Source organism: Mytilus trossulus, chromosome 12 (assembly GCF_036588685.1).
Source record: "Mytilus trossulus isolate FHL-02 chromosome 12, PNRI_Mtr1.1.1.hap1, whole genome shotgun sequence".
In the NCBI taxonomy this organism is placed as follows: Eukaryota; Metazoa; Mollusca; class Bivalvia; order Mytilida; family Mytilidae; genus Mytilus; species Mytilus trossulus.
In genome coordinates, this window is record NC_086384.1 from 21929710 (window position 1) to 22051605 (window position 121896).

Genomic DNA, 121896 nt, shown 5'->3' on the forward strand with positions numbered 1-121896 from the left:
CAGTAACTGATAACAATACGCTCACGTTAGACGTTTTGATCTGAAAGTAGATCCATAGTAAAGCAAATAAACCCAAATACTATCAGCTTCATGTTCAGTTCGAATGTACAATCACAAAATCAAACTCCAAAAATCGAAAATAAATCTATAACTATTCAAACACCAATTTTACTTACGATCTGAAGAAACAAACAAATCAAAATCGTCAATAATGATATAGATCCTAAAACACTTGCTACCACCCCCCCCCCCTGACAATTTACCTGTAATATTATCAAATATATTCTATTATTTCGCTATTGCCATCATCAACCTTATCCACTACGAAGATATTCATACTCCAAAAGACATTTTCCGTCATGGTTCATCACACTCAAAGTTCGTCTTCCTGTAGGGAAAATGATGCAATCAGTAATTGTTTCTAAGATTATGTTCCCGTCTTTGGTAAAATGGATGAAACTTGGAAACGATGAGATTTCAGCATACATGTAAGCTATTATCTGTTCTGTTTTGGAACTCACTATCTTCAGTTTTATCCTATAGTTGCAATGAGGGCATCGTTTGACACAATTGCAGCTAGTCCAAATATTTCTTAAGTTCAGATTCACTTCAGTGTTGTCCCTAATTTTACTGATACATTATTGTCAATCCATACGATACCATCAGAACACAAAGTAATGGTATGAGCATGTTTTAGATTTGAAGAGTATATATACGTCCTCATTTGATACTTTGAATTCAATGTTGCCTGGTTGTTCTGCGTATGACTTCACGAATTTTCCGGGAATGTATTTTGACATGCTGCTTAAGTTAATGATACAAGTAACTGGCATTGCCTTTACACCTAACGTTTGAATTTTATCAATTTGTTCATAGAAATACCCAAAATCGTTTGTATTAATCAAATTTTAAACGTTACCGATTCTCTTTTGATTTTGTTTTCCTTTTTTTCCAACTTGTAACTTTTAGCATGTTTAGTTCAATAGCATTTTTTTTTTCGGTTTCCATCTATGACTTATTTCTACCAAAAGCCGATAATTTTTTGATTTTTGCATATATTTAACATACAGTGAAAGTACTTTAATTCGTGGGTATCAATTTTCGTGGTTTGAGCAATATTTACGTGTTCGTGGGTTTTTAAATTCGTGGATTTTAGTTTTCTAATAAAAAAATAAATAATTAGAAAATTAAAGACTTTGAAAACGAAGGTTACAAATAGTCTTGATTGAAGGAAATTGCAAACTAAACATTGACCCGTGTAAATCGTAATGATAACACTGATTAACAGATTAAAGACCATCAAAGGTGTTAATTATGCCATAAACATATCACATAAAGAAAAAGAGTTCTTCAAACGTATCTTGAATTGTCAAATAATTATTATCAAAATCAAGCCCAGCATGAAATTATTATTTCCCATATGTACGAAAACTATGAGGATATAAAATGAACACTTTATCATATTGGCATATCAATACCGGAAATGGGACTTTCGTCGATCAAAAATATTTTTTATGAGAGTAAAAAGATCAAAAGTTGTACAGTTTAGGTAATTAAAGATTGAATGGGTACAATCCTGCTTGCGGTTGTACTTCTGTGACTGTTATTGAAGTAATCTCAGATTTGGCGTTATCCAAAAAATTCTCTAGATCATATCAATAGTCAAACCTACCAATCCTCAATAGGGATCTTTTCATGTCTTGATTTGGACAATGGTTGTTTTATTTCGTTGGACACTTAAATTCATGGATAAAGCCTTCTACGAAAACCACGAGAATTAGTACCCCACGAATAAAAGTACTTTCACAGTATTCAGCTGCCTTCACCTTCGCCAAATTTTCTTTTATCAATTACCAGTTAATCTAAAATCACCCCTATTCTCATCTGCTCAGATTTAAAATGTTCTCTTTATTGCATTCTTCTCCAATCAACTGATGATGACCGTTGTAAACTTTGGCCATGCATTTGGGACATATTTATTTTCTGCATGAATTACTAAAAAACAGCATATCTGCCCTTTATGATTACATTTTACTGCACTAAAGGGGAGTACTTCCTCCATTTTTCAGTACAGAATACATGAATACAATTCTTGAAGAAAAAAAATTAAACAGTATTTTCTTTTGTATTCTGAACAGGACTGTTCAGAATACAAAAGAAAATACTGTTTAATTTTTTTAGACTATTAGGTTACATGTTAAGCCGGTGACGATAACCATAAATACGTAGAGGAGTGGAACTTCAAACATTCGACACTTCCATGAGCTGCAAGAGATTCGTTGATTTAGGTAGCATACCACATTTAGGTGTGTGAATTTGCATTTTGGCCCTTGTGGATTTTTCACATTTGAGAGATAGTGTGCAATACAATTATTTTTTGTATAGCTGAAGGTTAAAATAGAATTTGTATTCGTTAATAGGAACATAAAGCTTGTGTGTTGTGTGTATTTTGGGCTATTTTCTGTAAGACAATACGTATTTACATATAAAATTGAGAATGGAATTGGAGAATAAGTTAAAGCAAAGAGACAACAACCCGACCAACGAGCATATAACAGACGAAAGCCACCAATGTGTTTTCAAGGCAGCGATAATTTCCCGCACTCGGAGGCGGTCGTCCTCTGTCCCCTAAATAAAAATGTTCAGTGAAAATAAACGTCATACTCAACTCCAAAACTTATAAATCAAATAAATTAGAAAAACATACAGGATAAACCAAGGTCAGAGACTCCTGACTTCGGAAAGGCGCAAAATGCGGCGAGGTCAAACATGTTTTGTGAGATCTCAATCCTCCCGCTATACATCTAGCCAATGTAGAAAAGAGAAACATACAACAATACGCACAGTAAAACTCACTTTAAAAGAAGTCTGAGTCCGATGTCAGAATAGATAACAAAATAAACTTAGCAAAATGACAATGATACATAAATCAACAAAGGACTGGTTGCAGTTACTGACATGCCAGCTCAAGACCTCAATTAAACTGATTGAAAGATTGTGTCTTCACCATATAAACTAGAGGCTCTAAAGAGCCTGTGTCGCTCACCTTGGTCTATGTGCATATTAAACAAAGGACACAAATGGATTCATGACAAAATTGTATTTTGGTGATGGTGATGTGTTTGAAGTTCTTACTTTACTGAACGATTTTGCTTCTTACAATTATATCTATCATGAACTTTGCCCATTAGTAACAGAGAACTATATTTGGTAAAAATTTACATAAATTTACCAAATTAATGAAAATTGTTAAAAATTGACTATAAAGGGCAATAACTCCTTAAGGGGTCAATTGACCATTTAGGTCATGTTGACTTATTTGTAGATCTTACTTTGCTGAACATTATTGCTGTTTACAGTTTATCGCTATCTATAATAGTATTCAAGATAACCAAAAACGGCAAAATTTCTTTAAAAATTACCAATTGGAGGACAGCAACCCAACAACCAGTTGTCCAATGCATCTGAAAAATTCAGGGCAGATAGATATTGACTTGATTAACAATTTAAATTCTTGTCAGATTTGCTCTAGATGCTTTGGTTTCATAGTTATAAGCAAAAAACTGCATTTTACCCCTATGTTCTATTTTTAGCCGTGGCGGCCATCTTGGTTGAATGGCCAGGTCATCGGACACATTTTTCAAACTAGATACCCCAAAGATGATTGTGGCCTAGTAGTTTCAGTGGAGATTTTGTAAAAGATTACTTAGATTTACGAAAAATGGTTAAAGATTGACTATAAAGGGCAATAACTCCTAAAGGGGTCAACTGACCATTTTGGTCATGTTGACTTATTTGTAGATCTTACTTTGCTGAACATTATTGCTGTTTACAATTTATCTCTATCTATAATAATATTCAAGATAATAACCAAAAACAGCAAAATTTCCTCAAAATTACCAATTCAGGGGCAGCAACCCAACAACCGATTGACCGATTCATCTGAAAATTTCAGGGCAGATAGATCTTGACCTGATAAACATTTTTATCCCATGTCAGATTTCCTCAAAATGCTTTGGTTTTTGAGTTATAAGCCAAAAACTGCATTTTACCCCTATGTTCTATTTTTAGCGGTGGCGGCCATCTTGGTTGGTTGACCAGGTCACGCCACACATTTTTTAAACTAGATACCCCAAAGATGATTGTGGCCAAGTTCGGATTAATTTGGCCAAGTAGTTTCAGAGGAGAAGATTTTTGTAAAAGATTACTTTAATTTACGAAAAATGGTTAAAAATTGACTATAAAGGGCAATAACTCCTAAACGGGTCAACTGACCATTTTGGTCATGTTGACTTATTTGTAGATCTTACTTTGCTGAACATTATTGCTGTTTACAGTTTATCTCTATCTATAATAATATTCAAGATAATAACCAAAAACAGCAAAATTTCCTCAAAATTACCAATTCAGGGGCAGCAACCCAACAACCGATTGACCGATTCATCTGAAAATTTTAGGGCAGATAGATCTTGACCTGATAAACATTTTTATCCCATGTCAGATTTCCTCAAAATGCTTTGGTTTTTGAGTTATAAGCCAAAAACTGCATTTTACCCCTTTGTTCTATTTTTAGCTGTGGCGGCCATCTTGGTTGGTTGACCAGGTCACGCCACACATTTTCTAAACTAGATACCCCAAAGATGATTGTGGCCAAGTTTGGATTAATTTGGCCAAGTAGTTTCAGAGAAGAAGATTTTTGTAAAAGATTACTTTAATTAACGAAAAATGGTTAAAAATTGACTATAAAGGGCAATAACTCCTAAACGGGTCAACTGACCATTTTGGTCATGTTGACTTATTTGTAGATCTTACTTTGCTGAACATTATTGCTGTTTACAGTTTATCTCTAACTATAATAATATTCAAGATAATAACCAAAAACAGCAAAATTTCTTCAAAATTACCAATTCAGGGGCAGCAACCCAACAACCGATTGACCAATTCATCTGAAAATTTCAGGGCAGATAGATCTTGACCTGATATACATTTTTACCCCCTGTCAGATTTGCTCTAAATGCTTTGGTTTTTGAGTTATAAGCCAAAAACTGCATTTTACCCCTATGTTCTATTTTTAGCCGTGGCGGCCATCTTGGTTGGTTGACCGGGTCACGCCACACATTTTTTAAACTAGATACCCAAATGATGATTGTGGCCAAGTTTGGTTTGATTTGGCCCAGTAGTTTCAGAGGAGAAGATTTTTGTAAAAGTTAACGACGACGGACGACGGACGACGGACGACAGACGACGGACGACGGACGCCGGACGCAAAGTGATGGGAAAAGCTCACTTGGCCCTTCGGGCCAGGTGAGCTAAAAATCAAGTACAATCCCTCCAATTAGTGAATTAGCATAATACCATCATAAAATGTTTGAGAAAAACATAACCCGTATAGCAAACACATGGATTTAGAATAATTGTGTTTATTTCCAATGCAAAGAACCCATGAGTGAATCAATATTTATACCAAAATATGCAATCCGTAATGACCTGACAACAGTATCGTAGCTATGTCCCTTCCGAATAAGTTTGTGTAAAGGTTTATATTTGTTATTCTCATCGGATTTTGTCTAATGCTTAGTCCATTTCTGTGTGTGTTACATTTTAATGTTGTGTCGTTGTTCTCCTCTTAGTTAATTTGTTTCAATCAGTTTTAGTTTGTTATCCCGATTTTGTTTTTTGTCCATAGATTTACGAGTTTTGAACAGCGGTACACTACTGTATTTATTACCATAAAAGATTTGATGTGAAATACCTGAACGTATTAGATTTCCAGATGTTGATTTATATTTGCGAATGAGGCCTTGTACCAATGATAAATTTAGTAAATAATATAACCAGTTTGTGATATCGAAAACCCTGATAAAATAATTTGTCAGTAATGCATAAATTTGTCTCTCTAAAATACAATACGTTGTAAATTACACGATCTAATCGATCACGTTGAGATATATAAACACCATAATATGGTGAAAAGGGGACGTCACCATCTAAACATGCTAAATATCCATACCCTAAAAAATATCCCTATCAAATATTAGTCCAGCAATTATTATGATGTTTTGTTTTCCAACATTTTGTCGCACAAGTTTTGTGATTAAATTTTAACAAAAAATGTGGCGAAAGACACTCATTTTTTTATTTGCTCATTTTGTAGAGTAATGCCAACAATTTAAGAAATGGTATCACTCAAATGCATTAAAATTCTGAAATTCAAGTTTCAACCAAATTCTGAAACATTCGTAAAAAATGTACATTTAAAATATATAGGTTAAAGGTTTGATTGTCACTACATGTTAAGAAATGAAATGGTAAAAATATAATAAATGTCATGTAAATATTGGATTTAAAATACCAAAAAAAAAAAGGAAAATATTTTATATACTGAAATCACAGGTTTTTTATGCGAAAATAATGCGTATAGGTGAGTATATAGCAATAATAAGAACTCGCCCTCTGATAACTAAAATACATAGTCACCTGCATTCAATTTGTTTTACGAAATATATTATATATTATATATCTCGCATTCTTGAAAATGAACTAACAGTAATTCATTTACAGGTGACAAATATAGTTATGTAAAAAAATATATGCAAAAATATGCTGAGCTTCACTAGTAAAAAGGCTACTAAATATGCAAATTTTCCTTTCTAAGTAAATAACTATGCTTATAATTCGAATCCCTTGATCGCAATTACTAAAGATTCATTGGATGTCACTCGATAAAGCATGTGACGGCAATGATGGCTGACATTCTGTGCAACCTCGAAATTAACTATCTAATTATGTATGTGGAGTAAAAACTGGTAAAACGAAATTAGATATGTGAAACGTATCATGGGGGTGAAATAGCAGTAAAATAGAAATAAAAACTATTGATAATATTTCATTGACATTCGCCGTATGATAGAAAATGTAACGGCTGAAAATACAGTTCCCTATGATTGTCAAATTTACATCTTTTAAAATTGAATGATGGTTAATTATCTAAATGATAAGAAAGCTAACCTTATTCCTGACTATATTTGTTATTATTATATTCAAAGAGGTTATTTTAAGAGGCAGGTTTAACCCGCAATATTTTTGGAGCAGAAAGTGAAATCCGTTGTCAAGTTTTTTAAGGGTATTTTAAAGGTAAACAACGCATGTAAAATGTTACTTTAAATAAAGAGTCAAAAAGAATTTATCGTTGGAATTCATTAGAACATAATGCACTTTAACTGTCTTTTACAATGAAAATTTACATGAACACTACAAAAAGAAATAAGATTACCTGTAATTTCCGTACAATCTGTACTAATTATGTCATTCTCTACATTGCAATTGTGTTTTTTCTTCATATTTAGTTCGGATACGCGGCATTCTAACTGTTTTTGGTGTGAAAAAATACAAATATATATGAAATTATTGGTAGCATTACAATGAATTTGGAGAATTGATTTAAAGAATAGACGATAAATACTGTATCATTCAAATCTGTTATACCGCTATATAAATCTGAACTATTATAAAAAAAAAACATATATAAAAACAAAAAAATAAGGAGATGTGGTATTATTGCCAATAAGACAACTATCCAATGTTTGAATGGGTTTATGCATTTGAATGGTTTTACACTTAGTCTAGCTTGCTGTTCTATGTGACTGTAGGCTCTGTGTTGAAGACTGTACTTTGACCTTTTTAAATGGTTCACTTTTACAAATTTTGACTGGGATGGAGAGTTGTCTCATTGTCACTCATACAACATCTTCTTATATCTAAGTAAGCATTTATAGGCAACTGTAAGGTCTTCAATATTAATAATAAAAACTATACCGTAAATAAGGTCGGCTATAAAAGAGCCCCCACATGAAAATATGAAACAATTCAGTTGAGAAAATATAGTATGCATGCTCCTATTGTTTTCATGTACAAATTGATGTAAATTTAGACGATAGAAGCAGCTAAAGAGAACTCAACGATCAGTTAAGGATGATTTGGTTCTTTATCTTCTTGAAATTCTTAAGGAACATAGAACAGACCTATCAGAATTCTATTTGTAAGTGTTGTGTGAGTGTTTAGTAACTGCAAGTACTCTCAGGTTTGTACTTTTTGTGTTTTTGTGCTTTGTCCGTCGATCTGATGAGTTACGTCTTTTCAAATGACCTCTTTATTTTTCTCTCATGTTGTACGGTCACACAAACTGGCCAGGAGCCTGCAAACATTTGTAACACGTTCACATGTGTATGTGTCTTTTTCAAGTCAGGAGCATATAATTCCGTAATTAACGTTTGTCATTGTATATTATACGTGTTTTAGTTTACCATTTTATTCATAAATCAGTCAATTAGTTTTCTTGTTTGCAATGTTTTTACAATTTTTGTTACATTGATCTCTGAAGGATAACTCATTTGCTGACAATTATATAACATCATCTTATCAAAGACCTTATAAGAATTAATCGGTACACATCCAAGGGATTTAAATAAATAAACTCATCATAGATACCAGGACTAAATTTAGTATATACGCCAGACGCGCGCTTCGTCTACTAAAGACTCATCAACGACGCTCGAATCGCAAAAATTTTTAAATGCCAAATAAAATACGAAGTTGTAGAGCATTGAGAACCAAAATTTCTTAAAGTTTTGCCCAATACAGCTAAGTTAATCTATGCCTGAGGTAGAAAAGCCTTGGTATTTCAAAAAATTCAAAAAGTGCTGACAGGGAAGTAGTTTGAAAGACGTCATTAAAATTTCCCGAAACGCATAATAGAGTGCAATGCCAAAAACACGTAAACAGTATCGACAGTATGTAGAATCATAACTGTACATATACATACACTCAGTAATGTTTAATTTAAAAAAAAAAGACTCTAGGTTACTACCGACAAAAAAGTGTTGAAGAGATATAATAAGATGTGGTATAAGCGTCAATAGGACAACTCTCAATCTCCGTCACAAAAGAATTTACTTACTACGGTGTAAAATTGAATCATAATAAGTTTATTCAATGAGTTATCATGGATCAATTCTAAATCACAAGCTCTATAAACATCATCACCGGAAAAGTTGAATAGGAGCCTATATTTCCGTGATTATCTTTTGTCACTGTAAATCATATGTGTGTATAGTTTACTGTTTTATTCATAAATCAGGCAATTAATCTTGTTTAAATTGGTTTTACATTTTTTACATTAATCTCTGTAGGAGAGCTAACTTATTTGCTGACAATATTATTAAATATTTTTAATTTATTTTTTATAAAGAAGCTAGTTGATTGATGTTAAGTAATTATACTGTTTGCATAATATAAGTTTTTTCTCCTGTCGATAATCGGTCTCAAGATAGGCGTGCTTTGTACTTATCAATATAAAACGAATTAATTTTAAAAACACGAATACAAAATAGGTAAGAATAGCTCCATTATTCCTTTTTGAATAAGGACAGAGGTTAAAATCAGCCTGTATAAAGCAGACTTGCTTGTGTACTGAGACACCGTTATACGTTAGTGTAACCACAATATACTTATAGCTAGCAAGTGATAGATAATCAATAGCCTGTATGTTAAGACCTTGTCAGAAGTGCACCTTATATTCAAACTTTACGATATATGATAACTGTTTTAGTTACTGATATATGTTATTTTTTGGTAGTCTTATCTTAAGCTTATACCATACTGACACACTTCAATCTCATTCTTTTTGTTTTGTTTGATCAACTTATTTTTACCTGTAATTCTTTGATTCTAGATCTATTCCTTTTTATTTACATGTTAATCCTTAAATTTATCAAACATATGGTAGAGACGTATCATTAAAAGGAATCAAAACAGTTTTTAAAAACAAAAAATTAAAACCTAGGTAGAATTATAAATGATAGCACATAATTTTTAATACTTGTTTTTAAAATTCACAGTTTTACCTGTATATAAATTTTATTTAAAAACTTACGCATCCCACCACACTTGCAATATATGTATAAATATTTTAAACCCATATATACCAAGTGGGGATCCCGATATATAACGGTGGAAATACCTGTACAGGACAGAACATATAGATGCATGTAAAAGTAATGTTAGTTGAATAGTCATTCCAAATATTTGAGGTAAGAACACACATATCAAGAAATACATTATTTTATTTTGCTTTTCATGTTGATTTACTATATTGTCCTGTTTTCGGTACAAAGGTAAGACGTTTTCATTCATTTCGAACAATTGCAACTATATACTTTTATTATGAAATGAATTATAATATATCTTTTCAATTTGTGTACAATTATAAAATAAAAAGTTCATGTCAAATATTACGGTTATCTTTCCTCATGAAGTAATAAGAAAGGGAATGTCAAGTTATGTTTTAAACCTCTTTGCTTCGTTATTGAAATCAGACAATAACATGACCATTCTCTAATGAACAATCATAGGTGGATGTGTTCTTACACAAGAATGTGGCTAATAGCTAGTAAAAAGAAAGATTGATATTGACACTCAACACGTTTTACGGTTACCATCCCGAATGAGTTGACCGATATGAAATGTCTGAGTTTCATCTCACTTGCGATATAATTTTGAGGTCTATTTTTTCTAGATACCAGAATAGTAATTTTACCGATTGTGTCCTATTCTTCATTGTGAAAAATTTGACTTAAGAATTGCTTGGTGGGTAACCGAGCATAACTGGAGGCGCTTATCATGTCGAAGCAATTGGACTTGCTCCTTTTGGGGAACTTGCAAATCCCTCAGTTTTGTTTTTTACGTTGATTTGATTCTTAATCGATTTATACTCATGAGATAAAGAGGCCAGCATCACCATACATTGTAATAGTAAAATATACAAACAGAAGAAATGGACAACTTCAAATTATCTTTACACTTCAAATGGTTTCACCAAATAAGTACCATGTTTTATATTTTCCAACTATTTTAATAAAAGAAATCATTACGCAAAAAGTTAGATGTGTATAAGCTTTTGTGATAACATGATATAAAAGAAATAAAGAGATGGGAAATGATTGTCAATGAAACAGCTATCCACTAGATTTCACATAACGGAGACAATACTAGGTCATTACACGACCTTCAGTAGTGAGAGAGAAAACAGTATAGTCCTCTTGAGAGGGCCCAGACTAGATACATATGAAATAATTCAAGTGAGAAAAACAACGTCCTAATATAGACCGATAAAGTTTACAAAAAAGGAAATATGGTAGACATGAACCATCGACAACCTCTGAATTTCAAGCTCATAACTTGGGACTAGCAAATTAAAGAACGAGACTGGTATGTGGCGCTAAACATTTTCTTACCATTGGAAAGTGATGAAACATCACAGCATTAGAACAAACTAAAAACATCATATGCAAATAACTTAACGCAATGAATCATTATGAATCACAGAAATCAGTTAACACTAAATAAATAAGATACTAAACACAGAAAAGAGTACTCGCAGTTAACTTAGCCAATTACAACCAAAAAATAAACCATTTTATCTAAGACCTAAGTGTCAATCAGTACACATCCAACGGTTTAAGTTTGAAAAACGTCAAGAATAGTCTGCGAAACGCACGACAGAGTGCAACGCCAAAAATAAGTAAACAGTATCGACAGGATGTAGGATCATAACTGTACATATAAAGAATCATACACGAAGTTATGTTTGATTTGTATAACAAAACTCTATGTTACTCCCGACAAAACAGTTTTAAAGGGATATAATAAGATGTGGTATAAGTGTCAATAATGAGGTAACTCTCCATCTCCGTCACAAAAGAATGTTATTACTACGGTGTTAAATTGAAATCATTTAAAAATAAATTTACTCCATGAGTTAACATGGATTGAATCTAAACCACGAGCTCTATAAGCATCATCATGGAAAAGGTTGATTCAAATATTTCGCTTTTGAAAGAAAAAATTCCTTCAGTTTACAAATTTACCGCAGCAACTTAGCAAATGAACAATTGATGTTTATTCGTGAGACTTTAAACATCCTAGAAATCAATTGTTTGGGGACATCTATTTATAAATTGAAAGTTTTAAAACAAATTGTTCCCTTTCAAACTTACCAGAATGAAAACTGGATGGTATTGGGTTCAATTGAATTTTCGTTATGATATAGGGAATATATCTTTATACACTGTGAATTCAGGCTTCAAATTTGAAATATGATTTAGGTTGGTTGGAAAATGTTTTGATATATAGTTCAGTAAATTATCAAAAACTACCTTAGTGTTATTCCAAACATTAGACTTAACAAATATTTAAAAGATATTTAAATGTCACTGCACTAAGAACAAACATGTCTTAAAAATGTATATACATTTAATCGATATTCATAAGAATGTTTAAATAGTAATGTACAATTAGAAAATACAAAATTGAAGTAAATATATAGTTCGATGAAACACAGATACTATCATGGCAAATAGAAATAATTTATATTTGACAAACCTTGCGTTTGAAGGGTGAAATTATCTGGCTGTTTGGCAATCATTCGTTGTATTTTTTTTGTTTTTCGTAAACGACTGAGGTTCAATCGTGTTCAGTGAAGGTCATTAAGTTGTTTTTTCTTGCTTTTAGATTTTTTTAATGTCTTTTTTTTTTTGGATTTATAATATATGCTTGAAACATCTTTTAATGTATCTAAATAAAACCTTTTTATATCATGCATGGTATTTTCTCGGACAACGGTCCTATGTTTTATACGATTAGCCTTATTACGTAGAAAACAATTTTTGTTCGCGGACAGATGTTTTTTGGCACGTGTATTTGTGCCGTTTTCTAAGTCATTACGATACCATTAGATCAAATCATTAACAGGTCCTTGATTATGGTGAAACACCTCCGTTTATTTTCTCTTGTATTAGTTGAAAAAGCAATATGAACTTCTCCCTTTTTAAATTAACATTATAGCTCGATATTAGTGTTAATACTTTTATTTTGATGTTTTTCAATTGAGTGAACAAAGGGATTAAATATCTTAAGTTCCCCTTCAAAAGGAGTAATGATTTGAAAAGCACCCTAAGTCAAAATTATACTTCCAAAAGATCTGTCCTTTACATACTTTATAAACCAACTTATACAGAAATTGCTCCTACATTTGATTCAGTCATTTACAATTGATAGTAATTACTTAACTCAGAACCAGTCACATTGGACTCAACTATTTAATCACAATCCTGTTACTTATGCTATCCTTGTCACGTCACCATTTAACATTAATGTTGCAAAAGAGGAACGAGGAATACCAGAGGGTGAGTCAAATAGTCTAAATCGGTGGGTCACATTCGTGAAAATGGAAAGGGTTTGAATTAAAATAAAATAATTGATGACATATATTCATATTGATATCAAACACGTTATAAACAATGCAATAATCTGGTTAATTATCAACCATTAGTTAATTTTCAGTATTTCGGGTTAACTAATTGTTATAACTAATTAAAAAAAAATTCAGTTGTATAGTTATATCTCTAGATTCTAGAAATACCCAAAGAATATACAACACTCAAGTGCGTATCATAGTTGTTAAAACAGATGACACCAGATAATCGCTGCAGTTAAAATATGCTACAATAATCATACAAAGCCTGCACACAGTTAAGGTTTATATTTTGGTGGGGTCGTTGTTGTTGTTGGACCCCTATTTGTGACCAACCGAATTAGACTATTTACATGCTTTGTAACCACATCATCAAAATAACATGTCCAACATGTAGAGCTGGTTATGCTTTCCTTATTGGAGCACCTGAAACTACCCCTTGTTGTGGTGGGGTCCGTGTTGTTGTTGTTCCCTTATTGTGAAATTGTTTCACGAATGTCATACAAGTGAGAGGTTTAGCGCTATAAAACCAGGTTCATTCAAAAATGTTTAAATTTAAAAATTTCTGTACCAAGTCAGCTATATAAAAAATTTGTCCATTCGTTTGATGTGATTTATTATTTGATTTTGCCATTATATTAGGATTTTTACGTTTTCAACTTTACGCTTTAGTTCAGTATTTTTGTGATTTTACTTTTTCACTGACATTTCCTGTTCATCATTGTTCAGACTCTTTTTATTTAAATCGGTTAAATCAAAGCACAGTCACCTATATATGGCCAGGTGTATTACTTGACATTTTTTTAATCTATGCACTGTAGAATGTGGATCTTATGGCAGATTAAAGATATCACATTGACAGTCATACCACATCTTCTTTTTTGACATGAACTAAAAGTAATATCAATTACCTAAAGTAAATTCTCCTGTGCTGCAATTTATTTTCGCACCATGTCTTCCTTGTTTTGTTGTAGCATCTTTCATTATTGTCAAATTGTCAGAATGTTTAATTGCCTCTTCAAGTTGCTTATTGCATATTGCTTTGGCCTCTCCTGAAATGTTATGAATTGATGCAACTGAGGAGAAAGAGTTTATTTCCTCTACATTAACAATTTGGCATATACTGGCAATCACATCTGAGATTTTTTGCACTGGCACATTTTTCGAAATGCATACCAATACACATTTCCTGATTTTATGGGGGAATGGATTTCCTCTTCTGTTTTCTTTCACCGATGGTATAGGCATGACAGGTTGATCTGGTTCATTCATTTTGATGTTTTCATTTTGCCAGTAAGTAAGTGTCAAATTACACTGGGAGCCCCTGCTGATTTTTGGTAATGTTTTTACTGCATCTGTTTGTATGTACTTTGCTGTAGATTTTGGCCTCTTGTTCAAAACTTTTACAAAATCGATTTCTTTCTTCAAATTTGATATTTTCGTATTTTTTCTTTTCACCTTTTTCTTCTCATTTGACAATTGTATGTATAAAACCGAAAGTTTCTTCTTCAGGAAGATTAGTTTATGCTGAGTGTCAAAATTTGTGCTGGTTGGTTTAATGTAAAATCTCTTGGGAATTTGGAATAAATGTTTTTCATATGCATCAACTTCTTCATATCTTCGTCTGGTTTTAAGTTTTTTAAGATTGACAATCACCGATTTTATTCTTTTGATTAAACTGTTCAAACGAATTCAATTTTCATTTTTATTCAAGACAGAGCATACTCATCTATGCAGGATACGCTTACTTCCTGCTTTGAAATGCGATTTACTTTCATGAAATAATTTGATCACATGTTTATTTGTGAGAGTTTCCATGAGAAATGGATGAGAGTAAATGTGATCCATTGTGTAAGTTTATAACCTTTGTATAAAAAGTGTGCTGTAAGTACGACACATTTTGTCAATTCTAATTGTAAAATAAACATCTCTTATACATGTAACCCATAACACATGTTCTTTTTTTATATGAACTAAAAGTAATATCAAATACATAAAATTTCAATTTCATGAAAGGGACTGTACTCTAAATTAATTTTTGGTAAATGACCTGACAATTTGTAAAAGTAAAGATTCTAGCTAAACATCATTAGTTTTGGAATATCCAGTACCACTAAGCGAAAGTTTTGCTTATTGATTCATTGAATCAATGTCAAACATATTAAATAATTCATATTCCAAATTAGTTTTTAACCTGAAATAGTGGTAAAATGTATTGAAAATATTGTGCAAGAACAAATATCAAAAGCATGTGATTTTTATAAAACGCTTTGGGAATAATTTCTCACCTTACAAATAAATTGTAATTCCTTTATATAAATGATTCTGGTCTATTTAGAAGTCATTTCCATTATTTATAGATTATCGTTGATCATCTCAACGAGATTGATTTTCTCGCTTTAGCTGGTACAGCGAAAGTGAGAAAAGCAATCGAGTTGAGATGACCAATGATAATCTATTTATCGCTATTTTACCTATGACGACGTTGTCAATTTCATCATGTTCATGTCAATTTCGTTAGCAACGCCACGTGGCCTCTTTAGATTCTAGTGATAATTATTCCATCTCAAGCGAGTAGCATGATATGAAAATTATCATAAAAAAAGATCAAACGAAAAATGCACAAAAAAGCGATAATAAACATTATATGCTCATTTGCCATATTAGGTTTTCTTCATTGGTAGCTAAAAGTGTGTAATATATCCAGGAGTTTGCATTTTTAAAATTTACAGAAATAACATCACAGATTTAGAACAAACTGACTGACAAACACATAAAAATATTTATAAATACATGTATTTTAATTGACAAAGTTCTAAAATATTTTCAGAACCATTATTTAAAATAAAGAGCTGATAGTTGAAAAATTGCAAATAGCTATTTCATCATAAAAACCAAAGTACAGTAAAAGAAATCTAAATCCAAATGTATGTGACGTTATCACAATAATAGTTATACTCTAGCGTTTGTTTAGGCATTGATACAAGACAAATAAGATGTAAACAGAAGTCCTGAAACAAACAGAAATTTATTTATTCAATTTGTTCAGACATACATTTACAGAAAAAAATAATTCAAAGTAAAAACCATTGAAAAATGTACTTATAAGTTTGGAATTTAAAACTGATTACATGTCTAATTGCTTGCATTTTGCAAACCATAAGTTTTAAAAATGTAATAAATATAAAATGAACACATAAAATTGCACCACTTTACCTCATTTTCTTGAATTTGATCAGGGAAACAGAATGGGATGAACAATCTGTATTACTATCTTCATCCCGTTCACTTAGCTGTATTTGGCAAACCTTTTAGGAATTTTGGTCCTCAATGCTCTTCAACTTCGTACTGTATTTGGCATTTTAAACTTTTTTGGATTCGAGCGTCACTGATGAGTCTTTTTAGACGAAACTCGCGTCTGGCGTATATACTAAATTTAGTCCTGGTATCTATGATGAGTTTATTTATCAAACTCTGAAAACGAAGTATTCCTCCTTCACAATCAGTTGGCCATTGAGTCTCAGCATCCCTGAAACTTGGTTCATCTGATGCTAAAGGCAATACATATACATAATCAGTTGGTGCCTGAGTTTCAGCATCACTAAAGCTTGTTTCCAATAATTATAGGGATGGTAAGCCATCAACAACAGATGGTAATTGAGTTTCAGTATCACTGAAACTTAAAACACCTGCTGCTGAAGGTAGTTCATCCTTAAAATATATGGAAGGCTGAGTTTCAATATTACTGAAACACGCATCAACTAGTTTTGGATAGGGTGTACCAAAATAATCATTTCAGCAATACTTAAACTTCTGAAAGGGGTTGGTTGAATATGTGTTTGCCATCAGACAAACATTGGCTATCTAAATCATCATTACACTTTGAGATATTTGATGACTTAGTTAACCAATGTTGATCTAAATATAATTCCTCATCAACTGTGAATGACTTGCTTTCAATAATTATTGAAGCAAATGATTCATTGTGTTGGTGAGGAACTTCAATGTCCTTGACATCAGAGGTTATCCAACTTTCACTATCACTAAAATGTGGTGGTGAAGTAGGAACAGCCTGTGATAGCCATGAAAATTAAATTGAATCTGAAAACCTGTTCCTTAATGCAAACAGAGAATCAGATGAATCAATTGTACTAGGTGCCGCTATAGAGCTTGCTCTTATTCTACAATTACAACAGTCACAATCTCTTAGATAGGTACAACTATAAGATAATTCCTCAGAAATATTGCTATCTGGAAGTACATTACAGTATTCTCCAAAAAGAAACCTATACATATAATGGCATCACGAGCATTTGTATAATAAGGAATAAATTCTGTCGAAAATTGACATCTTGCCATTGTCTGTAACAACAGATCAGAGTTACTTCTTGAAAGATAAAACACCTTAATTCATATTTACAAACAGTTGCAACAAGGAATTAAAACTATGTGTTTAAAGAGCTTTTAAGGTCATCTAGCCGGCACCTAACATGAAATTAATTAGCAGCCAAAGATTTTATCAGCAGTTACATGAAATATTTGTTTGTTGATAGAATTAATTTTTAAATAAAGGGCCATAACTCTGTGAACCGATTATGGTGTAAGAAAATGGATTGTTCAATTATGCCTTAAAATAAAATACAGCAGCATTGAATTGCATGCATGTTTCCCTCATCCAACCATAATTCATTATATGATTCTATGATTGGTGGGGTTAGTAAGAAGTTATTTCCCTTTCAAAACATAAAGGGTTGCCTTTATAAAAACAACAAATATCTCACCCCATACTGAATTTACTGACCCAATATATCCTATTAGGTCACTAACACATCATAAAACTAATATTATCAATTATTATTTTTATGAGGCAAATTTAAATTAGGAACAGATATTTGGCCAAATGTAAAGGGGCATAACTCCAGAACGTAAATGTACTCAGAATTACAAACTACAATTATAAACATCCTGTAACGATAGAAAACTATATATGTTAAACAAAATGTTATAAAAAAGATAAGCAAAGGACCTACCAATTTGACTCGAAATAAAGCGGAATAATGACTTTTTAACAAATAGCGTAACATTCTGATTTACATATTTAAGTCTGTATTGTTTTGCATAACATTTATTTTTTTCCAAGAAAAGTCACAAACAAATTTTAACTATTTAAATACTGTTCATTTATTAGATCAGACATTTTATGTAAAAAGAAAACTACTGGGTCTCTCCCGTAATAAAGTTACAATATGTTTTCATAAAACAACATGTTCTCAAATATGATCGTGTGTCACGTGATAGTCGAGAAATGTTCTTATCCCGTGCATAAAAACAATGCCGTATTTGTCAAAACCTTTTCAACTTTTGATCTTCAGTGCTGTACAACTTTGTACCTTTTTCACGTTCGATCTTTTATATCTGGGCGTTATGTATTCGGGTTTAGTTTTCTGTAATTGGTTAATACTTCAGTTTCTTTGTGTATATCTCTTTATTTAATTTCATATTCATTTGATAAAATTTACTGTTTGCAATAGCATGAATTGTTCTATATAATAAGAATGTTCTTATCCCGGGCATAAAAACAATGTCGTATTTGGCGAAACCTTTTCAACTTTTGATCTTCAGTGCTGTACAACTTTGTACTTTTTTCACTTTCGATCTTTTATAACTGGGCGTCACTGGTGAGTCTTGTGTGGACAAGGCGCGTTTTTGGCGTATTGAATTTTAAACCTGATGCTTTTTGTTATCTATTAATCATGTTTTTCTTTGTCTAATATGTTCTCCTATTTATTTGTATTGTAGTCCTGTAATATTATGTTGTCATTTCAATGTTATATTTAACTTTGCCATTAAAGTGCGAGATTTGGCATGTTATAAAACCAGGTTCAACCCACCACTTTTATTCCCCTTTAAAAATGTCCTGTACCAAGTAAGGAAGATGGCCATTGTTATATTATTGTTCGTTTCTGTGTGTGTTGCATTTTAACGTTGAGTCGTTTGTGTTTTCTCTTATTTTTGAGATATTGAGATAAGACGTGACACGGTACTTGTCTATCCCAAATTCATGTATTTGGTTTTCATGTTATATTTGTTATTCTCGTGGTGTTTTGTCTGATGCTTGGTCCGTTTCTGTGTGTGTTGCGTTTCGGTGTTGTGTCGTTGTTCTCCTCTTATATTTAATGCGTTTCCCTCGGTTTTGGTTTGTTACCCCGATTTTGTTTTTTTGTCCATGGATTTATGAGTTTTGAATAGCGGTATACTACTGTTGCCTTTATTTGACACACGACAACATGTGATGTGCTAGTGCTTGTAAAGAATAACTCTTTAAAAATTTGGTGCGTCCGAAATGCTTTTATGGGATAACCTTGACCAGGAACGCCTGATCTTCAAAACTTATTAATTCAAGGAGGGTGGAATTCCGTCAATAGCTTTCGGACCAAAACTGGAACCGAAAGGAGTTGACAAATTTATATACGTCAGACTTGCCTAAGGAAGTTAGAACAATAGTTAATCAATAATTCTGAACAAAGTTCTTTAACAGTTTTATATGATAAATCGTATCGGTACCAATTTAAGTAGTTATCATATAATAAGAAACATAATTCGATGCACATGCTTTGTACCAGATAAGGAATACTTGCATTACTACGCTTATATTTGAATTGCGGAGTTATAACTCCGAATGTCATGGTTGTAGCGAAAAGTCAAATCACAAAAAGATATGAATTCTGAGCATAATTTAAAACGGAAAGTCCCTTAAGCATCGGTTAAATTGACAGGAATGCTTATCTTTGAATGTTGTTTTTATTTGTAAACATATTGATTTGGTTATCAGCAATTTAATCAAAACTAATATTATTGATATATTTAAATATATACACATTCACGGTTCTACAATCTTTCGATTCTCGTATTTTAGCGTTGCACTATTTCATATATTTTTCTCTGACTCTCAAAGACATCTTTACACGTAATTTATTTGATTTGGATGTGTACTGATATAACTCTAAAGATACGTAGGACTCAAATCTATGGCGGGTCCCAAATCTATGGCAGATTCCTAATCTATGGTAAATGAAACGTTACAAGCGCCAAACACACAAATATATGGCAGATCTGGAGGAGAGAGTAACATATAACGTCACAATTTAATAACGCCATTTTACATCTTTGGAGCCGCTAACGATGGCGGAACCCATAGATTTGAACACCGTTCAAGATGAAGGTATTTCCCTTCAACGTCCGGTCTGTGATTTGAATCGATCTGATGAATGAAGCCTTTGACTGATTTTTATTGTATTGTCATATGAAATGGTATTCCATCACCGTCCCATATTAGGAGAGGATTGTGCGCTCGAAAATATGCGACATTCTGTATGGGTCGGTAAAGAGTCAGGAGCCAGTAATTCTGTGGTTTTTGTTTGTTGTTGTATATCATATTCATTTTTTTTTTTACATTTGTACATAAATAAGGCCGTTAGTAACTGACTTTGCTGTATGTTTCTTCCTCTTTTTTAAGGCCCCACGATGACCAATAGTCGTTAAATTGTATGTTATTTAGTATCCGATGCAGAGTGGCCTCCTTGTCGATCATACTAAATGTTCTCATTTTCTTACTTTATATATTTGGTTTTAGAGTACACTGAATGAATTTCGATATCAGTCTTTACTCTCAATGATGACATATTATTAAATATTCAGACAATTATTCAAAATCAATCATTCATTTCCATACAATAAATATCCTGCTTGCGTGGTTTCATTGGTTCTTAGTCATTTACCTCAATGTTTTGTTATTGTTGTGTTGACTGTTGTTATTAAAAAAAAATCGTATTCACTTTTGAAAAGACACGGTGTTGTAGGTCAAATTGTGTTGTACAGGAATCTATACAATACGTGGATATGCTATGAATAGCGAAGAAGCTAAATTCATTCTTCACAGTATAGCAACTAATAACATAACAATTAATTACAAATGTATGTAACAATTTTGTCACAATTAATGTGTCACAATTTGAAAGACTATTCTGTCTTCTTTCGTTTAGTGCCTCATTTATACAATTTAAAGAAAAATGAAATGAATTACATCAGTTTAAAGTTGTCTGATTTGGGGTGAAAAAAATCTTTGTAATGTGCTACCTTAATAAGGTAATTGTGTATTATTACTTTTAAATCTCATTGTACATTTTCTTATAACTGTTCGATATTTTACCGACATTTTTTTTAAAGAAATTAAGTGAGTTATATAGGTGTAATATCATCATATCATAGTACTTCATATCCGGTTCATACAAGAAAGGGTCAAACACATTTTGCCCTTGAATTTGACAGTTGTAGGAAATTACATTTCATTGCAATAAACAATTCTGAGATATATACATATACAATGGGTATTTCAAAGCACCATTTTTTTTAATTTGGTGTTTGTACAGAATACTTTTAAAAAAAATGTAATTTGATAACTAAAGCTTGTACACAGGAAATATAGTGGTGAACATTTGATCAGTTAACTTCCAGTGATGGTTATTCTCTCATATGCAATGAAATGTTAAGTGAATGTTGTCCTTAGTACTTGACAGAATAAATCTTTATTTATACCAAGTATTTCTTTATTTGAAGCAAAGATAAATTCTGCACAATGTTTTCAAAGGTGCAAATTAAACAAATACTTATAAGGAAAAACAAGGATGGTATTACACCTATAACTTTTTGATTTTATGTTTTGGGAAAATTACCTTTCGTATGCAGCATTTCTATGAACGACAGAAGACGGTTTGTTGTAACTGAAAGGACAAATACAACAACGATACGAACAATCGTAACAAATATAAAGTCAACAAGCGGGCGTTAGCACTGAGTCTGAAGTTGTATAAAATATAAAGTAAAATCACAAAAATACTGAACTCCGAACAAAAATTCAATCGTTAAGTCCCAAATCGAATGGCAAAATCAAATGACATAATACATCAAACGAATGGACAACAACTGTTATATTCCGGACTTGGTACGGGCATTTTCAAATGTAGAAAATGATTGATTGATCATGGTTTTATAGTTCTAAACCTCGCAATTATATGACAGTCGCATCAAATTTCATTATAGTTACAACAATGCATGAAAAAAACAGACATAATAAATAAATATTATTCCACGAATATCCAGTCTTTAAGTGTTTTATTATATCGACAAAACAACAGATAACAAATGTTGGGGAGAAATCAATTATCGTAATTTAATAAGCAGAACCATACTGCTTAATGTTTACTGTCCAATATTATTCTAAAATGCTAAGTCTACATCCTGCACTGAGGTCAACCCTAGCACCTCAATAAAATAGGTAAAACGCGACGTCGTTACCAACGCGTTTTATTACTTCAAAAGCTTTCAATCCCGAAGCTGCAATTAAATTCCGCAAAATATAATGACGCTTGCAGTCAAATAGTTTCAGTAAGGTCTAATAGTTGGAAACTATTGACTTGTCCCATAGTTCAATACTTGCAATGTGAAAAAAAGTCAAAATATTGTGTACATAACTATAAAACCATGTATGGTTAGATAACACTTAATTACCACTAAGTAAAACTGCCGGTGATATGTTGATTTCTGAACTATATCACGACTCTACAGATATCCAATTAAACTAAATTAACCTTTGTTATCTACAGTGTCCGTATTCAAACCATTATAAATTGTAAGACCTCAAATATCTATGAGCATGTATTTAGATACTCCAATTGTTCTTTACACAAAAAGATGCATATTATTAATAAGATTGTTTCCTCGTAAATTTATAATGATTGAAGGTTTATTCCTAATGTCACAAAACATTGACACAAACTGTTTATGCGCGTGAAAAAATATACAATTGTGCAAGTGCTCAAGAATCATGAAAACTGGTTTTCTCTTTCTGGGGTATACAGATTTCACTGCTACATGTAGTATAAACAAAAACTGTTTAACACATATATAACGTATTCAAAATCACATGGTTCGTTATCTAAATAATTTAAAATGGTTATTAGATGATATATCACTATTCTTGATTGGTCGATCGATAAATCTGATCTAATCGTTCCCCATTAAAAATACAACTGATGATTTAATTTATTTGATCCTTCAACTTACCATTATCTGGGATATAGTCGATCAATTAGTCAAACAATGTAATAAACAAAGCAAACCGGATTACCATAAAATGCAAAACATATCAATGGAGCAATCAAAGACTTCTAAGTCGAAATTTGCAAGTCAATAAAACATTTACCATATGTATTCGTATTGCAGTCCTGTCATTTAATGTTGTCATCTTAATTATATTTGACATTGCCATATAAGCAGGAGGTTTGGCTAACCTCAAAACCAGGTTCAATCAATCATTTTTTTTCGTTATGGTATAGTTACTTTCTGTTTGTGTTACATTTTAGGGTTCTGTTTCTGTTGTGTCGTAGTTCTCCTCTTATATTTGATGTGGTTTTTTCAGTTTTAATTTGTAACCCGGATTTGGTGTTTTTTATCAAACGATTTATGAATTTCGTACAGCGGTATACTGCTGTTGCCTTTATTTAAGCTTGTTTTTTTAGAAATTGACCTAACTGCATGTTAGATGATATAAAAATCCATATTCATACATTTGCATCGGAACTAAACACATTTATTCAAAAACAGTTGTTGGCATGACACGAGTTATGTTCTTCTCATATTGTTATGATGGTATGATACTAAACCTCTAACGGGAAGGATTGTGCCTGATATTCATATGATGAAATCATAATCTTTCAATCTGTTTGATTGAAGTCAGGAGCTGGCATGTCAGTTAACTGCTATTAGTCTGTTGTTATTTAAGTATAATTGTCATTTTGCTTATTTTCTTTGGTTACATCTTCTGACATCAGACTCGGACTTCTCTTGAATAGAATTTTAAATGTACGTATTGGTATGCGTTTACTTTTCTACATTGGCTAGGGGTAAAGGGGGAGGGTTGAGATCTCATAAACATGTTTAACCCCGCCGCATTTTTGCGCCTGTCCTAAGTCAGGAGCCTCTGGCCTTTGTTAGTCTTGTATTATTTTAATTAAAGTTTCTTGTGTACAATTTGGAAATTAGTATGGCGTTCATTATCACTGAACTAGTATATATTAGTTAAGGGGCCAGCTGAAGAACGCCTCCGGGTGCGGGAATTTCTCGCTACATTGAAGACCTGTTGGTGACCTTCCTATGTTGTTTTTTTATGGCCGGGTTGTTGTCTCTTTGATACATTCCCCATTTCCATTCTCAATTTTATTTGACTTTTTTTGTAGCTAATACCCCTTTACCATCGAAAATGCTAATTAAATCAAAGCCACTGGACAAAGCTAGGGGACAGGAAATCGAAATAACCAAACGGATATGCACTGATAGTAATGCAACTTAATGTCTATACCTAGTAAGGGATATGACATTTGTTTTCCATTCGTTCCGTGGATAACGTTTGATTTTGTCAGTTTAAATGGACTCCCTCTTTTTGTATTTACCTTTATCTTACCTCCTATACATTTCTAGGAATGTGATTGGTTAAAATCGCCCTCTTGGAGACCGTATATATTTCATATTAGGTTAGTAGAGAGGCAAGGCTTATCTCATACACGGTTAGTAGTAGTGTTAAGTCACTTAATATTCCATATAAGTTAGTAGACAGGCAGGGCTTATTTCATACACGGTTAGTAGTGGTGTTACGTCCCTTTATAAAAACAAAACGGTACTGAAATATGGAATTTACTGACCCCATATCTACCGTATTAGGTCACTAGCACACTATGTAACTAACAGTATGTTCAGTATTTTTGTTTTACTTTTTTTATCGAACTGATTTAGGCAGAAATTTTAAATTTAAAAAAATACAATTAATTCAAAGCAATGGACCATGACATAGGGGAAGGTCCTGATCAAATTTTTCGTCAAACTGTTATGTGCAGATAGTAATGCAACTTCAAAGACAACATCACTGATCTACCACAAAAAGTTACAATAAACGAACATAAGCAGAAAACTAAAAAAGTTGACACCAAGGAGACAGCAACTGCAAATAGGCAAATCAAAACAAATGATCAACTTGACTTGACTTCAATCTTTTCAACTTCCCCTCCCCTTCCCACCCCAACAAAAAATAAGTATGAAATTAAGTGCTCAAAATAAAAAACCGTTTAGCTGATTCATCAAATGTAGTGCGTAGTAAAACATATTTTGAACCTTTTTTCTAATAAGTGTTTGTTAATTCTACTCAATTTTCTAAGGTCTGTATCTCGAAATATGATACTATTGTCGCCTATGGAAAATCGATTGTATTTTGCAATAAATAAAGGGTCTAAATTTCTTAATCATAATACCCCAAAAAGTGTCAAAAATAGTTTTTGATTTACAATTTGATGTACAACCGTATATTTTTGTGTCAAATAAATAATTGATCATCAAGCTTTTAAGTTATACAATTGAATTTGTTTCATAAATTCATTTTACATTTTCTTCATAACTGTCGACCTACTGTGGAGAGACTAAGACATTTTTTGAAATTTGTGTCGCGTTGTTTAAAAATAGCATGTACACATCAAGAATTTGGATACAAAAATCGATTCTCAAAGATGACGAAATCTTTTTTTTTTTTTTTTTTGCTTTTGAAATTACCTAAATGCTTTGAAACTCACATTCATGTCACATTCAAAACAAAAAAATCTTCACTTGGATGATATTATATACAAAAAAGAATAGTTATGATATTTTGAATTTATAGTTAAGTTTTCAATGCTAAAATATATATAAATCTTTTGTAGCAATATGCATTTAATAACTGACTATACCGTATCTTTTTTTATATCTATATTCTGTTTCTATAATTTACTTTCATTAGAATTTGATACATTTCAAACTGGTGATCAAAGTTTATCGTAACAGATATAGGAGCAATATGATCAGTATCTGATAAAGAATCATGGGAATAAGTATGCAATATTATCTGGTCCTTTGTTTTTAAAAGTAGTAAGACAATTTTGGAGGCTGAAAAATATGAGGCATCATTGAATAATATGGTCGTGGTAATTTTATGAATTAACCATATCCTGATTGGTGTTTGTCTGCAGCCAGTTTGTTGTACATCGGGTACTCGGGATTTTACCAAAAGCATGTAATAAAGAAATAAACCACTACATGGCGGAAAAAACAGATGAAAGGACAAAACAAATGTCCCTAGAACATCACACAGAAAACTAAAGACTGAGAAGTAAAACACCCATCAAAAACACATCGTGTTAAAATAAGAATCAACGCATTTATGATATAGTTGATGTCTTCTGGTCTTATATTCAATTGATCGATTGTTGGTTGCTTAATGTCCAATGGCAAATATTTCATACATTGACATGATGAAAAAATACATCATTTAACAGTAGTCGAACCAGGTGAATGGCCAAGAGTGACACTATTTATATTCCAGAGTCACTTATGGGCTGGTATTATATTCGAGGTGATGATTTTAATTGCTTTCCCAACTGAACATGGTTTCAATCGGATATAGTTTTCATGGCAATATGGTTTCGTCATATTTCAATTGAAACATCTAATTGTTATTGAGTGTTTTGTTAATAGTCCGTATTAGTAGTTAATTTATTCTAGAATTCTTTTATTGAACTTCCTTTTATACTTAAGGTTTCCATTTTGTTTCATTGCTGAGCAATTTGTCAGTAAGAAAATGCCAAATCATGTTGAAAGACTTCACGTTTCAAATCTAAAATTTATTGTTTACATGGAAGGTGTAAGTAAACAGTTCTGCCATCCATGTCTGCAAATACCTGAAAATGATTGATCCGGTCAAAAATAGAATTCAACACGTTTAATAACTTCTTGCGGCCGAAGCGCTTTTCTGGATTTGCCTTCATCAGGAACGCTCAAAGCCAAACATTTGAATTCGAAGATGTATAAGTAACACAAATTAATAGCAAAATTCATCTAACGCCAGCTTTGCCTGAAGGAGTTGAAACCTTAGTTTCTTAATAATTTCAAAATCTATAAACGAACAATTTTAGTAAAGGTTGTTAAATTATGTCAGTACTGAAGTACTGACTACTGAGATGATGATAACCTCGGGGACTGATAGTCCATCAGCAGAGGTATCGACCAAGTGATGTAAAAATTTGAAAATAACACGTTTTATAATTTCTTGTGTCTTAAGCGCTTTTCTGAGTGTAACTTCATCAGGAACGCTCAAAGCCAAACATTTTAAATCCGAAGATGTATAAGTACCAAAACCGTCGAAGGGCTATACGTCCAAAGTTCAAAACGAAAAAGCCAAATTCATCTAAAGCCAACTTTGCCTGAGGGAATTGAAACCTTAGTTTCTAAATAATCTCAAAATTTATAAACGGTCAATACAAGTAAAGCTTGTTAAATCATGTCAATTCCGAAGTACTGACTACTGAGCTGATGATACCATCGGGGACTGATAGTTAAATGTCTTTCTATGATTTTCACTTCGACTGACTATTTGATGGATTTTTTCACTAAAATCAACAGTTTGTCGAATAAAATAGTGAACATGGGGAAACGTTTAACTCTTCTGCAAGGTTTTTGTCAAACACACAGTAAACATTATCTCATTATTGCTATTGGCATAACCAAGAAGTAGTTCTCAGTTTTTAATTCGTCAATTTTGCAGAAACACGGTATGGAGAATAAAAGAGGAGAACATGGAAAGGGAGAGCGCTTAACTTATATGCAAGGTATGTTTGAAAGCTTTGTTTTAATTTAAGAATATAATGAATTAATGAGAGACTATTTCTAAAAATAGTTTTATTACTCAATTATTCTCGCAAAGATACTGTATTATATACCCAAGATTATGCAGACACAGCAGTTCACAACAGGTGCTTATAAAAGTTGCTCTTTTAATGTCAAAGTAGCTGTTTAATTTTTTTTTATCTAATTCAAGTTTTATCAATTTGTTACACCTCACGTGCATTTGTATAAAAAAACACACATAAATATTTTCAAGGTCAATCACAGACAGAAGGCGAAGAGCGATGAAATTATGATACATACTTTTTAAACAAATATATTCGCTAATTAAAACTAGAGGCTCTAAGGAGCCTGTGTCGTTCACCTAGGTCCAACATTGTAGACGAGAATAGACTTCATCTCATGTACAGTAGTTTTCGTTTGTTTATTATAATGTTATTTATTCGTGTTTCTCGTGTCTTGTTTTTTTTTATATAGATTAGACCGTTGGTTTTTCCCGTTTGAATGGTTTAACACTAGTATTTTGGGGGCTCGTTATAGCTTGTTGTTTAATATGATACAAAGCTCCGTATTGAAGGCCATACCTTGATCTATAACGGTTTACTTTTATAAATTGTTGGATGGAGAGTTGTCTCATTGGCACTAATACCCAATCTTCCTATATCTATTCATGACAAATATCTTTATTTTCATGGTCTTGTATTACTGATCTTGTACTCTGTTTAGTTTTCTCTATCGTCTTTACTTTTTTCTAAAACCACAAAAGAGGGTAAGAAACCCTTCATTTAAGGGCAATCACTCATATGAAATGACAGTCTACCAACTATATCGGCAAAATTTTACTTTTTTATAGGCAAAAAAAGGGTAAAATTTGTCATTTGTGGGCAATAACTCTCTTAGAACTAGTCTAACAGTTTTAACATATATATACAATTGATAGAGCTCATTAATCTGAACATTTTTGCTCATTCCAGATTTTCTCTATTTATAACGGTTAAAAAATAATAGACATATTTGCATTTTACCTTCTTCATACCTATGATCTACTTTAAGCTATGTCTGCCATGTTGGTTGTTTCGCAGGGTCATCGGACAAACTGTAGATATCCTAATGATAATTGTAGCCAAGTTAGGTTAAATTTGTCTCAGTAGTTTCAGAGGAGAAGCTTTTGTAAAAGATTTACCAAAAAATGTTAAAAAAAATATTATAAAGGTAATAACTCCATTAGGGGTCAATAGACCATTTTGGTCATCAACCTTATTAGTAGATTTTACTTTGCTGAACAATTTTGCAGTTTACAGTTTATCTCTATCTATTATAATATTCAAGATAATAACCAAATAAAGTCAGCAGTAGTCTACCGATGTTCGATACTCATAAATCGATTGAGAGAAAAAAAAAACGAATCCGGGCTACAAACATTAAACTGAGGGAAACGCACCAAATATAAGAGGAAAACAACGGCACAACAGAAACACAACATTGAAATGTAACACACACATAAAAAAAACTATAATGTAACAATGGCTATTGTCCTGACTGCAAAAAACTGCAAAATGTTCTTAAAATAACCAGTTCAGTGGCATCGAACCATCAATAAAATGTCTAATGCATCTTTATATGTCAGGGAATATAGATCTGTACCTGATGAACAGTTTTATTTCTCTAAGATTTGCTATAAATACTTTTAATTCAGAGATATAAGCCAAAACATGTATTTTACTCCCATGTGCTATTTTAAGCGATAGCAGTTTTATATCAAGTTAATTGATTCAAATTGTTGTTTTATTTACAGCACTCCTACTGGTTGTGACAAAAATGTTCCCTAGAATAATGAATGTTATATTAAAAGAACACGTTACACCAAAATGGTTACATATTAAATATTCCCGCGGAGATGTACAATTTGTGCTTTCAAAAGATGAAATAGATTTAATGGAAAAACTTCCGAATATGGATGAATTCACAGTTGAACTTTGTTATAAAATATTAAGATATGAAGTGAAAATTGATGAACCAACCTGTAAATGGGGAAATACTCCTCATGATACAGAAGTAAAACTATCTGATGATATCCAGAGGATACTCAATGCAACAAATAAAATTGCATCGTTTCAGGATGATACGATGAATAAAGATTTCATCAAAACATATATAGATAAAATGGAAAAACTTATAATAAGAATGGACACAAATTACCCGCAATCTGCTTTCTTTGCACGTTACAGCTATATTATGAAGTCGGACAGTAATTCACGCGTGTTTTTGCGGGATTTGCCAAGGATCAAAACAATTACTGGTAAAATTACAATGATATTTACAAATTTAATTTTAAATTAGCAAATGACATTAGATAATTATGATATTAAAACAACTACTGTCGTTCTATACTATCACTTCCTTTATTTTGAAAGTAAACAATTTGTCACAACATCATTTAATTGAACTGAATTTATTCGGTCTATTTCTAAAATTTCTAAAATTAAAACTTAGATACTTTTGATTTTTTAACTCTGTATGATAACATTGCCCATGTGAAATTTTAAAATTGTTTGTATAAAAAAAATTGTGACGTATACATATTCTGACGTCAGACACACGAAGCAATGCGTGTGTTTTTAATTTGATAGACGCTTTTGTGTTCTGTTAAATTATTTCTTTTAAAATTGTAACACGATGATGACTGCTATACCCATATTTTGACTATTTTATTTATTATGTCTGTTTAATTCATGCATCATTGAAAATATAACGGAATAGGACGAGACTGTTGTACACAGTGAGATGTTTAGCGCTATAAAATCAGGTTAAATGCACCATTTTCTACATTTTAAAATGCCTGTACCAAGTCAGGAATATAACAGTTCTTGCCCATTCGTTTTTATGTGTTTTGCCGTTGGAGTTTGTCATGTGATTAGGGACTTTCCGATTTGATTTTCCTCTGTGCTTAGTATTTTTGTGATTTTACTTTTAACATTTAAAGGGGGAATAGCTGTCAAATTAATTTTCACAGATTTGACTCAAATTCTCAAATTTGATTTTTAAACAATTTAAAACAGTTATCCAAATTATTGAAAGTCTAAACTAAACAATTTTACAAGTGAATAATTCATTATCAATGTATCTTAGTTTATTTTGCCGAAATTAAACCATACTGGCTGCTTAAAGCGAATTATTATTCCACTATTTCACTTTAATTATTGATGGAATATAAAAAAAATCAGATTTTAGATATTTTTAAGTATCTCGTAGCTAGCGCCCCTTTAACATTTGTTTTCGATTGCCAGTACTCATTCCATATATAAAAAAAATGACCGGGATGAAGAATATAATTTGGTCCTGAACCTATCCTGTTCTGGCATTAAATCCGTAGCTAAACAGTTTCAAGGTCTTTCAAGGACCCCGAACAAAAGACGCAATGTCTTTACTGTGTATGGTTAATGAGCAATATCAACATACAGCTAACTGCAATACAAAAAAGAGGGGAGATAACGTTTTGAATTTTAACATACCCTTCTCCACAAACCAGCATAAGTCATAAATGGCGTAGATCGATTCCCGACTGTACTGACTTTTACTCGACTGGTCTGAACTGTTTTGAAATTTACTTGATATTACATGAATGTAGTATGAACAATACTGAAACATATCTTGTTTATCTAGAAAGTAACAGTAACTTCAACTAATGAAAATTTGTCCATACCTGTGTCTCGGCATTACACAAGGCCATGTGTTTCTCCGACTGCTTAAGACGTCTTTGTACTTAATCCATTGTAATTTCGATGTGTACTGACTGATAACTTAGTCCTAGATGCATGATTTCTTTTTTGAGTTGTTTTTGGCTTTGAACCTCTTTGTCAGTAACTGCGAGTACTCTCAGATCTATACTACGTGTCTTCTTGTTGTATGAATGTAAAAGTACCACGTCCTAACTGGGTTTTTGTTAGAGGTATTTCTATTTGTATCCATCTGATGGGTTAAGCCTTTATTTACTGATTTATTAAGTTCGTTCTTATGTTGTACTGTTAAACCACGGGTTAGGGGTATGTTTAACCTCGCATTATGCATGTATAAGCATGGCCCCAGTCAAGAGCCTGTGATTCAGTGGTTGTCGTTTGTTGCTGTGTTACATATTTTTTTTCGGGTTTTTTTAAACATAAATTAGACCGGTAGCTTTCTCCTTAGAGTTGATTTACATTAGTCATTTCGGGGTCTTTTATAGCTGACCATGCGGTATGAGATTTGCTTGTTGAAAGCCGTATGGTGATCAATCTTTGTTAATGTCTTTGTCATGTTCTCTTGCGAAGAGTTGTATCATTGGCAATCTGAACTTGTACTCGACCTTTACTCGACAGTTTCCTTAACAATCTTATACGTGTCTGAACCATACTGCATTAAAACGTTTAATCCTGCTGCAAATGTTTGCACCTGTCCTAAGTCAGCAATCTGATGTACAGTAGTGGTCGTTTGTTTATGTCATTTATACGTGTTTCTCGTTTCTTGTTTTTTATATAGATTAGACTGTAGTTTCCCCGTTTGAATGGTTTAGCTAGTAGTTTCGGGGTCCTTTAATAGCTTGTTTTTCGGTGTAAGCCAAGGCTCCGTGTTGAAGGCCGTACCTTGATCTACAATGGTTTACTTTTATAAATTGTTATTTGGATGGAGAGTTGTCTGATTGGCATTTATACAACATCTTCCTATATCTATCGACGAAGTCTTAACCATAGTAGACCTAGTCTGAACCATACTTGACAAAGTCTTAATCAACCTAGGCCAATGGCTGTATCTATCAATATATTGCTTTGCATTAATTAACGACCCATTTAAACAACAGCTATTTTCCTTTGCTAAGAATTGAAAAAAAATTGAATCCAAAATGTATTTTATAATATTGCATTGAAACCAATATGTCAGACTAAATATACAGGTTATCGGAATTCCAATGAGGACTAACTGTGCACCACTTATTGCGGACCTGTTTTTGTATTGCTATGAGTTACAATTTATGACAAAAATCAGCAAAGACTCATCGAAACAACATCTCGTTTACAAATTTAATAATACTTTTAGATATTTGGATGATATTTTGGCTCTCAATAATGACGACTTCAGCATGTATACTAAAGAAATTTATCCTGTTGAACTTACTTTAAATAAAGCTAATACTAACAATGACCACTGCCCTTTCCTCTATCTTGATATCTATATCAGTAACGGAAAGCTTAATACTAAAATTTAAGATAAAAAAGATGATTTTTCATTTCCTATTGTTAATTATCCATTTTTAGATGGTGACGTTCCCTTGTCACCATCTTACGGTGTTTATATATCTCAACGATTCGCTCGTGTATATGTAACAATGTTTTAGATTTTAACGAGAGAAATTTATGTATTACTGAAAAATTATTACACCAGGGTTTTCGATATCACAAACAAGTCAAAACATTTACTAAATTTTATTATCGGTATAAGGACATCATTCGTAAATATAGCTCAACATGCAGACTTCTTATACGTTCAGGTATTTCACATTCAATTTTTTTAAGGAAATATTCTTTATAAAGCACAAAAATGTCAGTATTCACCTCAGAAACTAAAACCTTTAAATGGACTTATCAAGAAGGGATATAGTTTCGATACTGTTGTCAGGTCATTAAAGATTGCTTATTTTGGCGTTAATATTGATTCACTTATCATGCTTATAGGGTCTTTGCATCGGACCTAAACACATTTATTCAAAAAACAATTGTTGGCATAACACGGGTTATGTTCTTCTCATATATGTTATGATGGTATGATACTAAATCCCTAACGGGAAGGATTGTTCCTGATATTCATATGATGAAATCATAATCTTTCAATCAGTTTAACTGAAGTCTGGAGCTGGCATGTCAGTTAACTGCTATTAGTCTGTTGTTATGTATGTATTATTGTCATTTTGTTTATTTTCTTTGGTTACATCTTCTGACATCAGACTCGGACTTCTCTTGAATAGAATTTTAAATGTGCGTATTGTTATGCTTTTACTTTTCGACATTGGCTAGAGGTATAGGGAGAGGGTTGAGATCGCATAAACATGTTTAACCCCGCCGCATTTGTGCGCCTGTCCCAAGTCAGGAGCCTCTGGCCTTTGTTAGTCTTGTATTTTTTTAATTTTAGTTCTTGAGTACAATTTGGAAATTAGTATGGCGTTCATTATCACTGAACTAGTAAATATTTGTTTGGGAGGCCGGCTGAAGGACGCCTCCGGGTGCGGTAATTTCTCGCTGCATTGAAGACCTGTTGGTGACTTTCTGCTGTTGTTTTTTATATGGTCGGGTTGTTATCTCTTTGACACATTTCCCATTTCCATTCTCAGTTTTATTATATAGTGATCATCACCATATTAATCAACACTTAAACATATGTATATATACAATTTATTTCGCCTTTAAAATAAAAGTAAAACAAGATACTCAAATAAAGTAATATCTAGTCGGATTTAAAAAAAAAATGAGGTTTACGATTAAATTTATTTTTCTATAGATTATATAGTGTTCACATTTGACAATTGTTAAAAAAAAATTAAATGTTATTCAAGATCTTTGAATGTTTATATATATTTCATGGTTTCAACACAAACTTTAGCCTGGAATATAGTTATGTTGGCAATTGAGTTTATTTAAAACCCAGTGCGCTTTTATTTTTACTGTATATGTAGCAACTGAATACATTTAAAAAATTATGCCTTTGTTTTGTTAAACCGAGAATTTTATGCTATAGAACTTCCATAGCAATCCTTGATAACTTTCGGAACAATTTAAATAATTTGTTGGCTGTTGTTACCTAAGTTAAAAGTTTCATGTAAAAGATTGTTTTTACAAGACTATGTAGATTGGATAAATCTGATAATCATGAAGGGATGTAAATATCTATTTTCATATATATGTTGTCATATCAGTAAAAACGGAAATTATTTTAACAGATTGAATTTAAAAAGTGTAGAAGTTGTTAGGTCGAGTATGGTCAAGTATGGTCGGGTATTGTTCTACTGAAAAACAAATGATCGATTATAGGTCGAGAAAGGGTAAAGATTGTTTCTTACTGGTCAAGTAATATTTCAGACTTATTTTAAAAGATAAGGATCAACTACAAATCAGTACAGCCAAGTAGGGTTAAGATTGGGGTCAATTAATATCGAGTAAAATTTCGATTGATTCAGACAAGTCGAGTATAAGTCAAGACGGTCGAGTACAGACATAGGCCATTTGTACTTATACTGTTTGTTGTGCTTTCAGTCAAAATGTTTGTTTTACGACACGTCATAACTTACCAAAAAAGTCATGTTTTTGTTTTAAAGGTACTATTTGATCATCATATATATATATATATATCTAGTGATCAATTTTATTTGGCAATCGCCAATGGCAGTCAGCAGGGTTAAAGAACATCAGTTGTTCGACCTGTTAGTCAAATGCGTTTTGTTTAAATATACTTTTTCACTCTTTTGGTCTTTTGGAAAATGTTGTTTGTGCTGTTTTTAGACCCTTCTACAACGAAATTTGTTTGACATGCACACGTATAAAAACTGCGGTTTTTATCCAACGCAGTCATAGGTTTGAACGTAGTTTTCAATTTAGACTCGTTTATATTTTTTGTTTGGGCATGTATCATATTTTCCCTCCGGTTTATATGATCCGTTCATCCTATATATTGACTCTTAAAATTCAAGAGTTAATCTAAAAATGAGGGTACTTTCTCGAAAAATGAGGGTACTTTTTATATGGCCTTCCAAATACCGTTTCGATCCCTAACATCACTGAAGAGACATTTATTGTCGAAATCCAGATATGGTGTACTAAAGAAATATTGACACCGAATGTTTGTGGCACAACATCCTGTCCACAAGTTAACAAATTTTTTTTTCTGTGACGTATTAAATTTATATTAGGATCCATTTTGTTACATCTAGTGATCAATTTTATTTGGCAATCGCCAATGGCAGTCAGCAGGGTTAAAGAACATCAGTTGTTCGACCTGTTAGTCAAATGCGTTTTGTTTAAATATACTTTTTCACTCTTTTGGTCTTTTGGAAAATGTTGTTTGTGCTGTTTTTAGACCCTTCTACAACGAAATTTGTTTGACATGCACACGTATAAAAACTGCGGTTTTTATCCAACGCAGTCATAGGTTTGAACGTAGTTTTCAATTTAGACTCGTTTATATTTTTTGTTTGGGCATGTATCATATTTCCCTCCGGTTTATATGATCCGTTCATCCTATATATTGACTCTTAAAATTCAAGCGTTAATCTTAAAATGAGGGTACTTTTTATATGGCCTTCCAAATACCGTTTCGATCCCTAACATCACTGACTGAAGAGACATTTATTGTCGAAATCCGGATATGGTGTACTAAAGAAATATTGACACCGAATGTTTGTGGCACAACATCCTGTCCACAAGTTAACAAATTTATTTTTTTCTGTGACGTATTAAATTTATATTAGGATCCATTTTGTTACATCTAGTGAACAATTTTATTTGGCAATCGCCAATGGCAGTCAGCAGGGTTAAAGAACATCAGTTGTTCGACCTGTTAGTCAAATGCGTTTTGTTTAAATATACTTTTTCACTCTTTTGGTCTTTTGGAAAATGTTGTTTGTGCTGTTTTTAGACCCTTCTACAACGAAGTTTGTTTGACATGCACACGTATAAAAACTGCGGTTTTTATCCAACGCAGTCATAGGTTTGAACGTAGTTTTCAATTTAGACTCGTATATATTTATATATACAACTCGTCTAAACATCAACCCAACAATGTTAGATCTGTAAATTTGCTTTCGCAAATTTTGGGTTCTTCCCTCGCCGGGATTCGAACCCATGCTACTGTGATATCGTGACACCAAATCGCCTGCACTGCAGCCGTCCTGCTAGACCACACGACCACCTGGGCTCTATATATATAAATCTAGTATGGCATCTAGAAAAAAAGAGCTAAACTAAACGATCTCTATATAGCGTATATTTGATTTTGTTTAACATTCAGAACTCTTAAACTCATATTATTATGTAACCATAGTATTTTATTAGTTGAATGATCCCAATGAAATGACTTAATAAAAAACGAAAACAGAAAGAGTTAGAAAAACATATATCATGTAACAATAAACACATTTTAAGCACACAGTAAGAATATCAATTGTTTTCAGCAAGAAAAAAGACACTTTGATATAAATGACGTTTAATTTCAGATCTTACAAACCTTTATTTTTTTCTTTCAAGTGACACCCCCAATACAACAGACGGTAACCGCAAGTGAACAACAAGTATATTATTCTAGAATTTCTGTTGTAATTATTGATATTTTTCCAAAAATTCTCCGGAATATAATAGGAAAAATAATTCCTGCCAACAACTTATACCGGCAATGCATTCCAATCTTGCCTAGTTTCTATCCAGACCAGCAGTGTAGCTTGTTGGACTTACAGACATCAAATACATATGATTCATTAGACATTCCAATAATTTACAGACTATTAAGACATTTTTCCTTGATACAACGACCTACAAAAGGATGGGGACATTTTCCTGACCAAGCGGATGTGACGATTGCTGATGACGTTGAAAGAATACGTATATTAAGAAATGAAATAACCCATCGCCACAATACAAACATTGAAGATAAACTTTTCAAGAAATATTTTGCAGAATTTCGTAATATTTGTCATAGAATTGATAAGTATTTTTATAGCGGCACCGGATATGAACAGAGCATTATTGATTGTAAAACATTTAGTATGGATATACAAATGAAAAACAAGTACGAAAATGCCCTCAAGGAACAGGAAAACTTGAAAAGTAAGATATTTTGTAGTACAAAAGTACAAGCAAGAGAGTTTATTTGTAAAGTAGTAAAATTATCTGGAATACTTGTAAAACGGACAGATGATAATACGATTTATGACTGAAAAACTGTAATTTAAACAAAACAATATTAAACAGATATATCATGTTAAGGATGGGTATTTCCGGAAAATACCAGTCGAGAGAATGTTAATATTCACGAGCCGTAAGGCGAGGGAAATTCATTCTCAAGACTAGTATTTTTCGCAAATATCCCTCAAGAACATTCTATATAGAGGCAACAGTAGTATACCGCTATTCAAAACTCATAAATCCATGGACATAAAAACAAAATCGGGGTGACAAACTGAAACCGAGGGAAACGCATAAAATATAAGAGGAGAACAACGACACAACACCACTGAAATGAAACACACACAGAAACGGACCAAGCATCAGACAAAATCCCACGAGAATAACAAATATAACATCAAAACCAAATACATGAATTTGGGATAGACAAGTACCGTGACACGTTTTATCGCAATGTGAATTTACACTCAAAAATAATATATTTGTTTAATTACACCGAATGTGAATATTTAAAAAAACGCATTGATGACGTTACAAGCGTCCAGTCGGATAGAGTAATGTTTGGCTAATACCACGACAAAGAGGGGGAAAATGTATATCCTTTTTGAAAATACCCCGGCGGCGTTAAAAAATTAACGATATTCATTTGTTAACAGTAAATTGGTGAAAAATACACTGGCTATCAGCTAATCAAAACCCAGGATTCTTACATAAGGTGTAATTATACAAAATATTTTGAAGGTAACAATGTTGCAAATATTTGTTAACATCATACCGACATACCTTTTTAACACGAGGTAGTACCGACGATAAATCTTAAACTAATTCTAGTTGGATGACACATGACTTGAAGTTATTCTTAGCTTATGTATTTAGGTTGAAAACATTCAGAAAATCAACTTTATATTTAACAAAGTGAAGAAAATACATTTAAAGTATTTACATTTTTTTTTCTTGAATTCTACTTTTCCATTGAAGGCACATTTTTTTTCAATCTGCCCCAGTATAATACAATATTTATATGGCTGTACAATGTTGACATTTCTAGTCACAGGAACTGCAACCCATTTTTTCTAGTTCTTATATTCTTCCATAAAGAAGATACGAAAAATCTCTAGTAACCATTATATATCTATAAAAATGTATGATTAATGATTGCACTGTTGTAACCTTTAGTTTTTGGATATGTTGTATATAACATTGGTATGAGAAATAAGTTCCAGGATAAGTTCATCATCTAATGTGTTTGTGTTTTGCAGTGCGTTTCGAAAGCAAACCAATACGGTTTTACTGGGGAGACACATTTGAAACTAGCCTCAAAAGTCTTCGAATAATGCTTAAAGACCAAAAATTACAAGGTATATTTGCTTTATCAAACGATTTATTAGTATGAATTAAATATTTGATTTTGTATAAGAAAACATTTCATTTCATATAGTGATAATCTTTGTGTCATTTCCGAAAATTCATTTAACATAACAGATAGATATTTGGTAAGACTAATTATGTTTTATTGACAGTTGTTTACCGTTTCTCTAATGACGAACGTGAAAGAACCATTGGCGTATTGCTGAGTATAAACCTTATCCAAAATTATACACAATTTCAATCCTGGTATCTATGATGAGTTTATCGACGTATTTCAACAAATCATTGGATAGTTTTTAATAAATATTACTAATAATCCACATAATAATAGAACATTGATTAAGTGTAAAATAAAAAAGTACAACTTCATAAATATGAACGTTTTATTCTCCTTCATAGAATATCACTATTAGTTTTAAATTATGAATATAACTACTTCTCAACCTATAGCCATCTTGGCGGCGTCCCGATGAAAAAAAACGGTGATAACTATAAACAACAAAATGCACAAACAAGCAGGGACTAACGTTGTCGTAATTATGTGCCAAAATCGTTAGTCAATCATACAGTTGCTTTAACTTATAAATGATGAACAACGCATACACATATTATTCCAGGCATAGTTTGGAGCTATTGGCAAGCCTTTCTTTAATCAACTCAATACGGAACCTTCTTTTTTTAATGCCTCATTTTCAAAAGGTTTTGTTTTACTACGTTTATGAAACAAATAGATAACGAGGAATTATAGTTTTAATGATTCTCTGACTGTTTAAAGTCATAACTAACTAGTGATGTTCCGTGTAAACAATTTTCAATATCTGATTAGTTTATGACGCTTTTATATAATATTGACCAAATTCAGTTCTTCCCTAATTTGATCATCAGCATGGTTAACGGAATTATTACTAGAATTATAGTGAGGTGACATGACAGGTATCAGGGTGATTCCCTGTCGGGCTTAAAAACACATCTACGAAATGCAGTTTCGTGCATCGCCTCACTGCAGCGCTGAACAGCAGGAACTATCTAGTGTATTATACATCATGTGTTCATTTTATTTGTCTTCAATTCGACAGTAATAGACGTATCATTACTAAACTCATACGTGTAGTCAATTTTACAACCACTTACTTAGGAATTACATTTTTGGTGTTATAAATGAAATTGTAAAAACCTAAATAAATACACGTGCAGGTATTTCATATCCAATTTTTAATGGTAATATTCTTTACAAAGCACAAAAATGTCAGTATTCATCTGAAAAAAATGCATATTTGGGCTTTAATATTGATTCACTTATAGGGTCTTTGCACCGGAAATAAACACGTGTATTCTAAAACCAGTTGTTTGTATGACACGGTTATGCTCTTTTCATATATTTCATGATGGTATAAAACTAAACCCCTAACAGGAGGGATTGTGCCTGATATTCATATGACGAAGACATAATCTTTCAATCAATTTTCACGACTTTCAAGTATAAACCTCCTGATTGCACTTGAGGTAGTTCCCAATTCACATATAATCCGGCTGGCCACGTTATAACAGGTGACCTCAACATTGTAAATAACACTTCCCTATCAAATGTGCTATCGAAAGGTCCAAAATATCGTGAGGCTCAATCAATCAATTGAAAATTCAACTTTAAAATTTTGAAAGATTCAGTCGAAGATTATTGCCTGGCACGTAGACACTCTTTCCGAATGGATAAAGGCAGTGAGGTCGTTGGTACAAATCAGAATTAAGAACTTGAATGGGTATATTAATACCCATGCTACGTACGTCAATCTTTAAAGACCCAAATGATGCAAAACACTTATAATACCTTGATGACAAATATGTTGTTGTCCCCGCAGATAAAGCCCCAAACAACATCGTTTTTGTGTGTAAAACTCATTACATTAACTGCTTGATAACGAATTAGGTATTGACAATTCACTTGGAAACTTAACATATACCCTCATGACAATTACCAAAGAGGAAATCCTGGATAATCATATGCCTGTTCATAAGATGATGAACTGGATCTTCCATCACTGTATTGGATATCTTTACTGCATACGTGTCCTTACAAAAAACGGTCAATCAAAGACGGGCTTCAAAGTTATTGTGAAACTGCCTATTCTAGAAATGTCGTGATTCAGATGTGGATACTTAACAATTCCAAATATCTTTTAGAGTACATAACATCTAACTATCTTCCATCTTGTTATAGTATAAAAACATTTGACTTTTCTACACTCTACACAAGTATCCACATTCCAAACTAAAAGACAAATTGAAAGAGTTGGTATTGCTTCGTTTCATAAAAAAGTATGGCCAACGTACATACAAGTATCTTTCGGTGATAGCCAAGGCTCCGTGTTGAAGGCCGTAAATTGACCTATAATGGTTTACTTTTTTTAAATTGTTATTTGGATAGAGCGTTGTCTCATTGGCACTCACACCACATCTTCCTATATCTATCTTGTCTTAGGGAGGAACACATCCTGCTTTGTAAAGGATCACCCTGATTCAAACAAAAAATTCTCTGAAACTGACATTATCAAGATGCTTGATTTCTTGATTGATTACATATTTGTTACGTTCGGAGGAACTGTTTTTAAACAGACTGTCGGCATTCCAATGGGAACAAATTGTGCTCCTGTTCTTGCCGACTTGTTTCTTTATTATTATGAGGCTGACTTCATACAGGAACTTCTTAGGAAGAAAGATAAGAAGTTGGCAATGTCATTTAACTCTACTTTCCGCTATAGAGAAGATGTTCTTTCAATAAATAATTCAAAATTTGGTGACCATGTTGAACGCATCTATCCCATCGAACAAGAGATAACGGTTACAAAAGATATAGTTTCGTAGGCATCATATTTTGACATACATCTAGAAATTGACAATGAGGGTCGGTTGAAACCAAAACCTTACGACAAAAGAGATGATTTCAGCTTTCCAATTGTGAACTTTCCATTTCTAAGTAGTAACATCCCAGCAGCACCTGCATACGGTGTGTATATATCCCAATTGATACGATATTCCCGTGCTTGCATTTCCCATCATGATTTTCTTGATACTGGGTTGTTGCTCACAAGAAAGCAATTAAATCAAGAGTTTCAAATGGTGAAGTTGAAATCATTCCTTCGTAAATTTTACGGACGCCATCACGAGTTGGTTGACAGTTATGGAATAACCGTTTTACGGTATAATCGGATATCGGATAATGTTCCTTACGTCGTAACTACAATTCCCTTCCCTTTCATGAATGTGACCTACCGAATAAGACTATTTACTGGATTTGTTACCAGATAAGCAACACGACGGGTGCCAGATGTGTAGTCGGATCTGCTTACCCTTCCGGAGCAGCTGAGATCTCCCCTCGTTTTTGATGGGGTTCGTGTTGTTTATTTTTTATTTTTCTATGTTGTCTTATGTGTTCTATTGTTTGTCTGTTTGTCTTTTTTATTTTTACCCATGGCGTTGTCAGTTTATTTTCGAAGTTGACTGTTCCTATGGTATCTTTCGTACCTCTTTTAATTGAGATTGGGAGCTGGTATATCAGTTAACTGCTAGAGTCTGTTGTTATTTATGTATTATTGTCATTTTGTTTTGTTTCATATTCTGACATTGGCCTCTGACTTCTCTTGAACTGAGCTTTACTCTGCGTATTGTTTTAATACATTGGCTAGAGGTATAGATAGGGGAGGGTTGATATCTCAAAAACATGTTGAACCCCACCGCAATTTCGCGCCTGTTCCAAGTCAGGAGCCTCTGGTCTTTGTTAGTTTGGTATGATTTTGAATTTTAGTTTCTTGTGTATAATTCGGAGTTTAGTATGACGCCCACTATCACTGAACTAGTATATATTTGTTTAAGGGCCAGCTGAAGGATGCCTCCGGGTGCAGGAGTTTCTCACTACATTAAAGATTCATTGGTACCCTTCGGCTGTTGTTTGCTCTATGGTCGGGTTGTTTTCGATTTGACACCTTCCTAATTTCCATTCTCTTCTTTATTTGTGAAACACAAACTAAGCGTGACTACCTTGTAATAAGTAAGGGTTTTTTTTGTTACCTATTTCGAACTTCAATCTCTGTTCTGAATTGCATGTTAAGATGTCACTGGACGATGAAATTCTATTCCATCTTTATCATCTTCGTCAAAAAATGCTGTTGGTGTATTTTAACATGGACGTACGTATCGATCAAGTAAAGTTGCATACATCAATTACAAAAAAATCAAGATATACTTACGACTTATTTGAATAAAAGATGTGGGATATTATTGCCAATGTCAGAGACCATATAAACACAATTAATTTGTGTCTGGACTGTATAATTCTATAACTTTTGAAGCGGTAATTCCGCTGAAGTGCACGACTCATATCTAATTTAATAGGTCAGTGCACGGAAATATCACCTGAAAATAACAACAGTCCTTTTTTGTGCATTATACAGTATTATAGTCTCAAATTATATGCCCGTGAATAAACGTCTTACTACTTTGCATTGATCATTAGCTGATGCTTTATTTCAACTTTAAACTTTATTTCTAAGCAAAAACGCTGATATTTTTCCTGACAGACTTAATTTCGAATAAAATTATCGTACAAGTTAGTAGGCTATGATTTATAATTTGGGTAGGATTTCTCTGACTTGTTGTCATATCCCTCTCTTTCTGTATCTTAATACTACAAAGTGCAGAATCTAATCACGATTATATGCCATCTGGAATGAGAGCTCAATGGTTTGTCCAATTATTAGATGGCAGCCGTAAAACCCTTGATTGTCTTTTTGTTCCACTTTCGAATATCTGTTTTGCAGTCTGTTGAATTGAATGATCTGTTATTTCGGTTTTCCTGTCCTTCTACGATGATTGTGTATTGGAAATCACTAAAGTTGTTTGCCTTTACTATGCGTTTATTTCTGATATCTTGCAGGTAGTATTTTGGTTCTATAGCCGGCACCAATCCCTCAACATCTTTGTAGAACATAGTCGTGTTTTCTCTGTTCCTTAAGTGGTGGAAGTTCCAGCTAAGAAAGCTTATTTGTAATGCATTCTGTTTCTTTAAATTGTAGTCGTGCAGGATGAAACGTGCACCTCTAACTCTTTTGCTTTCTATCTTTTTAATTTCCCTACCGGTGAATGGATCTAAAATGACAGCACATTATTCTACTACCAATCTAACCATGGCTATGTAGGCTAGTTTTTAGCACTCTTTTGGGCACGGGCGTAAGTTTCTTCTAATGAAACTTAGTGTACAACTTGCCTTGCTTGTGATTTTTCTTATGGGGCTGGTCCTTCCAAGGTCATTGGATATACCAAGACCTAGTTATGGATTCTTTTTACTTGCAGTAATATGGGGTTGTCTTGTTTGTAAGAGTGCGGGGATTTTGTTTAAAACTCATTATATAGCACTTTTTGACGTAAAGAGAATTTCAAAACGACATAACAGTGAATGTTAAAGAAAATACGTAAATGAATAGCAAAAAATAAAATCACAAAAATACTGTAGAAAATGGTGGATTGAAACTGGTGTTATAGCTAGCTAAACCTGTCACTTTTATGACAGTCTCGAAAAGTCTATTTTATAGACAACGATGTGTGAACAAAACAACCAGATATAATAAGGCATAAAGACAAAGCACTTTAACAAAAATTAAAGACAACAATTTACCATAGCACAATAACTCAATGACGGAATGTATAAGTACAGAGCTACGTCATATGTATCAAAGAAACACAAAAGGCATATAGACAAAGCACATTAGTAAGCAACCGTATAAAACGATTTATGTGTAAGCATACGGTACAACTATATGTATACACATGATAAAGTAACATAAGATCATTACATATCAAAATTAAAAGATATTTTAACGCCATAAATATCTATCTTTTGATTAATTTGTAATTATTCGTCCATAATGGATAATACTGTATATTTCCACTATGTCTATACATTCATTATGGGAGAGATTAACTAGATATAATTAGTTTTTACACGTCCTGGATTAGATAAAATTACCATAATAGCCGTATTTGGCACAACTTTTTGAAATTTTTGGTCCTCGATGCTTTTTAACTTTGAACTTGTTTGGCTTTATAACTTATTTGATCTGAGCGTCACTGATGAGTCGTATGAAGACGAAACGCGCGTCTGGCGTTCTAAAGTCTAATCCTGGTACCTTTGATAACTGGAACACGGAGTGTCTGTAATCCTATTTCAAAATTTAAAAAAAAAAATTATATACGTAATAAAGAAACTCAGCATTTGTTCACTAAATCACATTTGCACATTAGAAAGCAACCGTATAAAAAGATGTACGTGTAAGCATACGGTACAACTACATGTATAAACATGATATAGTAACATAAGATCATTATATTTCAAAATTAAAAGATCTTCTTACGCCATAAATATTTATTCTGAATAACTTGTAATTATTCGCTATAAAGGATAATACATGATATAGTAACATAAGATCTTTATATATCAAAATTAAAAGATCTTCTTACGCCATAATTATTTATCTTTTGAATAACTTGTAGTTATTCGCTATAAAGGATAATACTGTTTATTCCATATTGATAAAATATAAGTAGGTTTTTCTATTTGAATGGGATTTTGAATAAATAAGCATATTCACCTGCGGAAAAAGGATATTCACCGCGCAAAACGTCGCGTGCTTTTACGTGTATAATTTTGGTAAAAAACGTTTGATGTACAATTGGTTTTGGTAAATATTTTCCATTACATTAATTTCTCCCGGAATATGGAATAAAACATTCACTGTCTTTTGTTTCGGTAAATATGTGGTTTTATTGACTTTTGAAAAACTGATATTCACTTCGGCCCTTTTGAAAAACTGATATTCACTTCGGCCCTTTTGAAAAACTGATATTCACTTCGGCCGTTGGCCTCAATGAATATCAGTTTTTCAAAAGTCAATAAAACCACACATTTACCTTACCAAAAGACAGTAATTGCATAATATTTCCACTATGCCTATACATTCATAACGGGAGAGTTTAGTTAGGCATAATTAGTTTTTATATGTCATAGAACACGGAGTGTCTTTAAAGGGGCACTAGCTGTCAAATTCATTGTAACCGATTTGACTCAAATTCTCATATTTGGTTTATAACAATGTAAAACATTTATCGAAACTATCAAAAGTCTAAAATAAACAGTTTACAGAGCATGGGGTAGATAATATATAGGTTCGTTTCGTGTGTATTTTAGTCCAGACGCCATCTAATTAACTATCGATTTGACCTCAGATGACCATATAAGCGATGTAAACAAAAATAAAGATACGAATAGATTAAACCAACACGTGCAATTGCATTTTTATAGGTCTGTTTGATTTTATTTTATAGATTAAAAATAGATGTTTCTCATTGTTTTTAACCATATAAGAATGATTTTATGTGCATCGAATTAGTAATCAAATGATTTACCGTAGTTTCACTGTCATTGTTGACATTCTTTTTCTTTAAATAACCAGTACACGTACAATGCATGCGTTGTCAATCTCTAGCTAGGGGTTAACTTGAAGTTCACATGAATACCGGTTAGAATGATGATGACGTTTTCACTTGCAAGTGAATCAGTCAAAAATTATGTTTAATCGCTTATTTCAACAAAATTAAAGGAAATTGATTGCTAAAAACAAATTATTATTTCATTATTCCAATTTGATTAATGATTGATCTAAAAAAATCATACTTTATTTTTTATATATATATCGTAGCTAGTGCCCCTTTAATCCTATTTCAAATTTTTAAGATTTGTTTTATATACGCAATTAAGAATCTCAGTATTTGTTCACTTAATCACATTTGTAGAGTCTGTTTAAATGATAACGAAAGATCTTTTCAAAACATGTATTTAATGTTATATTGATATCATATTTAAATTTAAAATTGATAAAAACAACAGTAATTTGCCTTTATCAGGAAAGACGAAAATCCATGTGCAGATAGTTTTCCAGAAGGAATCCGATATTGACAAAAGTGTTGAAATGCTCAACTCACTTAAAGATCAAATAAACGAAGGTTTGACCGGGATAGAGTTTATAGTTGCATCACAAGGAAGTATTGTACTCCATGTTACACTGTATATAGATATAATAGAAACAGATGAACTATTTAAATCGTCGCTAACTTTGTTTTTTGGGAAAATTCTAGAAATCATAGATAACTCATCTGCTGAAATTGTGGATGCTGTTTTGATACTTGATGAAGGTTTGTTAATATTAAATAGAAGATTTGGTAAGATTGCTAATGAAAAAACTCTTCATAAGAGACCATATGACACAGAAAATAATAGCAAACTACAACACAAAATATAATTTTCATCATTGTTTAGGCATTGACTGTCAGTGATTGGTATCTTTATATAACACTGTCCTTGTGTCGTCCTTTTAAGAATACTTTCACAATTTAAAAACTCAATTACAAAAAATCCAAAACTACAAATGACTAAGCCTCAGACGAGTTGATTCCAGCAAACATACAAACGTACGTAAACGCTTGTAGTGCTATTTGGGTTTAAAACAATTCAAGTTGTATATACATTTTCTATGATGAGTTAGTTTGCGGTGTAGACAATATAATTTCTGATGATCGCGTACATGATTTTTGAAGTGTGAAAAAACGCACACATAAATAAAACGAAATCTTGTAAATATGCCTATTAAAGACAAATAAACCAAGCGAGCCTCCACGAAATAAAACCATTCCAATTACAAAACAGTTCATAAAAGCATCAAGAAGAAAAACAACAAACCCTTGTTCCATTATAAAGTTAGTTTTCTCTAACAAAAGTATTTATCTGACATCCAAGATATTTAATAAATCAATAAAAATTATATTGCAACAATTTTTAATTTTAGACTTTGTTATATTATAAATGTACTTAAAATATGTAACTACTAAATAACATAGTGATATATCATGTTTAACGTACAAATTTTTACTTTTCAGCGAAGATCACCGAATTGCAAAGTAAAATGACATACGAAAACAAATTACATTACTCAGCACCAATTTATCTTGACTTCAATATAGAAGCAGAATTATTTGAAACCGATAAACAAATGAAGGAACAGTTTATGAATATTTCGAAAACCATTTTTAAATATTCAAATGGAAGTGGAAAGAAATGTGACATATCTGCATCCATTTTGCCTTTAAGCCTAGGTAAATGTTTGCATACAGTTCTAATATATATGATGTACTTATAATTGAAAAAGGAGTATTGTTAATTCCAAAATTAAGTATCAACCTTTATTGCATCCATTTAAATATTTGTTGGACATGTACATAAAAATCAGTTCAGAAAGGGCACTTTCAAATTGTATAATAAAGGTGTCATACATAACGAGAAGTATAGTCAAACCAATAATACGCATATCGAAAATGCTCAGTAAAGTTCTTAATGATTGATTGATTGACTGTTGTTTGCTTTACGTCTAGTGACAATTTTATATGCATGTTCAGGACGATCACAAATTAAAAATTATTAGAATAGGTAAGGTATAGATGGTAGGGGTCGTGTATGATAAAAGGTCAGACGAAGATCACTGAGAGAAGTATATTCTAGAAGTATGCACACATTACTTAAACTTATACATAGTTACTCAAAAGTTGTATCTATGATGAGTTTTTTCTATACTGCAACAATTTTTTATACATTGGAAGTAGTCATCAATAAAAAAAAATGTTTTTAAATGTATGCATTCATTGGTAAATGAAATTCACGCGAGAGTTTTTCGAAAAAGAACCTCAGAAAGAATAAAAATGAGATGTTATCCAAAGTATCATAATGAAGGGAAACTTAAATACAATCATTCGTTACATTAGTTGTGCATGTAATAGTGGACATATGTATAATTTCATTAGGTTATAATATTTAAAAGATGTGATTTAATTGCCAAATACATCTACCTCTCTTCTTCGAGAATTACTTGGCAATAGTCATCGTCGTAAAATATATACAAATAAGAATGTGTCCATAGTACACGGATGCCCCACTCGCACTATCATTTTCTATGTTCAGTGGACCGTGAAAATTGGGGTCAAAACTTAATTTAGAATCAAAATTAGAAAAATCATATCATAGGGAACTTGTGTACTAAGTTTCAAGTTGATGCAACTTTAACTTCATCAAAAACTACCTTGACCTAAAACTTTAACCTTAACTTCGCACTATCATTTTCTATGTTCAGTGGACCATGAAATTGGGGTCAAAACTGTAATTTGGCATTAAAATTAGAAAGACCATATCATGGGGAACATGTGTACTAAGTTTCAAGTTGATTGGACTTCAACTTCTTCAAAAACTACCTTGACCAAAATCTTTAACCTGAAGCGAACGGACGCACAGACGGATGCACAGACGGACGCACAGACGGACGGGCGAACGAACGAAGAGAGACGCAGACCAGAAAACATAATGCCCCTCTACTATCGTAGGTGGGGCATAAAAATAATTGTATGATGTCTTTATAAAAGAGGTAGCAGATACATTATTGACACTAATCATACGTCGAAGAGAATCATACAATGACAAAAATAGCAAAGCGACTTTCAGTTTGCAACACAACTTAAAACAATAAAGCCTAAACGATACGAACCTAACCACAAATTGGTGGTGATTTTTAGCAATCGTAGTGTTGATAGTAAGTATACATTCGATGATAGTTCTCATTCGTGAATGTCAAACTAAGTGGAAACGACTGTCGAAACAAAACTTTAAATATAGATTCCACAACAGCAACAAGTGTATGACGATTTTTCTCCACTCGAGACAATTAAAGTTTAATATTTAAAGAGCGAGCTTTGCCGAGCTTTTTAAATAATTAACATTAAACTGTTGAGAGGGATGACATATTGTAGTACACGAATTGTAGTGGTGGAATCTGTTTCTTTTTTTTTTACTTTTGATGTGACGTCATCAGACATAGTCGCCTTTTTTCATGACGTCACTTTAAGAAAATTCAGAAGAAAACAAGAAAATTTAACGTCACAATTAAATTTCAACCAATCATTTGCCGAGAACAGATTTTTCACTAGGAATTTTTTTTCTCACACCGGTCAGAAAATGTGAAAATAGTACAAAAATTAGAGAAACATACTTTAGACGCAGTTATATATTTCATAAAGATCAGCTTTATATTGCCGAATTCAACTTCAACTTCTGTATTCATATAGAATCTAGCTGGTTATGTCATAACTGGTGAACTGATCTATGTGAACATCACTTATTTCCAAATGTTTTAATTAAAAAGATCGATATTCCGTGTCTTTGCAATACAATGTATTGTGTGTTTTTTTAATTTGATTGTATCTAATATCGGACCCTGTGGAATGCATTCTCTATTTATAGGTATGACAGCACAGGCATTATAATCTTCAAATATCCCCTTTACACAAAATATGTCAGTTATATAAATTTAAATCCTGATATCTATAATTTGCAAAGATATAAAGGTTTGTCACGATGTTTTAAATAGGTGGAAAAAATACTTTCTTTGATTGATTTATATGTTGGTGCTGAACGGCAATTTCAGCACTGTTGTATATTTCGTTGCGGCCAATTATATAGGAGGAGCCAGCCAGAGTAACCGGATAAAACCAACAACCTTAGGCAGATAACTTGTATTTCTAGTTAATTAAGATATGAGTCCAATTTACCTACCACGTACGGGATAGGAACACCTAAATTTTTACTAGTGATACAGTAGTTGAACTACTTAGACAACTCGGTAATCTAGGCCCCTTAATAAACTTTGACACCACTTTTAATATTCTTAATTCTAAAGTTAAAGAAATATTGAAAGGATAAGTCTATCCTTCTATAAAACTTTATTCCCAATGTAGATAAAATTTCCGTTCCAGAAAAGAATGAGCCATACTTTGAACAAAATAGTTAAAAAAAAATAAACAGGAAAATTTCTATTACTGACATCCAATGCAATTTTTGATTGCAATCATATTTTCTAAAGGGTTTGCTCTCTTAAAAGAAATCGCTATTTCTATAAAAACTGTTGTGAACCTCCACTTGCCGACTTGTTTATTTATTTATGTTATGTTAGCTTCGTGAAAGAGCTTCGCGGGAAGCATGAATTGTCGCTGGCACCATACTTTAACTTATCTTCATGGTATATAGAATAATAAGTTTTATAAAGAATTAAAAGAGGGACGAAAGATACCAGAGGGACAGTCAAATTCATAAATCGAAAATAAACTGACAACGCCATGGCTAAAAATGAAAAGGACAAACAAACAAACAATGGTACACATAAAAACTAAAGAATATACAAAACGAACCCTATCTTAAAAGTAGGTGATTCTCTTTGGAAAGTTTCATGGAAGATATTATGACGGTTGATAAATAATTAGTTGAACAGAGCAGGTTTTCGTGTTGTTCCTGTTGCTCATAATTTAAGTATATATGTAGTATAAAAATTGTTTGTCTTCATATCGTTTTGTCTTTTTCGTTACAGGCACACTAGTTTGAACAGAAACTACATAAGAAATAAAATAATTCGTAACTTAGTTTTGTTTTAGCAACTATTGCTATTACATGTACCTTATAGTTTCTTATGTATTTCAGATCAATTATTATCAACAGACATATCATACGCTCAAGCCCAATCGCACGTTACATACAACGTTCCTATATCTTTCTCGTTGAGAAAGCAGATAGATATTTCACCACGAACGAAAGAATGCCAGTCAATAGAGGATTGTGTTAAAATAGGCAATAAGTTAGTATTTACAGACTCAGAGAATAATCAATTAATCATTTGTTCAGTAGATGGAACTGATTTCCACTGCATTCCTCTGCCTCATACGCCAAGGTATATTACAGAGATTAACACTAAAAGTGTAGCAGTATCATGTTCCGAAAGATGCATATTGATCATAAATATATATTCATACTGTGTATCAGATACAGTTCACATCAATGGACACTGCTGGGAGATATCATACAAGGATGATAACTTGTATGTTGTTATAAGTAGACGACTACAAGTTATAGATGCGAGTGGTAATGTAAAGCAAACTATACCTTTGCCTTCAGACAACATCCTATATATTACAGTACATAGAAATAAGTTAGTTTGCATAGACAGAACATCAATATACTACTGCTATTTAGATGGCACACTTATATGGAAATTTGAAAATGAAAGATATCAAAGTTTACAACGTCTGACAATGGATGACGAGGGTAATGTTTATGTTACAGATTTGGTAAGCAACAGTGTATTAGTGGTATTCGATGATGGTGAACACTGTAAACAAATTCTTTCCGAAACAAATGGACTGTACAGACCCAGTGGAATTCATTACGACATAAAAGAAAACATTTTAGTCGTTAATAATAGGTTAAACGGAAAAGCATTTCTATTGGATGTAATGAAAAAAGATCGAGGAGGAACATGAACGACTACTCTCAATTTTAATTGTCTTTCGATTTTTACGAACAACGTCATTTAAAATGGTAAACAGTTATATTAATTAATCTCTGAACAGATTTAAATTTAAGTGACTGCGAACACTACAGTTAATAGTTTGTCATACTATACTTGTTTATTAAAATTAATACAACCATTTTGAAACATTCCTTTATTACTTCAAGGCAAAGGGAAAGGACCACAAAGGGCTGACATTAGTACTTAAGAATAAGATAGATAAATAGATACTTTATTCTCTAAAAACTAAAGACAAGTTTACAGAGAAACAATACAATATAAAAGTCACAGATAATTTGTATAATCAGTGATTATGTAGAATCCCTGATTTTTCAGGGATAATGTAGAATCACTAAACTTATTAGTGATTTTAAATAATCCCTGAAAATTACCAGTGATTTTACATAATCACTTAACATTTTCACTTCACATTTTACTAATTATTTTATAAATTCCCTAATATGATTTCATGAATTATAAATAATAATCATAAAAATACACTTTTAAGTGAACAGTTTTACCAGCGGTAAATTATTCAACTGTTGAACCACATTATTTCACTAGCAAATAAGTATGACAGAGGAAAAAGCAAAATACAAGATATGGACAAGAAACAAATACAATTGTATTTTTTTTTTATTTTAATGACAAAAGAACCAAGCAAATAAGACGAAACTCTTACTACTTACTGCTGACAAAGTCAATGTTTAAATTTTTTAAAGGCTGCTACTGTCCTTTTTCGTACATATAAAACTTTTGACAGCATTTTTCATTACTATTATATAGGAGAGTGAGTGGTTGTTGGGCATAGAACTAAACAAAATAATCTTAAATATGTGATGAAAACAAATATTTTGTGAAAAGCATAAGCTTCAGGTGTTTAAATTGAAATTTATTTCTCTTAGAAGTGTCATACAATCTGATTATAAGAGCCAAGGATGTATGATCACCGAAACAGTTGGAGTGCTGTTCAATTAGGTCAGTTTTGTTTGATGGAGTTAAAACCTTGGTTTCGTCATAATCATAATGTTTTTAAAGTTTGTGTTTGGAATTCGTTATTTTACGTACATTTTACATACGTCGTATTTGTCAGTGTTTTCGATTTAATTAGTATAAAGTATGACGTATTGTGTTAATCCAAAAAATTATGAGGTTTACTCCGAGGAAAAGTCCAAACGGAAAATGCCTTATCAAATGGCAAAATCTAACGCTCAAACACATCAAACGAATGGATAACAACCATCATATTCCTGATGTGGTACAGGCATTTCATATGTAGAAAATGGTGCATAAAACCGGATTCAGAATAGCCTTTCAAGATCGTCATAATCATTAAAAATGTTCGGACTAGTGTTTTTAAATTTTGGTGAATTTTTAGCTTTCATTCATTTATAAACCGATGAAATTCAATATAATGTACGTAACAACAATATGTCACTGTTTGTGGTGTCATGTGCTGTCGCGAGCAGATTATGTCCGTTGTAAGTCTGCGGTTTTTATGTTGTAATGCTCTATTATATTATTTAGTTATGCGTTTTTTTGTGTTGAGTGTTCATGTCTTAGTTTGTGGCAGTTAATATCAACTAGTCCGTTTCTATGTTTGTTGGTGTTTACTTTTGTTGCTCTTCAGTGCTTCTTTTGTTGCAATTTTGTCCTCCTACAGTTGATTTTATTCTCGCAGATTCAATTTGGAATCCTGATTTCGATTATCTCAATAAATTTATGATTTTTGTTCAGCGGTATACTACTTTTATTTGTTGCCTTATTTCAACAAAAAAAATGTTCAATCGTTATCAGGTTGGTTTTTTTTTTTTTGAATTTTTGATGTGTCCATATCAGAAAAGAGTGAATAAAAATGTTGCATTAGCAAGAAGACAACGTTCGGATTATTGCTTGTCAATTGATATTGGAATTTATATAAGGTCCCTAATGATATTATTGACAACAAATTAATTTGGTTAGCCTGATTATTTAAACTAATTGACAAAATAAAATGATCAATCAAATTTGATTATTAGATTACCTTTTTTCTCGTCAGAGGATAGCAAAATTCAAAATATAAAATCAATTTTAGATTAGGGGCTCAACCTTTACAATCTATAAGATAAGAACCAGAATAATAATATCTATATTTAACGAACATTTTTACAAAAGCCTTCATAGAAAATAGTATACCCTTCAAAACTATGTATCACCAAAACAGTTGTAAGATTAGTCTGTTTAGCTTCAGAACGTGATGAGTATACGAACTACTAAGAGAACAGTAACTGTTAGTATACACCCGAATGTCCTATTATTTGGTCTGAACCGCTGTTTGTTTGGGTTATTTTAATTCGAAAGTTACAATTGAGGTGTTCGATCAATTCATAAAAATCCTGGTATCTATAATGAGTTAAATTCCAAACGAATTAGGAAAATATGTACTATCAGTCTGTTTACATACAAAAAAAAGTATGATACATATGTAAGCATGCAATGCAGAATATCTTATGTTCTACGTATCTAAAAAAAAACATATGTGTGCCACGCTTCAACGTAATACCACATCATGGTAAATGACAGGTATAATACTTACAAAAAGGGCATCTAGAGTGGTTACTAAAAAAAGAGCGGTGTTCATAAAGAAATACGACCAAAAATGATTAACCACGTTAAAAAAAAACTTAAGATATCCAGAATAATTCAGTCACAATATTATGTTGCTCTACGAGGGCTGCATCGCAAGATTGAACAAGGGTAGAGCTAAAAATATTAACATAAGGGGCGAATCCATTTACCAAACCATCTTTGATCTGCCTTTTACAACTCTGTATGTCACTCCGTCACAAATCAAACAAAATGTTTGATAAAATTAAGAATGGAAATGAGAAATGTGTCAAAGAGACAACAACCCTACCAAAGAGCACCAAAAAGCCGAAGGCCGCATAAAGCGAGAAAATCCCGCAACTGAAGGCATGTTTCAGATGGCACCTAAACACAAATGTGTACTAACCTCCCATTTGTCAATTATCTATTTCTTTAAATTAAGACATATCTATTTCATTTCTAAACTTCTAATTTATTTGTTATCAATGTATACAGATAAAAAGAAACTGCAAAATAAAAAAATATCTGAATATTTACACAATATAGAAATCACTGGTAAACGGTTTTACAGACTATGAAATCGCAAATTCATTAAACCTTTTGTTTTAATTTCTTCCTTAAGAGATATTTTGTATAATCAAATGTACGCAAACTAGAAATTAACCATTACTACCAGTTAATCGTGGCCTAATTCAAGACCTTCTATATGTATAGTGGTTAGAGATTCTGAGATGAAATGTTATAGAGAAATAAACATAGCCAGTAAAACTTATAGACGAGATACGAGTAAAATTTTAAAAGAATCTAAAATAACAAAAATATGAAAGAGTTCAAATAAAGAAAGATATGTACTCCAGATTTTTAAAACTCGCATACTTTTTTAAGACACCCCAAAGTAGATAACTTTACAATCATTCTGAAGCCCTTGTTTAGATTGATGATAACATTAATGTTAACAAAACTTTATTTTTGTAATCCAATTCAATGGAGAAAGATCCAGTTCTTAATCGCTTGTTTCAATTCCAAAGGAACATAAGTAAACCTATGATTGTTTAGGATCTCCTCTTTTGATAGTGCCGTTGAAATATGGGTTAGTAAACAATACAATAATAACCCTACCGACCGTGATTTACTATGTATATGGTTATGAAGATTCTGAACATGTTAAGCCTTTCTACATTATGTGTGTGTTGCATCCAAGCCATGATTATTCCTCTGATAATTGTCAATTGCTAGTGTCGGTCATAATCGTTTTTCGTTTTTGATGAAGCATAGATCAAACCGTTAATTTTGTGAGTAACATTTTGTAACCAGAAAAAAACTTTTATTATAGGTATATAGGTATGTACTTATAGATGATAAATACAGTTCATTTTAAATCAATCGATATAAAATGTAAAAAAACGTATTTCTTTTACTTTTTTGTTGATTAATGATGTTTGTGTGTAAAAGAACAATCTCACCAAATATGACGAACTTTGGAATTCTAGAAATTGAATAACTTTGAGGAAAACAGCGGACCAAAAAATTTTCATTCTGACATGCAAGGGGGCACAATCCAAAATAGCAACTTCATAATGTATTTCAATTTAGGTGTCATTTAGTATTTATTTGAAAGAACGATAGCTGACGGTGATATTTTAAAATCAGTATAAAACATTTAATTTGATATGTTGGATTCACATCTCTAACATTTAGTAGTACATTAATAGGTTAGTACCCTTTGCTTCAGGATATACAAGAAGACATATAGACTATAAAACGGATTGAATCACTTATTTCTTTTATTGTTACCAGCCTCATTACAGTGTATATGTTGTTTCTAGAATTGTCTCTTGCAAATATTTAAAATTTCCATGACACGCATTGCGAAAATATAGAAGCATTGATGTGACCTTATCCGCATTCACTTTCCAGACAACCATAACATATAAAAAAGTTTAAATAATATACAATAACTTATTGCAAAACGCTTGAAAAAAATGTGATATGCGCAAGATATTGATTTAAGGTTAAGCTAGCAGCATGTTCCTTACGTAAATCAAGTCAACAATCATGTTTTAGTTTTATAACAACGTTTAGTTTACTCATAAAGCATGCTTGATTTCGTGTATTTTGTTGACATTATACTCAATTACACAACACTGACTTAATATAAAGATTTCACACAAGTTTACATCTTTTTATAATGGTTAGTATCAATGGACCAAAGTGTCAACCATTTCTTTATGTGGTATTTAACCAAGGAACAATATACCCACCCACAACTCGATTTTTTCTTGTTTATTCTATATTATTTATAAACAATCATGTTCACGCTATTTCTCCTAAATGTTCCATAAAACAAACATAATTTAAGAAACATCTATACATTATAATCACCACCTTCTTAGCTCACTACAATATTTAGTTACATATATAAGCAAGGTTACGAACAATTTACATGTGCTCCTTGTGGAATCAGTCAAGCAAGATCACGTTCATCGTGTGATGATGTAAATAAATTTTCAGGAGTATTTACCCTTTCGATCATCATCCTGGTCGGTGACCGTTGGAGTGAAACGTACAGCAATTATTTTAAATAAAGATTATTTCCGAGCTTAAATCGGGATCAAGACATTAACATGGCTTATATATGAAAATGTATCAAATAACTCAAGTGTTACTTAGGAAAACTATGATAATTGCGCTATGTGTGAATGATATTATAAAAATTTTCGTCAATTTCTTTTTTTTAAGCACTTTAACAAAGATGTAAGCTATAAATTCGTGTTTAACATTATCATCAAGCTTTAATAAAGAAAAGAAGGCTTACATTTTGATAACCAACACATATAGTTGTCACCTATTCAAAGTACATTATAAAAAAATTATAATGCGTTGTCAAACTTAACACAAAATTTCTAAGTATCAGTTTCTTAACAGTGTACCACATAAAATTAATACTAGTTCCGCGGAAACCTTTGTTTCTCCTGCTATCTCTGTTGTCTATGTTCCTATTGTTATTATAAGGCGGAATGTACTATTGTACATCATATTTATGAAATATTTTAATTTCAGTTATTGTGAGATAGTTATTCATCTACTAGGAAGAATACGAAAATATGAAAATAAACATTTTGCTCTGGATACTATCTTTTGAATTCACGGTGGCACGGTAGTATTTCCTGGCCCATAAGGGATAGTGATTGTCTTTTTACAATTTTCACCACTTTCTAACACTGCAAACAAAAATCTACATTAATCACAGTTAACTGAAGTACTTTTATTTTACTATTCAGAGTGCTTTTAGGTTTATAATCATGTAGTGAATACAAAATTTCATAAAATTCCCAAAAAATAATTTTCACTTGTATGAATCATTATTTCATAATTTTCTACACCTGATTCATCCCTCAGTTTGGGAAAGTATGTTCAGTATTTTTAGTCCAATCACATTGTTCAGATACATTGACTTAGGTAGGGTACACAAAAGAGCCACCAAAATTTAAGAATGTAATACTACCGAGCCACAAATAAGTAGTTATCAAAGGTACCAAGATTATAATTTAGTACGCCAGACGCGCGTTTCGTCTACATGAGACTCATCAGTGACGCTGATATCAAAATATTTATGAAGCCAAAAAAGTACTTAGTTGAAGAGCATTGAGGATCCGATATTCCAAAAAGTTGTGCCAAATACGGCTAAGGTAATATATGCCTGGGATAAGAAAATCCTTAGGTTTTATTTCAAAAAAATCAAAGTTTTGTAAGCAGGAAATTTATAAAATTGATCACATTTTTGATATTCATGTCAACATTGAAGTGTCACGGTACTTTTTTTTATCCCAAATTCATGTATATAGTTTTGATGTTATATTAAAAAAAATTGTTCTCATCGGATTTTGTCTAATGCTTAGTTTGTTTCTGTGTGTGTTACTTTTAAATGTTGTGTCGTCATTCTCCTCTTATATTTAATGCGCTTTCCTAAGTTTTAGGTTGTGACCCGGATTTGTTTTTTTCTATCGATTTATGAGTTTTGAACATCGGTATACTACTGTAGCCTTTATTGATGAAAAACAGTTACTGTCCATATTTCATAAAATTCATCGTAGGTTTGACAAAGTAAGTGATGAGAGAAAACGTTTGACATTAAACTGTCTCTTAAAGTTCACTGTTCATTAATAGGTTCATTTAGAATCGTCTAGTTAAGTCCGAAATTATGTTTTTTCAAAGTTTGCACTGAATGCTGTCGTTTGGCAATAAAACAGCCTCTGTCCAAATTGCATAGCATTCCATACAGAGTGTTTATTCATTAAAATAAAAACTTTTCCCAGACTAACCCACATGTTGACGGCACCTGCCGCTGACTATGGAAGCTATGATCAGACTAGATAATAATAAAGATAAAAAATCCATTTTCCAGACAACGCTCGGTGACGATAAAAAGATCAAGGCGAATTGAGAAAAAAGCAACAATCTTACAGAAGAGAAATGATAATATTGTTTTTGAATTAGCAAAGTACTGTCTGTGTTTCTTGAAGGCAAAGCAATGTTGGGTAGCAGATAGTTTCCAGCTCAGATAGCTCCTGTTTCCTCATTTAGTGTCTTTTATTACTAATCTTATTATTTATTTTTCATAACCTGCTAATCCCCTATTCCTTAAAAAAACGAAAATAGAGATCTCCAAGGAAAATTCAATTCGGAAAGTCTCATATCAAAAGGCAATATTTAGAGCTAAAACACATCATACGAATGGAAAACAACTGCGACAATTAGAATTCTGACATTTTCTTAGCATTTACTAATGTAGACGTAGTAAGGCCATTTTAATCCTTCCCTTCTATTGTAGTCGCATAAAATTCCATAATATTACCATAGACTTTTAAGACTTTTGTAGAAAAAAGAGGGACGAAAGATACCAAAGGGACCGTCAAACTCATAAATCTAAAACAAACTGACAACGCCATGGCTTAAAATGAAAAAGACAAACAGAAAAACAATAGTACACATGACACAACATAGAAAACTAAAGAATAAACAACACGAACCCCAACAAAAACTAGGGGTGATCGCAGGTGCTCTGGAAGGGTAAGCAGATCCTGTTCCACATGCGGCACCCGTCGTGTTGCTTATGTGATTACAAATCCGGTAAATAGTCTAACTCGGTAGGTCGAATTCATGAAAGGGAAGGGGATTGTAGTTACGAAGTAAGGAACATATCCGATATCATTTGTGAAACGGTTATTCATTCCATAACGGTCAACCAACTCGTGATGGCGTCCGTAAAATTTACGAAGGGATGATTTCAACTTCACCATTTGGAACTCTTGGTTTAATAGCTTCCTTGTGAGCAGTAACCCTCTATCAAGAAAATCATGATAGGAAATGCAAGCACGGGAACATCGTATCAATTGGGAGATATATACCCCGTATGCAGGTGCTGCTGGAATGTTGCTACTAAGAAATGGAAAGTTCACAATTGGAAAGCTGAAATCATCTCTTTTGTCGTAAAGTTTTGTCTTCAACCGACAAAACGCGCGTCTTGCGTATATTCAAAATTTAATCCTGGTATGTATGATGAGTTTATTCAGTATGTTTCTGTAGTATCTGCAAATCATCTAGAATTGAGGATTAACTTCAGACTAAAGCTTGTCAAGCCTTCATAACTATCAAGTTATCTAAAAAAAAAAATCAGACACATGGATTGAAAGATGGAAACAAAAGGTAAGTAACCACAAGAGTGCACACACTGAAATCTCTCGCCTTCTTTACTAATCATTGATATTATGTTAATAGTCCTAAATATAAAGCTTTATCACAACTGTCACATAATCTTAACCAAGAAAACTAAACATTGGCCAATGAAACATGAAAATGAGGTCAAGGTTAGATGAACCATGACAGACAGGCATGTACAGATAACAGATCTTATATACAACAAATGTAGTTGACCTATTGTTTATTGTTAAGAAAAACAGACCAAAACCAAAAAACTAACACTGAGCAATGAACCGTGAAAATGATGTCAAGGTCAAATAAAATCTGCGCAACTGACAAATAGATCAAAATAATTTTCCATACAACAAATATAGTTGACCTATTGCAATAAGTATCAGAAAAAAAAGACCAAAACACAAAAACTATAACCACTGAACCATGAAAAATGAGGTCAAGGTCAAATGACACCTGCCAGTTGGACATGTACACCTTAAAGTCCTTCCATACACCGAATATACTAGACCGATTGCATATAGTATTTGATATATGGACTTAAAAACATAACCTTGTTCACTGATCCATGAATTGAGGTCGAGGTCAGGTGAAAACTTTCGACGGGCATGAGGACCTTGCAAGGTATGCACATACCAAATATAGTATCACCCCTAGTTTTTGGTGGGGTTCGTGTCATGTGTACTATTGTTTTTCTGTTTGTCTTTTTCATTTTTAACCATGGCGTTGTCAGTTTGTTTTGGATTTATGAGTTTGACTGTCCCTTTGGTATCTTTCGTCCCTCTTTTACTTATAATAATAGAGAATTTAACATTGCTAAAAATCTTCAGGCATCCATATACAAAGTATGAAGTATCCAGGTCTTCCACGTTCTTAAATATAACGCTTTTAAGAAGTAGGCAAACGCCGCCACCATAGCCGCCGGATCACTATCCCTATGTCGAGCTTTCTGCAACAAAAGTTGCAGGCTCGACAAAAAAAAAGAAAACGTTTTTCAATTTATATTCAATATACAAACTATATATCTATATTTATATGTGAGTGCTTTGTGGACGAACAAAACTACAACCCTTGAACCAATAAGTAAACCTGATTTCAATAGACATAAATGCACTCCTCCATTCGACATTTGCATTTACATTGCAGCAAGTACGACAGGAAACATTCATTCAAGTACACAAGTTCATGGATCGGCATTTTAATTATATCTTAGACGTTATCAAAATTAATTCAGCATCAAGAACCGATAGTATTTGTCTGTTTTAAATTTCACATCTTGCAAGCCTCTTGGTTTTTTTTTTACTTAATTTTATTGCTACCACTGGGTCGATGCCTCTGCTGGTGGACTATTTGTCCCCGAGGGTATCACCAGCCCAGTAGCCAGTACTTCGGTATTGGCATGAAAATACGGATTGTTTGTGTTATTAAAATTTGCTGTTACAAAATATTAGAAATTATTATAAATCAAGGAATGTATCTACCTCGTGCAAATCTCTGACTCCTTTCACGTATTTGGCTATACTTTTAGGACCTTTTGGTTTATAGCTCTTCATCTTTTACATAAGCTTTGGATTTCAATTATTTTGGCCATGAGCATTACTGAAGAGACATGTATTGTCGAAATGCGCATCTGGTGCAAGAAAATCGGTACCTTTAATTTTATTACACATGTACGAGTATTTCTTCAATATTATTTGGGAACTCAAATTCGTCATTTTCTATTATCAACAGCAGTCTAGTAAATATGTATAAATGAATATAAAAATCTACCGAAGATAGGGCATCAAAGTCATACTTATACACATCGCTTTATGATGTAAAATGAAAACAAATCCAAGAAATAAATGAAAATGTAACAACTTTTATTATTGAACATGAACATATATATACATATCAAATTATACACAAAATGGAATCCTTACAAAATTGTGTAAATATATGTGACTATATACAGAATGCATGGTCTCTCAAACATTCATATCTTTTTTTATATAAAAGAACACATGAAATTCCATTATACCAAATTAAAACTTTCACATGTAGAAAAATACAAAAGCATTAAGTATTCATTGCAAAACATTTAATCTTCGATACAATAAAACAAATAACCAAAACCGAACTGAATTCTTCATATTGTTTCTATGAAAGCATTCATGCGTTTAATACAATTCGTATTTGGTCTTACGTTATGTATGCTATTTACAAAATTATGCATGGCAAAACAAAGCTAGACACATGTGAATATAATAATTTGGTTAGTTAGAAGAATGCCGTTTGATGTTCTCAAGTACCGTAAGACAGTTTCAAATGAAATATTAATGAAACAAAACAACATGATAAAAAAAAACATACGACTGCTACAAGATATAAATCATAAGCGTTTAATGCTTACTGGAAACTTTTTAATTTCGTAGATTCTGTGTAGTGTTTATTATCAGAGGGTGAACACTAGTCATGGGTTTTCCTTGTTTACCTAATTATCAATTCAAAGGCATATAGTCCTACCATTATACATATCAACATTTCAAAATCAAACTGTTTGATACCCCTATTTAAAATTAATTAGAAGTTGTACATTGCATAGACCTGCTAAAATGCTGGCATATTAGATTAATTTTCATTACCTTGTATAATGAGGTATTACAAAAACACAATCTCACTTTTCAATTCATGCGGCTCTTTTTTAAATTTTTATTATCAAAGCATTAAATAAGGAGCTCCAAAAATACATGTATGTATAAGCAGTTCATTGATATGTTAAAAAAATAGAATTATAATCTAAATATTATGCTTTTTGACAAACGCTTAAATTCAAGCATGTATAAAAAAAAATTAACAAAATGTAATCTCACTGTAGAGTTGTTAATATCCAATGCATATACATATATTGCACGAAAACCCCCAAAATTAACTCTGGGAAAATCGAGCAGCCAAAAATTCCTTTAAATGTTACTTTTACATCAAATATATTCACTATTGCACATATGTCTTTGTTGCACAATTTTGGTCAGCTGCAGTCCAATTTTTGTCAAAACCAAAAGGCTTTATATCAGGAAAGATTTGATATCCGGGTATTCGATGATATTAAAACGATTATGATTCAGGAATATGTAAGGCTTGTCAACAGACAATACTTTCTTTTTTGACATTAGATATCGGTTAAAGTATAAGGTGACCAGAAAGATTTTTTTCCCATATGTTTACATTTTTTCTTCAGTCGCTGTAATTGTTATTTATTCTTCAGACAAGGCGAATGAAACTCAATAAGAAGATATTATTTACTTATAAACAGAAATAAATTATAAAACAATGGAGCTTAATGCCAACAACAGAAAAATAATTAGATTAAATATAACCCTTAATCTGAAGTGAAAATAAACCAGGAACAAAGGAACATAACGCAAACCCGGACAAAAATCAGACAAATACATTTATATACATATACAATTATTTTATACAAATAAGCACTATATCATCATGAAAACAAATTGGCAAAATATTTTTCTGAAACAATAAATTTTTGAAAATTTTATAGTTTGCATAGAGTATGTGCTAAATCTTTTTTTAAAAAGATGCTAACATATTTGGTAATAGCTTTTTTACGAGCATCATTATTTTTATGACACATACAATGTTCAGAAAAAATTAGTAAATTGCCCTTTTTTAAATATTTCACATTTCGTTTAAGTATTGTTTAATTCTCTTTTGGTGAGTGTCAGAATATAAAATTATGCTTTTGAGTCATAAATATTATTATCATATCCGCTTGGAGCTTTTGCCAAATCCAAATCGCCATCACAGTTGACAAGGATATCATCCAAGCTTGAAGGTTGTCCATTGACATTGTTCAGATCTTCGTATACTCCTGGTTCTAGTTCTAAACGTAGAGATGTACTGTCGAAAGACTCCGCATTTCCTACTGCATCATCCAAGTCAATATAGTGACTAGGTGCATTCTCTGGTACTTCAACGTTACCACATTCATCATATTGGTTCTTAGACGTTTCCAGCTGCTCATTCATAGCATTGCATTCAGTCTCGTTTTCACATACACTTTCGTACACAGCTTTATTATCTCCGCATACATCAAGGTACTGTGGTGAGTCAGTAACTCCGAGTTTGCTTTTAGCAATATTACATTTTTCATATTCACTATTATCATATTTTGGTAGATAGACATTCAATTTGTCAACCATCTTTTGGTCAGTTATTTCAGCATAATGGCCGGATTCTTTGGGAATTACAGATACATTCGGTAGTTTAGCTTGACACGTGGTACATGCAATTGGATCTGCATATACGTTCTGGCTTCCGGTTGGGACTTGATTGTTCAAGCTTCGTTCATGTCTACTCATTCTAGGTTGAGACGATACCATGCTTCTGACAGTGTAAGTTAAATTATCGAAATGCATTGACAAATCTTCTTTCCCTTTTTGTTTTCTTCTGAAAAGTTAAAAAAAAACAATGTGAGTTTAATATTTCAATTAGTAAATAAATCCCGGGAGTTTTCAAATGCTAGAAGATAAAAGTATTAGTTCAGAAAAAAAAAAGTATATATACTTTAGCAGATATTAATTATTAATGTCTATTATTATCAAATTTACTCAAATCATTACTTTGATTTTAAGTTTAAATTTTGGCTTCAATCATATGGGGAGAGGTGAAACCTACACTTTGAAAATAAGTATAATTCATTTTACTGAACAATCGTTGCATCTTCAACTCTTTGACTGTATAAATAATAGGTGGGAAATCAATTAAACTGCTGCGTGTGTATTTGACTAACCATTTTCTAATAAACATACAGAAACAGCCAGTTTCCATTTAAAAAGTATGTAACTGTTTGTTAACCAAGCACACATAAGATAGCTGACCCACAAACAGAAAAGAGGTTGGTCTTATTCACTTTTATTACAAACTCATCAAAGATAGTATTTCTGCATTTGAATTATATTAGAAATTTTTATAATTATAAAAAAGCCTCAACTTGGAAAGATTGCTTTTTGACAAATCAATATTACTTTTAAAAAAAATGAATAATAAGAAAGTTCAACATCAAAACGGAAATTCTTAATGGAAAGAGCTGTGTAATGTCTCTTATATACCAATAAAAATAAAGATGACATTTTGACAGTAAAGTTTACTTATTAAATTATGTAAATCAATTCAATTAAAAAGATAAAAAAAAAAAGTTATGAAATCACATGCTACAAATGGAAGCGTAAAAATACTGGGTGTGTCGACATATTCCACATTTTTTTTTATTATTCATGATGTTGAAATTAATATCATTAAGACTCTTATATATTCAAATTCAACTAGATACATTTTGGGTTTCGATTAGCTATACGAAACAAACTGTGGGAAATGGAAATTAAACTGTTTAACTATTCAAACATCAATATACTCACGTTCTGAAGAAACAAACACTCAAAAGCATCAATAATGCTATAGCTCCTAAGACACTTGCAACTATCACACCTGACAATTCACCTGTAAATAATAGAATAATATCAGTTTTATTATTTTGCATGACAAACTGAACTATTTAAAACAGCTATCTTTTTTTGAAATCTATACGACCGTCGTAAAATTGAGCAATAAAACCAGGTTTATTCCACAATTATCTACACAAGAACTACTTTTGCCAACTGTTAAGTCAGGAATAGGGCAGATGTTTTCCGTTTATTCGATGAGCTTGAGCTTGTAGTTTTGAAATTTAATAAATGACTTTTCGTTTTAAATTTTCTTTGGGGTTCAAGTCCACAGTCTATTGTCTGATAATTAAAAAAAAGATCACAAAAACAAACAAAGATTCAGTTAGCGAAAGACAGTAAATGTTGAGATTGAAGGCAGTTTAAATGAATTAATGTTGTTTGTATCGTATCCTGCTTCATAAATATCGTAGTATAGGGTTATTGCATGAATATTGGGGAATATTGTCCCGAGTAGAATTTTATATTGCACGAGCTTGCGAGTGCAATATATGTTCTACGAGGGACAATATTCCCCAATATTTATGCAATAACCCTTTTATTGTATCATGTGTATAGCAATATAATATTTGAAAGTAAAATTTGGTTTAAACTAAAATTTTGTCGTTGATGACGTCATGAATTTTGGCGATTTATTGCACTAGTGCAATATTAGAATTTATTGCACGCTAACTTTTGGTTACTTTCTGTGGGAAATATTATATTGCTATACAATAATATATGATATTGGTAGATTTAATTCAATGAATATACAACATTTGATTACCCATTGATTTTAGTCCATTCATATTTTGTATTGTCGAAATGTATTGTCGAAATGCGCATCTAGTGCAAGAAAATTGGTACCGTTAATTTTATTACTACCACTGGGTCGATGCCTCTGCTGGTGAACTATTAGTCCCCGAGGGTATCACCAGCCCAGTAGCCAGTACTTCGGTACTGTGTTATTAAAATTTGCTGTTACAAAAATATTAGAAATTATTATAAATTAAGGAATGTATTTCCCTCATTCAAAGTTCTGATTCCTTTCACGGATTTGGCTATACTTTTTGGACCTTTTGGATTATAGCTCTTCATCTTTTATATAAGCTTTGGATTACAAATATTTTGGCCACGAGCATCACTGAAGAGACATGTATTGTCGAAATGCGCATCTGGTGCAAGAAAATTGGTACCATTAATTTTATTGAAATCTTTTGAAATGATGAAAATGCAATTGCATTGTTATTTTAATTTGTGATTCACACTTATCTTTGTGAATATATCATTAAGATAACCATAAATGAATTACCTTCATTCAGCTTACTTTCCTTTGCAGACAATATTCTCCCAACAACTGAAATTAAGCATAGATCGAAATCATCTCCAAACTCATAAATAAATACAAATATGAATAAAAATACAAGTAATCTTCAAAACGTTTATATCATATGTATGTGCATTTTCAAAAATATGTATATATATAAATACACAGTGTTTAAAAGGCTACATTGTAATTTGGTTTGACTATGGATCAAGAGGCTAACTCAGCTTCAAAAACATATTAAAACAGATTACAATATGAAAAAAGGAAGATGTAGTATGATTGCCAATGAGACAAATCACCAGAAGATACAAAATGACATAGAAGTTATTAACTATAAATCACCGTATGACCTTCATAAATGTGTAAAAAAACCTATATTGTCAGCTTTGAAAGGTACAATGAAATGAATAATGTGACCATGTAATTAACCTTTATTGTTTAATTCTTTTGAATGTGCTTTGTTTCAATTGAGGTTTGTATGTACATGAAAATAATGATTATTTGTATGAACAAACCTGTTTGATTGACTGTGACTTCTCCTCTGACTGGTGTTGTTGTTTTAATCATTGTTTCTGAAATTTTGGTTGTGATTGTTGTAGAAATTAATGTAGTCGTCGAAGGCCTTGTTGTAGTAGGTTTGGTCGTAGTTGGTGTTGTCGTTGGCGTCGTTGTTGGCGTCGTCGTTTGTGTTGTTGTTGGCGTGGTCGTTGGCGTCGTCGTTGGTGTTGTTGTTGGTGTCGTCGTTGGCGTCGTCGTTGGTGTTGTCGTTGGCGTCGTTGTTGGCGCTGGTGTAGTTGTAGAGGTCGTGGTTGTTGCTGGTTTCATGTCTGAAATGTTACAATTAATCACTATTAAAAAAGTAGCTTTCTGGACAAAGTGTAAGTACTATGTGATACGTTTTAAAACTCTACCAGAATCAGAAAATCACGTTCATTTTTTTTATCTTTTGTTTGATACAATAATAACAAACCGCAAAACAATTAAATTGACAATATTGAAAGAACAACCTTTAGTGAGAATTATTGACAAGAAGTCCATTAATTAATTATATATCCAGTAAATAAAGAGTTTGAATAAATTTATGAACAGATTTTAACAGAGATTATGAAAGATCTGTCAATAATATCGATATATTGGCACAAAGCCCTGTGTGTGATCTAAACTGTCAACCATTGACCAATCATTGACGAGCTACCTGACCTTTCGGGTCATTGTTTTGCTCTAGTTTGTAAGTACTGAATCATTAAGTTCGGTGTTATGAAGTGGAATAGAAAATTAAATTCTGTAGTTTCTATTGTTTTACAAAAAAACATTTCATTGAAACTCAAAGATACCACTCTGTGGTTTAAAGGTGGCCTGATTAAAATGGACCCATGTAAACATACCTAAATAAGCATACTGTCCTGGATTTTCAAAAACAGAGGAATATAATATGAGCTACTTACCATATTGGCAAATAAAAGAGTATACATAATTAAACGAACTGCATGCATAGTCATGCCATTTTCCGCCATCATTTCGACGCAAATTCCCACAGTCCTCATAACAAAAAAAGTTGCAGTTTGGCTGACCACTTGCCCAATTATTCCAAGTTATCCTTTCGCCTAAAAAACAATAACGATGTGTTAAGGGGGTACACAATACCTAAGAAAGATAACTCTAGAAACTAGTTTTTTATCGTTTTTAATAATATATATACAAACTGAATCGAGGACAATAACCAAGTGGCTTTGCTTTCCTATGAAATAGAATGTTATGTCAATATACATAGTTATCAAAGGTACCAGGATTATAATTTTATAATACAAGTGTATTCACAAGAGTCGACTAGGGTACAGGCATGCGGTTATTTGACTTCTTCCGCTCTGCAGTAACATCAATATGTTTCTTGGAGCTTAAACGGCTCGTGGTCTTTTTAATAATTTGGTAATATGCACGTTTATCGTCATAGCTTAATCAGAGACATATATATGTTCCAGAAGGTATGAGTATTTGGACCGTACGCGTACGGTGCGGACCGAATACGTTTACTCGTATACTCGTACGGTCGGACCGTTTTAGTATACGCGTATGGTCCAGTACGAGCTGACTATACATGTTATTAGATCATATGGGTTTAATTTAAAACAAATTAACATTAATTACAATCTTTATTTTGAGTTTTACTTATTAATATTATTACAATTACACGGATGAAATTAACAAGTGAACAATTGAAATTAAATATTTGTTTAATTGTAAATCTTGATCCTAATTTTGGTACTCTCAACCAAATGTTTACCAATGTTACACTTGCTATACCACAAGTTAGGTACTGATATTTTTTACATTTACATTTTTGCAGTTCGTGTATGTTCCTTAGTTTTTGCATGTCTCTGGCTTAAGTATAAATGTTAGTTTTGAGGTTAGTTCAAACCAGATTATTTAGGACTCATATAAATATAAGAAGAATTTGTGTTCCATTGAGATAATACAATTCAAACGAGAAAACAAATACACAGCCACAACCGACAACGACTATTAAAATGACAGGCTCCTGACAATGAACAGACACAAACAAACTTTGGCAGGTTTTCCTTGCGCTAAACCCTCGTCGGGACAGTACAACATAAAAACAAACTGTAAATCAGTATAGATTCAAAACTAAATGTATGGCACTACATGTTTCTTAAAAAACACAAAGTTGAACAAAACTGTCAAAATAAATGTAATGTGGATACCCTTACGTTACATTTTCAGTTTATCGGATGGTCTTTTTTTAAGGTGGTATCAGTTTTGTATATTTAGATTGACCTACAGATTTCGTTCTAGTATTATCTATTTACTTAGTTTTCATTCCGCTATCTAATTACTCACCAGTCACCCATCGCCAATCCATTTCATTGTCTCTATCATGAGCTCCTATCCATACACCGTTTTTGTTCCAATGGAGCTCATTTAAAGTAGTCATGACCCAGTCTTGTGTTGCTTGATCCCTAATCTGAATTAGGTCGCCTTCTTCTCCCCTACACCGACTTCTGGCCGTCGTCCAATACAATTCGCCCTTCTCGTAGCGATAACATTTCTCGCCGAATGTTTTAAGATAAATAGATCTCGACAAATGGTCTGGACATCTGTACATGTCATCACTTCCACTAATTTCTGTCAATAGAAAGATTTTTTAATTAAACGAGCTTAAATGTCTTGTTGCTCACTATTATTCTGTCCTCTAATTATTGATAGTTGTTTTATTGGAAGTCATACCACATTATATATGGACAATGTTCAAGCTATATCGCAAACTTCTATCAAAACCTTTTTTGATGAACTCATGAAAGATAGCTGACTATGCGGTATGGGCTTTGCTCATTGTTGAAGGCCGTACTGTGACCTGTTATTTTATGGATTACCATCTCTTACATTTGATAGTTAACCTATAGTTTAGTACCCTTTGCTTACAGATATACAAAGAGACGTATTGGCTATAAAACGGTTTAAATCATCAATTTCTTTTAATGTCATCAGCCTCATAACAATGTGTACGTCTGTATCGAGAATTGTCTCGTGCAAATATTTTAAATTTCATGTCACGAATTGTAAGAATAAAATATATGATTGTGACCTTATCCTCATTCTCTTACCGAGCAGTAACGTTAATGGTTGTAAGGAAGATTTATAAGGAAGTTCATAAAGATAATTTAAGATATGCCATTTCTTATTGAAATATGCTTAAAATAAATGTGTCGAATGGCAAACTATTGATGTCAGGTTTAGTTTGCATCAAATACATTACCTCAAGCATGTCAATAAGTATATATATGTAAAGTAAGTTAGACATAAATTATTTTCATCTTTGTTGTTGGAATAAAACTTATATCACACAACACTGACTATATATAAAACTTAAAACACAATTTAACATGATTTGTTATAATGGGATCAAAACGTCAATCGCTCCTATGCATGATCGATCATTGGAACAATATAAACAAGAACTTTGAACTCACAAAAGGAAGAATACTCGAGCTCCTACCCCACAACTTGGTCATGTCTCATTTATTCTATGTCATATTTATTTCATGTCTGAAAAGTGTAAAAATCTGAATTATTTTAAATAACATAAGTTTATTTAAAAATTCAAATGGTCTAACTCTTTCTCACTGATATTTGTACTCATCATTTTCACGATAGTCCTCTTAAACTTCTTAAATAGAAAAGGATAAGTCTTTAAAAAAGCATCATGACATTACGTTGACAAACTTCTAAGCCCCAAAAAATTGTCGAAACAATATTGAGTTGCACTTATAAGCAAGGTTTCTAACATGTAACATATGTTCCCCACAGATTCTGACAATGAGACGGTCATCGTCATCGTTTTAGGTGTATTTAACCGGCGACAACCATCGCGGTCTGTGACCGATGGAGTGAAACACAAAGCAATTATTCAAAATAAAGTCTATTTCCGATATGCTTAGGTTGAATCAGATTAAGACATTTACATGGCTTATATATGGCAACATTTATTATTAGGTGAAGCAAAATGTTACTTCAGATAATTGGGATAATTGTTTTTTAAAAGTGGATAATTTCTATATATTATACAATGTTTTATCGACCTTATTATAATGCACTTTCACATTTTTGTAAACAAAAAATACGTTTATAAATATTGTAAACAAAAATGATTTTTTTTTTTTTTACTTTTTTCTGATCTAAAAACATACAACGTTTGTAGCTATACTCAAAGTACAATATGAAAATACGCTGTTAAAATACGCAGTTCATTACCACTAACATTAGTAAAACAAAATGACGAAGAAATTAATGAACTGCATCCTCACACAAAAACAGTGAGAGAATGCAAAAAGCGTTAATAATATATATAGCAAATTTACAGATCTAACATTGTTGGGAAACATCAACCCGTCTAACATTGTTGGGTTGATGTTTAGACGAGTTGTATATATATTATATACAACACGTCTAAACATCAACCCGTCTAACATTGTTGGGTTGATGTTTAGACGAGTTGTATATATATATATATATATTTGTGTTGATGTTTAGACGAGTTGTATATATATATATATAGAGAGCCCAGCTGGTCGTGTGGTCTAGCGGGACGGCTGCAGTGCAGGCGATTTGGTGTCACGATATCACAGTAGCATGGGTTCGAATCCCGGCGAGGGAAGAACCAAAAATTTGCGAAAGCAAATTTACAGATCTAACATTGTTGGGTTGATGTTTAGACGAGTTGTATATACATTATGTACACAGCCATGTATCACCATCATTGATGGCGATCCAATGGATACATCTGTTGTAGAGTTGTCACTGACTCAGACGTACTTATATATATATATATATTATAATTATTTTCTGTGACTGTATCTTACATTAATTTGTAGGATCCTTTACTGTAGATAATTTAGCTGATCTGTAACAATAACATCTTCATGCCTTATATATCATGTACTGTAGTACGCCGCTAGATTAAAACTGACGTGGAAAGGTAACATATGGCCACCGAAAGCTCTTTTTTTGAGAGCCCAGGTGGTCGTGTGGTCTAGCGGGACGGCTGCAGTGCAGGCGATTTGGTGTCACGATATCACAGTAGCATGGGTTCGAATCCCGGCGAGGGAAGAACCAAAAATTTGCGAAAGCAAATTTACAGATCTAACATTGTTGGGTTGATGTTTAGACGAGTTGTATATATATATATATATATATACGAGTCTAAATTGAAAACTACGTTCAAACCTATGACTGCGTTGGATAAAAACCGCAATTTTTATACGTGTGCATGTCAAACAAATTCCGTTGTAGAAGGGTCTAAAAACAGCACAAACAACATTTTCCAAAAGACCAAAAGAGTGAAAAAGTATATTTAAACAAAACGCATTTGACTAACAGGTCGAACAACTGATGTTCTTTAACCCTGCTGACTGCCATTGGCGATTGCCAAATAAAATTGATCACAGGTTGTAACAAAATGGATCTTATTATAAATTTAATACGTCACAGAAAAAAAATAAAAAAATTGTTAACTTGTGGACAGGATGTTGTGCCACAAACATTCGGTGTCAATATTTCTTTAGTACACCATATCCGGATTTCGACAATAAATGTCTCTTCAGTGATGTTAGGGATCGAAACGGTATTTGGAAGGCCATATAAAAAGCACCCTCATTTTTAGAGAAAGTACCCTCATTTTTAGATTAACTCTTGAATTTTAAGAGTCAATATATAGGATGAACGGATCATATAAACCGGAGGGAAAATATGATACATGCCCAAACAAAAAATATAAACATATATATATACAACACGTCTAAATATCAACCCAACAATGTTAGATCTGTTAATTTGCTTTCGCAAATTTTTGGTTCTTCCCTCGCCGGGATTCGAACCCATGCTTCTATGATATCGTGACACCAAATCGCCTGCACTCCAGCCGTCCCGCTAGACCACACGACCACCTGGGCTCTCAAAAAAAGAGCTTTCGGTGGCCATATGTTACCTTTCCACGTCAGTTTTAATCTAGCGTCGTACTACAGTACATGATATATAAGGCATGAAGATCCGCAAACCACTACACGGCTTTATGGAGTAAGTGAGAGATATTGTTCACTTGAGTATAATGAACGTGTCCTAATATGAAATATTTTCTTGCAAACTATTGCCTACAGTGGATATCACTTCTAACCTTTCAACAAATCTGTCAAAATCTGTCAGGAGACCTGTTCTAGGACAGTACTAGCACTAGTATGTAGAACTGTCATCCTGGCGTCTTTTAGACAGTTCTAGCTAGAACAGTTCTATAACCTGTAACTGATTTAGACAGTTTTAACTGAATCTGATCCTGACAGTTCTACTAGAACAGTTCTATACGAATAGAACTGGTTTGTCAGTTCTTCGGCTAGAATTGATTTAGTTACTTCTATCCATAGAACAGTTTTAAGAACTACCGGTATTCGCTGTCTCAAAAACATTGAAATTCTGTTAATTTTGACAGGAAACATTTTGCGCGTGGCTTTATCGACGATAATAATACATTTGTAACACTAAATGTAGACCAGTGAGATGACATAACTGCAGTGACGTCATTTAAAACTGTTCTACAATCTTAAACAGGTTTGTTCAATTCTACGGCTAGAACAGCTTAAGACAGTTCTGCTGAAAGTTCTACGGTTAGAAATGATTTGGACAGTTCTACCCTTTAACAGAACCTGATAATTCTACCTAAAACTGATTCTGACAGTTCTACTTAGAACAGTTCTAGGGTAGAACTTATGTGTTAAACTTTATTAAGTCGTTTGGTGGTCTTTGGTCCAAAGCAAGGTTCATATTGATATGACATCAGCATTTGTTAGTTCTGAGATACATGTAACAGTCGCCACTGTACGATGAACACTGATATAATATATCCACCCATCAAACAAACATAATTTCGATTCGTTTAAATTTCACAGATTTATATTTGTCTTTCTATTTCTATAACTACCCCATACTACCCGAAATGGTGACTTTTTGTATAGTTAGCTTTGTATTGTTTGAGGTTTCAACACAATGAGTTTTAAACTTATATTTCAACGTTATGTAAATATCAAATCTAAATTTAAATGTCACGTTTATGAAAACGTTTAAACTAGTCTTTGCACTACTTGTTTTGAAAATTAGTATAACAAATAAGTACATGTACCACAGTCTTATGTACATATATATATAATTAACGCTTTTTAAATTGTTATGCCAATTTTAACTAAAATGTAGGACAAAAAATAAACAAAGGAGCTTTGTTCGTGCAAAAATACACGTTACATGTATATGTCTACACAGATATATTTCTAACGAATCCTAATGTTAAAGGGGCACTACCTACGAGGTATATAAAAAAAAATCAAAGATATATTATTTTTTTTGTTCAAAATCATTAGTGAAAAGCAAATAGCGAAATAATAATTGGCTTTTAGTAGCCAATATTGTTCAATTTTGTCAAAATAAGCTAAAATCATTGATTATGAATTATTCACTTGGAAGTGAATGATTCGACCTCAATGAATCCGTATTCATGTGAACTTTAATTTAACCCCTTACCTTAAGATGGATAATACGTGAATTATTCAAAGGGAAAGTATGTCAACATTAAATGAAACAAAGGTAAATCATTTGATTGACTGATTCGAGGCCGTACATTGACCTATAATGGTTTACCTTTTTTTTAAATTGTTATTTGGATACAGGTAGAAACGATGATAATCATTAATTTCATCTATAATATGAAGTTAAATAGACCAAGAAGAATCTAACAGCACGAGTTTGCATAATCTATTTATATCTATATTTATGTTTACATCGCTTATATGGTCATTTGATGACTTTAGAGGTCAACTCGATAATTAATTATATGGCGTCTGGACTAAAATACACACGAAATGATGCTACGTATTTTCAAGCCCGTGTCCTGTTAGTTCTTTATTTTTAGACTTTTAATAGTTTGGATAACATTGTTATAAATCAAATATGAGAGTTGATTAAAATCAGTGAACATGAATTTGACAGCTAGTGCCCCTTTAACATATTTCTGAAAAAATACAAAAATGTCGATATTCATAAGCATCAGTTATTACTTATATGCATAAGTACTTTAGTATACAATACATATCCCTTGACACCATTGGTGAGTATGGTCACGAAAAACGATGATAATCCGTCGGATGGGGACGATAAATGGATGACCTGTGTTAAGAGAGAGCCATATATCTTGCACGTAAAGACACCCTTGTAGATTTCAAAAAGAGAAGGCTAATGCAGCTAAATGGCAGCACCTGCACCCGAAAAATGGAATTTATATAAGTTGTAATAACTTGTTTCCCAATCTATTATAAATAAATATTTTTGAATTGAATATGAGTGTTGTTAGACACCATCGTAGTAAAAAATATATTAAAGTGTGTCATGAGGTGACACAGGGAATGAATAATTCGCGATCGGTATCGACATTTTTTTCTCTTTGTATAGTTTCTGCAACCCATTTATGATTAGCTACAAGACAAGCTATCAAGGATCTCAAATAATCTCAAGAAAGGACATGAATCGATGGACTTGAACAAAGTTTCTAAACAGTAGAGGAACACTATAATAGATAGATATCTTCTAAACAGAAATAAATCTTAAAAAGAATAGCAACAATACAGAGATTTTAGTCAGAATTTTTATTCTAGTCTACAGTTGGTGCGACTGTGACAGCCCTATGTTCCACAAGGAACGAAGAGGATTAAGTCAAGTCACAATGGTAGGCGATTGTTGAAGAAACATATTTCTCCAGGTGAGCAATTCATGTCCTTAAGAGCTTCTAGTTTCTTCAATTTAAAATAAGTTGTTTATTTATATTGTGTTTCCAACAACAATGGTGTCTTTGAATGAAACCAACTGCTACTTAGAATTTCTTAGAATTTTCTTTAGTTTTCCCAAGGACTTATATACATCCCTGGTTTTCCAAATAAGTTTATATTTCCTCATTATGAGTTCCTTGTAAGTTAACGGGAAGAAGCGTGACTTACTTTTTATTAATCTAGAATATAAAAATAGTTGACATCATTTAGGGAGCTACCATTTGATTTTTATGGGGGCTAGGATGAAATTTGAAAAAAAATAGGCAGGACAGGAGTTTTGAGTAAAAAAAAAAGGCAGGATGAGACACTTGCAAAAATTAAAAGTCAGGATGACAAATTATGTAAAAAAAAAAAGTCAGGATAAACTAAAAAAAAAAAAAGCAGGACCGGAGAGAGTGAAAAATAAACAGGCAGGACAGAGATTACAACTAAAAAAAAAGATTATAAATATATTATTTTGATTTTCAGTCAAGCTCGACAAACTAAAAGAAAACACGTTTTAAACTTGATTTTTCACAAAGGTTTACCACCTACTTAAAAGGTGACTCAGCCTTCTTTCTATTATTGTCAAATACATGTATTAAATCTACATGTAGTATTCTCATTAAACTCTATAGTTAACACAAATTTAAGAAGATATTCGAGAAACTGATAATTTATTAACGACACTTACACATGTGAAAGTTCAGACTTTTTTGGGTGGAAGGGTTTTAAATAACTGTCCACAAATTGTGTTACTTTTTTAAGTTTGACATTTAGTAGTGCATGTTTTAGTACATGTATGCGTCACTATGCTGATGTTCAGTGAGGTGAAAGCAGAACGTGCAATAACAAAAATCATTGCAACTATAAATTAAAACAATACATGTTTAAACACAAACTGTTTCAAAATTACTTTATATCATCGTAAATCCACCCTCAAAAATAAACAGAAACTGAAAATTGAAAATCCCTGTTTTGATAACAAAAAATGAATATAACCTAAAAATAAATACATCGACACAATTTATGTTAGAAATATTTGCAATAAATCATATAAAGGAACAAATAAAAATTACTTGCATTTCTCGAAACTGATTCAAGTCTATAAACTCGATTCTCAGTGTTCATTAAAATTATGCAACAGATAGAGGACTCAAAGTTCAGTATTGATCTTGCTATAAGATTCTGAATAAGTAAAAGGGGTGTATAATGAAAGCCAATAATTATATAAGACAGCAATAATACGAAATATTTGCCAAAAAGATATCTAAAGGCAGGGACATACAATCTGAGAGTACTCTATAAACTATAGTTACTGAACCCAGCCATAGTTTCCGGTACACTCCTCCTCTTTAAAGATCGATAAGTAAGAACATCCAAAAAAACTGATGTCTTTTTATTCTGTTGTTATGAACATACAAAATTGAGAAACGAATCTGTCATAAAAGAGGGGCGAAAGATATAAGAGGGACAGTCAAACTGAGAGATCGAAAATAAACTGACTACGCCATGGATAACAAAGAAAAAGACAAGCAGACAAATAATGGTACAGAAGACACAACATAGAAAACAAAAGACTAAGCAACAACAACCCGACCAAAGAGAAGATAACCGAAGGCTAACAATGGGTCTTCAACGCAGCGAAAAAATCCCACACCCAGAGGTGGGCTCCATCGGACCATTTTAAAAATACAAATGTGCACTAGTTTGAAGTTAAAATGGACGTCATCCTAAACGTCAAAGCTTATAAATGAACTAAAATTAAAAACAAAAACAAGACTAAAAAAGGCCAAATTAAGGCTCCTGACACGGGTCGGGCGCAAAACTATGGCGGGACTAAACATGTGTGTGAGATCTCAACCCTCCCCCTATATATACCTCTAGCCAATATGTCCTATTTGCACAAGACTATATATATATATATATATATATAAAACAAGTGATGCACGACTTGGGATGTAATATTAACGTCTATATACAATTCAATCAATTAATACCACGAGTTACACACAGATGTTGTGGTAAAATGTTAACACAATATATGCCTCGAGATATATTTTAATATTTATAATGATAAGATCACATGTACAAATGTGAACCTTGTTTTCACTTATATACAAGAAATGTGACAATGTACATAGCTCGGGAATACTATATCTGTTTGTCTCCCTAAATGTAAAAGGAGTTGTAAATTTTAAAAAAATATTGTGGACACAAGAACTTCAGTGTTGACATGAATATCTATTATATGATCTTTTTTATATTTTTTTGTTTGCAAAAGTATGAATTATTCGAAATACTAAGAATTTTTGCTTATCCCTGATATAGATAACTTTAGCCGTATTTGGTACCCATGATATTTAATAACACATTTTTCACTAACATAATAGAAAGATCTCAATGTGATCATCATGGCAGATGCCGACGATGCGAGGGCTGTATAGTCGGTCAAAGTCGTTAAAACTCCCATCAACATGGCAGATCGTTAACAGTGTTACGGTTTCTAATAACACTCACTTGTAATCACGGGCATTGTTCAATTTGTTAAAGAAGATGGCTAACTTGGAGAAAATAAATAATATTAAGATTAATTATTACTGAAGATGTAAAACTTGGTTCGGAATTATTTCAAAAGATCCCAAACTTGGCGAACATGATTTCCGATTAAATTATCTCCGATGATTTATAAACATGAGTCCCAGAAGTATATACTTGTCAGTTGGCGGATGCTTAATATCAGATTTGAAACACTGAGGAATCGGAAGAGACGTTAAATTGAGGAGCGAAAGATACCAGAGGGACATTCAAACTCATAGATCGAAAATAAATCAACACGAAGCCACACTATCGTAGTTGGTTTTCATCCAAATCGGGCGACTACATAAATCCGATAAACGGTGGTTAGATTTATCTTATAAGTAGAAATATATAGTTCGGAAACCACAAAATGACATGTCCAATTTATTTTATGTAATTCTCATCTGTCTTATTTAAATGTCTTCATTTGTGGTAAAAATTACCTTCATTTTAGTAAGTGACTACAAGTGTTTGTCTGCCTTGTTTATATTACATTGAGATAGACGTCATTGGTATATGGGAAAATACGGGAAATAGTGAAACCAAAGAAGATAATCACATGCTTACTTTTTTCCTATTGGACAATATCATTGTATTCTTATGTAAAACGATAGAAAGAACTGACATATTACTTATTGTGTACAATTTATTTGTTAATTATTTTTGGGCTACATAAAATCACAACTGTACAAAATTTAACACGCTTTTTGTAGTAATTCATTTGTTCTATATGTATATATGACTTTTACAAATATTTGAATGCATTTTACGTCAGTAAGTTGTTTTTTTATCTTCACGAACAAAGAAAACATAATTATACATATATAATTATGTTTTATCTTCACGAACAAAGAATAATTATGTTTTCTTCGTTCGTGAAGATACAAAAGTATCTATATTGATATAACATGAATAAATATATTTATAAAAGTCATTGTGTTCGTTCCTTTTCTTGTTCAATTTAATACTGAAAATTCGATATCAACCGTTGATGAGTAACGAAATTGTATATTGTTACAGACCCCAACCCCATCAGTGACTGTGTGCAACTATGCACTAACTTTCTCGTGAGTTCCATTCAATTTTATTTTGTATCAGATCGTTTTTTGCTCTCCATGTATAAAGACTACTTTCATCTGCCTATGCTGGTTGGTCGTTTTTTCAATCCCTCGGAGAGTCTGTCAGGTCTGATGTATATGATGTTATACGTACGTAAATTATCGAACCCTCTTTTAAAACAGATTTAAGATGAATATATATAAGATGAATTTGGGCGCTTGGTGATTGATTAATTGTCGAAGTCTTTCAAATGTCTGATACATGGAAACTGTGTCACGCATATATATGACGAGAATTACCATCTTTTATCTATCTACTAAAGATAGATTCCTCAATAAATTGTCGACAGGGACAGGCCATACGAGAGTGAAGACAAGGGGTTCGCAATCATATGTATTGATATCATGATCTCTTCTTTTAAACCTTGTGTAACTGTTTATACATGTGTATATAATGGTACAATCTGTGACTTTCCGCGGTCGTCAGCCCCTTTTACCATTTCGTTTGGGTTTCATATGGTGTGTTATATAAGAGTGGAATCCCAAAGTGTCAAAAGAGAAAAGTTGGTAGACAAAACACAACCGGGAACACTAAGGAAGATGACCGACAAAGAAGTTATGGGAACTTTATTTACCTTATCATACAATTCTGATAGTTTACCCAACCCGGATATTCGCATGTTTTCTTGCTTGAAAAGGTGGCTTATTTCAGTTGCACGTCCTATCACATTGTATATAGGAGTTGCGCTCCCCCGAGCTTTTACAACCCTCCCTCTATTACAATTAATTGCAAATATGAATTTCCTAACTTCATTACTGTTCGTTTCCCTGTATTTACCGTCTACTGTAAAATATAAGAATGCATCGCTGAACAAAACCTTCAATTAGTTGTGTATTACAATGAATGTTTGACCTTTCATACATGTAACACTAAATGGCAGTACACAAATGTAGTTACAAAATATTAGCGTTGATATATGCGCCACTGTGTCAATTAATTAACAGGCAACAGACCTATGGGCCATGATTGTGATTGTATGTTTTATCGACCGGTTGACCACAAGCTCTAGTTCATAACGATTTACTATACAATACGCATTCCAGCGGATTATTTTTTTATAAGGCCTTCTTTAAATCAATAGGAACAAGGGAACTCAACTTGGACATTTAACATGGTTAACGTGTATAAAGCTTATAGACACAAGATATTTTTGGGAAACATATATATATATGTGTACTAATACAGATTGACTGAATAGTTCCGAGATTAGTTAAATGTTGACTGGAAGATTTATATTTAGAAATAAAGCTTAATCTCCATTATTATACCGGTTTTTAATTTGGTTTTCTTTTAATTCATAAATAAGAACTGGAAAGTGATCGGATTACTCAACACTCTAGGCTTGTCTTCCGATTTCACTTCATAGAGTCAAAATTTCACTTCCTATATCTCTTAAAGTATCTTAAAATTGTATATGACTTCCTTTATTTCTGCATTTATGAAATCAAATTTCATTAAAATGCCAATCTAGCAGTGACACTCATTTCGCGAAATATCGTACGAGAAATAATACTCGCAAGTCATTAACATTCCAGCTTAGCTTACGGTTATTTTTTGTCGTACGATTTTTGTTTTAAAACACACAATAAGGATGTCAAAACGAAGTGGTTCGCATTCGGATGAACGAAGATTGTCATAAATATGCATGACATATTTGCCACTGTTCGTGAAGAACCCGTCAATATATCAATTCATCGAAGAGGGGGTCACTTTCTGTTAGGATATACCATTTTATATAGATTTGTTTTGACCATGTCTATTTATTTAGCTATGGTAAGCCCACTTTATATCAAAATATACGCCATAGGCATATTCACACGAATTTAAAAAGACGAGGTTTCAAGGCCAATTCTCGTCTCAATTGTAGTTCATTACCAGGTGTAGTTAAAAAAAAATCAATGAAATATTTTGATGTTAGATCATAGATGTTCGTAAATCGACACACATGATATAAATTATTTATACATACACGACGAAATGGATTTACCATGTTTACAATTTGTATGACCTGCAATCGTATATTATATATAATATGCATGTAAAACTCGACACATATTTTTGGTGACTCTAACATCTCCTTGACAAAGTGTTTGTTATGTTTTTACTGGATTGAACGAATAAAAAAGGATTAGCTACCTTATTTTATTACAATGTACTTTTATTAAATTGTGTAAAAAGTCTTAAAACTTTGTTCTTTTTGTGCTATAAATTGACGGTTGATGAGGCAACAGTAATGTTTTACTCTGGTTAAAATACCCTAGTTAGTTCATGAATATGTGAAGTCAGGGGTGAAGTTCTTTCATTTTCTAAGTTATATATATAATATTTCGAACAAAAATACATATTAGAATATCAGCGTTATTAACAAAAAACAATACTCATTGTACGGGTTTTTTTTTCTTTTAGCAAATTGAACACCTATTTGTGTTCACGCTTTGTTTAAACATTGTTAACGTAAATACGTTCAACTTCGGCTTATTTAATTGAATTTCGTTACTGTAATTTTCTTTTTGTGTGTGAATAGTAATTAACAGCCCATATAACAAAGGAATAATATAAAAGGTATATGTAGGTATATATACAATGTATTACTATGTACATTATTTATGTAATTAAAAACGTGATCACCTGTATTCGTATTCATACTGAGAATTATTAAATAACATAATTATTCAATTCCTACCTTCGATGAAAAATCCAACTAGAACTAATAAATGTAAAAGTATCTTCCATGCCATCTTGTCTTTTTAGTCCAATATTTCTGTTTCAACACAATTTTTACCTAACTTTTCGCACCTTTTCTCAGATGTTGTTTGTTTGGGTTTATTTTGTGTCATGTGACTTCGGAATTTACATAAGGTACCTTTAGGGTAATATTGATGACAAATTAACATAGTTAGCATGATTATTAATACAAATTGACATGACAAAGTTCGATGAGTAGATTAACTATATATTGCCGAAGGATAAATAAAATTAAAACATATAAAAAATATAAGTATTAGATCTAGGACCTTATAATGTCCAAGATTATATCTACAATAGTGGGGAGTCTTTATATTTCAACATACTAGAGGGTTGAACGAAACTAGTATCAGAAATACATTTTAACAAATATTTGTTTTAATATACAATATGAATGACATGTCAGCGAGACTGAAAAGTAAGGGGAACAGCTTTCGAAAATATCAAAACAAAATAATTTTCTACAGTACGTAATGTCTGCTATCATTTTTACGGCCGATGATATAGGAAGCTGTGGTGTGAGTGCGAATGAGACAACTCTCCATCCAAATAACAATTTAAAAAAAAGTAAACCATTATAGGTCAATGTACGGCCTTCAACACGGAGACTGGGCTCACACCGAACAACAAGCTATAAAGGGTCCCAAAATTACTAGTGTAAAACCATTCAAACGGGAAAACCCAACGGTCTAATTCTATATAAAAAAAAATTTTAAAAAATGTTTATGATAATTATTTTTTTAAAGAGTGGGGAGGATAGTTTTGAATCCCACACTTTTGCAACAAGAAATCCCCCTTACCCCCTGGCTCTCACGCCCCGAATCAATGCTTCGCAAACTCGTAGTTGGGAGAAAACTAAATACTCAGAACAGATAATGTTAGTAACTTATATACCATCTCCATAGGATTTCCTATGATTAAATCTGAAGTGCTTTTTATAGGTCGGAAAAGCAGAGACATATAGATGTGTATATATGTCTCTGGGAAAATATCTGTATGAACATTTTTATAATGAAAAAAATCATAAATTTATTATTATCCCTTTAAACTTTGGGGCATTTTCTTATACTGAGGTAAGTTTGGTTATATTCATAGGCAGATCCAAAAAGGGGGGGGGGGCTTTCGTGGGAAACGTTTTGTTGATTATATACTGGGAATCACTGACGCATTACCCCCTTGGGTAAATCAGCGCCCCCCCCCCACCCCCGCCCCCTTATGAATATCTTAAATCTACCAAGGAGGTTATATCATATAACCTCCTTGAATCTACTAAGCCAATATCGCTCCTTATTCACCTTTATTTTAGCAGTCCGGCAAAATTGAACAAGATCTAATGTAACATATCAGTAACTACAATAGCTATAAATATATACGCATAAAGAGGCACTAGCTATGAGTTATAAAATAAAATCCAAAATGAGAATCATTAGTGAAAGTTAAATAATTAATTGCTTTTAGCAGCCAATATGGTTCAATTTTGTCAAAATAAAATAGAAAATTGATGCGACCTCATTGAATTCATATTCATGTGAACTTCAATTTAACCCCTTTGCTATAGATGGAAAACGAATGAATTGTGCGTGTAGTTATTTAAAGGAAAATAATGTCAGTAACTTAAGCGTTTATCGGGCGTTCAAGAAACGTATGGTTGCGTATGCCTGGCGTTTGTCTGACTGGCGTAGATGGAATGCACGCTACGAAGGAAAAAGTTTCTTGAACGTATCTGAGACGTGTCCCAGTCGTATCTTGGACATGGGTTTTCCAAACACATCCGCATACGTTTTAGTTGAAGTCGAACGATCTCGAAGCGTATACAACGTGTATACAACGTGCCCTAAACGTGTCTCAAACTTATCTATACGCCCGTGTATGACTTGCGTGTAGTGTACAGGTGTGCGCTAGACACACGCTTGAGCCAGATAAAAATTATTATGCTGCTTAAAACATCCTCGAGTTGTAGCGTTCACCAAGCGTATACCTTTGTATTTCGACGTACTTCAAACTTATGCAACGCGCGTTTAACGATTTCCTATTAAAGCGTTCCTATGGCATGCAAGTAACGTATACCGACTTTGTCAATTTTCTCTGTACATTCGGTGCACGCATGTCTATACGCCAATGTGTGACGCCGGCATAACATATAGTTTACTCAAATTAAGCAGACATAGAAAAATCCGATTACACGAGTTCGCTTTATCTATTTATAACTATATTTATGTTTATATTCATATCACTTACAACAACAACAACAACAACAACAACAACAACAACAACAACAACAACAACAACAACATTAGAGGTCAACTCGATAGTTCATAATTATAAAGAGAAACCTAATTATACGGTATAACCTTGGGTATAATTTTTAAATGTACTAGAGCACACCCGTGATATCGCGGGTCCGTGACTGAATTAAAGTCTATAACTATGCGCAAGCCTTATTTTAGTATTAGTATTGTCATCTGATAAAGTCATGCCGATTTTAAGATACACAGTTTTCTCTGCTTTCAAATCTTTCTGTTTGAACCCGTCGAACTGGAACTTATCAATTACCCGTGTATATGGCATATTAATCCTGAATACACCGTTTGGTGGTGCGCCTGTCAGATGCGGGGAACGTACAGATAAGGTAATAGGTAACAGGTGAATATACTATTGGTATCGGTATCGGACTCGACCCGGAACTTCTTAATTATTGGCAATATTAATTACGTGGAAAACAAAAGGACCTGGAGTGATGTAATTTTTAATCTACACCTTTGTACTATATTAGTTGTGTATAAAGATGAATTCTTTGATTCGTCGATTTTACGTGATGACGGCTGACAAATTGGACCTCGTCTTTTTAGTATTATAGATATGTGAACTGTACAACTGCGGTCAACGTGGAGATCTACTTTCACATTTTATAAGTTTGATAGATTTACAAATTAATACAATATTCGAATGTGTAAACAGTTGATCAATATAATAGAGATATAGAAGATATTAGGATTTGACAAACAGTACTGTGGTTAAAAGTTCTTTCTTTGTAAGACTAACCAAAGTTTTCTAAGATTTCTAATGTAATGCATGATACAACACCAATGTCGATTAAGTAATAGAGACGGCAGACTTCATTAACAGATGTCAAATGAGAAAAAGATTAAGTGAGTGATTAGTGTCCGCTGTCGTATTTCAAAATTCCAAAATTGTTTTCTAAACCACGGCCGACACTCGGCTAACCGAGAGATGGGTCGGTTAATCTATATTGAGTATGCGGCTATATCGGCGGTGGGTCTGTTAATCGGGTTGGCTAAAGTCTGTTAATCAGGTGTTATCGTGAAAATCAGTGCAAGGTCAGCATGTTTCATTGTATAACTTTTTAATTATATTTATATCATAAAAACTATTCATGTCTGACAAAATGATTTGGAGTACTGAATTCAGTGGTGTAATTATTTTTTTTCTAGCTTCAATAAACGATCTATAAAATGAAAAGGCGAGTTACTCATCTGTAAATTTATACACATTTTACACACACAAAATGTACACAAAAATGACAAGTTGGTTGAGTTTACTTACATGCAATCTTTTGAACATCGAAAAAAGACTGGCATTATGTTTGTTTTACCATATTAACATCAATATGTGAAAAATCTACACGAAAAACTGTATTTTGATGACATAAATCAATTTTTGATAAATATATGGTCTGTTAATGGGTCGGATGTATAAAACTCGGTCTGTTAATTGGTCTGTTAAGAGTAATGAAGGACATTACAAGTATAAATTAATTGCTATATGGGGCGTTAAAGAGATAGGCTCAAGATTAGTGGCTAGAATAAATGGAAACAACACATGAACAATGAAACATAAGTTTCGACAATGGAATCTGAAAATTGAAAGAAATGATTTTAAAAAGTGTAAAATCAAAGTAATATTAATTTCATCAAAGAATGGTCGAATATATCATGTGGATTCTGTTTCATTGATATGAATGGCACCAATTTGTCATTTACATAGTTAACAAGTACATTAATCTATTATCAGAGATATACTTCGTAATGTTTTTTTTTTTTTTTTTTTTTTTTTTTTTTTTATATCAAATGAACTGAAATATGTTTATAATGCAAACAAATATAGACAAACTTTTCAACATCAACCTTTCTCTAAACCACCTTGAAGGTCACTCGATAGAAAAACAAGCACGTTTGCGGACTGCGAGTCGGCTAAATGACTTACGATATCATAGGAAAACATCATTACTCGGAAAATAAAATTAAAATTATGCATTTATTGTGATTTACAGGAATATAAAATTGGCTTGTTGTTACACATTAAATCAGCACCCAACACTAATATAAAAAAACTTACTAATGTCTATTTTTTGTTTAGAACCACGGTTTAGAACTTGGTACAGACATTTCCTTAGGCGGCAGAAAATGAGAATGATGACTCGGTACACACAAAAATACATACCGGAAATAAACTCCTCATAGATACAAGGATTGAAATTTGATATTTACGAAAAACTCATCAGTGACGCTCGAAAAAAATGTTTAAAAGACCAAAAACAAAGTTGAAAAGCATTTCCTGTTCAAGAAAATACAACTAATACCGGCGTCACACATAAGTTTAAGCGTGTATTGGGCGTACTAGAAGCGTACCTAAGGCTAAGCGTTTAAACGGCGTTCAAGAAACGTATGTTGGCGTATGTTGTATGGTTTTTTTTATGCTGCATAAAAATTTCCTCGGGTTGTAGCGTTCATCAAGCGTATAAACTTTCCTTCAGTGGCTAGAGGTATAGGGGGAGGGTTGATATCTCATAAACATGTTTATCCCCTCCGCAATTTTCCGCCTGTCCCAAGTCAGGAGCCCTTTGTTAGTCTTATGTGATTTTTAATTTTAGTTTTTGTGTGTGTATAATTTGGAGTTTATTATGACGTCCATTATCACTGTACTAGTATACAAGCAATGTTTATTTTAAGGGGCCAGCTGAAGGACGCCTACGGGTGCGGGAGTTTCTCTCTACATTGAAGACCCATAAGTGGCCTTTGTCTGTTGCCTGTTCTATGGTCGGGTTGTTGTCGCTTTGACACATTCCCCATTTCCTTTCTCAATTTTACCTTTGTTTTTCGACATACTTCAAACTGATGCAACGCGCTTTGAACGATTGCTAAGCGTTCCTATGGCGTGCAACTAACGTATACCGACTTTGTCAGTTTTCTCTGTACGTTTGGTGCACGTCGGTCTATTCACCAATTTGTGACGCCGGCATAAGGTAATTTATTCCTGAGGTAGAAAAGCCTTAGTATTCCAAAGAAAACGCATGGAATTTAACCAGCTGCATTGCAACACATGTCAGATTCATAGATGTTACAGACTTTGAACAGACAAAAAAATAAGGCTGATTGATAACTTGGCGTAAATAATAAATTCATGCGAATTCGAGCGACCAATCAGTCCATATAACTCTAATTTGAAGTGACACACCTTTTCAATGAAAAAGAATTAAAATAAAAGTGCTCTTCCTATAAGGATACTATTGCACCGTATTGTAATTTTTCGTCACAAGTACATTTCATTTTTTCAATGTGAAAATATAAACTCAAGGTAGTAAGACTATTGTCGTGGCTAAATAACTCTTAACTGACACGATTTAAATTGTCCAACCCATTAACAGACTGTATTCCCCTAATATTCATTAAAATGTGGTATAACTCAACTTATATAACAATTATGAAATATTTGTCAATGACAATTGATATTTTAGCACCAAAGTACTACTTTGTGTCCTTTGAATCATATCTAAAAATGGTTTTTGGCCTTTTATCTAAAATATTGCTATGCGTACAAGCATAAAAAACACATACTTGCGCGATGCCTTTTCGTTTTACTTAAAATTGTGCAGGCTATGCATTTTTTTTAATGGTGGAAAATGTTGTATGATAGATATCATTTTGTCAGACACTTTTCTTTTTATGATGTGATTCTCATAATATGCCAAAAAAACTGTATATGTAACAGATTTTAACATTTAATGGTGAGTTTTACTCTTAACAGACTTTAGCCAACCCGATTAACAGACCCACCGCCGATATAGCCGCATACTCAATATAGATTAACCGACCCATCTCTCGGTTAGCCGAGTGTCGGCCGTGTAAACTGTCAAAAGGTATATTAATTTTAAAAATGAATAGAGTAATTGAAATCAAGTCCTTTGTCCAAGATCATAAGAAAATATCCGTGTAAAAACACTGATGTCTAAATTTACAACAATGTAAACAATTATAAATTAATGTCATATAAACTGATTATTAGAAAATACTAGTAGAGTAAAACAATAGAAATCATAAAATGAATTTCACACGGTCGAATCAGACAATGCTTTATTAACTTGTATTTGCCCACACTACCACCAGAGACGTGTGTATACGTCTCTAGCTGATATATACCATATAAAAGAAAAAATACTTAGTCAAATAAAATTGAGGATGGGAATGGGGAATGTGTTAAAGAGGCATCAACCCGACCATAGATCAGAAAGCAGCCGAGGTCCAACAATGGGTCTTTTAAAATAACAGCGAGTAAATCCCGATGGCGGTTCCGATACTTTCAAATAGAGTGTCTAGAGGACCGGACTCGGCTTACTGAAATCCGAGGTCACACAATCAAAAAAAAAAAAAAAAAAAATATAATACACATCTTTTAAACAATAAGGTATATTACCCGTCAGTCGTTTATATATTCGGCTGCTATACCATGGTTACATCGAAAGAGTGGAAGAGCTCGCTTCTGGGGTGGTCCTGATATATTATCATAAGTTGGCGTGTCTCGTCGCCACCTCACTCTACCACCGACTACATTTAATTTTGACTTTATATTGGTATCGCTGGAAAGGAGATAATTCTAGCTATATATAAACTACAATAGATGTTCTGATATAATAATCTATACTAGATGATGTTGATGATGGATGGCAGAGAAGCATCAAAAATCAATTTTTAAGAGAAAACATAACTTTTGTTTGACGGAACCGGGTCAAACCTGCGACATCTAGCAGCTCCCGCTCACTCGTACATGCTCTACAAAACCAGTCCATCGAGGCGGTCTATTTGTTCTGTGAGATTTGCATAGTTTGAAGAGTATTATCAACTTTTTCTGTGCTAGTCGTTTACATCCAATTTCCTATCGCTCCTATAATCAAGGCTTTGTTTGAATCTTAAGCGGGTTTTAATCATATCAGCAGTAATCTTACCATTATCAAAATAATCCCTGCATCTGATTATAGATTGAAATAAACAATTAATTTCCCCATAGGCGACAATGGTAGCCTTTTTCGAGATACAGACTTTAGAAAGTTGATTTTTTTAACGAAACCTTGCTAGAATCAAAGAAAAGTTATTAGGACAGTATTTTTTGGTCCCAAAAATATAGGTTCGCGTTGCTTTTCTTAGCGTATTTTGTACTTATCTCCCATGCCTATCAATTTTGCCCTTAAAAATACGTGTCTTGTCACGGCCTAGCGTTGAAAAGTAATCTCAGTGCCTTTAGGGCTACGGAATAATTTTTATTTTGCCTTTTGTATAAAGCAGAGTGCACGAAGTCTCTAAAAATAAAAACTTACGGGCGCACATATCGACCAATCAGGATTAGCCATACTCTTAATTCTGAATACCGTGTTATGCTCATAAAATATGGCTGCGCCCATAAAATCTAATGCTGTATTGTAACCTATACATCATAGCCTGTTCAAAAAATGTTAAAGGGGAGACAAAAAGAGGGAATTATTCAAATAACGTTGGATGTAATATAAATATTACAAATATGACCCGTTTTAAAACTTAATACATACTTTTTTTTAATAAACTAATTTCCGTTTCATATGATAAAAATGCTGTTTTGTGAATTATTTCTCATACAAATCTAATTATAAAAGGTTTGGTTCATTTACAACTACCTTTTACATAAAAAGAATAACAAGAACTATACAAAAATACTCCGGGACATTAGAACAGACCACATCAATCACCCACTCCAAACTCATACGAAAAAAACACGAAAGTTGATAAATCAAACGAAGGCAACGGACAATGAACATCACATGGTCTAAATAACTCGTCTTGAAACGGGCACATATAAAGCTTGAGTTAATCCAAACTTTACATACCAGTATACGCACAAACCTTTGGTTTGCCTAGTTACGAATCTGGCAACCAACTGAGTTACCCGTGCGGAGCACCTGAGATCCCGTCAAGGTTTTCGTTGGGGTTAGCTTTTCTCGGTTTAAGTTTCTTTTTAATATTTTGAGTATTGTTTCCTTTTCTTTTAGTATTTTGGTCTTTTTTTTCTTTTTAAGCCATGTTGTTGTCTGTTTAATTTCGATTGATGAGTTTGAATAACACTTTGTTATCTATTGCTACTTTTTTACGAGCACAGATCTTAAGATCGGGACACTTAGTGTAAGTTACTTCTAGACATTGTTTTATGCTTTTTTGACTCAGCACTGCTGTATGCGTCTGCCTCTAGATAGTATATACTGAATATGAAAAATAGTTTGGAAATGTTTTCATATTTGCAAACTCAAAATATATATCCTTCATGCAGGGAATGCAAATTTCAGATTTGAGAATCGATTAGATTTATCTAGATAAACTTTTAGAAAACGAAACGATTTTTTCTTGGCATAAAGATAACAAATGTTTGAAGAATGTTCCATGCAAGGTCTTTGCCGACTTAACACAGCCTACCATTCTACAAGTGATGATGAAGATGAACCGATGAATAGTGTTCATAGTTTATTGTTTATTTTTTGGTGATCGAAGTCTGCAATTGTGTTTCCCTATTAAAGTCTTGTGGATTTTTGTGTCGTTAAATTGCTATTTGATTGATATATAAAAAGTGAAATAAAAAAGTAAAGAACTCCAAGGGAACATTGAATGAACGGAAAACAACTGTTATATTCCTGACTTGGTACAGACATTTCCTAATGTAGAAAATGGTGGACTGAACCTGCTTTTGCAACCAGCTTAATCTGCAAAATGTTCCTTCTATTTAGATCTTTGTTAGTTAGTTTGTTATGTTGTTGGTTTTTTGGGGGGTGGCAAAAGGGGGGGGGGGGTAATGTTCTTTTCTTTTTTGGGTTCAGTTGAATGTGTTTCTTTATGAAACAAGGTAATGTGGTATTATTACCATTGATACAAAAATATCTGATAAAACCAAATGATGTAGATGAAAGTATGGAACGCCATCACTGCCTTATAAGAAGAAACTACTATGACATGATGCAAATGTTGCTTACATGATGTGAATTCTCCTTTATATGATGTGAATTCTTCTTTACATGATGTGAATTTTTCTTTACATGATGTGAATTCTACTTTTCATGCTGTGAATTCTTCTTTACATGATGTGAATTTTTCTTTACATGATGTGAATTCTACTTTTCATGATGTGAATTCTTCATTACATGATGTGAATTCTTCTTTACATGATGTAAAATCTTCTTTACATGATGTGAAAACTTCATTACATGATGTGGTTTCCTCTTTACATGATGTGAAAACTTCATTACGTGATGTGGTTGTTTCATTATCTAATCTGAAAGTTTTATTACATGATACGAAAATTTCTTTACGTTATGTTAAAAAATATTTATGTCGTATTTCTATTACATTATGCCAAAATATATACATCGTAATGTCAAATGTGTATTACGAGGTAAGAAACACATATGACGTTATGTGTACACTTCATTATGTCAAAACATCTTTATAAGAACACGGGACCTCTCGGACGTTATTATTATTATTCAGACTCCTTGGATTTTTTCCAAAGCTATAGGGTAAAATATTTTGCCCCATCATACCAATTTTAATTTTTATAAAAATCTTCAATAGCTAATTTTGAAATCCAATTAATATCAATGCAAATGCAAGGTAAAAGTCCATATTAGCCTTTTGCCGACATTTTTTAAAACTGAAATATCCCAAAAAGGGGCTCCATGACCTATCAATATTTTTTAGCTTATTTTGTTCCTTAGCTGATGCTCTTTCGACTTTTAGCATCAATTTTAGTTTCTGGATTTTTTAAATTTCAACTCAGTACATTCTTAAATGCATTTAAAGGGAGCTGAATATAAAATTTCTGTAAATTATGAGTGATGCTATACATTTAAAGCTTATATACGCATGGCCGTGTCATATCTAAAATATTCTTTTTAAGTATACATGTAAGTCATTTTTTTTTTATATATTTATATAAATTTAGGAACCTAATTCCAAAGAATTTTATATGCAAATAGTAAATAGAAAATATATAGCAATGTTGGCAAACCCCTTCCAAAAAATATTCGAAAATACTTCTCCTATATCATGTATATCCAGAAGCTATACGGTACATGTACAATTGTCTCACTTATACGTTACTTTGTTACATATCTAACTTGCAAATTAATTAATCTATTAACTTAAATTAAAAAAATAAATCCATAAAAAATGGCTAAGAAGTGATACACAAACATAAAAAGTGTGGACAAAGACCAGTATGGATAGTATCCAGCATTCTGAGAGTATAACATGGCAATACAAAGTCCCCTACCAGTTAAAATTCATTATTCTCAAACAGAAAATTTGAATTTGATGTGTAAATTGTAATGCAAAAAGTAGGTACCAAATATCAAATCAATATAACGGTAGTTTGACAAGCATGACTAAAACATGTGCAGAACATTGTGTGATTTTTCTAGGTCTAAGGATCATATGAATTTGCAAAATATCACCAAATCAAAACTAAATTTAAACTTGATCTGTAACTTGTAATGGTAAAACTATAGACCAAATTTCAAATCTTAATCTGTAAGTTAATGACAAAAAAATAGGGGAAAATGTATTTCTTGCATTATTTTTCTAAGTTCGAGGACCATTACTTTGCAAACACAATTGGTTTGTAACATGTCATGGTTTTACTAATAATTTTTATGTCAAATTTTAAGTCAATTTCTATAAAAAAAAACAAAATGTGGAAACCAATTATCTGCGGAGTTAATTTTCTAAGTCCAAGGGCCATAACTCTGCAAAAAATCCTCAAACCGTAACAAAATTAAAACTTGATCTGTAACTTGTCATGGTTATATTATATACCAAATATCACTGGGGTAAAGCTGATGACCGTAACTGCATTCACGGTCATCCCAAGATGTCGGACGAAAAATTAGGTCAGTTTCTGTATTGTCTGTTAAAGTGTTTCTATATCATTTTCTTTACAAATCATACACTGATACGATGTAAATTTATAAAAGAATCACTCGGAAATCACTAATTACTTCCGAGAAATGTGCATGAAACGGGAAATTCGATTTGAAAAAATCGTTAAGATGACCGTAAATCATAATCAAAATATTTTCAAGATGACCGTAACATAAAACAAGGATGACCGTGATTGGTAAAAAGATGACCGTAACTTGTAAAGGATGACCGTAATTTGTAAAGACTGACTGTAGGACGACCGCAACTTTTAAAGGATGACCATCAATTCTAAGAAATATCGGTATTGTATTCAAAGCTTTTTTTGTTGAGTTTGTCGATCTCAATTGGGGCTCGGGTAGCGGATATAAATATGTATCATCAATTTCTTTTTTTTAACTATAATATAATTGGCCATATTTTGGATTTATGACAATGTAATTATAGTTAAGTTATGGTGTTGTCAGTTTGTTTTAGATTTATGAGTTTGACTGCACTTTGGTATCTTTCGTCCCTCTTTTAAATTTGCATATTTCTCGTGAACAATAAAATATTTATTGAAAACGACGTTAAAATTTTAACACAAATTATCAGCGATACCACGAAAATTTGAAGAAATATGAATTTGTCCCTAGTACACGGATGCCTCATCTACACTTTCATTTTCTATGTTTAGTGGACTGTGAAAATGGGATAAAACTGTAATTTGGCATTAGAATTAAAAAGATCATACCATAGGTAAATTGTGTACTAAGTTTCAATTTTATTGAACTCTAAGCTGGACAAACGGACAAACAAACAGACGAACGGACGAACGTACGCACAGACCAGAAAAACTTAATGCCAATAAATGGAGCATTAAAAACATTAATAATACATACGAATATTTGGTAATCGAGCCCATGTGTATGGTTTCAGAGGAAGCAGATTAAAATCTTAATTTGTCTTGATATATGCAGGCGGAGACACTTTTGAAATAGAACAAAAGAATCGAAGCTCTTTGTTTATCGAGAAAGCGATAAATGTTTACTGTAATGTTTGATATAGTAACAAAATTTTAAAAAGTTAATAGAAACAAATAAAGACAATTTTCTTCTCAATTACGAAGTGTTTTATTTTAAAAACACCATTTGCAAAAGTTTTCAATGTATCTATTACATAGTAATGCAAAACAATAAGATATCAAGTAGACGACATGGGTATCTATAAATTGGATGTAGAAAATGCATAATCTGATTTTTTTTTTTTACGGAGAACATATCAATATTTTAGTTCAAAAATGTTCGTGTCTGCCCTTCCATTATGGGAATCATGAAAAAATTCCCCAAAATAGTTACGATTGTATCGGTAAGAGAAAGTCGAGTGCACCTTTTTATGTTAGGGCATGTTTGGTGTATATTTTGTCTTACAAAGCAAGAGTATTTGATATAGCATCTCACTTCAGATTCTCTCATTTTTATATATCAAAGCTACAGGTTGATTTTATAACGTCAAAAAATCACAGTACGAAAAGATGAAATATATGGGTCAAGTGAAATACCTATCTAATGAATCACAAAAACAGAGTAGGTGTGTTCGAATAGCTATTTTTTTTTCTAAAAGTGCTTGACGTCAGTCTTTTAATTTGGATGATGAAAATGGGTATCTTCGAAAAAATATGACTTTCTTGTGTGTGATTACTAGGGTTTATAATCTTCAACCACTAAAAATGTTTAGTCGGCCCTTCCACGGCACTAAATATTTATTTAGAATTTTTTTAAATGCATAAGAATTTTCCAAAATTCCACCTGACATCCGAACAGACAATATTTTTAAGTTCAATCAATGCAGACAAGATCATTAACTGATGCTCATTAGCCTGTAGATACATTGTCTTTTAAGATATAACTGATATATAACGATCGATCGTAATGGTACTATGTGGATAAATTTATCAGTTTTCAAGAGCAACATTGGCAGAGCGTCATCCCTACGATGGCTTCCATTTCTACGATTGTGAGCATGAACTTGCGTAATGGGGAGACAATTTTGAAGAAGTAGAATACTGACTGTATGAATAACATTTCTGTATATATACAAATTGACAACGTTCCGCATTGTGATACGCTATTCGTACAAGACTATTTTAAGGATCTACTTTGCTGGAGCTCACCTTCACTAGTTTAGTCGTATAATATTTTCAAAATGTTTCTGTTATTTTATTTGCAAGACAAAATGGAAGACGAAATAATATCAATGGCTTTACATGCATTGAAATTTTTAAAAATGTGTATTTATTATATGTCATTAAAAGGAATCCCAGAAATAAAAAAAATCTTTTGTCGAGCAGTTGGAGGCTGTGCACCGCATTTTTTTTCATTATACTTGTGAGGTGTCATTTTATCGCGCTTTTGTAGCATGTCATTTTGCAAAGTCATTTTAAAAATTAAACCCACTCCTGTAAAAAAAAATACATATGGTTATCTTTGCATTTGAAACACGACTTATTTTCTTCTACCTATAGGATAATACTCTCATATTAATATGTTTATACCAACACGATTAATCATTTGATTCAAAAAGGTAGTTATATAAATACGGATATTTCTTAGAATTGAGGGTCATCCTTTAAAAGTTACGGTCATCATTTACAAATTACGGTCATCTTAAAAGCAATTACGGTCAACCTTGTTATGAATCGCTGATTCTGTTACGGTCATCTCGATTGGGATTTACGGTCATCTGAGCGATTTTTTCAAATCGAATTTCCCGTTTCATGCACATTTCTCGGAATTACTCAGTGATTTTCGAGTGATTCTTTAATAAATTTACATCGTTTCAATGAATGAATTGTAAAGAAAATGATATAGAAACACTAAAACAGACAATACAGAAACTGACCTATTTTTTTGTCCGACATCTTGGGATGACCGTGAATGCAGTTACGGTCATCAGCTTTACCCCAGTGAAATATCAAATCAATATCTTCAAGCATGGCCAACAACAGTGTCATATCTCTAGCACGTAAAAGACATCATTGTAGATTTCGAAAACGAATTGGCTAATGCCGCTACAAGGCAGCACTCGCATTCGCAAAGTGGAAAGGGACTTATATAAGTTGCAAAACGTGTTCCCGAATCCACTATGAATAGATATGTTTAAAACTAAAAAATGCGGAAAGCTAATTTTCCGGACGGACGTTCTTACAGACGGACAAAGTGCAAGCCTAAAGTCCCCTTCAACTTCATTGGTAATGGACTCATAAACGTTTAGTATATAATACTGAGGTTTCCTAAAATATAAACCTCATAATAGTGTAATAAATGTGCCTAGTTAATTCCCTTTACTTTTGGATAGGATTATTTGTTGATTAAATGTTTATTTAATTTAAAAGTTTTATTTTATTTCAACTCCATAGTGAGATAAAAGTAAGGATTGTTAATTTAGCTGTTTTAATATTTAACTTTTGATGTGTCTGTAATGTTTTATAAATATTAGTTTATTCAATTTGTCTTCAGTACCTTTAATGTAAAAGTTATCCGGTTTAATGACAATATAAGGATTTTAATTGTTTTTCAGTCGGAGTCGGCCTTGTACAGGCCTCCAAATACTCTCCGGACTGTATCTGTCCACTTGAGTTTAGAGTTAGTCACCACTTCGGTGCAGTTCGCTAGAGTAAGTCACCTCTTCTTGGTGCAGTTTTACTACTTAAAACACAACGCGAAGCCAATTTACTTTACTAAAGACTAACTCTGGGAACACTTTATTTTTCATTTTACATTTGAAATTACTCTATTTTTGAACTTCATTCAAGAAAGTTTTTTGACTCTCGTTTGTCCACAATTATTGTACATTTGTGACTAAACATAGTTTCATTTGATTAATTGTATGTTTTTCAGCCATAATCTGACATCAGGTCGAATAGGGACGCAATACTGGCAACTACACGTCCCTGGAGGTGTTTTCACCGACCCTTCCGTTACAATAACACTACCATAACTAGAGGCTCTAAAGAGCCTGTGTCGCTCACCTTGGTCTATGTAAATATTAAACAAAGGACGCAGATGGAGTCATGACAAAATTGTGTTTTGGTGATGGTGATGTGTTTGTACATCTTAATTTACTGAACATTCTTGCTGCTTACAATTATCTCTATCTATAATTAACTTGGCCCAGTAGTTTCAGAGGAGAAGATTGTTGTAACAGATTACTAAGATCTACGAAAAAATGTTTAAAAAAGGACAATAACTCCTAAAGGGGTCAACTGACAATTTCGGTCATGTTGACTTATTTGTAGATCTTACTTTGCCGACATTTATTGGGGTTTTTTTTACAGTTTATCTCTATCTATAATAATATTCAAGATAATAACCAAAAACAGCAAAATTTCCTTAAAATTACCAATTCAGGGACAGCAACTCAACAACGGGTTGTCCGATTCATCTGCAAATTTCAGGGCAGATAGATCTTGACCTGACAAACAAATTTACCCCCATGTTAGATTTGCTCTAAATGCTTTGGTTTTTGTGTTATAAGCCAAAAACTGCATTTTACCCCTATGTTCTATTTTTAGCCATGGCGGCCATCTTGGTTGGTTGACCGGGTCATCGGACACATTTTAAAACTAAGTACCCCAATGATGATTGTGGCAAAGTTTGGTTAAATTCGGCCAAGTAGTTTCAGAGGAGAAGATTTTTGTAAAAGTTAACGACGACGGACGACGGACGACACCGGACGCCGGACGCAAAGTGATGGGAAAAGCTCACTTGGCCTTTGCGGCCAGGTGAACTAAAAATACACCACCAAGAACGTTTCTATAAAGTTTTGAACCCTTGAATGGCCTTAAATCCTATATATCCTTAACAAGCATATGAACTGTGCAACAAAACGTTAATAGTGAATATAGGGCACAGATTTAAGCTAAGGAGTTATGGAGCACAAGAATACCGAAAACGGCCAATTCTTATAATAAAAAAAACACAAAGCACGCTTTTATCTAGTTTTGAACCCTTAAATGGTCTCATTAAACAATTTACATGACGTATAATTATAAGGTGACGTTCACATCAGGTAATGCAGTTCTAGCATCACGTACTGCAATATTCACATCATACACTAAAGTATTCGCATCATGTACAAGCGTTTTTATTTTAACAGCACATAAGGAAAGTTTCGCATCATGTAATGAAACAACCACATCACGTAAAGACGTTTTCACATCATGTAATGAAGTTTTCACATAATGTAATGAAGTTTTCACATAATGTAATGAAGTTTTCACATAATGTAATGAAGTTTTCACATCATGTAATGTAATGAAGTTTTCACATCATGTCAAAAAGCTTTCACATCATGTAATGAAACAACCACATCACGTAAAGACGTTTTCACATCATGTAATGAAGTTTTCACATAATGTAATGAAGTTTTCACATAATGTAATGAAGTTTTCACATCATGTAATGTAATGAAGTTTTCACATCATGTAATAAGCTTTCACATCATGTAATGGAGTTTTCACATCATGTAATGAAGTTTTAACATCATGTAATGAAGAGTTCACATCATGTAATAAAGAATTCACATCATGTAATGAAGAGTTCACATCATGTAAAGAAGAATTCACATCATGTAATGAAGAATTCACATAATGTAATGAAGAATTCACATCATGCAATGAAGAGTTCACATCATGTCAAGAAGAGTTCACATCATGAGTAGAAGAATTCACATCATGTAATGAAGAATTCACATCATATAAAGGAGAATTCATATGATGTAAGCAACATTTGCATCATGTCATAGTAGCTTCTTCTTATAAGGCAGTGATGGCGTTCCATATTAAAGAATTGCAAACTATTTTGACAGTATTTATGTTTTCTCCACATGCATTCTCGTCTTCAATGAAATAATTACATTAGATGTATGTTTCATAATAATACATTATTCTGATTGGCTATTGCACATCATGTGTTAGTCATTGGCAATTGCATCACTCAATGTAACTTTTCATTCTTTTATAAGACGTGGTCCCACAATAAAGGGCACAGGTGAATTAAAGAAACAAGTTATAAAATTCGTGTTTTCATGATTATAGCTAAAAAATGTAATTATAAGTATTGAATGCTTCTTTTTGTAACATTATAGGGTTGTAAAAGCGTTGACCGTGTGCACATTACTTCGGTCAACGCTTTTACACCCTAATGAAGTTACAAAACGAAGCATTCAATTCTTAAATGAAATCAAAATAGTATTTTCATCAAAAACGTTAATGCGATTTAGAAGCACCATATTCCTAGTTTACTCTTGTAACTGCTTTCAAGATTTGTATACATTCTGCCGATTTTGTGCTCTTTGCAAAGGTAAACTTGAAAAAATATAAGCAAGACTGCAAGTTATTTTATTGATAAAAAATAAGGTGTCCATTGCTTTGCATATGGATTATGTATAAGCAGATTAGTGAGACAAGACGAGAGTTTTTTTTTCTCCGTGTTGAAGGTTGAACTGTCATTTTGAGAGGAAGAACAGTAATAAAAGCGCCGTTCTTTTGCTTTGTTGGTGTGGTTTTTTTTCGCTGTGCATGTACTGATTGTGTGCCATGGATGGATACCCTATCTTTTCATTTAACATTGGAAATACAGACAGCTTAAGCGTTATTGAAAATGTAATCAATTGCAAATTTCAAGATTATATCAAATATATATAATTTCTATTGATGTGCTTCAAATGAAGGTCAGTCTATGATTATTTTAGTTGAAAAAGATACAATATATATAGTTTCTTTTGTGAAAAAAAGATATCAAATTCAGAAAGGAAGACAATCGTTTCTGTTCTTATTGAATAAAATACAACTGAATTAAATAGTTAGTTCCTAAATTGAGCTGTTACATCGTTGTCTTAGACCATAGGGAAGGGTTTAACAAGTTGGTGTCTTGAGGTACATATGCATTTCTGCAATCGAGTTATTGATTTATTTATTTTGTGATGTTAGATCAAATTGAAAACTGATCTTTGAAGGCTGTTTTGTTTTCCATTTGAATACTGTTATTTTTTTTCAAAATTGGAATTGATAACACTTTATCAAAGTTTAGCCAGGACTGTCTAAAATTGAAGGGTGCACATTTCGCTTACTTTTCTCCTTCAAGTTTACGAAGAACACGCATACTTCCTGGAAATGATGATTTTAACATTTAAGATGTGCATTTTCGACTTTCTGTAACTTTTTGAAGATATCTTTTCAGATTTACGCCATTACTCAGCAGCCGTGTATCCATTTATTTTTTAATATTTAACGGTGTCACATTATTTCTTTAAAATATTTTTTTCTAATTTCATAGAAATTCCATCATTTCACAAAGACGAAAATTAGCGGCATCGTTACCTATCAGATGGTCTCTTTATTTACAGTGTTGTTACTTTAAACCTATACCAATCTAATTAAAATATAGATCTCCGATTTCGTTATACTACGTTACTACATATACTACGTTACTACATATGAGCTCATATGTAGTAACGTAGTATAACGAAATCGGAGATCTATATTTTAATTAGAATGAATCTATACATAACTAGCCATTAACGGCAAACTGTCTTTGTGAGGTTCATGCAGTTCTCCTCTGTAAAATATCAATGTAATATTGTAGTCTCGCACCAAGGTATAACTGCTCACTGGAAACTTGTTATTTTTGGAAAACCATTATATAAATTTCACGGAAGCTAATACAGTCCACCCCTTTCCATGTATGAGAGTTCTATATTTTTTTCCTTTAATTAAATACAAGATACTTGATTATTCTTAGGAATATGTCAACTTAAAATACTTGGACCTCGGTTTATAAGTTACACTGTTTTCAAACTAGTGACCTAATCCGATATATGGGGCAACGACGGTAAATCATTCTACTGAAATCATGGATGAGACATGTAGAAGCTATATCTATGCTGATATAATCTGGAATTCTTAACGGTATCAGTTGGAGTATTCCTTTTAGCTTACACTATTGCCTTATGGTTCCATATATTGATTTTTTTTTTTGTTGCGTCCAGTGGCCAATATCTAACTTTGCTGACAATCGACATGCATTTGCATGGTTCAACCCATATAACAGGAGAAGCTAGGCTTATCTATATAGCTAAGTTATGAAAAAATACTTTCATATCACGAAATTGCTAGTATCTTTTCCAATCCCTTTTATGTGATTAAGATTTGAATATGAAAAAACGCTGATACAATTTTATTACAAAAATCTTCCCAAAGTATGTCACGGAATTACTTACATGTTGTTTCGGATTAGTTTTAAAATTATAACATTTCCTTTCGGCAAGTCTTGTGTACTATTAAAAAGTCTAGAATGTTGATATGTTCCGAATGCCGACAAGATGAGGATGAAAGTAAAGAAAAAGCTGGTGATCATTTGCGTAATTTGCTTTATCTGCATAATTATTGGAACCAAAACTTTGTGTAAGTAAAAAGTGATGTATTTCTCACATTCGTCTTTTTACCTAAATACTTTCACCATATGCAGAGATCTCCATGGATGAAAATTGAACCATGGAGGAACTTTCACCATCATAAACCGTATCTATGCCGTACAGTGTAGAGCGATGTAATGTATTTCATCCCTCCACTATGGATAGGTGAACATGCTAATTCATTGCTAATTTGAATTATATTTATTTGAATTTTCATTATAAATACTCCCTTTCCCTTAGCAAATGCTTAGTCAGCTGTTAGTCGAGAATAAGAATAACCAATAGCTATCACGAAGGTCCCCTTGTAGTTTTCTTGCTTTTTTTTTGGTAATTCTTATTGGGGATAAAAATCATGTGGAGCTTATTTTTCACGGACACTGTCAAATTAAGAAGTCATGAACGCATTACTGGTATGGCTGGTTTGCAGTAGACAATAGACAATAGACAATAGACAATAGACAATATTTTATTCGCACAAACACATTTACATTAAATGGTTATGGCATACAAAATTAAGACAATAAACTTACAATGGTTAAATTGATTACAATTATATTAGAGTGACAGTGGTATTCACAGCAAAGAAGAAAAAAGGCTATAAATATCAACAGTTAACACATTATTAATGTTCATGAACAATTGAAAAAAGAACACAAACAAAAATTAGGTTGGCATTGCATATTAAAAGAAATACAAGTTATACAGATGTTCTTAATAAAAGACAATCATTAATATACTTTATGGTGATTTTTATAATGACTGGTAGACTGCTATTTAAAAGTACAGTCAAATGCTTAAGTGTTATAGTGGACTGCAATTTAATAAAATTGAAATTAAGATTTTTATTAATATTTTGTATATAGGTATCCCTTAATGATGTATAGCCAGTAACGACAAAACGAGTCGTACAGGTTATTTAAAAGGTTAAAAAGGTTTGTAAAGCAAACGTTGTCTAATGAAAAGTTTTTTAATGACTTTATCTAGAAAATCGATGCTATGCAACATGCATCTTCGAGTCTGAATAGAAACCGGAAGCGCAGATGTATCAATTTGATTGTAAAATACGAAATGAATTTGGAATTACGATACCATATTTCTTTACAGGAAATATTAAAAGGTTTTACTTTTTAACTTTTACAGTAATTCTATATTATCGTTACAATACAGCAGTACTCGAGTTATTTGCGATGAAATAATAATTACTGTTCTACGTCTTATTTTGTACTTCTTAAAAAGGGGGATGCTGATTGCGTAAGTCAAAATAAAGGCATGTGTTTGACTTGTTAAACTTTGTTACTGGATTATTAATTTATTTATTTAATCTGAATTATCATAAGCATTGGCAGAAACTTAGTTAAATAATTCGACAAATAAATCGTTTATCTTCATATAAAATTGTCCTGTCTGGTTTGTTCATTGTTGTTGATGTACCTGTACAAGCTCAGGTACAAGTGATTACCGATCTTAAATGAATCCAGTTATCGCTCAGGCGTTAGAACTGTATTGGATTATACTATAAAAAAAAGCCTGAGGGTTATGCAATTACATGCATTTAATTAAAATTGCTAATGAAATGGCGTCAGGCTATAAAAACAATCACAGTTTTAAAAGATGGCGGGGCGCCATCGTTAAACAGGCCATGGATATCCCTGCATATGTAGGGGCTTCGGAATTTTAATTTAAAAGAAATTGGTCTAATGCCTGTACTCAGTCTCAAGTACTGGAACTCTAGTCTAGGGGTAGCATAATAAATCAGTAAAACAATATTCAATAAATAATATACGAATTACACCATCTCACAACACACTACCAGCTACTAGGGAAACATGGACAGTTCAATTGTTGGACCCTTGCTCAAAGTCACAGGTAATCACAGACACAAGCAAAATGGTTCATAGTACCATATTATATATTTTTGATTGATTGTTGATAGCTTAAAGTCCAATAGCAATTATTTCTTATTGGACATTAAGCTATGTGTTCAACAGGTAAAAGTAGTCATGTACTATGTTATTTTAAAAAATTCTCTCACAACATGCTCAATATATATTGCTTGAAAGTTACACGTATATCTCACTATTGAAATCAATAAGTTTATATAAACAATAAAATCTTTTACCAACATTAACTCTTTTATTTAAATTTCAGAGATCAAACAAACATCATCTACAATTGCAACTTGAGACAAGCTGTGCGCTTTTGATCTTCATTCCAAAAAAAAATATTATACATGTAGCTACATGAAAACAATGAAGAATAAGAATATGTACATAAAAAATATTGATTTAGGCATAAATGTACAATCAATCATATTTCAATAACATGTGTTTACATGTACAGTATCTTCAAACAATATCAAGTTTAAAATATTATAGCTAGGTTATTTTATTGTATTCCCCCCCCCCCCCCCCCCCTTTATAATGTAAAGCTACTGTATAGACAAAATGAGGTTTGTGTTGCATGTGTTGGTCTTACAATGTCCTGATATGGATATGACTGAAAAAGTGCTGAATTACATTTTTGTACTTTTGAACAAGGTGCTCAAATGTCTTGGTCCTGATCTGAAGTGTCTTTTACCAGATGAAGGATAAAATTTTTGAACTGCCTATTAAAAGTTAAGGAGGATTGATTTTTATTGGGGTTTAACTTATAATGTTGTTCTGAATTTTGTTTTACTATACATGTACAAAATGTATATATATTACATCAAATTTGAGATTAGGGATCATTTTAGCAAGCATGAATTTTCAGGTCCTAATCCCATTTTTAGCTCACCTGGCCCAAAGGGTAGAGTGAGCTTTTCTCATCACTTAGCGTGTCGTCCGTCATTGTTAACTTTTACAAAAATCTTCTCCTCTGAAACTACTAGGCCAAATTTACCCAAAACTTGGCCACAATCAACATTGTGGTATCTAGTTTGAAAAAATGTGTCCAGTGACCTGGCCAACCAACCAAGATGGCAGCCATGGTTAAAAATATAACAAAGGGGTAAAATGTAGATTTTGGCTTATACATTTGTAACTCTAAACTTTAGCATTTAGAGCAAATCTGACAGGGATAAAATTGTTTATCAGGTCAAGATCTATCTGCCCTGAATTTTTCAGATGAATCGGACAACTGGTTATTGGGTTGCTGCCCCTTAATTGGTAATTTTAAAGAAATTTTGTTGTTTTTTGGTTATGATCTTGAATATTATTATAGGTAGAGATAAACTGTAAACAGCAATAATGTTCAGTAAAGTAAGAATAAGTCAATAAGATCAAAATGACCTGTTAAAGAGTTATTGCCCTTTATAGTCATTTTTTACCAATTTTTCGTAAATTTTTGTAATCTTTTACAAAAATCCTCTCGTTTGAAACTACTGGGCCAAATTCAACCAAACTTAGCCCCAATCATTATTAGGGCATCTAGTTCAAAAATGTGTGCAGTGACCGAGCCAACCAAAGAAGATGGCCACCATAGCTAAAAATAGAACATAGGAGTACAATGTAGATTTTGGCTTATAACTCGTAAACCAAAGCATTGAGAGCAAATTTATAAATCTGACAGGGGTTAATGTTGTTTATCATGTCAATATCTATCTGCCCTAAAATTTTCAGATGAATTGGACAACTGGTTGTTGGGTTGCTGCCCCTCAATTGGTAATTTTTAAAGAAATTTTGCCGTTTTCGGTTCTTATCTTGAATACTTTTATAGATTGAGATAAACTGTAAACAGCAATAATGTTCAGCAAAGTAAGATCTACAAATAAGTTGGCATGAACAAAATGGTCAGCTGACCCCTTAAGGAGTAATTGCCCTTTAAAGTCCATTTTTAACAATTTTCATTCATCTGCAACTAAAGGGCCAAGTCTATTATAGATAGAGAAAATTGTAAGCAGCAGGAATATTCAAAATTAATGTAAGATCTACAAACACATCACAATCACCAAAACATAAATTTGTCATGAATCCATCTTTGTCCTTTGTTTAATATGCACACAGACCAAGGTGAGCGCTAGTTTAAGATTTCAAAGAGCAATGAAAAGATAAAAATCAACTCATTTATTTTCAACGTTTACATTAATTTTTTTGAAACCATCATGAAATAATTAAAACATAAATTACATTTATTAGGCTGTTAGTTTTCTGGTTTTAATTGTTTTACATTTATGATTGAGGGGCTTGTGATTGTTATTTTAGCTGACTATGCGTTATGGGCTTTGCTCATTGTTGACTGCAGTACAGTGACCCATAGCTGTTATCTATAACCCTTAGTCAGTTTTGACGAAGTTCTTCATTCTTAACTTGACTTACATTTTGTCCTTGATTGATACTTGTCTTAGATTTCCATTTTAAAGATGTAAAATAATAATAGGGGACTCATCAACTTTGATTTTAGAGTACATATCATCCACAGTATGACAGTGTTCTAGATATTAAAAAAACGTTAAAAAATGAAATAATTGTAACATCATAATTCATTGGATCACAGTATTGTCATGATTCTGCAAAACGTATTTTATGTGTTTCACTGCCAAACAGCTGGTACAAAAATGTTACAAACTGGTTAACATGGTTAATAAAATAAAAGCAAATTCAATTACCCATTGATGATTTTATGCCAATCAAATGGAAATTTATGTATCAACAACATATTCATATAAATTTAAGAATCTATGGGATATTTGAGAAATTTAAGACATGGAAGGAATGTTTTTCGCCTATTGTATTTACTTTTTATTCAAATGTTGACCTACTTTGAAAGAATTCATTTTGCATTTTTTTCAGAAAATAAATAGGTACAAGATGGGTCATCGCAACATTAGTTATAGTTGAATGGAAAATTTTACCTAAATCTGTGATATTTATGCCATTTCCTATATTTTTTACTTTACTTGATCTTTGAAATCTATATTTCAGACAACTGGGTACACATTGAGGTAGTTAAAGACTTGATGTATGAATCACCGCATCAGAATTTAATAAAAACATTTCTTCGTCCAATGGAATATTGTAATTCTTTCCATCATATCAACAGTGGTGAAGAAGGTTAGTATTTATTTTGTCTTTTCTGCTTGTTTCCAAAATGAATAAATATGAATCATGCTTTGAATAGTGGATTTGTTAAACTGATTCAGGTATCCCAAAACTTGTAACGTTAAAAAATCAATTTTATGCAATGAAACTCTGTTATTCATGTTAAAAGTCCACTATCAACAAAGTGGAAGGCGACTGAAAGTTTGCACTCTGTCTAGGTACAATGTATGTCTGTCCATCTGTCAGTCTGAGGTAAAAGTTTTACTGAATCCTTTGTGATTTCCAGAAAAAGGCGGACAAATAGCGATAAGGTGTGTTGATTGTGAATGTGGTGTATATAAAAAAGAAGATGTGGTATTATTGCCAATGAGACAACTATCCACAAAAGACCAAAATGACACAAACATTAACAATTATAGGTAACCGTATGGCCTTCAACAATGAGCAAAGCCCATATGGTTACATTTTATATTGGAACAAAATTTGTGACACTAAAACGGTACCTGTTATTGTTCCTATTTTTGTCCATTGGAATATATCATAGTTATCTCATGGGCAGTCTTAAATGTCTCATTGTTTTTATACCTTGATTAATGTAACTAACAAAAAATCTATTTTGATTCAATTTGTTATCTTTGATTCAAGTAAATTTTTATTTTTATTATTATTTCAGGTGATAGTAATATATCTGGATACTCTTTAGAACTAGTTCAAATGGTCATGCGTCATGGTGCGCGAACTGGTATGCATAGTTTACCTGGAATAGAAGTTCCAATTTTAAGTTGTAAAATAAATTCAAAGTTTGAAAATATCTCTCATTTTCTAGATAGAACAAGACAAAAATGGATAAATCAAAAAAACTTTGGATTTGACAGTTCGCTTTATCCAAATAAGAACAAATGCCAAGGATCAGATTTGACACCATTAGGAATGAAACAACACATTACGACTGGTCGATACCTTCAACGTAAATATGGAGGTCTTCTTAATACTACTCAGTTACATGTTCGCAGTACAGGGTATTCTAGAACATACCAGAGTGCAGTGGCTGTTCTGCTTGGCTTTTTAAACCACACATTTCTGCCTCTTGTCAGAATAAATAGATCTAGAGAAGCATCATTTTGTAGCCCCAGTTTGTTTTCAGGTTCTTGCCACTGTCCAGAGGCAGATAAATTAATGAGAAAAGCTAAGAAAGAAGCAGACAAAGCAGAAGGAGAGGATATTGATAAACAATTGTTGATAAATAGATTAAGGGAAGTATTAGAAACTGAAATACCTGTTGGCCTTTCAGCATTTTCTCTAATTGATATTTTTATGACATATGCTTGCCATGGGATACCACTGCCTTGTTCACAGAATCAACGGAAGTGTGTAAATCAGTCACATTTAGATTTGATTTTCAAGATACAAGATCGTGTAGGAAAACAAATGGTATTTGAAAATAGAAACTATATACAATATGCTCATTTATATCTGCATCCATTATTAGAAGAAATGGCAGATAGGATGAAAAAGGTAGCAAGGCGTAAACCAGTGGAATCTTTTGTTTTATACTCTGGTCATGATGTGACAATAACACCACTTGCAACTGTTTTAGGAATTCATGATGGAAAATGGCCGCCATTTGCCTCAAGGATAGTCATAGAATTATATAAAAAGACAGAAATTAAAATGCATTATTTTATCAAAGTATTTTTTAATGGAGTAGATGTGACTTCAAAAGCATCATTTTGTAAAAATAAAACTTTAAAAGGATTCTGCAAATTAAAATATTTTCGTGATTTTGTAAATGATCATTTACATAATAATGGACTTGATTCATATGATGAAGGCTGTGGCATTCCTAATCTTTAGAAGAAAAAAAACTGTTCAAAAATATATTTATATTCACTGTGCAATAAAATTCCGTAAAAAAATGTATAAAGGAGGGACATTTTTTTTCTACATTGAATGGGGTATACTTAGATAAAAATGTATTAATTTTGAATCTATTACAATTTTTTTATGGTCATTTTTTTCACCCATTATTTTATTGTATTTTTTAATTATATACATATACATTAATATCCTTCATGCAAAAGAAAAATATCTGATTTATTTTAGTATAATTATCTTTGTTAAGGCATACATGACAAATTTAGACAAAACTATTGGAGTGTTGGTTTGTTCACTGACCTCCCATGGCATAATGGTAGTTTCTATCACAATTTCCTCACTTTTTGTTTCTTCATATTTCAAGAATAGAGACAACATTGTTGAAAGTTTTCAGTTATACAGATAATCTTTAAAAATGGGACTTGGTCATGTTGGAGGCCTAGTGGTCCTAGTAGTCCAACTAAAATATGTGTATCTCTAGCCTTCCAACCCTGAGGTTGTGAATTGGAATCCCACACATGTCAAGTGTGGTCAACTCCAATTCCTTTCCTATTTACTCTTATTGACAGCATTGTCAGGCACTTGACTTCTTCCAACGATAACAACTGACAACCATGTATAAGCCAAATATTGCTGAAAGTGACTTTAATCGCCAACCAATTAATCAATTAATCTTGTTTAAAATATGATAAGCATGATGGTATTCATATGTAATGTTAAGCTAAGAGATTATGCATTTTTAGTGTAAATATAAAAAAGTAGATGTGGTATGATTGCCAATGAAACAACTATCCACAAAAGACCGAAATGACACAAACATTAACAACTATAGGTCACCGTACGGCCTTCAACAATGAGCAAAGTCCATACCGCATAGTCAGCTATAAAAGGCCCCAATAAGACAATGTAAACCAATTCAAACGAGAAAACTAACGGCCTTATTTATGTAAAAAAAATAACAAAAAACAAATATGTAACACATAAGCAAAAACTTTTTTGTAAGGGAGTGCAAGTGTAAAAATCTTGTAATAAAGTTTAAGTGGGAAAACCTTATGAAATAAAGTCTTAGAATTAGTATAAAAATCTTGTGGTTATGAATTATTAGGGTGAAAACTTGATGTTATGAATTGCTATTATGAAACCTTGTGATAATGAAGTGCTAGTGTGAAACCTTGAGGTAATGAAGTGCTAGTGTGAAACCTTGTGGTTGTAAAGTGCTAGTGTGAAAACCTTGTGTTATTTAAGTGCTAGTGTGAAAATCTTGTGTTATTTAAGTGTTATTTAGTGCTAGTGTGAAAATCTTGTGTTATTTAAGTGTTATTTAAGTGCTAGTGTGAAAACCTTGTGTTAAAGAAGTGCTTATGTTATAACATGTATCTACAATATGTACATGTAGTGAACCCTGTTGAACTTTTGTGCTGATATGAAATATAATGCATTTGGAGTTTGTTTGAAAATTAATTGTTCATAATGAGGGGGGATATGACCTTTATCGGGACTCCGGGATCGGGTGTTTTTAAGCTCAGGATTTCGAGATTGACCCTAACTCGAATAATTCAAGCCCTTTCCTTGTCCGATTTTCTCCCACACGTAGCCTTCGTAGATCAGCGGAATATTATGACTGAATTATTCCCGTAATATTGTCCCTCTCAGGATTCAGGAATTCTTTTTTGGGAATTTCGGGACCTCAGGATTTCGTGTTTTTTAAGTTCGGGATTTCGGAATTTCATGTCTTAAAGCCCGGGATTTTCGGGATCAGCACCCCTCCTATCCCCCCTCTATAATGTATTTATATTATTTATACACTATTTTTATGAATGTATGGATTTGGCCTTGACTTATTGTTTTGATTCATATGTATATCAACATAATGTGTGTATCAGGCCCTGAGGGGTAATAAATAATATATTTTGTATCTTTGAAAACTGCTGTACATGTAAAACCAAACAAAGTTGGAAATATTTGTGATATGTGATGTAAATGTAGTGTTTTGTACTTCCTAAATTTTGTCCTTAAAAAGTTATTTTTTTCCACAGAAAAAGTTGGGGTTTTTTTTAGATAATAACCCAACTTAAGACTGTTATCAATCTGTATATTACACACTTACCCATATGCTCAGGCGAAATACTGCCAACATATTTTTTTTTTGCTTCAACACCTGCCCAATTGTACTGTGATTTCTATTGATATCATGACTTAGGGCTGATAAGGGGTTGATATGAAAAATGCCATGTTATAATCTGTATGTACCAACCTTATACAAAAGCTACAAAAGGTAATTTATTAATGTCAATTATTTGGAAATAAAGCTGAAATTCATGTAACTGGTTGTTACAATTTCATCACAAAGTATTGATTTTTTCATATTTGTATATTAAGATACATGTATTTTAACTGTGCAATATCACTTTTCCATGTGGTTTTTTTTTCAGTCTTCCTTTGAAATATTGTTGAACATATGACTCGTTCTAAACAAATCAAATTCATATGGGTATATTAAATAATGATATAACCTTGTGCATATATTATAAAAGAAATAAGTTTTTAATAATTTAAGAGATTTATAATAAGTCATATACATGTATATGCTATAGGTTTATTTTATCATATTTCTCAGATTGATTATGTTATCCATTTAATAATTATTTGCATTGTTGATCATTGTTTATTTTATTTAAATTGTTTATTTTGTGTTATTGTTGATAAAAAGTGTCTTGCATTGATTTTACATCAATAAAACATTTGAATTTGTAACACAGGTCTTTCTTTTGCTCAAAACATTGTGTAAAATTATATACACATGTAGTGTCTTGTCCATAAGATCATGCATGTCTAATGCTTTTCTTTTGTTGTATCATTAATACAGATCTCGAATCAGGACTGATTCAAAATTGATGAATAATGTACTGTGTTTGAGGGATAAAGGCAGTCAATTTTGGATTTCACAGCTGCAAATGAATGTTATATACTGGTTGGTGTTAAGTCAGTGAATAATGTTAACTGCTAAAAAAGAATCCAATATTGACTGTGGTCACACATGAAACAACACCTGGAAAACCTTAATATTGGGAATTTGAATGTTTCCACAAATAAAATTAAAAATGGAAATGGGAAATGTGTCAAACAGACAACAACCAAAACAAAGAGCAGACAATATCAGAGGGCCACCAATTGGTCTTCAACACAGCAAAAATCGTGTCCCCGGAGGTAGCTTCAGCTAGCCCAAAAATGTGTTCTAGTTTGGTGATAAAAAAACTTCATACTAAACTCCAAAACATTTAATTTAGAACTGATTGATATGAAACATAAATATATGATCCTGAGCCACTTTTAGAAATGTAGTCTTATTTTCTACACATAATGGTTATCATAGCATTCATACAAAAGATTACAGAAAGCCGAATTGTGTAATGTAAATTTTAAAGTAGAATGCTAATTTAATTGATAATCAATATGAAGGCCAAAAGTATATATATAACTCTTAATATTGAAGCGTTTGGGTGTGCTGATGAAAATATATATGTTGCATAAAATGAAAAGAAAACCACATAAATTAAAGATGCCAAATGGTGCTTGTACTGGCCAGCCAGCTTGTGGCTTAGCTAGACATTAAAAGGTGCTAGTTCACCAAGACAAATTCCGGCAGTTAATCACCCATCTTCTCCTTTTGCAGAACCAGTTTTAAAGTATCTGATTGGACATGGTGGCTTTAAAATTAACTGAGATAAAATTGGAAAACATATGAAACAGTCTTTATATACAATTTTTTTAATTTTATCATAAAAAAGGTAAAATATCCCCTTTGACCCCATTCCAAAATGGATAAAAAAAGATACATGTAATTTCTCCTTTTTTCCCATACGAAACTCCAGGCTAGGATCAAACTATGCCACCATGCTTAGGCTTAGTCAGCAACTCTGGGCTAGGATCAGACTGAGCTATCATGCTTAGGCTTAGTTAGACTGAGCTTCTTCACTTAGTTCGTACAAGTTGTAGCAGATACTTCATTCGTATGGTAGGGGAAATTACTATACCGGTACCATCTGTGAACCCTATACACAGATTGTGACTTAACTTCGCCAAAGAATTCAACTTCTTGACTTAAGTCAATAGTTAATCATGTTTGAATTGTTTTACATTGTCATTTCGGAGCCTTTTATAGCTGACTTTGCGGTATGGGCTTTGCTCATTGTTGAAGGCCGTACGGTGACCTTTAGTTGTTAATTTCTGTGTCATTTTTGTTTCTTGTGGACGGTTGTCTCATTTGTAATCATACCACATCTTCCTCTTTTTGTATATTAAGCGTCATATTGCATACTACTTTAACTTCGTACTTTATTTTTGATTCGAGTGTCATGAAAAGTCTTTTGTAGACGAAACGTAAATATTAAATTTTATTTCTTGTATCTTTGATGAGTTTATTTAAAATGTACATATTGTACTTACGTATCCTATCCTACCACATACTCTGCTACCTTCTTTCTTCAAGCAAATCAACGAGACATAAACGAAGTAGATCTTCTTTACATAGTAATTTTATACAACAGACAATCTTTGTAATACAATGTGTGCAGTCAACCATGGTAATAAGATGCAATAAAAAATACTTCAGATTACTAGGCATCTGTATATGCAAAATTGAATTACCTTATCTTCTGAAATAAATCTTTTGACAAAATTGTTAACACTACCAAAGGTTATTCATGTTGCATCTCGAGTGACCTGAAAGGTTTCCCAGCAATCTCAATATAACCAATATATAAATATTCTATTACAAGATATAATTTGATTGAATAGATTAACCTCTCTACATTCCACTCACAATCATATACCCACATCCTCTCCATCATTTTATTTTTCTCCCTCCCTACCATTCATCCGTTCATAACATCCTTAATCACTTACCATTTATACGTTCACCCCTTCTGCTTCGTGTTGATCTTGATCTTGATCTTGATAGGTTTACGGTGATACATCAAATGATATTAATACACCGGGGGCCGGGTGCGTCAATTAATTTACTTGAGTTGGTCGGGCCCTCCTTACAATTTCACTAAAGGTTTTAGCTGGTTTTTCTGCTGTCTGAATTTTGATGAAGATATCTGGCGGTAGTAGGTTCCAGTCTTTAGTGGTATTTGGAATGAAACTGTATTTTAAAGTGTCTGTTTTCGTTTTAAGTTTGAAAAAATGTTGGCTGTGTACTAGTATGTTTATGGTTGTCCTGGATGTTTTTGTCAGTTGGTCGGATGGTAAGTTTGCTTGGCCGTGTTTACTTTTACAGAAAATGATCAGTCTGTTTTGTGATCTGCGGTCTTTTAGTAATGGTAATTGTAGTTAATCTAAAATTGCTGTCATACTTCCTGGTTCGTACTGACGGTAGTTGTAGTTTGATGTTATAAACCAAGCCGCTCTTTTCTCTACATTTTCCAGTTGGTCTTGCAGATATATAGTTGATGTGAGTCCCAGGTGGTGCTTGCGTATTCTAGGACATGTCGTATGAGTCCTTTATATGCCTGGAGTTCAACTTCAAGTGGACATGCGGATATATTTCTTTTTAGTAAACCTGATGTCCCACAAGATTTGCATATCTCCTCTATGTGCTTTCCCCAGTGTAGATCATTGGTGATGTTTACTCCTAGATATCTTATGGATGTTACATATTGGAGTACCGTATTTTTCAAGGTGTATTCAAATGATGACATTGTCTTCTTGTGACTCAATGTCATCATGGTGCATTCCCGAGGGTGCATTTAACTGGTTAAAATATCATACCCTAATTAGTCGCCCAGTTACCAAGGGTATTCATATCTTTCTATAATTCTGTCACAGTCTTTTTCATTTTTAATTTCTCAATAGCATACAGTCTAATTTCGGACGTTACGTTTTCTGTCGTTGATATGGACTAGAAAAAGATTCGATCAAGAACCGTTCATTGAGGTACTCCTGATAATACTGATTATGTTTCGGATTTAATCCCATTCACGTCCACACACTGAGATCTTGTAGATAGAAAATTAAAGCGTCAATCCAATTCAAGATGTTTTTTGGCACGCCATGTTTGTGAAGTTTACTTTTTAAAAGCTTGTGCGGTACGGTGTCAAATACTTTTTCAAAATCCAAAATAAATATATCCGTTTGTTTCCTGTTGTCAATGGCATTTGCCCAGTCATGTATAACGTTAATAAGTTGGGTTTCACAGCTGTGTCTTCTTCTAAATCCATGTTGTCAGCTTTTTAGGATGTTGTGTTTTTCAAAGTGCTGCATTAGGTTTAAGCAAATGACGTGTTCTAGTAATTTGCAAGTAGTACATGTTAGGGAAACTGATCTGTAATTACTTTCTTTTTGAATAGTGGGCATATGTTAGCACTTTTCCATTCATCGTGGATGGTTCCTATGTTGATGGATTATTGGGAAAAAATTAGCCATTACCTCTGATATGTTAGGTGCCAATTCTTTAAGTACTCTTCTTAGGTGTATCCATCAGAACCAATCGCTTTTTATGCATAAACATTTTTAGTATCTTCTCTACTCCTTTGGTTGTTACTGTAATATTTCTCATTTTATGTGCAGGAGGAGTTTGGTATGGGATAGATGCATATTCTGTTTCAGTTTCAGTATAAACGCTTGTAAATTGGGTATTCAAAGCCTCAGCTTTTTGTTGGTGTGTTTCAGTGGTCTTATTATCTTAAGTTTTAAATGTTGGTATTCCTTGCTTGTTTGCTTTCTGGTTGTTGATATATTTGAAAACGGGTTTAGAGTCTTCTTTTATGTCGCCTATTAAGCTGTTAACATAGTTGTTGTGGGCCGATTCAATTTCTTTGCTAATTTTGCGTTTGAACTTTTTCCATTTTCGTTTTATTCTTATGCTGTTGTTTCTTTTATAGTTGGTGTGTGTTCTGTTCTTTCGTTTTATCATGGTCTTGATATCGATGTTATTGTTCATCCATGGTATTGACTGTTTTCCTTTTAGTATTTTAGTTGGGTACATTTGTTTTGGTGGTTCCTAGTATGAATTCTTTTATCGTTTTTCAATTTTCTTCCACATTTCTGTTGTTTTAAGGGCCGTTGAAGTATCTGTCTCTGGTGGATTCCCTTGAGTCGTCTGGTTATAGTTTCCTTTCGAGTATTGGTAGGAGTATTGGTAGAAATATGAAGGATCTTTAGTCTCAACAACAGAACAAAACCAGGTACAACAAACCAACTAAAGACCAAACTATAGATAATGTCATGGTTACCAACAACAACATGCTTTTGTAACGCAACAATACATAAAACAACAGCCAGTATATAATGGACAACAGTACAGCCAACCAACCAGCAGCAGTACAGAATCCATATCACCAGCAGCAACAACAACAGATTTTGTGTGTACTTTAGAAAATTGAACCTTCAAACAAAAAATTCGTCCTTTCCAAATCCCCGTCTAGAAAACGTCTTTGACATGATTGGTGAAGTGTAGCCCCAAATTCTGAGTTGTCTCGACCTTCACAGCGGATTTTGGCAAGTCCAGATGGACGAGGAAACAAAACAGAAATCTGCTTTTATTACTCGTAATGGTGTCTATGAATTTCTAAGAATGCCGTTTGGTCTTTAAAATGCTCCTATTAGTTTTCAACAGCTCATGTCTAATGTTTTACGTGGTCTTAATAGGCAATTTGTTTTAGTTTATGTTGATGATATTTTGGTATTTACTAGTAGTAGGAGTTTTAAAGACCATCTTTCGTATCTAGAACAAGTTTTCACTCGTCTTCGTGATGCAAATCTCACATTGAAACCAAGCACATGTGTGTTTGCAGCAAAAGAGGTGAAATACTTAGGGCACATCATTTAAAAAGAAGGAATTAAGGTTGATCTTGAAAAAACAAAAGCTATTAGTACTTTTCCTGTCCCTACAGGAGAGAAAAAACAGGTTCGCTAATTTTTGGGAATGTGCAATTATTATCGACTGTTTGTTGATTCATATTCGAAAATTGCCACTGCTTTAAATGACTTGTTAAAGAAGGAAAGAGAAAGAAGTTTTAAATGGAATAGGGAATAGTAAAATGGTTGTTCCATTAGATCCTGTTATTGCCAGACCAGAATTGTCGAGCCTTCCTGCTATTGCAAAGTTGCGACAAAATTTTCATGATTTTGGAAATATGTACAAATACTCAGGGAATTCTTCCTGCAGACAATGATCAGAGTTCAAAAGTTCAAAAATCTGCTCAAGATTGCTCCATCTGTAATAATGTTCTAAATAAATGGTTTCAGAAGAGAGTCAGAGTTGATAATGGTGAAAAGTGGATCAAACAAATCTCAAGCGCTAAGAGAGGGTGCTCTTTTAAGTTACCATGACAGTTTCGTTGGTGGTGCACACCTTGGGATTGAACGTGTTTATCATGCTTTGAGTTTAAAGTACTTTTGGCCTAAAATGCACCAAAGTATTGAAAACTACATTCGATCATGTGATCGCTGTCAGAGAATTAAAAGAGATAAAAAGGGTAAGAAACCACCTCTTAATCCTCTGCCAGTTGACACAACTTTTTGAAAGATGGCATATGGATTTTCTGAAAATCAGTAAAACTAATGAAGGTTATTCTTATGTGTTGCTTTTAGTAGATTTTTGTTTCAAAATGAAGTGAGGCCTTTCCTATGAAAACTCAAGAAGCTTCTGAGGTTGCAAAGGTTTTATTTCGTGAGATTATTACATGTATTAGTCGTTATGGTGCAATGAAGTGTCTAGTTACAGATCTTGGTCGAAATTTTGTATCTAATTTAGAGAATGCTTTGTGTGAAATGTTGAATATTACAAGGCATCATACAAGTTCCTACCATCCTCAGACAAATGGATTAGTGGAAAGGACCAATAGTACACTGATACAGGCAGTCAGAGCATATAGTGATATGGACAAAAACAGTTGGCCAAATAAACTCTCTGGTATTTTGATGGCTTCTATAAAAATTCTCAATCAACTCAATCAACAGAGTATTCTCCCTTCTCAATGGTGTTCGACAAGGAGATAAACTTACCTTTTGGCGCATCTGTTTTGCCAAAAGACAATCTGTCAAAAGATGCAAAACACCATTTAGAAGAAATAATTTCAAACCTCAAAATTACCCAAAGATTTGGCTGCTGAAAATATTAAGCTTAAACAAGCAAAAGTGAAAGAACGATACGACAAAAATACCAAAATTCCTGAATTTAGGCTCAGAGATAAAGTTTTACTTAAAAAACATGTAGTCCTTTTCGGTTGTTCTCCAAAATTAGTTGATAAATTTAATGGTCCTTATTACATAACTGACTGTGGGCCGAATTGCACATATAAATTAAGACGCTGCAGTGACCAGAAGGAAGTTAAAGCTATGGTCAATGCGAGCAATCTTAGACAATATGTGTATCCCACTGATTTTCGTGATCCACCACAAACTTCTGAACGTCCGGTTCCAAATAATGCATCTGATGCCCAAAATAATCCACCTGCATATAATGATCAAGATGATCAAATTGCAAACAATGAGAGTACAGATTCAGAAACTAACAGTGATAGTGAAGATGAACCGAACAATGTTATTGATAATACGTTTCATGAGGTTGAGAAACTACTAAATAACTGGAAAACAAGGGGAATACAATATTTTCTTGTGAAATGGGAAGATGGTTCCAAACCGACATGGGAACCAAAACTCAGTATAGGAGAGGGCTTGATACAAGACTATTTTACAAGGAAAACTAAGAAAGGAAGGAGGAGAAAACAGAGGAAATAGTTTACGAGGCCATAGGTGAAAACAAATTACAGTACAAATTTCACTGGAATAACACAGATTAAGCTTTAATGGCAAATAACTCACTTACATTCTTTGGTCTTCTCTTCTGCATTTGTTATCACTTTATTATACATGAAATAACATCTTTAACTACATATTTGTAATTTGTATAATGTGCAACAAACAGAATGTTGGATAAACACAACAATGAGACAGCAACCTAGCAACAAACATGCAAACGACATGTGCACGCTGAACGGAGAAAAGGAGATGCAAGTTTCCCTCAATGAGACAGCATCCCAAAGACTACAGATATATATAAATGCCATATTCACTTTGCTGATGCTACCATTTGTTTGGTTGGGGTCCTTTTGTTTGTTTGTTTTCTGATAGAAAAAATGTCCGCAATGAAAATGCCAGTAGTGATGAAAGTGGTTTTAAACACCAAAAAACGCACTTAAATTGAATCAGGGATTATTATAGACGTTTCCTATACCGTATTTTGGTTGGTGAAACAAGAATCCGTTGAAAGGATTTTAAATTGACTAAAGCAATGTTTTGCAACACATACATGCTTCTATCTTCTTCAAGTGTATTATGAATGATATATTTGTCGCTGGACATGAAGCAGATTCATCAATGATAAAAAGTTCTTGAATGCTTTAAAGGATCTATTAACTGGAATTAACTAAAGCAATGTTTTGCAACACATACATGTAACTGTCTTTTTGAAATGTAACTGATATATTTATTCCCAGTTGACATTTTTTGCCGGGTTGGTTTGGGTTTTTTTTTTTTTTTCAAACACACATTTAAGATATTATAAAACAAAAGTTGAAATTTGTAGGACAGTTTAACACAAACTCGTGTGATTACTCATTATGAACTGCTTCGTGACATGAAATATGAAGTCTTTATACACATGGGAAAAGTCGTACTTTTATAACTACGATTTGTTTGTCTGTTTAAGTAGACAGAGTTGCCTCTCATACATCTTTGACACTTCATCCCACAATGTCATCCATGGTTTTTAAAAGGGAAAAAATCCCCCTCTCCAGAAAATCAAATGGTTAATGCCTAAATGCTTTGATTGAACTGTAAAAAAAAGTTTGTTTTTATTTTTTAAGTTTTTATAGTTTTAAAACTGTTAACCAATTTAGAATTATTGCTCATGTTTATGTTAAAGAAAAAAATGGTATACCTTGAGACCAAAAAAAAGATTTGTAATCTATGTAATAATGAAAGTTGTGGGTCTTACAAATGCCTAAGGCATTTTTTTTTATAGTGATTCAGCTGTTGTATCCTGTGAGGTACCTCAGGATTGAAATTTGTAACATCAAATTTGATTGGGTGAAAATAATCAATTGACCCGGTCTCACTAATTAACAACAAGAAGAATTTTAGCGACAAGAAGCGACAAGAAAACATTTTTTTATCAAAATTACTTATTCCAAGTAAATATTCAAAGCATATGCAAAAGAAAACAATTTTAACGACAGGAAAGTTAACTTATTGATACAACAGAAAAACATTATTAAAATGTGAATATTTTCATCATTTTATTTAGTGTATTGCCTCATTTAACCGTGACGATATTTATCATGTTTATGCATATTGTAACATAAATTGGATTTTTTCCTTTGATGTTTTTATGAAATAATTTGCTTAAAAAGTGTGGTGAGGGAAAACCATGGTATATTATATGCAAATTAATGTTGTACCATACTTTGCTAATTAAATATGCAACCCAACTAGAATTCAAAGGAAAAAAGGCGGAGCTTCAGCCATGGTATAACATATTCATGTTCATGTTATTCCATGGCTGAAGCTCCACCTTTTTTTTTAATGTATCCGC

General features: G+C 32.4%; 3 protein-coding genes across 3 annotated transcripts; 2 read left to right on the top strand and 1 right to left on the bottom strand.

The window, feature by feature from the left end:
• Nucleotides 1-62974: 62974 nt before the first annotated feature.
• On the bottom strand, nucleotides 62975-83845 carry LOC134693280 (uncharacterized). Its single transcript, XM_063554025.1, has 7 exons — nucleotides 83664-83845; nucleotides 70785-71069; nucleotides 69374-69532; nucleotides 68444-68755; nucleotides 67914-67958; nucleotides 66539-66620; nucleotides 62975-65570 (listed from the first exon to the last, which is right to left on the bottom strand). The coding sequence occupies exons 1-7, from the start codon at nucleotides 83716-83718 to the stop codon at nucleotides 64856-64858; spliced, it is 1653 nt and encodes a 550-aa protein (XP_063410095.1). The 5' UTR covers nucleotides 83719-83845; the 3' UTR covers nucleotides 62975-64855.
• Nucleotides 83846-103268: 19423 nt separating this feature from the next.
• On the top strand, nucleotides 103269-110287 carry LOC134692763 (2-phosphoxylose phosphatase 1-like). The gene is made up of 3 exons (XM_063553279.1): nucleotides 103269-103393; nucleotides 108306-108434; nucleotides 109096-110287. Exons 1-3 carry the CDS (start codon nucleotides 103312-103314, stop codon nucleotides 110274-110276), a joined length of 1392 nt encoding a protein of 463 aa, XP_063409349.1. The 5' UTR covers nucleotides 103269-103311; the 3' UTR covers nucleotides 110277-110287.
• Nucleotides 110288-119639: 9352 nt separating this feature from the next.
• Nucleotides 119640-120041, top strand: LOC134692313 (uncharacterized). Its single transcript, XM_063552763.1, has one exon. It carries the CDS (start codon nucleotides 119640-119642, stop codon nucleotides 120039-120041), a length of 402 nt encoding a protein of 133 aa, XP_063408833.1.
• The last annotated feature ends 1855 nt before the right edge of the window (nucleotides 120042-121896 follow it).

Bases quoted from the DNA above. Each gene is read 5' to 3' on its own strand.
- LOC134693280 (XM_063554025.1), bottom strand. From the start codon at position 83,718: ATGGCATGGAAGATACTTTTACATTTATTAGTTCTAGTTGGATTTTTC. The intron at 67,959-68,443 runs GTTTGTTCATAC...GCTTAATTTCAG, and splicing joins AGTCACAGTCAATCAAACAG to TTGTTGGGAGAATATTGTCT. The intron at 66,621-67,913 runs GTAATTCATTTA...TATTATTTACAG, and splicing joins GGAAAGTAAGCTGAATGAAG to GTGAATTGTCAGGTGTGATA.
- LOC134692763 (XM_063553279.1), top strand. From the start codon at position 103,312: ATGAGGATGAAAGTAAAGAAAAAGCTGGTGATCATTTGCGTAATTTGC. The intron at 103,394-108,305 runs GTAAGTAAAAAG...TCTATATTTCAG, and splicing joins TATTGGAACCAAAACTTTGT to ACAACTGGGTACACATTGAG. The intron at 108,435-109,095 runs GTTAGTATTTAT...TTATTATTTCAG, and splicing joins TATCAACAGTGGTGAAGAAG to GTGATAGTAATATATCTGGA.
- LOC134692313 (XM_063552763.1), top strand. From the start codon at position 119,640: ATGGTCAATGCGAGCAATCTTAGACAATATGTGTATCCCACTGATTTT.